Source organism: Tursiops truncatus, chromosome 15 (assembly GCF_011762595.2).
Source record: "Tursiops truncatus isolate mTurTru1 chromosome 15, mTurTru1.mat.Y, whole genome shotgun sequence".
Classification (NCBI taxonomy): domain Eukaryota; kingdom Metazoa; phylum Chordata; class Mammalia; order Artiodactyla; family Delphinidae; genus Tursiops; species Tursiops truncatus.
The window spans coordinates 20,627,142-20,771,320 of NC_047048.1; the positions used below are offsets into that span (position 1 = coordinate 20,627,142).

At 42.7% G+C, this 144,179-nt stretch overlaps 1 protein-coding gene, 1 non-coding gene and 1 pseudogene across 5 annotated transcripts; 1 reads left to right on the plus strand and 2 right to left on the minus strand.

Annotated features, from left to right (window-relative positions):
* The first annotated feature begins 13,160 nt into the window (after window positions 1-13,160).
* Window positions 13,161-88,973, plus strand: USP31 (ubiquitin specific peptidase 31). 4 transcript variants are annotated; one of them, XM_019921870.3, is made up of 16 exons: window positions 13,161-13,940; window positions 47,304-47,441; window positions 49,365-49,453; window positions 49,544-49,636; window positions 50,252-50,387; window positions 52,694-52,838; window positions 57,132-57,312; window positions 60,261-60,372; window positions 60,972-61,066; window positions 62,487-62,564; window positions 63,160-63,289; window positions 69,044-69,163; window positions 71,429-71,654; window positions 76,917-77,075; window positions 78,640-78,792; window positions 80,708-88,973. In XM_019921870.3, exons 1-16 carry the CDS (start codon window positions 13,320-13,322, stop codon window positions 82,267-82,269), a joined length of 4,038 nt encoding a protein of 1,345 aa, XP_019777429.1. In that variant the 5' UTR covers window positions 13,161-13,319; the 3' UTR covers window positions 82,270-88,973. The 4 variants fall into 4 exon arrangements, with proteins under 4 accessions (XP_019777429.1, XP_019777430.1, XP_073648314.1 ...); XM_019921872.3 differs by lacking the exon at window positions 13,161-13,940 and adding an exon at window positions 29,506-29,651; XM_019921871.3 differs by lacking the exon at window positions 78,640-78,792.
* On the minus strand, window positions 64,239-68,830 carry LOC117308121 (T-complex protein 1 subunit zeta-like; annotated as a pseudogene).
* On the minus strand, window positions 65,597-65,725 carry LOC117308367 (small nucleolar RNA SNORA22). The gene has a single exon (XR_004522350.1). It is a non-coding gene; the product is annotated as a small nucleolar RNA SNORA22 (small nucleolar RNA).
* Window positions 88,974-144,179: the final 55,206 nt, after the last annotated feature.

The following is a 144,179-nucleotide window of genomic DNA, read 5'->3' on the forward strand; positions in this document are numbered from 1 at the left end:
CATTTATATTCTTATTTTTAAAAAAATCATGTTATTGCTTTATAGATGCAATATCTTTTCTTATCTCTTTGAACATGTTAAGTACAATTTTTAAAACTTTCCTTTAGCTCTCTGCTTTGTCTCAATTTCCTCGAAAGGAAGGAAAATGTCTTACTTAATGTCTGATGATCCTGAGTTATTTATCTTTAACAGTGAGCATTAAAAAGCTGTGTATATGAGGTGTGACTTTTCTTTTTTTTTAATTGGGGTACAGTTGCTTTACAATGTTGTGTTAGTTTCTGCTGTACAGCGAAGTGAATCAGCTATATGTATACATATATCCCCTTGTTTTTGGATCTCCTTCCCATTTAGGTCACCACAGAGCACTAAGTAGAGTTCCCTGTGCTATACAGCAGGTTCTCATTAGTTAACAGTTTTGTACGTAGTATTGTATATATGTCAATCTCAATCTCCCAATTCATCCCCCCCACTTCCCCCCTTGGTGTCCATATGTTTGTTCTCTACACCTGTGTCTCTGTGTTTCTGCTTTGCAAATAGGTTCATCTGTACCATTTTTCTAGATTCCACATATATGCATTAATATACGATATTTGTTTTCCTCTTTCTGACTTACTTCACTAGGTGTGACTTTTCAACTCAGAGGGCCTCAATGTTCAGAAGGAATCCAGCCATTTGTGTCAGACTCCCAAATGTCACGGTGTGCAGACCTTTTTTTTTTTTTCTTGCGGTACGCGGGTCTCTCACTGTTGTGGCCGCTCCCGTTGCGGGGCACAGGCTCCGGATGCGCAGGCTCAGCGGCCATGGCTCACGGGCCCAGCCTCTCCGCGGCATGCGGGATCCTCCCGGACCGGGGCACGAACCTGCTTCTCCTGCATCGGCAGGAGGACTCCCAACCACTGCGCTACCAGGGAAGCCCTGTGCAGACCTTTTTCAGAGCCCCTTTTCTCTAGAAAAGAATGCCGATTTCCTGCTGATGGTCCTCTGTACCGGTTGGGACCAAATGGCAAAAGTGGGTTGGGTCGGGGATGGTTTCGCGATCTTTAGGTGCTAGTCTCTTACTTGGTTCCCTACTTTTCAGAATAGTTCCTCTTGCCTGTCCTTTACTAGGGCTTTAAATTTGGAAACTCTCCGAAGTTGGAAACTTTCTAGTTTAATGTCTTTGTCGAATATACTTCATGTTGGATGTTGGAGCTAGAAGCATCTTTGCCTTGGATGTGTGTGATAAGTGAGGGTACCTAAGCGTCTAAATATATAGACTTTCAACCAGGCTCCCTATTTTAAGACCCATGCTTTACCCCATCTTTTACTGCATCTGATGCTTCTAATTCCTGACTGTATTAGTTTGCTAGGGCTGGGATAAAAAACTACCTCAGATTGGAGGGCTTGAACAACACACTTTTATTTTCTCACATTTCTGGATGCTGGGAGTCTGAGATCAAGGTGTTGGCATTGTTGTTTTCTTCTGAGGCCTCTCTCCTTGGAAGATGGCTGTTTTCTCTCTGTGTCTTCACATGGTCTTCCCTTCGTGTGTGTCTCTGTACTAATCTCCTCTTCTTACAAGGATATCAGCTGTATTGGACTAGGGCCCACCCTAATGACCTCGTTTTAACTTAATTACCTTTTTTAAAGATCCTATCTCCAAATACAGTCACATTCTGAAGTACTGGGGTTAGGACTTCACCACAGGAATTTGAGGGGAGAGGCAGGATGCAACTCAACATAACACTGAGCTTTCAGAGATTCAACAACTTAGTTTGCTTGTTGTTTTCCTCCTCTCTGTGACTATTTGATATTCATATTTCTCAGTTCTGGTAATATCTTTACCTGATTTCCAGCTTTTGAAACAGTCTTGACATCTCTCTGTTGGATTACCTGTTATTAACTTGACAGCATTACCTCTCTTTTATAGTTCCCTCTGTGTCACAGGGAAGAAGCCTAGAAGTACATTTCCAAGAATCTCTTTCTTAGTGTTTGCTAATGAGAGGTACCCACAAAGAATTCAGAAGATAAAAGAGAAATTGTTATTCTCTGGTAGCTATTGTGGGCAGGTGGGTGAGCAGACAGTAAACTTGAAGTTCTCAGTATCTCCCAGTCAAGGACTATAAATCACTCCTTTTAATTCTACCGTTAGCTGGGAAGACCATAGGTTCTCCCAGAGCTACTGAGCAGGGCTGGGATTAGGGTGAGGTGAGCAAGGTAGGGTCGTGCAAATGCACGATCAGACTGTTTCCTGTTTAAAATTTTTAAATTAAATTTTTTTTAATTAAAAAATTCTGTTTTAAAATTCTGGCATTTTTTTCACCATAGATTTTTTTTGCATTGTTTGCTTTTAAAAAAATATTGTGTTAAAATATTCTTTATTTTGATAAGTGAGTTGTGATGGTTAATTTTAAGTGTCAACTTGACTGGGCTAAGAGATGCCCGGATAGCTGGTAAAACATGATTTCTAGGTGTGTCTGTGAGGGTGTTTCTGGAGGAGATTAGCATTTGAATGAGTAGACTGAGTACAGAAGATCCACCCTCACAAGTGCAGCTGGGCATCACCCACTCCACTGAAGACCTGAATAGAACAAAAAGGCGGAGGAAGGGTAAATTTGATTTTTTTTGCTTGAGTTGGGCCATTCATCTTCTCCTGCCCTTGGACATCATCACCCTGGTTCTTGGGCCTTCAGACTCAGACTGGGAGTTACACCATTGGCCCCATTCTCAGGTCTTCGGAGTCAGAATGAATTATACCACCAGCCTTCCTGGTTCTCTGGCTCACAGACAGCAGATTGCAGGACTTCTCAGCCTTTACAACCATGTGAGGCAAGTCCTATAATACATATATACACATCTACTCTGTTAGTTCTGTCTCTCTGGAGACCCCCTAGCACATGAGTGTTTTGGTGTCCTCTTAAAGTCTGTATCGAAGGTGACTGCCTCACTAGTCTCACCCTATACCTGGCCCTGCCCTTGGTAGGCACAGAGCTGCCAGGTTGCTCCGGAGATTCTCTCGCTTTGGTGCTGCGGGGTGAGACTGGTGACAGTGACCGGCCTGCCCTGCTTTCCCCAGCTTTACATTGGTGGGGTGAGCCCTACATTTCCCCTTCCTAATCAAAGCACACAGAGTGGCTTCTGTTTTGATAGAACTTTGATTTACACAATCTTTCATTGGCTGTATTCTCCTTTCTTAATCTCTCTTTTGTAGAGTTATATCTTTTTTATTCTTTTATTTTCTCTCTCTTTCTCGCTCTCTCTCTCTCACACACACACACACACACACACACACACACACACACACACATCTTACCTACTGGATCTGTTTCTCTGTAGAACCCTGACTAACACAAAGCGTTAGTGTTAGTGATATCACTTGATATCAACATGACTTATCTCTGAGTGACGTCAGCCTTCATCATCACTTGGTTTAGGGAGTGTCTGCTCCATCACAAATTTACTATTTCCCCCTTCCCACACTTTGTTCTTTGGGAGCAAGTCATGAAGTCTAGCCCACACTCAAGGGGTAAATGTATTTAAAAATAAAACCTCTTATCATTGCAGCAAGTAAGAATCAGTGTTGCTAAAATAGAGGGTGAATGTAAAAATGAATAGAGGAAAACAAAACAATATTATTAAAATCTATCTAGATACTTGTTCAGTTATCTAATCATAACAAATTACCCCACAACTTAATGGGTTAAAACTATACAACAATTTATTTTGCCTGTGAATCTGCAGTCTGGGCAGGGCTTGTCAGGGAGGGCTTGTCCTTGCTCCATGGACATCACTGGGGTGGATTGACTGAAGGCTGGGGGACCCTCTTCCAAGACTACTCACTTGCATGGCCGGCAAGTTGGTGCTGGTTGTCAACTGGAGCTCAGTCAGGGCCCAGGGCCCAGAGCTTCAGGCTTGATCCCTTTCCATGTGACCCTCTCATTGTGGCTTGGGCTTCCTCACAGCATGGTGGCTGGGTTCCCAGGGTGAACATTCTGAGAGAGAGACAAATGGAAGGTATATACCTTTTATGATATGGCCTCAGAGTCACACAGTTTCACTTTTGCTGAATTCTATTAGTCAAGGCAGTCCCAGAAGCTCACCAAGTTTCAAAAGGGAGGGGATGTAGCTTCTACTTTTGATGGGCTGGATGGGGAGTAGCAAGGTCCTCAAAGAGCATGTGGAATAAGAACTACAAGCTAGGCCATTACTCCTGCTGCTGAAGGCTCTGAACTTGTTTAAGAAAGGAGAGAAAGAAAGAGATTAGCAAGTGGTGGAGAGGTTTACAAAGCATCCTAGCACCACACTGAGACTCCTCCTTTCACGAGGAAATGAATGACAGGAACATACTTTGCTTATAATGTACGTATGAGTCTATATAGCGACACTGAACTTGCGCTTCCTTGACATGTGAAGCTTTTTCATGTCCTGTGTCATTACACATGTGATTTTCTCTTCTTAAATTTCCTTTACTCCTTTCTTTGCCTAGAAAACTTATTTTCTTTCTTCCAAACCCAGCTTCACCCTCTGAGGCAAGAACAACATCTTGTTTATTCTAGCCCTTATTTTACCCTTGCATTATAATTTCTCTGAGAGCCATTAGGCTTCCCAACTTCACTCACTACATTTTGAATTCTTAAAACATAGGAGCCACATGTTATTTGTAATTGTAAGTTTTTGGCCATTTTATCTCTGCCTATAACACCTCATCTCCATACTACATTTCCTATCCAGTCAACTCCTATTCATCCTTAAAAACCCAGATTGACTAACACTTTCTAAATGCAGTGTTCACTATCTCCTCCCCATTGAGGTATTAACTTCCTCTCTGTACTGTCACCAGATTTCATTTGTATTTCTATGGCAATGTCCAGGTGTTACAGTGTAATTCATTGGATGGTATGTCAGTCTTTGAGGGCAGGGACTAAGTTAAATCATCTTTGCTTTAGACCAATTCCCCAGAACCAGACCCCAAGATGAGAACTCATGTGTAAGTGGTTTTTAAGGAAGAGCTCTTACAAGAAACTCATAAGGGGTGTGGGGAGCAGATAATGGAAAAGGAAGCTGTCAAGAAAAGATGGAATGGAGCAGGGTCTTGGAAAGGGAACTTTCATCCGATCCTGCAGGGAGCTCTTGACTGTAAGTTATGTCTCAAAATTTGTGATGATGAAGGTGGAGAAACTGGCTTCCATACTCTTGCACGCAACCATCGTTGGCCAAGGGCCACCCCAGGAGACACAAGCCCCCAGCACTTCCACTCTCTGCGTGTGTAAATGAGGCCGTGCCAGTAGCCCAAAGACAGCTGTCAGAAGAGAGTCACAGGTGCAGCCATTCAAAGCAAAGCACACAGCTGGAGGGCTGGCACACAGAAAGGGTAAAGGATCCCATGCATCTAGGTGGGGCACCAACAGTGTCGGCCAAATCCTGGAGCCTAGTGAATGTCCTTACAAAGAAGGAAGGACTGGGGGAGAGGGGAGGCCGTTGCCATATCTTGCTGAAGATATCATATCTTCCTAATGATAAGAGAGTCACAATGGAAGAATATATTTAACTCACTTCAATGGTTCTGAGTCAAAAAAAGAAAATAGAATCTTAAGATAATCCTTGTAAGATTGTGCTGGCAAATTGGAAAACATGGGTGATTTTCTAGCAAAATAACATGACTGAAATTAATCAAGAGGAGAAAATTTAGACAGACCAATATTAAAAAACTTTTTATTGAAGTATATTTGATTTACTATGTTGTGTTAATTACCTCTGTACAGCAAAGTCATTCAGTCATATATATATATATATTCTTTTTTAAAATACTCTTTTCATTATGGTTTATCCAAGTATGTTGAATATAGTTCCCTGTGCTCTACAGTAGGACCTTGTTGTTTATCCATTCTGTATATAATAGCTTACATCTGCAAATCCCAACCTCCCACTCCATCCCTCCCCCAACCCCCTCCCCCTTGGCAACCACCTGTCTGTTCTCTATGTCCGTGATTCTGTTTCATAGGTAGGTTCATTTGCATCATATTTTAGATTCCACATGTAAGTGATATCATATGGTACTTGTCCTTCTCTTTCTGACTTACTTCACTTAGTATGATAATCTCTAGTTGTATCCACGTTGCTGCAAATGGCATTATTTTGTTCTTTTTAATGGCTGAATAGTACCCCACTATATATATGTACCACATTTTCTTTAACCATTCATCTAGACAGACCAATATTAATGGATGGAAATTACAAACTATTTCAAAGAACTCCCTGCCCTACCAGATCCAGACAGTAAATGGGAGAATTCTTACAACCTTTGAAAACACATTATTTAAATTGTTCCAGAGCCTGAGGAAAATAGGGACGCTTTTAAAAAGCATAATGTCCCTTATGTCTCCTGGGGTGGCCCTTGCTTTTAAAAATCTGGTAAAGCTGAAATCTGCTGAGGGTAGCGTGCACACACACACAGACTGCAAGCTGGCTTTCTTATAAAAATAGATTTAAAATTCTATGTGAAATGGTAGCAAGTAGATAAAGCAATACATTTAACGCTATCAACAAGACACGTCACATGAGCAGGTTGCAGTGGACATTTGTCATTTTTGGCTGCCCAGCTTTGAGTAGTCTTCCTTTTGGAGGGAATCTCAAGATGAATGGGAGGCAGCTCTTTCTCCCACTATGTGGTCCTCTCTCTTCCTAATTCCCAGCAGCTAGTAATCAGATCTAGGATTTAGCCCAACCAAATGGATGCTTTCACTTTGGGCTTAGAATTTTGAAGGTATGATAGCAAAAGTTCAAGGCAACCAGAAATTATTCAAGATTATTAACATCTGGTATAGCAGAACCAAGAGTCCAGCAGTATGGCTGCCACTGTTCAATGGCGGTGCCAGCTTTGGTGGCAGCAGTGTGTCTAGCTTCACCAGTGGTGCCAACGATGACATGTACGATGTTTAAGGCAGCATCTTCTGGTGCAGGGTCCTGACTATGTACTGTCTTCCTTGGTTTCCCAAGTCTGATTCTGAAGCTCTTCTGACAGTTCTGTGAGCTGTTTGATATCCATCCTTCCAATAAACTCCCTTTCTGTTTAAGTTAGCTGAAAGTAGTTTATATTGTTTGCTACCAAGAACTTGCGATGAGTATACAGGTCAAAGGATATAAAAGCATATGCTCATTTCTGTTGGTGCCCAGAGGCATCTGATAAGATTCAAGATCCATTTCTGATAATAACACTTTCTGAAGTAGAAATAAATGGATACTACTTTAATGCAATAAATAATATATATCTCAAACCAAAAGTAAGCAGCATGCTTAATGGTGAAGCATAATGTCAGGAACAGCGCAGGCTTTCCCACTCTCACTGCTATTACTTAACAGAGTTCTAGAAGGGCAATTAGACAAGAGAAAGGAAAAAATGAGGTACAAATATTTTAAAGGAAGAGGCCAGGTTACTATTTCATGCATTGATATTAATTCCTGAAAAACACAAGAGAATTAACTGAAAATTATGAGAAACAACTAAAGTACATCAAGGTGGTTGGTTACAAAAATAATTTTGTCCTAGAGATAAACAACAGAAAATATAACAGCACAAAAATATCCCATTCATAATAGCAAAAAACAGGAACAAACTTATTAATGTTACACAAACCGGTGGAAGGAAACTGTAGTACTCTGAGGGACGTGGAGAGCCGTTTTCTAATTTTTAAAATATATACTTTATTCTCAGGTAAGAAGATAAATATTATGATGATGTCAATTGTCCTTAAAGTAATCTATATAAATAATCCCCCCAATAATTAAATCCATCTGAGAGAATAAGTGAACAGCCAATAAAATACTAGGAGGCATTGCCTTACCAAACATTTCAATATATTCTATATATTATCATGGAATATAAAGACACATCAATGAGAAGAGAATTTTTAAAAACGCTAAATGTATGTGGAGTTTAATATGTGATAAAAAGTGGTATTTTGAAGCAGTGGAAAAAGGTTAGATTAGAAAAAAAAAGGTGCTGGGACAACTAGCTAGCCATGTGAGTGGGGAAAAAGGCAAGATCCTTACCTCATTTCCTTCACAAAAATAAATTCCAGGTGGAACCAACATTAACAGTAAGAAAAAGAAAAAAATACAAACCATAACAGCACTAAATGAAAAAACAGATGAGTATTCTTTTTTTTTTAATATATAAATTTATTTATTTGTTTTTTGGCTGAGTTGGGTCTTCGTTGCTGTGCGCGGGCTTTCTCTAGTTGCGGCGAGCGGGGGCTACTCTTCGTTGCGGTGCACAGGCTTCTCATTGCGGTGGCTTCTCTTGTTGCAGAGCACAGGCTCTAGGTGCGCAGGCTTCAGTAGTTGTGGCTCACAGGCTTAGTTGCTCCACGGTACGTGTGATCTTCCTGGACCAGGGCTCGAACCCGTGTCCCCTGAATTGGCAGGCAGATTCTTAACCACTGCACCACCAGGGAAGCCCAGATGAGTATTCTTATGATCTTGGAGTTCCTAAGCATGTTAAAAAAATAAATAAATAAAAAAAGAAAGAAATCTTTATAGAAAAAATTGATCAATCTGACTATATAAAATAATTTAAATTCTCTACTTGATATAAAAATACTGCAAATATGGTGAAAGGTAAATAACCAAATGAAATTGCATAGACCAAGGAATAACTCATATACAAAGTACTTTCACTGATCAATATTTATAAAAGAAACACACCAAAGAAAAAATAAGCAAATGATGTGTACAGGTAAATCACAGCAGCAAAAATACAAAGTGCTAACTAAAAGGCATTACTAGTCATTTTCTTGATTGCAAACAACGGAAACTGACACTGGTTAGTTTCAGCAATAAAGAAATGTATAGGAAGCCTATTAGGTTAGCTCGCAGAATAAACAGAGCTGGAGAAACAGGCTTGGACAGAAACACAGGTAGGCAGACACCAGTAAGAACTTGCCACTAGAGCAGCCAGCTGGACACTCACTGCCACCATCACTGGCACCGCCACCACTGGACCTTCTGCTGAGTATAGAGCCACTAGATTCACTAATTATCTCCAACTAAGCTTGTATCTATACACCCAGAGCCAAGGTCCAGGTGGGAGCATCTGACTGGTCTTTCTTAGGTGATCTTCCTGGGCTCTAGCTTCCAGGGGTGGGAAGGCAAATACTTTCTCCCCCTCCCCTGCTCCGTTTTCATAATAGAGTTTGAATTGCCCTGCCTAATTTTGTATCCTCTTCAAAAAGGAAGTCTGTTTAGATGTTGGATGGTAGAAGACCAGAACATGTTGTTCAACTTCACTCCTACAGATAAAAGTACATTAATACGCCATCTTTTTTTCATTGTATTTGCCAATGTGAAAAAGACTGAAAAACTCAGTACTGTCTAGGGTTTGGGTAATGTGCACACCCCATTCATCGTTGACAGGATAAAACCTTTCTGGAGGTGAGCTTGACACAACAGGTGTCAAAATATGAAATTTGCATACCCTTTGGCCCAAGGTGTCAGCTTAAGGAGATAGTTGCAGGGATGGACCAAATTTACATCACGACACTACTCACTGCACTGTTGTTTCTAATTTGCGTTTCCCTAGTTTGGGGGTAAGGGGTGGGTATAGAGAGCAGAAGATTTACTATAGAATGTTGTTTGGGGTGGGTCTTAAAGAAAGACCATCTGAGCGCTCCAACTAGGAATCCTTTTCCAAGCCTGTTCTGGTCAAGCTGGGAGAGGATGGCTTTGGAGCTCTTTGGGGACCAATAAGCCTGGAGTGGAATGGTAAAAGGGGCCCGATTTGGAAGAGGGTTCATATGTCTTATTAAGGATTTCAGATGTTGTTTATACTGCTGCCAAATAATCAATATGCTATACAATGGCTACCTTACTAATTATCCAGTAATGGGTAAGAGGAGCGTCTGTTGGGTTGAAGTCTATACCTTAGGGCAAGTGACAGATTGTAAGCTGACTTCCAATATGGTAAAATTAGTGTCATGACTGAGAGGTGCCAAGAGAGCCTGCAGAAGGGACACCTCCTGGAGCAGGTGACACTTAAGATAAGACTCTAAGGATGGGGAGTGCCCAGGGAAAGGTGTCTGGCCTAGAGAATATATCTTGAGCAAAGGCCCATGGGTCTGGATCAAATTGCCTGAGAGTGTGGGGGAAGAACAAGACATTCCATAATGCTGGACTAGAAGCAGTGATTGGAGGATACTCCCATGTGAGTAACATCAGAGGGAACCGTATTTTACTGGACTTTGGTGACCAAGGAAACCAGCCTCCAATTACTGCTGAACTATAGCAACTACATTTTGGATTTCAGCTACATGCTGGTGGGAAAAGGTGGGAGTGACAACCAGGTGGTATGGGCTAGGGGAGGGGGCAATGTTCAAAGGGGCGTGGTGAACCATAGCTTGCCCCTGCTGTGTGGTGGTGCTAAGGAGGTGCTAAGGTGCCCTAATTTCTTCAAAGCACATGATAGCCACGGGATGCTGAGTAGCTGGCTCGGACAAGCGAGGAAAATGGAAAGGAGGGCCCAGGCAATGTGGTCATATTTTGCCTAAGGCTCCAGTATAAAGACGAGAGCAGGGTGGTAAATTTCCACTGGTCTTTGACCACTCTCCGTTTTAAAATTTAAAAAAAAGAACTCTTGTTAATACCCACTGTCTTCCAGGCATGCATGTAAAGGAAGGAATGATGTTCTGGAAAGCAGCTGTCAGGACAGTCACGTGGACAAGGTGCATTGGTGGAGAAGGCCAAGGATTGTTTGCAGCAGCTAAAAGAAAACCCCATCTCAACCAATCCCAGATCTGTCCTGGGTTTGAATTCCCCAGTTCTAATTAAAGTGACTCAATGTCTCAGTTTGGGTTCCCCTTAGATCAGAGCCTGAGACAAAGACCTGGGTGCAGATAGTCTGTTTGGGAGGTGATCCTGGAAGCAGGACTGAGGGAGTAGGAAGACTGAGACAGGGAAGTAAAGAAATCTAGAAAAGGGAGCATTATTGAACTGGTTACTATGGAGGGCAACTGGGGCTCAATCTTGCTGGAGAATCTGTGAAGAACTCTGTTGGATGCACCCCACAGTTGTCCATCCAAAGGATAGGAGGCTGGGATGTTTTTCCACCTGCTGATACTTCCCACTGGTTGAAGGTTGCCCCTGCTTAGGGGAGGGGGCTTATTAATTCCACTCCACCTACTGAGTTCCCTGGCATTAGGGAGAGTCCTCAAGCAGAAAAGCAAAGAAACAGCAGGCTTTTGAAGTGGCGGGGGTGTGTGGGGGTGTGGTGGGTGGCTGCCACACAGCAATGGATTACACAGTTTATAGCTGAGGCTGAAATTGTAGATAGGCTCAGGGCATAAGACGTGAGGGATGAAAAGCTGTTGCTATGCTCAGTTTCCTTCTAAGACAGTTTATTCATTCAACCAAACATTTATTAGAGCCATGGTCAGTGCTGGGCATCTACGGTCAGCAAAAGAGACCTAATCTCTGCCTTAAGAGCTGACAGTCTTTTGAGGATTTTGAGCAAGTGTGACTGGTGCTATGGACATGAGTCCAAAATGGAGAAGTGCTAAAATAAATAAATAAATAAAGGCAGCATCGGGAAGCAAACCTTGGGGGCTAACTCCCAAGTCAGATTGAAATCTACAGAGAGACCACAGCCCCAAGACCCTTCCCATATACTAGAAACAAGCAAGCAAGAAAACAAACCAACTTTCAGCATAATGGCTGAATATTGTGATAAAATGTTGTCAAACTGTTAGAAATTTCACCAAAAGCTCTTCCTTTTCTTGTCCCTTCCTCCGCCACAATTTCATATTTGAAAAAATTTAAACACGTCTGCAAGGTGATTTGGGGACTAGTGCAAAGAATCCACTGGGTGTCAGCATAAGGGTCCTGCTTACTACGGGGTGGGAGGTCAGAGGCAAAAGCCATTTACTTTGAAATACGGTGTAAGGTGGGATTTATGTTTTGAAAAGAGGAAAGGCTCTCCTTTCCCTGATTTCTCCGTTCTGCAGTAACCAGGACTCAGGCGAAGGGTTAGCAAAGAGGAGAATCTACAGAGAGGAGGTCATAAACCAGTGGATTTGGCAGCACAAAGATGTACTTTTTTGCACTATTTTCTTCTTTTTTAATTGAACCAACATTTAAAAATAGGATTTCCACCTTCTCTTAAAGAATCAGATGATCTGAGCCCTCATTTCTGCATGGGAACAATTGGCTGGAGCTGAATGGCAGCCACCCCCTTTAGAAGGATGTTGATTTGCAATTTGCCAGAGTCCCTGCCATTCCTTATATTCTCCGCAACACTAAGTCACTTAAAGTAATAATAGTATGATTGAAACACCAGAATTCTTCATTCACTGATAGGACCACCTGATATTTGTGGGTCTGTGACCTTTTGTTTAGAAGGCAAGTCGAGGGGCTTTGAAACATACTAGGGTTTGAAATGGGTAAGAGTCTACCAATCTCAAAGGAATTGAATGGAAGATTGAAGGAGAGATTGCATGCTTAACGCAATGCTTGTAACGGCGGCTATTACCAGCATCCACTAACAAGAGAGCACACAGAAACCCTGTTAGTTTCACACTTCGTCTTACTCCCAGCGTCTAGGACCGTGCTTGGCACTAACAGTAACTGTTGAATGAATGATGGTAGAGCTCAGGGGGGGTCTGAAAAGGAAGGTATTCTGATAATATAGTTTCACCGCGACCCCAAAGTGCCGCCTGGAAGACAAGCCTGGCCGAAACGTGCCAGGCTCTGCGATGGCGTTCGAGTGGGCAAGCAGACCATCGGGGTCCCTCGGGAGCCTGGCGGGGCTGGCTTGCCCAGGATCGGTCAGGGCCATGTCCATCACCTCTTCCAGAGTATGGTAAGGGGGCGTCCTGATTCCTGCACTTTCCCAAGGCCTCCACCATCAGATAGGTCAAGACGGAGTCCTACGCCGGGGCATCCACTACCCAGCGCTAGCCCAGCGATACCCCGCGGCGCCTGGACCTTGACCACACTAGACATGGCCTCCCTCGGGCTTCACGGAGCAGTACCGCGCCCGGAGCCGCCAGTCATCGCGTCTGGCTGGGGAGGCAGCTCCGTTCCCGGAGTCAACATGGCGGCCGCGGCGGCTTCAGCGCGGGGCGGGGGAGCTGGGAGGCGGGTCACGTGAGCGGCCCAGCTGGGCGGATCTCGCGCGCTCCTGCCCGCCCCGCCGGCCGCGTCTCGCTTGCTAGCTCCGCGGCGCTCTGAGGTGTGCGGGGCATCGAGCCCCCCGTCCCGGTGAGGCGCGGCGCGGCGGGATGCGGCGGCGGCCGTGGCGGGGACGCGGGCCGGGCGGGCGGACGCGGTGATGAGCGTCAGCGGCCACCGCCATGTCCAAGGTAACGGCGCCCGGGCCCGGGCCGCCGGCGGCGGCAGCGGGCGGGAAGGAGAAGCGCTCCTTCAGCAAGCGGCTGTTCCGGAGCGGCCGCGCGGGCGGCGGCGGCGGCGCTGGGGGCCCCGGGCCGGCCGCGCCCTCCTCGCCCTCGTCGGCGCGCTCGGTGGGTAGCTTCATGAGCCGCGTCCTCAAGACGCTGTCCACGCTCTCGCACCTTAGCTCCGAGGGCGCCGCCCCGGACCGCGGCGGCCTCCGCAGCTGCTTCCCGCCCGGGCCCACGGCCGCGCCCACGCCGCCGCCGTGCCCGCCGCCGCCCGCCTCGCCCGCGCCGCCCGCCTGCGCCGCGGAGCCGGTGCCCGGGGTGGCGGGGCTCCGGAACCACGGCAACACGTGCTTCATGAACGCCACGCTTCAGTGCCTCAGCAACACCGAGCTCTTCGCCGAGTACCTGGCGCTCGGCCAGTACCGGGCGGGGCGGCCCGAGCCCTCGCCTGACCCCGAGCAGCCCGCGGGGCGCGGCGCGCAGGGCCAGGGTGAGGTCACCGAGCAGCTGGCGCACCTGGTGCGGGCCCTCTGGACCCTGGAGTACACCCCGCAGCACAGCCGCGACTTCAAGGTGAGCCCCTGGGGCACCCGCCTGCCCAGAGCTTCCTTCTCCGCTTCCGTCGCGGCCAGAGGACTGATGCTCTGGTTGCCTAAGGAAAGAGGAGCGGGCCTCGAGTCCGGGCAGATGGCGCTGATTGCGAGGAACAGTCATTCACTCATTCATGCATCGGGCATTTGTAAGGGCTTGCTACGTGGCGGGCCCTTTGATGGGCACAGGGGAGGGATGGGACAATGGGCAAGACCGTCTGCCATCCTGGAACTTACATTCTTGGGGGTGGGAGTGTTGAGCTTGGGTTCAAATCCTTGTTCTGCCACTTACTAGCGGTGTGACTAGCGGGCAGGTTACTCTACCTCTCTGTGCCACAATTTCCTCATCTGGTACCTACCTCATAGGTGGTTGTGAGCTGCTAACAAGTTGATATGTTGGGTTGAACCCTATGAAGTTACCCACTGTTGACCGTTCTGACTTACAGATTGGCATTTTTATGGCGTTCAACCTGGTATGTAAAATGCTTCCATTGTGTGCAGTGCTATGAGTATTTGCTGCCATTATTATTTTTAGTATTAAAAACTTTAACAAGTTAAAGAGGTGGTACCAGACAGTGGTTTGAAGGAAGTAAAACCTGGTGATGTGACTGTTGTGCTGGTAGGGTACGTTACGTGGGTTAGGGTGACTTCTCGGAGGAGGTGATGTTCTGAGACTTGAGTAACCGCAGGGAGGGCCAGCCTTGAGGAGCTCAGGGGAAAGCGGTTCCCAGGTGTAAGGCAAGTGTGGACACCTTGAGACGGGAAAGAGCCTGGTGTACTTGACCCGCAATGTAGCTCCGGGATGGGCAAACTCTTTCTGTAAAGGGCTGCATAGCAAATGTTTTAGGCTCTGCTGTTCAAGATGCAAACTCGAGGATATTAAGTAGATACGTATATAACAAGAAAAGACACATTTCTACACATTATTGCCTAAAATAAAAATGTTATAATAGGGGCTTCCCTGGTGGCGCAGTGGTTGAGAGTCCGCCTGCCGATGCAGGGGGCGCGGGTTCGTGCCCCGGTCCGGGAAGATCCCACATGCCGCGGAGCGGCTGGGCCTGTGAGCCATGGCCGCTGGGCCTGCGCGTCTGGAGCCTGTGCTCCGCAATGGGAAAGGCCACAGCAGTGAGAGGCCCGCGTACCGCAAAAAAAAAAAATGTTATAATAATTGAGTACAATATTTTGTAATACAGGTCTACTAATGAGAAGCATGGGACTCTTTTTTGGGAGAGTACAAAGTTTAACTTAATTGGAGTTCAAAATTAATGTTCCCTGTTGTCAAATTGATTACAAGCATTCATCTGTCCAAATCATTCGTAGCTCACAGGCCGTATAGAAACAGGCAGTGGGCTAGAGGTGGCCTTGGGTCCTTGTGAGTGCGTGAGAGCTGAGAGAGGAGTGTGAGTGGTGGGCTGGGGCCAGGTGGTGTAGGATCATAAATTTAGGCTGTAGTACTAAGGAAACGGGCTCTTACTCTAAGCAAAAGGGGAAGATGATTTGAGATTGTATAAGGGATACTTTTAGGTGGGAAATGGATATAAATAGAACTAAATAGAATGAAATCACACAATAAGAAAGTTAATTCCTTTTCTGTTCTCTTTCTCTCCTGATCATGCCCAAGAGAAAGTCTCAGCTTGGTGGTTAGCTTGTCTTTAACACCTCTTGCTCACTCCCCCACCTTTTTTTTTTTATTTGTTTATTTATTTTATTTATGTATTTTTTGGCTGTGTTGCGTTGCCCCTGCTGTGCGCGGGCTTTCTCTAGTTGCGGCGAGCGGGGGCTACTCTTTGTTGCAGTGCGCGGGCTTCCCATTGCAGTGGCTTCTCTTGTTGTGGAGCATGGGCTCTAGGCGCACAGGCTTCAGTAGTTGCGGCACGCAGGCTCAGTAGTTGTGGCTCGCGGGCTCTTGAGTGCAGGCTCCGTAGTTGTGGCGCACGGGCTTAGTTGCTCCATGGCATGTGGGAACCCGTGCCCCTTGCATTGGTGGGCAGATTCTTAACCACTGTGCCACCAGGGAAGCCCCCCCTTTTTTTTTTTTTTAAATAGAGAATAAGCTTCAAGTTTAGAGATCTGAATAGGTAACAGTAGCTAGAATTTAATAAGGTTATGTCTTCATTGGATTTGTCTTTACATTTGTCTTTTCTAAAATAAATTTATTTATTTATTTTTGGCTGCATTGGGTCTTCGTTGCTGTGTGCGGGCTTTCTCTAGTTGCAGCGAGCAGGGGCTACTCTTTGTTGCGGTGCGCGGGCTTCTCTTGTTGTGGAGCACAGGCTCTAGTTGCACAGGCTTCAGTAGTTGTGGCACGCAGGCTCAGTAGTTGTGGCTCACAGGTGCGGGCTCTAGAGCACAGGCTCAGTAGTTGTGGCTCATGGGCTTAATTGCTCCGCAGCATGTAGGATCTTCCCGGACCAGGGCTCGAACCCTTTGCATTGGTAGGTGGATTCTTAACCACTGCACCACCGGGGAAGCCCTGTCTTCTATTTATGGCAAATGGTACTGGCATTCCATTGGTGCTATGAAGTTTCTTTCTAAAATACACTTATTTAAGTATGAGTAAATGATTTGATTAAAATATAAATTGGTCAGCTATCTAAGGGAATCAGCTTGGTTGAGGACCTACTGTTTTGCTGAGGAACAACACTGCCAAGGTCCACTCCTCTCCTTTTAATACATTTTACTTACATGTTATTTATATTTATTTATGTTCTACCCTGTTTTTCTCAAAAAGAAAAAAATGGTTGTTGTTTGATCTTGGAAATTTGAATGGAAATACTTGACTGGGATAGGGACTGGAAAAAAAGAGATTCATGTCAGAGATCTCAAAATAAGAAAGTAGGAGGGAATGGCAGCCAGCCAGCTACTATCGGTCTTTTTCTTTTTGCCTATACGTGCCTGCAGGTAGCCACAGCAGTTGCAGACTTTTCAAGGTCACAGCCTAGTGTTTTAAGTTTGGTTTTCCATTCTTTTCCAAAATGTGAAAATCAATTTCTACAGCATTTTTGTATGTGGACATTTCCATTGCTTTTTAAGAGATTGTGTTTACTTTTTTATCAATTAAAAAGCTGTAACAGAATTGGGTCAATAATTCTAGAAAAGCATGCTTTGGCAAAGTTGAACAGGTTCTTAGAGGCCTTTTTTTCCCTGAATTTTATTTTATTTATTTTTTTATAGAGCAGGTTCTTATTAGTTATCCATTTGATACATATTAGTGTATATATGTCAATCCCAATCTCCCAATTCATCACACCACCACCCCTACCCTGAGGCCTTGTTTTTAAAAAATGTAATCTTCTGAACCATTAGTAGATTTCACTTTGCATTCATTCATTCACCTCCCTCTGTTGAAGGTTTATTCAGTCAGTTAGGAATGCGTTCAGCACCAGAAAGAAGCAGCCCTAATGATGGTGCCTTAAGCAATAAAGATGTTGAATTAGCTCACCTGTAAGAAGTCTGGAGGTAGGTGGTTCTAAGGTGGTGCAGTGGCTCTATGGGCCCAGCTAGGACCCAGACCATTTCTGTGTTTCCATTCTGTTGTCCTTAGCTATCAGTGGCCTTTTGTCCTTAATGTTTGTCACCTCAGGGTTTTCTACCCAGTCAAGCCAGGAAGTCATTAGGGAAATAAAAGTTCTTCCAGAAGCCCCCTCAACAGGCTTCTACTTACATCTCATTAACTATACTCATGTCGCTTGACCACCCTGGCTGCCGTGGAGGCAGGAAGGTGGTGTTTGGGTTTTCCTGCCTTAATAGAAGAGATGAGTAAAGAAGGGGATTGCCTTGTAGGCAGCCCACCAAGGTGCTTCGCCTACCATGTGCCAGGCACTCTCACGTGGGAAGACACCGCGCCTGCCTGTGAAGCACAAAGGAAGTTGAAGCACCGAGCAAGAGGATGCGGGCTCACCAGTCACCTCGCCCCCCTCACCTGCTGGTGATTTGATATTCGAGGCAGATACTCTTCTCTGCTCTTCTTGAGCTCACATTCAGCCTCAGAATCCTGTTGAATTCTGGGCTACAGACAGCCCCTACCAGTTGGCAGAGGAGATAAAACCAATTTGCCATGTTGAGATAATTTGCCTTGAGGTCTCAAAAAGCACTTAGTATGTCTTTGCATGTACTTTTATCGTCCTAAAACTTCTTCAAGTTCCTAACAATTTTGTTTGTAAGATTTTCAATTCGGATTCTAACCACATTGATTTCAGCTTTAGGAGCTTGCCAGGTAAACGGATTTTTGGTTTTGGATGAGCCAGATGGTTGTTATGGTTGGATTTTCGTTTTCCAGAATGAAAGACGTTGACTGGTCCAATCTTGATAAGCTTTAAGAAACTTCTCTAGCTGCCACTTGTATCTTTTTCTTTTTTTGTGCAGTCCTTTTTCTCCTGCTGATAGAGTAGCGGTTGTCAACCAGGGCACTTTTGCCTCCCCTACCCCCTCACTTCTGGGGACATTTGGTGATGTCTGGAGACACATACTTGGGTGTCACAACTGGGGTGGGGTGCTACTGGCAACTAGTGGGGAGACTCCAGGTTTGGGGCTAAGTGTCATACAACATGCAGGACAGTATCCCTCAGAAAGGATAATCCAGCCCCAAATGTCAGTAGTGCTGAGGTTAAGAAACTGTCGGAGGAATGTTTTGAACTTCCTTAGTGCAAGTTTTCCTTACTTTCCCAGCCTTTAATGGTTATCTTGTTGCTTTTTCTTCTCTGTGTTTGCTGCAGCACTAGAGTAAAGGTTGGACTTTACTGGCAGGATCCTTGGATCACTGTCTTAGTAAAACTATGACAGTAAGTAAATCATTTTGAAACCTGAATGCTCAGTATGCTGTTGTAAGAGGAAATAAGCCTATTGTCCTAACTTTAACAGGATGCTAGCTTGGGTGCTCCAGGTTCGTACAGATGCTTTCTGATTTCTAGTACTCAGTGCCCTTTTGCAGCAAGTGAAAGATGGAAGGTCATCTTTCAAGTAACAAAGATGGGTTTTATAGCAGCAGTTTTCAAACTGTGCTTCCAAAGAACAACTAGAACAGAGTGATCTACTGATAAAAGAAATGTGGGGACTCCTTTCAAATTTGCAGGAAAACAAAAAGTAATTGATGAATCAAATTTTCTCTCCCACATGTTTTTCCTTGAACTTTGGTGCCTGGTGGTGCTTATTTATTAGTGAGAGTTCTTGGGTTACAAAGGGAGTATATGTGTGTAAATGAGTAGTGGCAGACAAGCCAGCAACCAGGGGCTTCCGCTGGCTCAGTTTCACACCTTACTTTGTCATGGACTCATGCTGGGGAGCTCTGATTTTATGCTGCAGACCTATGATGAAAGTTTTCCTCGTTTGTATGAAGCTGTTTAGTATGTTGACATTTCACAATGGTTCCCAAGAAGTGATCTGATTTTAGGGTGTCCCTCAAATTAATTTGAAAAATAGGAAAAAAAAATGAAATAGTGTCGGTCACATTCAGATTTGTGATGGTATTAAATAGAAAGTATGTGTCCTCCTGGTCTGTTCTCTTGTCTGTCAAATGCTGTCAGTTCTGTTTCAGTGAAGTTCCACATCTTTGAAGAAGGGCGGTGAGAGAATCATCACATTTTAGACTTGGAAGGAGATGTGGGTGAAATGTGAGTGGTCCTCAGCCTTTCTGGATGCGGAAACTAAGGTTCACCTGCTGGCTAGAGGCTGAGGGAGCAGAACCAGAGTTCTGACCACCCCCCGCATGCCGATGCACGCACTGAGCCCTGGTTCTGAGGTCGTCTTATTAGCACAACCACTGAAGCGACAGGTCTCAACATAAAACATAAACAGGGAGGGTGGACGTGCTGAAACATGTAGCATTTTTTTCCTCTAAGTTTGCGGTGCTAAATCGTAGTGAAAATAAGGTCAGCTGCAGCTAGCTTTATATATGTGCTATTGCTCCTGAGACGTAGGCACTTTTGGAAGACTTCCTTAAAAAATTATCCTTTCAGACCATTTAAATGCATATATAAACACATCTTTTACATTGATGGGCTTATACTCTCCATAGAGTTCTGTAACTTGCTTTTTCCCTTATGCCCCTATACTGGACTTGAAAATATATCACGGGTAGCCATAGCTTTCATTGTTTTTTGTTAATACATCCAAGTCCACCTCATTCTTTTTAACAGTTGTATAGAAGCCCACTGATGGGTGTTTTGGTTGTATAAAATTTTTAACCATTGTAGCCAATCCTTCAACATATATTAAGTCTCCTTTTCTAAGGAGTGGGTCTTAGCTGTGGCGTTGCTGAGTCAGAGGGAACGTGCATTTACACTGTGGATGCACCTCACCAGACTGCCCAGCAAAAGCCTGAGTAGGACAAGACTCTGACCCATCCATGCTGCATGCTAGGGCCTCGCTGCTGACACGTGCTTCCTCTTTCAAGTGACTGCCCTATTCTTCAGTTTTCAAACTTATTTTCTTTCACGTAGGTCAGTTTTGTTCCTCTAGGTATGCCTATTCTCCACTCTTCTTAAACGTGTATGTCTCTCTTTCCAGACATGTCCACCTGATGTGTGCAGCTTCTTATCAGGTGGTAAAGGGGACTCATGAGAAGTGCAAGAAAAGCATTGAAGAGGACTAGTTGGGGAATAAAAATACACAGGACAATTATGGACTTTCATGTTTGCTGACTTAAACCACATTTACTGAGCAATTACTGTGTATAAAGGGACTAGTTTAGGGGAGAGGGTTGGGAATAGAGGATTAAGTATGACGATTATAGGACAAAGTTCTTGCCCTCAGAGAACTTACCAGTTTTATAGGGAAATTAAAAAAAAATTGTATTGACTGGGAAAGTTCAGTGGGAGTTCAGAGAAGGGTGAAATCATTGTGAGCTGAAGTGCAAGTAGAAGATTCATTCATTCATTGTTGGCAGTTAAGCTTCTACAAATTTATGAATTTATGGAGCTCGTAACTCTATGCCACGTGCTGTGCTAGTCCTTGGGTATATGGGGTAAACCAAAAGGTATGGTAATGTAAAAAAATGGTGCCAGGTCTCGTGATCCATTCCTTCTTGGAACTTTTATTGTTACAGGGGAGGCAGATGTTAAACACACACTGGTAAATGTGAAATTTAAAATTATTAGAGCTAAGAAGGAAAAGATAAGGTGTATGAGAGAGAATGATGGGTGTGGCCAGGCAGGAGTGATAAAATGTATTCAAAAGGCTCTGCAGGGGACAGGGCTGGGGGTCCATTTGAAAGTCTGACAGGCCTTTTTCATGGCTTAGAGAGCTAGGAGGGGTGTGGGGTAGATGAGGCTGGAAAAGGAGGTCAGGTAGGCAGAGGCGGGTCCTGTAGGACCCCCTTGTAGACCAAGATTAGGGGTTTAGATTTGGTTCTAAGAGCAGTGGGGAGCTGTTGCAGGTTTTAAGCAGAGTTCTGGCATGATTTCCTTGAAATGTGAAGTGATCATTCTGAGTCTGAATAGTGACTATAGACTGGAAGCAGGGAGGCCAGTTCGGAGGTTTTGCGAAGGTGGTGGATGGGATGGAGAAGCGGATAGATTTGATATGTATCTGGAGGTAGTCTCGACAGGACTTGCTGAAGGATTGATTCTGGGGAAGGCACTGAGGCAGAGGGGAGCAGCCAGAATAACGCCCTGGTGTTTGTTTTGAGCAAGAGAGTGATTACTGGTGCTGTGCACTTACTTGAGGAGCAGCAGTTCTGGGGGGGTCAGGAGTTCAGTTTTGGATGTATTAAATAGGACACTCATGAGATATCTGGTTGGCAGCTGGATAAGGAAGTCTGGAGTTCAGAAGATTGGGACTGACTAGAGATAAAGATATGGGACTCCTTGGTCTATAGGTGGTATTTAAAACTGTGACATATTGCTTGGAATGGGATTTGAAGATAAATAAGGCTTGGATAGTTAAGGGAAAGAGAGATGCCATTCCATATTGTTGGGGAAATATTCTGAGCAAAGGCACAGCCATGGCACATTGTCTAGGGTCAGGGAGGCCACTGGGCTGTCTGCTGTGTGCAATTGATTTGCAGAAGTTTTTTTCAGCCTTGGCACTGTTGACATACCTGGCATTATTGGCTAGATGAGTCTTTGCTGTGGGGGGCTGTCCTGGTGTATTAGGATATTGAGCAGTGTCCCTGTCCTCTACCCACTAGGTGCTGGTAGTACTCCCCTGCACCCACCCCAGTCATGATAATCAAAACTGTCTCCAGACATTGCCACATGTCCCCTGGCGAGCAAGATTGCCCCTGGTTGAGAACCAGTGATTTGGAGAGAAGGGCAAATAAATGTAGATGGCTGAGGAGATGAGAGGGGACAGATTATGGGTGCCCTTGAAAGTCTGTCACAACAATTTAGCCTTGAGGCTGCAATCAGTAGTGATTCAACTGAGGCTTTCTGAGCTGTGCAGACTGATTTGATGCAAAAAGATGTTTTAGAAAAATGGTTCTGATGGTGAGCAAAAACGAATCAGGTGGAGGAGAAAGTAAGTGCGTGGAAAGGGCAGTCACAGGTGTGACATGAGGAAAAGGAGGAGGAAAGGGTGAATCCAAGAGACATTTTGGAGGACATCGTGCCATCATTAAAGAGACTCCAAGAGATAGAGAGTAAAGGAAACACCGAGGTTTCAGACCTGGGTGATGGAGAAAATAAGGGGATATCTGACAGAGGTGGAACAGTCCAAAAAGGGCACTAAGGGCAGAGAAGATCATGAAGATAATTTGAACATGTGGAGTTGGGGGTCATAGGATATCTAAGGAGAGTCTTAATAGTTGGAAATATGGTGCAATTTAGAACTAGCTGTGTAGACTTGGATTCAGCTGCATAGAGGTGATAATTGAATCCAGGAGCATTGAGTGTGTAGTCAGAAGCCCAAGGCCAAGCCCTTGGGGGAAACTAAAAATAAGAGGATAGGAGGAGGGAGGGACTTCTTGGACTTGTTAAAGGGGCAGAGAGATAGGCGGAAAACCAGGAAAGCAGAGTCAGGAAACCTGGCTTATTTAGGTTGACTTCCTGCTCTTAGCCCTGAGTACAGTGTAGAGCTGCAGAAACGTCAGTTTATACCCAGTAAGAGGGGCTTCCCTGGTGGTGCAGTGGTTGAGAATCTGCCTGCCAATGCAGGGGACGCGGGTTCGAGCCCTGGTCTGGGAAGATCCCACATGCCGCGGAGCAACTAAGCCCGTGCGCCACAACTACTGAGCCCGCGCGTCTAGAGCCCGTGCTCCGCAACGAGAAGCCCGCACACCGCAACGAAGAGTAGCCCCTGCTTGCTGCAACTAAAGAATGCCCGCTCACAGCAACGAAGACCCTACGCAGCCAAAAATAAAATAAATAAATAGATAAATAAATTTTAAAAAATGCTATATACCCATTAAGAATCAAATTCAGGTTGATATATTGTAGTCATGATTCGTTAAGTCTACAGATTCATTGAGCACATTTTTGTGCTGGTCCTGTGTTGGGAGGCACTGAGCTGTGCCAGGATGACTGAGATGGTCCATGCCCTTAAGGAATGCAGGGTCTAGAAGGGAAGGCAGGGGTTAAGAAACAATTGCAGAAGGGTAGGATGAGTGCTGTGATAGAGGTATGTATAGAAGTGCTGTGTAGACCCCAGGGAGGGAAGGGAGGGTTGGGGGGGACTGGAGTCTGGAAGGATTTGGCCGGAATCCTCTAGGTGGATAAGGGGAGAGGTGGGAAAGGCCTTTCCAGGGCAGAAAACCCATCAAGTGCAAAGGCTTAGAACCTCAAACAACTTGGCTTATTCAGAAAATTTCAAGGTCTAGTGTGGTTGGAGCAGAAGGGCAGGGTGGTGGATGGGTTGGGGAGGAGGTCACTGAGTGATGCTTTGGGCGAGGTTAGATCTCTGGCTTTGTTCTTTGGGTGCCATGTCAGAGAATAGCATCTTGTGAGGGCAGCACCAAGGAATTTCAGACAGGCTTGTGGTATCATTGTCTTTTTCTTTTATTATTTTTCAAAGAATGATCACTCAGAGGCCAGGGACATTGAGGATGGGGAGGTGATGATGAGAGAGGGCAGGGGCAGAACTGGGGGGTTCAGGGAGAACAGAATATATCTTAGCCTCTTTGAGCCGGGTTACATTTGGGAAACTGAGGCAGCATAAAACTTTTCAGAGGTGCTGAATTCCACTTTAGGCATGTTGTATTTGAGGCCCATGGTAACTCATGGAGGAAAATATTCAGTAGTATAGGCTAGAGTTTCGGCTAGAGATTTTTATTTGTTATTAAACTCCCCTTCTGAGTTTTTAAAAATATCTTTCAAACCAGCAACATAAACTAGCACTAAATCTGTTATTTTGATTTGATCTAGTTAGGTTCTTTACACATTTGCAGGGGCAGAGCTTCAACTTGAACTCAGGGCAGTGTGATGATAACATTTATGCTCTCACTGTACTGAACACATTGCCTTGAAGTGCCATCAGTTTACATTTTTGTACTTGTCCACATACATACATATTTTACGTAGTTGCTATTATCCTGGCCAGGCCATTTTGTATTATAATTTTTTTTCATGCAACTTACAAAACATTTTTCCATGTTTCTAAATAGTACTCATAATACTGTTTAATGTTTACTGATACATATGGTATCATATTGCTAAGTGATAATTTAATCATCCAGTCCTCTTTTTTTTTTATTTATTTTTTTTACGGTACGCGGGCCTCTCACTGTTGTGGCCTCTCCCATTGCGGAGCACAGGCTCCAGACGCACAGGCTCAGCGGCCATGGCTCACGGGCCCAGCTGCTCCACGGCATGTGGGATCTTACCGGACCGGGGCACGAACCCGCGTCCGCTGCATCAGCAGGACGACTCTCAACCACTGCGCCACCAGGAAAGCCCTCCAGTCCTCTTTTATTGGGCAATTTCCCCCATACTCTTTTTTATTATAATGAACATGAATCATGTGTATAGCTTTTTGTTTTGTCATGTTATTTATTTAGGATAAGTTTCCAAACATGTTCTCAGAGCATCAGAAGCTTATGGACATCTTTTTGACTTCTTATTACAGAAAGTACAGCGCTGCTAGTTTGATCATAAGCTTCACCCAGCCCAGCGAATGGTGCATGTTGGATGCTCACAAACCATTTTTGGAATGAGTTGGATTTTATAATTTAAATTTGTTATTGTCAGTTTATATTCATTCTTTGCTCATTTGTCTATTGTCATTTTTTCCAATTTTTTGTTGTGGTAAAATACACGTAACATAAAATTTACCCTTTTAGTTGCTTTTAAGTACAGCTCAGTGGCATTAAGTACCTTCACTGTTGTGCAACCATCAACCACTGTCCATTTCCAGAACTTTTTCATCGTCCCAACCAGGAACTCTGTATGCATTAAGCAATCACTCCCGTCTAGTCCCTGGTAACCAGTGTTCTACTTTCTGTCTCTATGAATTTGCCTATTCTAGGTATCTCATATAAGTAGAATTACACAGTACAATACACAAAATCCTTTTGTGTCTGGTTTGTGTCATTTAGAATAATGTTTTCAATATTCATCTGTGTTGTAGTATGTTGCAGAATTTCATTTCTTTTGATGGCAGAATAATATTCCTTTATACGTATGTACTACATTTTGTTTATCCATTCATCTGTTGATGGACAACTGCATTGTTTCTGCTTTTTGGCTATTGTGAATAATGATACTATGAACATAGGCATTCAAGTATCTATGTGTGTCCCTGTTTTTAATTCTTTTGGGTCATGTAGTAATTCTGTGTTTAACTTTTTGAGAAACTGTCAAACTTTTCCACAGTGGCTGCACCATTGTACATTTCCACCAGCAATGCATGAGGGTTCCAGTTTCCCCACATCCTTGCCAGCACTTGTTATTTTCCATTTTTGTTTTCAAATAATAGCCATCCTAGCGTGTGTGGTTATTGTGGTTTTGATTTGCATTTCTCTAATGACTAATGATCATTAGTCATTAATGACTTAACTGATGTCTTGGACTGTCTTTTCAAGCAATAGGCTTATTGCCTGTTTGTATATCTTCTTTGGAGAAATGTCTATCCAAATACTTTCCTCATTTTTGAATTGGATTTTTTTGTTGTTGATGCTGAGTTGTAGGAGTTCTTTATATATTCTGGATATTAATCCTTTATCAGATATATGATTTAGCAAGTATTTTCTCTCATTCCGTGGGTGGTTGTTTCACTCTCCTGATAACTGTGATGAAGTCCAGTTTGTCTATTTTTCTTCTTCTGTTGTCTGTGCTTTTGGTATCATATCCAAGAAATCATTGCCAAATTTAATGTCATGAAGTTTTCCGTCTTTGTTTTTTACTAAAAATTTTATAGTTTTAGCTCTTATATATAGGTCTTTCATCCATTTTGAGTTAACTCTTGTATTGATGTATGGTGTAAGGTAAGGTTACAACTTCATTCTTTTGCATGTGGATATTTAGTTTTCTCAGCACTGTTGTTGAAAAGACTACTGTTCTTTCTTTGTTGAATGGTTTTGGTGCCCCTGTCAAAAATCAATTGACTGTATATGTGTGGGTTTATTTCTGGGCTCTTTATTCTATTCCATTGATCTATATGCCTGTCTTTGTTTCAGCACCACACTGTTTTGATTACTGTAGCTGTGTAGTAAGTTTTGAAATCAGAAGTTTGAGTCCTTCCAATTTGTTCTTCTTTTTCAAGATGGTTTTGTCTTTGGAGTTCCTGGAGATTCTATATGAATTTCAGAATAGGCTTTTCTTTCTGCAGAAAATGGGATTTTTATAGGGATTGCACTGAAATCTGTAGATTGTTTTGGGTAGAATTGTCATTGTAACAATATTGTCTTCCAATCCATGAACATGGAATGTCTTTTTTAATATTTATGTTGTCTTTAATTTCCTTCGCTTAAGTTTTGTAGTTTTCAATGTACAGGTTTTTCACCTCCTTTGTTAAATGATTATTCCTAAGTATTTTATTCTTTTTGATGTTATACATGGAACTGTTTTCTTAATTTCCTTTTTTGGATTGTTCATTGCTAGTGTATAGAAATGGAACTGGTTTTTGTGTGTTGATATTGTATCCTGCACTTGGCTGAATTCATCTGTTAGCTCTAACAGTTTTCTTTTGTGTGTGAGTCCTCAGAGTTTTCTACATATAAGATCATATTATCTGCAAACAGAGATAATTTTACATCTTCCTTTCCAGTTAGGATACTTTTTTTTTTTAGATAAAGCATAGTCGGTATACAATGTTGTGTTAGTTTCTGGTGTACAGCAAAGTGATTCAGTTATATATATTCATATATATATATTCTTTTCCATTATAGTTTATTAAAAGATATTGAATATAATTCTCTGTGCTATACAGAAGGACCTTGTTGTTTATTTATTTTATATATAGTAGTTTGTATTTGCTAATCCCAAACTCTTAATTTATTCTCCCACCCTTCCCCTTTCTCGCCTAGTTCTGGCTAGAAATTCCAATATTCTGTTGAATAGAAGTGGTGAAAATGGGCATCCTTGTCTTGTTTCTTCATCTTAGGGGAAAAGCTTTCAGTGTTTCACCATTGAGTATGATGTTAGCTGTGAGCTTTTCAGATATGGTCTTTATCATGTTGAGGAAGTTTTCTTCTTTTCCTAGTTTGTTGAGTGTCTTTATCATGAAAGAATGATGAATTTTGTCAAGTGCTTTTTCTGAATTAATTGAGATGATCGTGTGGTAGTTTTCTTTCATTCTATTAATGTGGCATATTACATTGATTGATTTTCATATGTTGAACCCCTTTTCATTCCAGAAATAAATCCTACTTGGTCATGGTGTCTCTTGGGATTTTTTTTTTTTTCTTGGGATTTTGAAGTTTCTTTTCTTTTTTAAAAAACTTTATAATAGCTCTTTATAGAGTGTAGATGTAAGGTAACACCTTCATTAAGCCTTGATACATTTGATATAGATACTTCTCTCAGACTCTTGCTCTTTTAGTTTTGTTAACTTTTATGTATTACAGAAGGTTTTAATGTTTTTGAACCTGTACCTTTGCCTTATTTTTTGTTATGTATAGCTGAAAAGTTAGGCTTTCATATAGGATAATTTTTCTCTTTTATTTTTTGTTAGTTTTTTCTTTTATGTTCTAAAATATTTCTCTTTCCAATAATTTGGAGTTTGGTTTAGTATAGTGCAACTGTAAAGTGGGGATTTATTTTAAGGTTTGAGATTTCCCATCTTGTATAGTACATTGAGTGGTTGAGAACCTGGACTGGGGAGCCAGACAGCCTGTGTTCCAATCCTAGCTGCAGCACTTATTAGCTATAGGTCCTTGGGCACTTAATTCTCTGGGCTTGGTTTCCTCATTTGTAAAATGGGGATAAGACTATATCTACCTCATTTGGTTGTTTTAAAAAGAAGAGAAAAACTTGGCTAAGGGACTGGCATACCGTCAGTGCTAAGTGAGTGTTAACTGGTATTGTTACCCAGCCTTGTTATCACACTGCTTATTTGTAAAAGTCTTCTCCATATTTAGAATTTTATGGTCTATTTCTGAATTGTGTGTTCTGTTTCATCAGTACTTTTATTGGTACCACATGGCATTGTTGTTGCCTGTTCTTTTCATGCTATTCTTTTTTCCCCCCACTGTGAAACATTTATTTTTCTTCTGCAATATTTTCTTCTGATTAAAACCAGTGCAGAAAAGTACTCAGTACCTTGGGTAAGAGATGAGCTATCTTGCTGTTCTTTTAAAGTTCTCCCGACAAATTTTAGAATCATTTTGTCAGGTTTCAAAAACCAATCCTGTGTGAATTTTAGTGTTAAATATCTACATTAGTTTGGGACAGATAACCATCTTTGCTGAATGTCTGCCTGTCACTGATAAAATTCATAACCTTAAACAAACCATAAACTAATAATAATGTTACAGTAAGAAAACCTGGTTGACTGATAAGTGAGGAAGAAATTGCAAGAGTTATTAAAAGAACTGCCTGTTCCCCCCAAAGATTACAGAATTGGATGGATTTATTCGTACATTTTTCCAAGGATCAGATAATCCCCATGTTGTATGACTGTCAAAAGTGTAGAAAAATTTCCTCTCCGAGGCAAAAGGATTCTGTTTCCTAAACCTGTTCATGTCTGTCTCCTCCATTCCACTGCGGGGCCCTCGAGGGCAGTGAGTCTGTCTTACTCAGCATTGTTTTGTTGGAGGTGCACAATGTATTGGTCCATCTGAACTGAAGATGCCACAAGCAAGGAAGGACAGCTTGCAGACCAGCCTCAGTTGTAAATGTAGATGTGCTGATGATGGGCCACTTCTCTTGTACACATGGGTCAGACCTCACTTGAGGACTGTGATCACGCTTAGGCTTTAAGCCTTGCAAGAGGAGGAGGGAAACTGGAGGTGGGTGGCATGCCTCAGTAACAGAATTTTTTGAGCATGTTGTCTGAAAATGGAATGAGATGCCTCACCTGAGTATTTTTATCATTGGACAAGTTGAAGCAGAGCCCTGGGTAGTATTGTAAAGGAGAGTTACACACCCCATAATAGATTGGACTGGATTCAGTTTATTTCTTTCCCTTTCCTTGTCTCCTGCTCCTTTCCTCTGACTTTTGAACATATAAAAAATGTACATTTGAAGCAGAGTTGACAGTGTTTGGCAGCTTTACGTGAAGGGTGGATAAGATGAGGAGGTGAAAATAACTTCGAGGTTTTGAAACAGGGTGTCTTGGGATGGTGTTCTTCACGCCTGGAAGCACAGAATGGAAAACGATTCTGGAGGTGAGTGGATAAGTTCAGTTTTAGAGAGCTCACATAGTATTTGAACATAAGAGCCCCAGGAAAACTTGTTTGTTGTTGTTATTATATTTGTTGAATGTCTCTCATATGTCAGGCAGGCACTGTGTAAAGTGAATCGTTTTAAGTTTTTGGTGAGCCATGTAGAAATGTGCCGATCTGGTCAAAATGTGGAAATCTCTCTTAAACTGATACAGATGTAGTAAAAAAGATGCTTGTGCTGAGTTACAGATGCTTATCCTGAGTGTTTTACATCTTAGGTGTTTTACATCTTCCTTTGTGTGGCTTGAAGTTTTTAGTTTGACTCTGCCACTTTTGTTTTGTTATTAGTGTGTGGTTTGGTGCATTTTTCCTGTCCCCATCTATACACTTGTCACAATGAGGGGCTGCTAAATAGGGCAGTGTTCTCTGTTTGTGTAGTTCCCCACAGCTGTTTCCTATAGTGAAGACTCAGGAAAACAATGACCTCATGGTTTCCACAAAAAAAGCCTTTTATATATAGTCATGGAAAAGAAATCATTGAAAACTGAGTAATTTAAAATTCTGTCCTCTGCAGCTTTTTCCTTCAAAAATATTCTTGTTTGCTCTGTTAATTGGCTGTTCCTCAAATGACCTTTTATGTTTAACAAACAACATTTTTGCAGTGGAGCACATCGGGATATCTTGTCTTTCATTTGATTGTGATCTTTCTCTATTTAGAAATCATTGTTTTCTGCCACGGACTGTGGCAGTTCCTAGAGGAATTGGCCAGTCACCCAACATCTGTTGCTTCTTCCCTCCAGTTGTTGAGCTTGGGTGGTAGCAAACAGTGTGTCCACAAACAAACTGTTCACGCATTAGAAGATTGCATAGGACTGGTCAGGAAATGCCTTTGTTGCTTCTGTCAGGAACCTTTGTAAGCTCATCACCAGCTTAGTAAATTCTTTTTCTTTTTTTTTTTTTTTTTAAATTCCTTGACTTTAACTCTTGGTCTTCTCATCTTTAAGAGCAAGGCAGAGCTGTCTGATTCTCAGGAGATTTAAGAAATAATAATAATCATAATGAAAATACCATTTATTTGTGTGGAGCCAGATTATTGATTGATTGATTGATTGCGGTACGCGGGCCTCTCACTATTGTGGCCTCTCTTGTTGCGGAGCACAGGCCCAGCGGCCATGGCTCACGGGCCCAGCCGCTCCGCGGCATGTGGGATCCTCCCGGACTGGGGCCACTGTGCTACCAGGGAAGCCCCATTTATTTATTTTTAACCTTCTTTTTAAAAAATTTATTTGGCTGCTTCGGGTCTTAGTTGTGACATGTGGGATCTTTCGTTGTGGTGAGCGGTATTCTCTCTAGTTGTGGCATGCAGGCTCTAGAGTGTGCAGGCTTAGTTGCCCTGTGGCATGTGGGATCTTAGTTCCCTGACCAGGCACTGAGCCTGTGTCCCCTGCATTGAAAGGTGGATTCTTAACCATTGGACCACCAGGGAAGTCCCTGGAGCCGGATCATTTACACTGTACATTCATATACAACTTTTTCATTTAATCTTCCCAACAGCCCGTGAAAGGAGCATTGCTATTCCATTTAAACGATTAGGATATAGGGCTTCAGTGCTAGTACTTGATAAGTAGCAGAGCCAGAACTCCAACCTTGCATGGTTTTTATGAGGTTAAAGGAGAAGATATAATTAAGGGTTTAGTACAGAAACTTGTACATGGTAAGTATTCCAGAAATGGAAGGTGGTGATGAGGAAGGTGCTCATTCCAAGTCTGTGGCCGCCTGAGTACCCTTCCCCATTTCTCAACTCTGTCCTATTGGCAGTTTTTCTTGCTGCCAGAGTAGTCTTACAGCTTATCTGTAACTACATTATTTCTCTTCTCAAAAATTGCCTTTACTTTTTCTTTTATATACAAAATGTGGTATAAATTTCTTAGCTTGGCATTTAAACTTTTCCGGAAAAATAAAATAAAAAAGGCATGCATAAAACCAGCCCCATTAAAAATAATGGTTAGATTCAATAGACACACAATTACTGTTAATTTGCTGTAAATGTTACTGATGCTTACTCTGATTTCTGTACTTACCTCATCATGGACTGGTTAAAAAAGTTCACAGACAGGCACCTGCCTGTGGATCATACTTTGAAGAGCACTGCTATGCAGCTTCCCATGGTCTGATTTTGTCTGTTTATTCCCATAGTTTCAATGAAAATGTTTTTCTGTCTTTGCTTTTCTTGTAAAATGGTAGTTAGACCTAGAGGCTTAATGAGATTCAGGTTTGAGGGTTTTTTTAAGCCCTCTTCTTCTTTTTTTTTTTTGGTAAAACTAGTTTGTGGGAGGTATTATAAACTTCCATCAGGAAGCCTATCTTGTCTGGTCGTGTCTCTTGCAGTGTTAGTAGTCATCAATGGTTAGTCCTTGATCCATTAGTTCAATAAGGGTTGAAAAATGGTGATGTTTTACTTTTAACATTCCTTTTCACTTATTAGCTGGAGAACTTCTATAGAGACTCTCGCCCTTGTCGGTTGTTTGGTTATCCCAAAGTAAATTTGGAGAAGAAAGGCAAAATAAATACGTGGTGTTTTTTTCCCTTTATTTTCTGGATTTCAAAATAATTACTTGATTTCCAAATGTAGTTAGTGAGTTTTTTTTGTTGTAACTGTATGAATTAATGGATTTAAATGCATATTTGATGTGTTTCAGTCAATTACAGTTATTAACCTTATTATGCCCAACTTGTCCCTTTTTTGGCCATTGGGACAAGTTGGCTACCAAGTCCTTTTGACACAATACTGCTAGTAGTCTGTGATGTCAAACCAAAATGCAGGAAGTTAAGATTTTCAAGGCTCATCTTATATGTTTCCTGCTCCAGATCTGGAATCAGTCATTTCTTCAAGGAGCCCTAGTCCCTTTTGGTGGCAGATGGTACTAAGACACCACAGTCTGGGCATTAGGGGTGTACTTGGTTTCTCTGTGTCTAAGTAGGCAGAGCTAGGAAATGTGTGATTTGTTTTAAAGGTGTAATAAATCAAGAATTCATATTGATAGTTCCATTCAGGATTTCAGGGTTTTTATTTAACCTCATTGATCTTACATCTGTTTTTCCTTTCTTCCATGCTGAAAATCCTGTTCTTAACACTAGTGTAAATTCTCATTTACATTATCTCACAGTGCATTCATAAGTCTCAGAATAATCCAATACTACCACCAACAGGATGAGTATTTGAAAAAGGTTTAAGATTTATTTATTCATTTATTTATTTTTCTCCATAGGATATGTCCTACTAGGACTGTATAGTCATATTATATGTTTTAAAGTCACTTGGAATAGTTCTCAGTGTGGCTTTGTCACCAATGTGGTATACAGTTAAATTGATTTGTTTCTTTTTGCTTTTGGTTTTGAAGAGTCGTTTTTTAAAATGTAGCTTTGTTGCATAATTATGTAAAAAATAAAATTCATTTGCCTGAAGTCAAATCTACAAAACAAGATCTGTTCAAAGAAGTCTAGTTTCTGACTCTGATTCCTATATGCTATTCCCTTTCTCGTTAAATTTTATGATTTATTCTTTCATTGTTTTAATATAAGCAAATACATGTATTCATAATCTTCCTCTTATTCAGATAAATAGTAGCACACCATCCGTACATGATTTTCTTCGTCTTGCTTTTTTCCTATAGATAATATGTGAGTGCTTACCATATGCCCTGCACAGGGGATTATTTTATGTATTCCTTATAACATTGTAAGGTAGATATACATATTATTATTTCTGTTTTACAGATGAAGAAACAGAGGCATTTCTACAGACCTTTAATTCTCTGATTCCCGTTATTCCCCATAGTATCTGGTCCTGTCCTTTGTGTGCTTGTTCATGAGTGAATGAATGAGCAGGACCTCACTTTTGTAACTGCTTTACTTTGAGCAACGATGGGAGCAGAGAAAGGCTGTTTTTAAACTGTAGGAAAGGAGATTCAACCTTTTCTTTGAGGTCCATAGCTCTCTATAGCTGGAGAAGAACGCATAGTAGAAAGAACCTTTTTCCTGACCAGGGGTGGTCCCAGCAATTACAAAGATACATTAACTTGGAACATTCTTTAATGTTACCCTAAAATAAGAGTCCCTTTTTGACAGTGCAGTGACAGCTTGGTAAATCTCCCTCATTTTAGAGTCTTTATTCCACTGAAGTTATGATAAAGTAGGATAGCTAAAGAAAAGACAAACTCCTTTAAAAGCAGTAGCTCATGGGAAATAGCTACTAGTTAATGATTTCAGGATTTTAATAGTGACAGGAAGGAAGGAGGGTAGCCTCATTTCCCTGCAGGCAGGAGAGAAAGAGGAGCACTGGCAGCTTTTTATCTTATATCCAGCAGGAGGAAGGGTTAGCTAGGTTGGAGGCCTGTTGGTCGTTACCCTCTGAGGCTCTGTTGTGACATCAGGCAGCTGGTTAGGCTGTAGTAACTGCCCCACCCACTTCCTGGTGATACCCAATTCTCTCTCAGACTTCAGGTTGTCAGCATCAGAGGATAGTGCTGGGAGGAGGATGGGGCAGCCAGGGTGCAGGTCTGCTCCTTTCCTTTTGAAAATCTGTGAACCTATGAATTTTGAATTTAGTTAGAATCCTGGTATGGCTGAGATCTTGGGGTGGTCACTGAGCCTCAGTTTCCTTATTTTCCTTTTCATTGCCCTGTGGTAATGTCAGCCTCACAGACTGTGGTGTTGAGTAACCACTGGTTCCTTTACACCTGAGTGGTGGAAACACTTTAGCAGGAAAAACCCACCAACCCAGCCTGTGAAAGTAAGCCTAGAACATAGGAAAGGGACCCTGGTAGGAAGAAGATGTGGAGGATCCTACACCACAGCTAAGTGCTGAAGAGAGAGAAATGTGTTCCACCCCAGATTTTCTCTGGGTATGGCCTTGTGACTGTAATTGTTTGGAGCTCACCTTTCATGCATGTGTGCTGACCTCTTGAGTTGTAGACTGTTTTTGAAAGGGTGGTATTTAAATCTCCAGTGTAACAGTGCTAGAGGACTCACTGAGGCGTCTGTCCCCCAGGAGGGTATCCCTCACTATGATATATTCTGTGCCATTTTGTTGTCATTGTATGATCTTTCTTTTTTTTGTTAATATTTATTTGTTTATTTATGGCTGCTTTTGGAAGCCCCTGTATGATCTTTCTTGAGTAACACAGTAATAACCCATTCATCTGACTTTTCGAGGGAGTAAGTCTTTCATATAAGTTATTTCCTAGATAATTATTTATTTAAATATCAAGTCTTTAAAGGTTAACTTTTTTTTTTGATAGATGGCTTGATATAGCATATCTTACACACTCGCTTTCTCAGGGAGGGAATCCCGGGCATACTTTACGCTCTGGTGATTTAGAGCCTTTATCATGAGCACGGTCTATTGCACTCTTCTTCTGTACTGTGGAGGTTTCTTTGGGGCTAGTGGGACCATGTAGGACTTAATGAAGGGTCCTGGCTTGCTGTATTGTTTGAATTCTTATTTCTACTTTTTGTAATACTCCTTCTTGCTCCCTACAATCGTCCCTCAAGGTCCTTCCTTCGTTTTCTCTTGCTTCATCCTGTTTTACTTTATCCTGGGAGCCTGTACCTCCTACCTCCTCATTCCTGCATTTTGCAGTTTCTAATCTGCTTCCAGTTAAATAACCAGATAAATAGAATTGGCTCAAATAAGACTAAATATGCTGAGTTAGGGCCTGAGAGTCTGGCTAAATTAAGAAACTTTAGGGTTTTCCTTTTTGAGGTCAGTTTTTAAGAGCTTCAAAATAAAGTATGGCCTACATACAGAAAAATGCATAACATCATTAGTGTACAGCTCAATGAATACTAAATCCTAATGTGATATTGTATCACCCAGATCAAGAAATGGGTCGTCATTAGCACTTCAGAAGCTTCCTCTTTTGCCCCCTCCCAAACCCTACCCTCTCCCTTCTACCCGAAGGTAACCACTTGCCTGGCTTCTAACACCACTGATTCGTTTTGCTTGGTTTTGAGTTTTATTATGAATGAAGTAGAAGTATATGTTCTTTTTAAAGAGAGCTTTATTGGGATACAATTTACATACCATATACTTCACACATTAAAAGTGTGTAATTCAGTGGTTTTTAGTATATTCACAGAGTGGTGCCTCCATCATCACAATTTTAGACATTTTTATTATCCCCAGAGAAGCCCCATATCCATTAGCAGTCATTGTTCATTGCCCCCAACCTCCCAGTGCCAGATGTCCATTAATTTACTTCCTGTTTCTGTAGATTTTCCTATTCTGAACATTTCATATAAATGGAATCATACAACACATGGCCTTTTGCATTTGGCTTCTTTCACTTAGCATGATGTTTTTCAAGGCTCATCATGTCATACCATGTATCATTCCCCTTTATGGCTGAAAAATATTCCATTATATGAATATACCATATTTTGTTTATCCATTCATTTGTTGATTGACATTTGGATTGTCTCTGCTTTTTGGCTGTTATGAGTAATGCTGCTGTAAACATTCATCTACAAATTTTTGTGTGGAAATATGTTTTTATTTCTCTTGGGTGTATACCTAGGAGTAAAATTGCAGGGTCATATGGTGACTCCATGTTTAACTTTTTGAGCAACTGTCCAACAGTTTTCCACAGCGGCTGCACCGTTTTCCTTTTCCACCAGCTGTGTGTTAGGGTTCCAGTTTCTCTCCATCCTTGTCAGCAGTTGTTATTGTCTGTCTTCTGTTATAGCCATCTTAGTGGGTGTGGAGTGGTATCTCATTGTGGTTTTTATTTGCAGTAAGGAATCTTTTGTGTCTGGTTTCTTTTGTCAAAATTCATTATGAGTAACATCTATTTGGATAAGAGTAATATGTAAAATATTGTAGAAAACTTGGAAAATATGTAAAAGTTGAATGAGGAAAATTGAAAATGTATTTTTTCCTTTTTGTGTATGCTTTAACATAATTGGGATCAAACTGTGTATACAGTTTTGCATTATGTGATTGTCTTTTCATATTGTATTAGTCATTTTTTTCACAAAAACTCTTTAGATCACTGTATGAAGGTACTGTAAACCTTTTTTTGGGTGGTTTCTGGTTGCAGTGAACATATTTTTTACATAAATCTTTCATTTTGACTATATCTTTTGGATATTTAGAAGTGAAATTCCTTGGTCATTGTTTATCTATGGTGAAGGGTCTTAAATCATATTGTTAGTTTATTTTACAGAAGGGTTGTGCCATTAGCAGTGTAAGAACGTCTGTCATACCCCACTGTTGCAAAAAAGAAACCCTTAAGTTGATAAATGGAAAAGAGCATTTTATTGTTTTATTTGCATTTTTTTGTTGATAGTGAGGTAGGACAGCTTCATCTGTTCTTTAAAGTGGGAGGATATCTATATGAGAGTAACATTTCGATAATTTAGGGAATTACTCTGTTTTGATTTCACAGATTTCTCTTGTTTGCTCTCTGTGTTTTCACACATACCCTTCCAGTTAGCTTTCACATTCTACAGGCAGATGAACAAGACCTGTACCAACTAACATTGGCTGAGATTGGGGCAGTCAGACCAGGTCTAGACTGGGACGGTTCTAAGTTGCACTTTGCTAGGAAAAGCCTGGAGCCAGGATAAGCTGGAGGCTTGCACCTGTGCTAGTTGTCTGCTACCTGATTCTTTTTTTTTCAATTAAAAAAAAATTGATGTTTTTGGGCTGCATTGGGTCTTTGTTGCTGGGCACGGGCTTTCTCTAGTTGCGATGAATGGGGGCTACTCTCTTCGTTGTGGTGTGCAGGCTTCTCATAGTGGTGACTTCTCTTGTGGAGCTCAGGCTCTAGGCACCCAGGCTTCAGTAGTTGTGGCACGCGGGCTCAGTAGTTGTGGCTTGCAGGCTCTAGAGTGCAGGCTCAGTAGTTGTGGCGCATGGGCTTAGTTGCTCTGTGGCATGTGGGGTTTTCTTAGGCCAGGGCTCAAACCCATGTCCGCTGTGTTGATAGGCGGATTCCTAACCACTGTGCCACCGGGGAAGTCCCTGCTACCTGATTCTTGTGGTGAGGGTTGAAAGAACTGGTGGAGGCCAGGCCTGATTTGGAGACTACACCTGTGTGCAGTTTACTAGTCCGCCTGGCTTAACTATCAGACATGCACAGTGCTGGGTATGGAGAAGAGTGAGGCCCATGAGCAGGCCCATGACTTGAATGCTTCTTTAGCCAGTTAAAATTTATTTGGAGTGCTCTGGGTTTATGGCAGTATGAATGCATAATTTATAGAGAAACTTACTGTATCTCTATCTGCTTATGAATAACATCTCTTGATTACTACTAATTGATGCTTTAGTTATCAAAATACAATAACAGAATGTTGATTCAAAGCAAGATTATTTCCAGAATACTTTGAATCCCTTTATAAAATTGTCTATTTGGTCAAATACATTTTAGATCTGTTTATCATCAAATTCCAATATATTCAAAATCAAGAGGATGTATACTTTGCCAGTGAACGTAAACACACTGATTATGGAAGAGGTAAATGCACGTTTGGCCTTGGAGTAGTTCAAGGCTTCATGCCTACCCCACTCCTTGTCTTTCCCACCCTCTTTCACCTCCGATGACGTGTAGGTCCCTTTCCTTCCACCCCAGAGAGGAATGACACTCAGCCAGGAACATCATTGGCCCCTGTGCTGGTGAGCAGAGCCATGTGCTGAGTTCATAAGCCAAGCCCACGTTCCCCCTCCTCTTCCCTCCACTTGATCAAGAAGCTGATGCTGCTCTTCTTTTTTTCTCTTACTAGGGTTAAGCTTTCACCTCCCACCCGGCAAGCCAGGGAGGCCTTTTAAAAAGGCCCCTAATGGGTGGCTATAGGCATAAATTGTTTTCTTTCTCCTTCCCTAATTTTTCTTTGATGCTGGCTGCTTTTTCCCCCGGTTGGTAAGATCCAAAGATTGATTTGGGCTTTGGGTTTAGGATTAATATAGGCAGAAGACTTTGATTTAAGGCTCCCTAGGTCTGTCTAGCAGAGAAAAAAATTCTTAGCATAGTGCATCCTGACTCTCAGGGATTTGGGGCCAAAACTTCAGCTAGAAATAAGGTCTGTTTTTGTTTGTTTGTTTTCGTCAGCCCTGTTTTCTTTGCATAGGATTTGGGTTCCTTGGTCAGAAATACTAGGGTATGCTATCATAAGATCACCCTTACGTACCACTTGGTTATCATTATCAACAAATTCATTTTAGAAAACGTGGAAAATACTGAAATGTGTAAAGAAGAGAAAGAAAACTCACCCAAAATATGCTACTTTAAGATAACGACTGTTAATGTTTTGGTGTATATTTACAAGGATAGAAAACAAAAAGGTCTTTTAAAATGTTTTTTAAAAGTTTGAAATCAAGTTTATACGTAGTTTTGTTATCTTCTTTCCACTTAATTTTATTATGTATTTATTTCTTTGAATTTTCTAAAACTCTCAAACATTTGTAATGTTCCATGGTACGAATATATAATAATTTCTTAGATATTTAGATGGCTTTTCCAGTTTTTCTGTTTCGAGTTTTAACCGCTGAAGATTATTACACTTCCTGTATGATGACCTTTTAGTCACATCAGGGCTGGGTGTTTGCTTTTTTGATTGTGTTGGTAGTTAGCCAAAATTCCCCATTTTTTTAAAAAAAAAAAGCTTTTAAAAAGCATTATTTTACTATAGTTGGGAAGAATCTTAGATTGTGTAGGAAAATGTCAAGGAGACTAAAAAGAAGACACTCTCGAGTTACTTGCTTGTATACATAAACACATTTTGGTGACCCAAGCTGACTTTGGAGTTGGCTAGGCTTGGCCTGTTAGAGTGCTCTGGGAGGGACGGACGGCATCAGAATCATCTCCACCAGCAGAACAGCTTGACCATTATAAGGTGAACACTCCCCTTTACATTTGTTGATGAGAGACAGATGCAGCTCTCCGAGGGATGGTGGTCGACTCTCTCTGGTTTCCTTTCTCTAGCATCCTGGGACACTCAGGCAGGTTATAGTTCTTCACATGCTGCACCTTGATTTTCTGACATAGTCCGAATTCCTCCTTATTTCTCGAATAATAACATTTCAATTAGATAAACTGCATTTTTCTTTCTGGGCCATGTTTCAGTCATAGGAAAAAATGCAAATTATAACAAAACTGATTAACAAGGATTTATTTAAAAGCAAATAACCTCCCAGAAGCCTCAGGCTTGGTGCAGCTGTAGTTCAGTCTCCAACACATGTTTTGTGTCTGCATTGAGAATGGCGTTCAGAATGAAGAACCTCAAGCCCAACAGGATCCTGAGTTCTCGAAGGGAAAAAATCATTTATTGGACGAAATGATTATGGGAAAAAATATTTTAAGGCCGTTTTAATCAGATGAGGTTGAAGACTAGAGGTAACTATAGACAAGTTACTTCACTTTACTGAGCCCAAGGTTTTTTATCTGTAAATAGTGATGTTAATACTTAACAGCCTAGGGAATTTCTGGGGATTCATTTTATAGGAAATAACACCTATAAACAATTAGTATAAAGCCTGATACGTTACAGGCACTCAAATATTAACTTATTGTTATTCTTTGTGTCAAGTATTTTATTCACTAGGCTTGGGGGAAATAATATTGAATAAGACATTCCTGATCACTGTCTAGTGGTGGAGACATGTAAGATTATATATTCTGGTGATTTGAATAAAATGTAATAACTGATATAATACAGTTATGACAAAAGAGCCTCCCATAAGTTTTAATGCTTTTGGAACTGAAACTTCAGAGTTTTTCCAGTGTAGCATGCTCTTTCTCAGTCGCAGCTTCACATTAGAAATAGAATTGTGAAAAAAGAAAATCACGTTTGACAAAAAACTAGTGATGATCAGGTCCCACCATAGACCTAATTAAATCAGCATCTCTGGGCTGCTGCCGTGCATGGTTTTTATTAAAAAAAAAAAAAATTTCCCCAGGTGGTTCTAATGTGCAGCCAAGGGTCAAGAGCCAATGCTTTAGATACTTTCTTCTCTTTTTCTCTGGTGTTTTCCAGGATTATACTACACCATAGGGTAATTCCTTGCTTTTTACTTGACTTTTGAAACTTACATAACGGCAGGTGTTTAGAGTTTAAAATGCTTTTATGATCTCATTAAAGCCTCACAATGATAAATTTAGAAAAGTATTATCATCCCCATTTTGCAGAAAAGATAGCCGAAGCTCAGAAAAACTACACCTTAAGTAAAGAGTAGACTTAAACCAAGGTATTCAGAATCCAGTCTTTCTGTTTCTGTTGCATTTCTAGCAGAAACTTCCAACCACTGTTTAAATACTTAAAGGTCTTCTCTTGCTGCTGTGTTTTCTGCTGATACAGCTTTATGATCTGTTGAGAAATCTTTACTCATTGCTCATCTGGCTGAACCACTTGTATATTTCTTTTTATATTTCTTCCTTTTATTCTGGCGCTAATGCTCTTGACCATACTTCCACCCTCAGCTATAATTTCTTGAAATGCAGTAGCCATTTTTCAATCCTTTTTTTTTTTTTTTTTACAGTTTTTTCTTTTATAAAAGAATATACCCTTTCCTATATTTTATTTCAGCGGTGAGTCCCTGCCACCAAGTCTTTGTGGTATATATAAGTTTGTTTAATACTGAAAACTAATCTTATAACTGCAAATATCCGTTGTTGTCCAAATCTGTTTTAGTTCCTGAGTTTGGATCTTGAGAACTTGGATATAAGGGACACCTGTACTTGAGGTAACCTCTGTTCAGTTCTCTGTCTGGAAGGATCAAGGAGCTCTGTATCAGAATAACTCACTTTTCCCTGTGGCCAGACATGAACACATGAACAGGTTGTGTGTGGTGTTCTCTACTATTCTTCCCGAGTTGTCTTTCCATCCTGGAAGGAAACTCCTTTCCCATTTCTTCCTTCCTCTTCTGTCTTTCTCCTCTCCCACCAGGGTCCCAGCTCCATCTTGCTGAGGAAGGAGGCGGGGGCAGTGCATTTGGGAGATGGGAGTGGAGGGCATTCCAGGCGTAGGGAAAGTGTGTGAAAGTCTGGAGGCCTTACGGTCTCTTTCAAGGGCCCATAGTTGCTACGGTTGGCTAGTACTGAGGGCCTCTCTGCCTCATATGTACTATTATGTGAAGAGACCTCCCCACCAGAGGTGACAATAAAAGGAGGAAAGGCTGAATGAAGGTCACAGAGAGCCCTGTTGAGTGTGGCTGTGTTCTGTACCCTGGCGTGGAATTCTGTTGTATGGACACTTTATCACTGCTTTTTATGGGTCATATCTGGTTTTACAGTGTTCATCCATTTGTACCAATTTCATCCACGAGGTTTTTAGTTAATTATTCTTCATCAGCTTAGGTGTCCAGAAAGTCAAATACAAGAGATGAAGCTTTTCTCAAGACAAGTGCTTATCATTCTGTTCTTTCCAGCACAGTCCAAAAACCAAGTTTCACTTTTAGATACCATCTATGAACCCAACTGGTTTTTTTTTTTTTTTTTACACTTCATCTTTCTCTTAAGATGTAAATATATTGTCCTCCCAAGTTCTTCTGTTCTTTCCCAGAATCACTGAAAATAAATTCTACGTTCCTTCTGGCATAGAATCAAGGAAAGTGAGTGATGATTTGGTTTGATGAGTTTTGGCAAGCAACCTTTTCCCCAAAAGATGAAGCCAACTCCTGATCAGTCATGTCAGACCGGTACTGCCATGTCCATTCCCCATGGGAGGCAATCACCAATAGCCATTAATTTGTCATCTTCTTGGAGTCAGGTAAATGATGTCTTGAACCAATTACTGTCTTTTTGCTGGAGCCCAGGATTCTGCTGCTTCTGTACTAGGGCTCTGTGGGAAGAAAGAACCTCATGTCTAGTTTTATAGCTCCAGTTGGATAGACTTCATTCTTTTCCTTTTCTGGACCATGCTTCCAACTCATTTTTTTTCCCCTTTAAGGGAAAAAAAAAGTTCTCTGTAGTTCTAGTCCTTAAGGTTTTATTTGAAGGGTAAGAAGAAATTTTATGAGGCTTGAAGGCCCTACAAATGTGTTTGACTTTTACTTTATAGTAACTAGATGTTAGGGATCATCCTGAATGGAAAATTAGAATGATGGTTACATTTATTTGTAATAGGATGTAAAGGATTTAAAGCAACAGATTCAGTTTAATGTTTTTACAAACCAGAATCATACCCAAATTCTATAAAATAGACACAGATGTGTAAGGTTAATTTTAAGAAAGTTCTTCTCTATTTTTCATAGAAGTGTCAAATTTAATTTTAAATGGTTTCTGAGATTATAGCAATGCTTATATTTACAGATGACATATTCTAGTGATAATCAACTTTTTAAAAAACTGCAAAAATACGGAAGTATTAATTTTAGGACATCAAATAAACCAAGATTTATTAGGAAGAAAAAATCATAAAAGACAAGCCAAAGCAGTGTCAGATATGGCCCAAAAGAAAAACCAAGTCACTTGCTGGGACTCTAGGGGCAGAGCTTGGATGAAGATATGGGATGCCAGGGTCTCTGTGGTGGTCCAGCTCAACTGCTTCATTGTATGACCAGGAATCAGGTTTGGTGAGTTACCTAAGATAACCATCCGTGTGTGGCAGAGCCATGCTTGAGCCCAGGTTTCTTTTTTTTTTTTTTTTTTGCGGTACGCGGGCCTCTCACTGTTGTGGCCTCTCCCATTGTGGAGCACAGGCTCCGGACGCGCAGGCCCAGCGGCCATGGTTCACGGGCCCAGCCGCTCAGCGGCATGTGGGATCTTCCCGGACCGGGGCACGAACCTGCGTCCCCTGCATCGGCAGGCAGACTCCCAACCACTGCGCCACCAGGGAAGACCGAGCCCAGGTTTTTTGACTCCTACTATGTTTCTTCCTTCTGTAGCACACGCTAAAGGATGGTTACGAGGTTATTCTGTGTTATGGTTTCTCTGGGGAAGAAGTAAAATAAATAGTCCCTTGGGTCTCTGAAGTGGGAAGAAGTCACCGTTGTGAAGGGAAAAAGGAGCCTTTGTGTTGTGTATGTTCAGTGAGGTTTCCTTTAAAATTTCATTTAGTTGGAGATATAGTGATTTAGGGCGGGGTTGATCCAGAGCACTTTTGGCCGTAGTTACAGAGGGTTGTAGAAGTCCTGTTGCTTGTTTAGTCGTGCCCAACAAAAATCTTGTTGAGCAGCTTCAGCACAGCACCTTTTACAGAGTGATTGGAGGATAAATGCTGGATGAGTTGACGTGATAGTGGCAGGAAGCATGAATCAGATTTAATGCAATCCTGATAAAGAACTGAATGTTGTCTCCACTCTGGTGGCCACCGTGCATAAAATATCTGCTTTGACACAGAAAGAAGCATTTGATTTCAGCTAATTTGTTTCTTAGGATACATATACTGAGAACTACCTCTCCCTCCCCGTTGGGAGTAAATAAGGGAGAGGGTCCTGAACAGAAGCTTGTTATGCTTCTGGCATTTTGTGTGCCCCAACTATATGCCATGAGATTTGTCTTTACCCTTGCCGAACCTAAAACTTCCTCTTGGCAATTGGCCTCTGCTTCCTCCACAAAACAAACAAAGCTTCCCTGCCTTCGTGTCTATAACGTCTCTGAATCCATAACTATCCTTACCTCCTTCTCTTCTCTTACCTCCTGTTTAAGATAGTTCCTCTACCTCTTTTCTGAATCCTTCCTTCTCCCCTTACTGAAGAATCCTGTTTCTTCAAGTATCTCCTTTCTGTTAGCTTCTTCCCTCAGCACTAAGTCCCTCTGTCTGTAGGTGCCCCTTCCAGAGAGTTACGGCATCTTTCTTCCTGCCTTTTATAACCAAGCTTCTTGTATGTGAAGAGTGGTCTTCTTGTAACCATTCAGTGTCAGTACCTTTTCTTCTCCTTTAGCCTCTCTGATCAGTGTCACTGAAATTGCACAGGCAGTCAATCTCTTAATTTGCAGTTCCAAAGGACCCGTCTCTGTGCTTGTCTTACTTGACTTTTCTGTGGTGGTTTACGTCGTTTCCATCTCCTTGGAGGTTTCTTCTCTGTCAGCTTGTGTGATGCCGCTCTCTTCTGGCTGCCACCTCTTATATTCTTCTTGGGCTTCTTTTCTGTGACTTGTCCCTTCTATAAGATTCTGCCCCAGCTGCCTCCTTTTCTCATTAAATGTTCCCTATTTCCTCTATGCTCATATGATAGGTGTATGTGCTCTGATTTAACTTTCCAGCTCAGATCTCTTTCCTGAGCACCAGACCTAACCTCACTTGAGATCCTGTAGGTACCTCAAACTCAACATGTTCAAAGCTCTGCAGTCCCCAGTCTCTTCCTCAGTTCCCGATTTCGTTATGCACCGAAGTCTGAAACTAAAAACCTTGGTGTCATCCCCAATTTCTTCTTTATATCACTCAATATAGTGTCACCAGTCATCTCTTTCTCTTCCATCCTGAATCAGCCACAGGTTTACCTGCTAGTGCTGCTGCTGTTTTTTTTTACTGATTCATTTTTCTTTGCTAGGAGGTCTCTGTCTTCTGTAGCTCACTTTCTTTTGCTCTTCATACCAGTGGCTTTAGTTTTGGTTCTCCTAAATAAGAACATAATCATGGCCGCAAGCCAAACCTTTTCAAGATGGAGTAAGATGTCAAGTATATAAAATGCTACAGGGAGAATGAAAAAGGTGAAGACTGAGAAAGAAGAAATTAGATTTGGTGATGTGGGTGGCGTCTGACCTCTGGGGTAAGTTTTGTAGTGTAGTGAAGACTTTTCCCCACACTCACTCCGCCTTTTGTGTACCTGTTTCTGAGGTGGCACCCAAGTGGTATCCTTCAAGTCACTTGAAATCTTTCTGTTACCAGGGTCCTTTCTCTCCCTTGTTCACTTCGTTCAGTTAGTGAGTTTTGCCAGTGACACTGTATATTCTCATTTGCATTGCTTTGATTTTTTCCTCCTTAACTTCGAATTTTGTAGATCATCTTTTTGTTATTCACATCTAATTGATCATCATGTTGTGATGGTTCTTCTTCATAATTAAAAATGTATCCCTTCTTTTCATCTCTGTTATCATTAATTGGAAAATACAATGGACAGTTATTAGTTCTTTGGCTTACTTTGTCATTCTTCAACTTTTAATACAATTGATCACTCTCGCCTTCGTAGCTCTCTTCTCTTGACTCTTGGGACTCCATTCTCTTGATTTTCTTGCCACATCTTTGATGGCCTTTTCTTAGTCTTCTTTTAGGGCCCCCTAAATATAGAAGTCCTCTGGATTCTGTCCTCTGGCTTGATCTCTCATGATCTTGTCTGGGCAGTCTTAGCCATACTCGTGATTTCAAGTGCCACCCATCTGTTGACCCCCAAACCTTTGTCCTGAGCGCAGACTCTTCTGCTGAGTGCCAGATCTGTTTTTTTTTTTTAGTTGTTTGCCAGGTACTTCCATTTGGAGGTTCCACAGAACTTCAGAGATAGTGGATTCTAATGGGAACTCATCATCCTCTTTTCCAGACTTCTTCCTTTTTTATTTCGTCTTGATGAAGGGAACCACCAGTGGCCCATCATCCAGATGAGACACCTGAATGACATTAATGCCTCCATCCTCACTTTCCACATTCATTAGGTCACAAATCCTATTGATTCTACTGCCCCAATTTTGAAATCTCTCTCACATTTGCCCTCACGGACTTAGTTTAGACCCTTATTGTTTCTTGCCTGATGGTTTCATTTGTCTCCTAACTGCTCTCTCTTTGTGCAGTTGTCTCCCCTCCTTTCTCCCTACTTCCAAATCCAATATTCATAGCTAAAATTTGAGTGCTTGTTATGTATCATTTACATGTGAAATGTTTTATATGCATTCTCACTTGACCGTCACACTAAACCATTATTATCCTTTTTACTTTGGAGCAGAGTAGGCCAGGCCTCACAAATAGTGGTAGGACAGAGAGATTTGAATTCAGGCTATATGCTCCAGAGCCCATAATCTTAATTTTAATTAACCAGTTCACCTACAGCCATTCATGGCCACCCCTCTTTGCATACTCTAGTTTGGAAGCAAGTCACTGTCACAGTCTATATTCAAGGTTGTGGGGCGGGGTTGGGGGGTTAAGATCCAACTCGTGGAGGGGGGATTATTGACATAAATTATTCAGAATTCTTCTTTAAGGAAGATTTATCTTTTCCCACTTATTTATTCACTCAGTCGTTTACCTTACGTAGACTTGGTTATTTTATACTTTGGTTTATAATCGAATACTGTGATACTTATTTAACCAATTCTCATTTTTTTTCTTTTACTTTTTAAAAAATTGAGGTATAATTGACATATAACATTAGTTTCAGGTTAACAACATAATGATTTGATATTTATAACAATTCTCATTTTTAAGATGTTCAAGTTATTACCAGTTTTTTGCTATTAGTGAATGAATATCTTAGAAGTCTTGGCATGCTGTGTTGATGGTTTCCTTTACATATATTCCTAAAAGTAGGATTGTTGGGTAGGTGCATTTAAAAGTTTTTGGTACATGGGTGAGGTTTTTACATTGCGCATCTTTTTTCATATTTGCTGTCTTTCCAGGAAGTACTCTCTAACACCCTTGAGATCTTGCGTTCCTCTTTGGGATTATGAATAGTTTATGTTTAAAGCCAGGAACTCACAACTCTTCATGCTGATTTATTTACCTGTGTAGAGTATTGTGTCAAAGAATGCACTGCAATATCGGGGGAATTCCCAGCATGATGCCCAGGAGTTTCTGCTGTGGCTTTTGGACCGAGTTCATGAAGACCTCAATCATGCTGTGAAGCAGAGCGGCCAGCCTCCTCTGAAGGTAAGGGCGCGCCCTCAGGGCAGTCAGGGAGCAGAGAGTGGCTGCAGCACAGGCCACCGGTGAACCGGTGAACCTAGTGAGGAGTGAGTATAGATTCTTCTTCCAAACCTCCTCTGAGGAGTTGTTGCAGTTTGCAGTTAGTTAATATAGTAAAATTGACTAAGCTCTGGGTGAGTATAAAATTCATGGATACTTAGGGACTATTTCCCCTGTTTACCACTGTGCTGGCAGTGTCAGATAGGAGCTGACACTCTCATGAGAGGGGACACATTTGCATGTATGACTACCTTTAGACTGACATTAAGGGATTCCATCTCGCTAAACTGTTTTTAAAGCAGAAATTTGCTTTCTATTCCAATGAGACATAGTCTGTAGATCATTGGAATGTGAATACACAATCAAAAAGGAAATGTATTGATGTCTCTGCTGTTAGGATTCGATTTGAGTGTAGGAACTGAACCCTTAGAATATACTTACTGAGAAACAGTGATTCATTCTCAATTTTTATTTATGTAATCTTAGTATGATGGGTAAAATGATTTATATAATGCAAATAAAGTGTTCTCTCACAGCTTTAAAAATTTTTGATAATTCTTTTCTGTACCTCAAATTTTATTTTATTTTATTTATTTATTTTTATATCTTTATTGGAGTATAATTGCTTTACAATGTTGTGTTAGTTTCTGCTGTACAACAAAGTGAATCAGCCATACGTATACATATATCCCCATATCCCCTCCCTCTTGAGCCTCCCTCCCACCCTCCCCATCCCACCTCTCTAGGTCATCACAAAGCACTGAGCTGATCTCCCTGTGCTATGCGGCAGCTTCCCACTAGCTATCTATTTTACATTTGGTAGTGTATATATGTCAGTGCTACTCTCTCACTTCGTCCCAGCTTCCCCTTCCCCCCACCCCCGTTCCTCAAATCCGTTCTCTATGTCTGCATCTTTATTCCTGCCCTGCCACTAGGTTCATCAGTACCACTTTTTTAGATTCCATATATATTTGTTAGCATACGGTAGTTGTTTTTCTCTTTCTGACTTACTTCACTCTGTATGACAGACTCTAGGTCCATCCATCTCTTTACAAATAACTCAATTTTGTTCCTTTTTATGGCTGAGTAATATTCCATTGTGTATATGTGCCACATCTTCTGTATCCATTCATCTGTCGATGGACATTTAGGTTGCTTCCATGTCCTGGCGATTGTAAATAGTGCTGCAGTGAACATTGTATATACCTCAAGTTTTAAATTTCTAGTTTTGGTAAGTTGTTGAAGTATTCTGATTCAGGGTCCTTTGTGCCTGAACATTCTGTACTCTCATATGACTATATGCTTGCGGCTGACTTTCCCACCAGGTTGAGACATACTCAAGGTCAGGCACTGTGTCTTATTATCTTTGTATCTTAATGCCCTTTGCATTGCTCTCTGCACGTGGTAGCTGATGCTCAGTAACTGTAAGGGGGAGGGACATGAAAAGGTTAAGTAAAATGTGAAGTAGAATGATTAGGCCCAGATAAGCAGCAGAGGTAATACGTGCCAGACAAAACATTCTCTTTAGGCAGGGCAGGACTGGGCACTTCTGAGTAGTTGGGATTACTTCCTGGAAGAGGTTGGAGGGGGCCCTTTGAGAGTTGGAGGGGGATTGGAGCGCTCTGGGGAAGGACTGCCCGACTGCCTGGATGGGGTGGAGAGACAGATAAGCACTGTGTCTGGGAGAGCCTGTGAGGCGATGAGTCCATGTGACCCACACCCCGGCATCTGTGTTCTGGTCCCTTTAGCAGATGTCTTTCCCTGAAACATCTGGATCTGATGCAGATCTTGTAAAGGAGGTCAAGGACATCTGTGACATTTTTAGGCTCATCTTTAATCAAGAGCTGGCACTTTTAGTCTGTGAAATTGTACTTTATTTTTTTTTAGCCACCATCAGAGACTGATATGATGCCCGAGGGACCATCTTTTCCTGTCTGTAGCACTTTCGTACAAGAACTTTTTCAAGCCCAGTACAGGTACGAGCAAATTAAAATTTCCCTTATGTTGTGTGCTTATGTAGTTCTAGGTGATCTTAATGTGAGTGTCTTACATTTTTATTTTTGCAGATCTTCTTTGACATGTCCTCATTGCCAGAAGCAGAGCAACACTTTTGATCCTTTCCTCTGCATTTCTTTGCCAATTCCACTACCCCACACAAGGTAAGAACAGAGTTAATAAAATTAAGACTATATTCCTATATGTTCCTTTTCCTCTGTAGGCTCCTGTTGGGGCTCCTTACATATTTAAACAAGTAATAGGCTTAGTGATAAATTGAATACAGGCATTGTTAAGGCCTTATAGAAATTTATAAATGTCTGTCTGAGTTTGCAGGGTGAGCAGGTGCATGGGGCAAGCAAGTCTTTTTGGTTGGTCTGGTTGTAGTCTGCTCCGCCTATAGGTCATCCACCTATAGTATTGGGGCCGGAGAAGGTTGCTGAATGCCTTCTAGAGCGTCTAGAGACCTTACGTTCCACTTTTAATTAGCTGCTTTATTTGAACTGTTCCTTGAAATTTCTAGGAGTTACGCTGTTATAAAGAAAATACAAAGCACAGAACCAAGTATTGATATGCTGTATTTTTGTTGTGCTGCCTTTATTATTATGCTGTATTGCCTTTTCCAAAGAGTTCTTGATTGTTGTTTGATAGTTCTACTTAGGTCCAATTAAAGGTGTGGGTTAGCTTTAGTTTTGTTTATTCCAGGTCAGGGTTGTCCTGCTTCTATATTTTAGTTGAAGTAAGTGACTAATAAGAATATCTGACTTTGATCTGTACAGGCCTCTGTATGTCACTGTAGTGTATCAAGGGAAATGTTCTCACTGCATGCGGATTGGTGTGGCCGTGCCTCTGTCTGGGACTGTCGCCAGACTTCGGGAAGCAGTGTCTATGGAAACAAAGATCCCCACTGATCAGGTAATAAGCTTGCTAAGACCGATTACACACGGGCCACAAAAGTGTTGCTTTCTTTTCTTCTGGAATTTTGTAACAGTTCTCAGCCAAACATGGTTGGAGAGAAATTTAAAACCAGTTGTTTCTAGTGTTGAGGGAAAAATGAAAAATTAGGATCCAAAGGGGAAAAATATACACAAAAACTTCTCATGCTTCATTTAATTGTATATATATATTTAAAAGGAAAAGCTATGACTTTACACCAAGACCTTCTTTCAGCTTTGTTTATAAAGTATAATTAGTTAACACCTCTTAAATCATTCTGTGGGTGCTCATGTGGGCAATAGGAAGAGCATCCTGTGGTATTTGAAGGTCAGAGAGGCTTAGAAAACTCAACCAGTGGCTCTTGAAAATCCCTTCCCATTATGGTGATGAGAATGGGCCTGTTTCTAGTACAGTACATATAGGTGCTCAGTTTGGTTTATTTTCTGATTAAAGCTAGGCTAGAGTCTCTTACCTTGCTTAGAGAAGAGAAAGGAAAGTTGTATCTCCTCCCTTTCTTTTTTGGGTAAATTTTTGATAAGTAGTTATATTGACCGAAAATAATTTTGGCCTGTTTGTGACTTGACATACTTTTGCATACTCTTTTTACTCAATTCACTGTTGGGGTTTTATTTGGAAAAAAATTCCCTATTTAAAATTTACCAAGGAAAGATGATCCAGTGGCTGAATAGGTTTCCCTAGATAACTTCTGGAAGCTGCTGTGTAATCCTGTGACTAATAAAGGTGTTTTGTACTTTGGCCTCCTGTGACCTCATTTGAGAAGTTACCACAGTAAAACAAAAACAACCAGCAGTGTTGCCCTGATATAGCAAATATCTCATATTTTCATAGGCCAAGTACTGGCAGATTGATAAAATGTTCACATTTTTCCTTACTTTGAGGTGCTCATTGATTTATTTACTTATTTATTTATTTTAAATTCAAGGTGAGGGAAAAGACAGAAAGAGGGAGGCTTAGGTGTGTGTCCGAGGCAGATCTGTCTGTATCTTTAAATCTTCCAGTGCTGTCTGGCTCTTTTTGCATTGTTTAAATGAGTGATGTAATTACAAGTTTGTTTTTGACCTCAGCTTGCTGGAGAAAGTGAATTATACTTGCATGTTCACCTTCAGGAAAACAATACGGTCATTAAAATCATTAGAAGAAAAAAGGGCCAGAAATATTTCTCTTGGACTGTTTGTGGAATATGCCACCAAGCTCCTCTCACCTCATCAACTCATAGTATGTGTGTGATAGTAGAGGGGACCTTAGGGGTCCAGTCCAACCCCCTCATTTGAAGGAGGCCCAGAGAAACCATGTGACTTGTTCAAGATCACAGGGCTGGTTGGCGGTGGCAGGCCAGAATTGGAACTTCTTCGAGCTCAGTCCAGTGCTCTTTCACTAGAGGGTGCTGCTGAGCACGTAATGAGGTCTCTAAATGTCTCCATTGTCTTTTTCCCCATCTTTTGTTTTTCTTTCATTACAAAATACTCAACCATTTCAGAAACTCAACTTAGAAGTGAAAGTATCTTGTACTAAGTATCTTAAGAACTAAGGGTTACTAACTTTAATACTGTGTTGTATATTCATTCATATTTTTCCTGTGCATGTACTATATTAATATTTTATGAAAATGGAACCGTGTAGTCACATTTTTCTTTCCCTACTTTTAATATTTACTTAGGAGATCTTTCCACGTTAGTGCGAATATATGCAGCTCATTCTTTGGAAGCGCTTTATAATTCCAGTAGAACTATAGTATAGTTAACTAGTTCCTTTTGTTGGACGTTTGAGTTGATTTCATTTTTTTTCCAACACAAATGTCCATGATTATTTGACATTTTTTAATCTGAAAAGAAGAAAATTTAATGGTAGGAGAAAGTCTCGGAGTCAGATGTGGACTCTATCCTCGCTACGAGGCTGAGTAGTTGTATAACCTTAGGCAAGTCACTCCGTCTCTCTTTAGTTTCTTCCCCCTGTGAAAGAAGGGCCTTAGACTTTGTATCTGCTGAGTCTCTTCACCAAAACTTAGAGGAAACTCTGGATTTAGTGCCACAGCACTCTGAAATCAGAGTATTATTATACAATCATACAGTTGTTATACAATCATAGAAGATATTGTGCTTCCTAGACTCTCTTATTAAAGGCAAATCACATCGGCTTGATGAGGTGTTTCCAAGCCCTCAGATCACTGCAGTCCTGCTGGTCTGGAGACGTTCACAGCTGGATTGGGAGATCAATTCATATTGACTTTCCAGTTATCCAACTATTTACATTTTTCCCATTTTTAGATTGTGTTAACAGAAATGTACTATGATGGGTTCCATCGTTCCTTTTGTGACACAGACGACCTGGAAACAGTCCATGAAAGCGACTGCATTTTTGCCTTTGAGACTCCAGAAATATTTAGGCCTGAAGGAATTCTCAGTCAAAGAGGTAAATGAGTATCTGTTTCCATAATACCACCTGGGTTTGCAGGTCTAACAAATGTCTACCCTCTTAGATTATATGATGGTATAATTTTTTTAAGTTGTGGTAAAATACACATAACACATCTTTTTATGATGGTATAAATTTTAGGTAACATATTTCCCTGGCAGAAGGCAGTTCTTGGGAAAAACTTTGTTCCTGGCCTTAGTGTTCTTCAAGATCCTAGGGCTTCTATTCTGTTTGCTGCACTCCAGTGGTTGTCAGAACATCAGTGTCTCCTGGGAACTGATTAGAAATGCAAATTCTTAGGTGCCACTCGAGACCTGCTGAACAGAAACGCTGGGGGCAGAGCCCAGCAATCTGTTTTTAACAGGTGATTCTGATGCATGTGAAAGTTTGAGAACCGCTGCTCTACCCAGTCTTGCCAGTATTTTCTACTGGTGATTTTTAGAGCTAAACTCTCCACTAGCCCCCACTTTTCTTCTGGTTCCACTCCCTGACTTCCAGCTGTCCACTGGAAACTCTATTTATAGTCCTGCAGGTATCTTACACTGAGCGTTTCTTTCTTAGCTCCTCTTGCGTTTCTTCTGTGAAATGCGGCATCACCATCCTTCTCTTCACCCAAGCTGGACCCAAACACTTCTCCCTCAGATTTTGACTTAAATTCACAACTGAAGTTTTCCTCTGCATTCTACTGCGACTGACACAGTGCAGACCAGTCTCAACTGGGCTTTTCTAGTAACTTCTTTATCCCTGGGCTTTCTCCCGTTCAGTTATTTCTTCACAGCACCACCAGACTTATTCTGACGTACGGTTCTGACCACGTTACGTGCTTATTGATTTACCAGTGCTTCCCTTTTGTCTGCGATTAAATCTGAATACCTGGGAAGAATGCATGGCCCCTCATGATTTGGTCCTTGCCTTTTTTTCAGCCTCTACTATATTCCATTTTCTTCCCCATGTACCCTATCCAAGTTACTCTTTATTTCTGGAACATGCCACATGCTTTTATACTTTCCCTACTGTTCGCTTTGCTAAAAATTCATTTCTCCAGCTCCTGTCTCATTAGCTCCTACTTTGTCTCCCCTAAGGACACCTCCCAATCTCCCCATCCCACCCAGTCCTAAGCAGTTGTTATTCTACTTTCTGTCTCTATAGATTTCGCTAGTCTAGACTTCGATATGAATGGAATCGTATAATAAGTGGCCTTTTGTGACTTGTTTCTTTGACTTAGCATAGTGTTTCAAGGTTCATCCACATCGTAGCATGTATCAGTCCTTCATTCCTTTTTATGGCTGAGTATTATTCCATTATATGTATATACCACATTTTGTTTATCCATTCATCTGTTGATGGACATTTGAGTTGTTTCTACCTTTTGGCTATTATGAAATACTGCTGCTATGACCATTCATGTACAAGTATTTGTTTGAATACCTATTTTCAGTTCCTTTGTAGGTATGTACCTAGGAGTGGAAGTGCTGGGTCATATGGTAATTCTATGTTTAACTTTCTGAGGAGTTGCCAGACTGTTTTCCATAGCAACTGCATCATTTTTCATTCCCCCAACAATATATGAGGGTTATAATTTCTCCACATTCTTGCCAATGTTTGTTATTTTCTGTCTTTTTGATTATAGCCATCCTAGTGGGTGCAAAGTGGTATGTCATTGTGATTTTTATTTGCATTTTCCTAATGACAGATCATGTTGATCATCTTTTCATGTGGTTTTTGGCCATTTGTGTATCTCCTTTAGAGAAATGTCTATTCAAGTCCTTTACCTACTTCAAAATTGTGTTGCTTGTCTTTTCGTTTTTGAGTTGTAAGAGTTCTTTATATCTGCTGGATACTAGACCTGTATCAGATATATGACTTGCAAATATTTTCTCTCATTCTGTGGGCTGTCTTTTTACTTCCTTGGTAGTGTTTTTTGATGCACAGAAGTTCTTAATTTTATGAAGTCATATCCAAGAATCCACCACCAAATCCAAGGCCATGAGGTTTACCTGTGTTTTCTTCTAAGAGTTTTATAGTTTTAGCTCTTACATTTGGGTCTTTGATTCATTTTGAGTTAATCTTTGTGTGTGGTGTGAAGTAGGAGTTCAACTCCATTCTTTGCATGTGCATATTCAGTAGTCCCAGCACCATTGTTGAAGAGATTATTCTTTCCTCATTGAATGGCCTTGGTACCCCTGTTGAAAGTTCTTATTTTAGTTCCTCTTTTCCTTCACCTCTACTTCTAGAGGTCTCTGGTGCCTCTAGTCTCTGAACCTTTGGTAATTCTGTATTTTGGGTTGGTCGGCTTTCTGCACTGCCAGCTTAGGATTCAGTTTTCTCTGGTCTACTCATATTTACATTATTATTTTTTTGAGTCTTATTTCAGTTGTCATTCTTTGACTTGGGAGCTTTTTTGTTTATTTTCTAGTTGTTGTGTTTTCAGGCATGTGCTTTTGTTTGTTTAAATTGTTTTCTAATTTTAGTTGCATTATAGTAAAAAATAACCAGTCATCACCTTGTCCAGAAAACCTTTCCTCACTTCCCCCACCCCAGACTGGCTGACTGACTTCTGCTCTCCTGTGTTCCAGTGTAGCTTCTGCTCGTCTCTGACACTGGCACGTTGTATGGAAATGCTCTGTTCTCTATCCTTCCTACCAAACTGTGAAATTCTCTGCAGTTGGGACTACACTTTGCTTTATCTTTCTGCACCTAGCAGTTTAGTGTACTTCGTAATACACAGCGAGAGCCCAGTTAACGTTTGTTTAACTGAAAATTTCCCCCAGTCCCCCTTCATACCCCAATTGCTTACGGTTAACACTAAGTTTCTATTTATAAATGAATTTGGTGAGGTCCAAGGTTATATAGTCTAGCCAGAGAGCACCTTTGTTGGAAGAATATACCACTAGTGAATATGCATAAGCCTCTGTTCTTCACAAAGGCCTCATCGATATTTTGTTGGTGCGTATGAGGCTACTGTCTTCCCCAGTTCACCGGCGAGGGAGCTGAGACTTAGAGAGGTTAGGTCACGGGCCCAGGTCACACGGTGGGTAGTGACGGGCCTGGACTATGAATGCGGAGCTTGACTTCTGAGCAGTTGAGTGGTATCCTCTCATCTCATTGGGAATCCTGATCACTTTTAGCAGAACTGGTCTTCCCAGCCTTACTTCTGCCAAGAACCTGGGAAATGAGCCTGTTAATTGTCTCAGATTCAGACTTCTATTTATTTTTCTCATACCAAAGTTTAAGGTGGTTGTGAAGTGAAATCTGCTGCTCTTTCGTGATTTCTCTATGGTATTTAAGCTTAAAAAGTTTTCTTCCCTCTAATAGCTTGGTGAAGATTCAGTTCTTCCTTATTTCTAGTTTCTGTGTTCTCGTTTCTAAACTCTAATTAATCTGGAATTTATTTGAGTATTAACTCTGTATGTTAATAGGTTCAGCAAATCTCCTGTTGCTGGATATTTAGGTTATTGCTGGAGTTTTGCTGTGGATACTTTTGTGTAAACCACCTTTTATTTTATTCCCCTTTTGGTGATATTGTTATTATTTCTTTGGTGTGGTAGTGGTGGAGGGCTTCTTCTGTTCTCCAGTTTGGGGTATCATTTCCTTAGGCTATACTTCCGAAGGATTAAAGAAATGATCAATTATTTAGTCAAGCATTTATTGAGTTCCTACTAAGTGCAGGACCTTGTGCTAGGTGCTGCATTGCTAAGTACCTCTGATTGACAGATAGCTCTGCTTTGGGGCATGTCTGAAGACCTGGTTTTTAGCAACCAGCACTGTGCCTGTCAAACATATATTTTTGTTCACTTTATTGTAGGTCAATCCAGGCTAGTTGATTGTATTAAAGTTCCGTAATGGCTGTGAGTTTCTTATAAGTCTGGGTCTAAAGTGGGGAAAAGAAGCTGCTATTGGAATATTGAAGATCATTCTACATGTACTAGTCTTTATTTTTTATTAAAATCTTTTTATTTGGTTGCTGCTTGTATGGTCTCACTTTAAGTTTGTCTTGGTGGGTCATCTCTGCAAACTTGCCATTCTAAAACTAATATTCATTGAAGTGAAGAGTTTTAATTTTCAGTTTTTAAGGTAGTAGGTAGGTAAGGCGAGTTTAAATGAAATAATGGATGCAAAAAATTTTCTTATGACTAGATGAGTAATCTCAAAGTAGGTCATTTGTTCCTTTTTTCAATTGCAGCTTAAATAACATAATGACAACTTCTTAATTTCCCTAATGGGTAAATTTTTTGTAATGAAAGAATAAAAAATTTTGAAGAGATAAAGTAAGTTTTCATTTTGTTTTAGGAATCCACTTAAACAACAACCTAAACCACTTGAAATTTGGCTTGGATCATTATAGACTGTCTTCTTCTACACAAGCAGCAGCAAAGCAGGGGAGAGCGGACTTAACCCCCACGACAGCAGGAAGCGACAAGATTGTTCTGTTAGTGTGTAACCGAGCCTGCACTGGGCAGCAAGGGAAAAGGTGAAGACCAACTTATTTTCCAATAAATATTGAGACTTTAAAAGTCTAATATTTTCAAATGTTTTAAAAAGTAGGGATAAAAAAAATCCTTACTTTTAGTAGTTAATTGTTGATTCTGATATTTAGAAAGAGCATGTGTGTAAATTGACCTGCTTTGAGGGGTTGGGAGGGGGAGAAGATAAAATTAGGATGATAAGATCTGCGTTAGAATGGCTCCCAAGGTCATGTAGTTTTTAAAGGCACATTTCTCTTGTATATTTTCAGCTCAAGATCCTCCTGGGTATCTAGACCTATAGACCTATATCCAGCTACTTTCTTTACAGCATTTTTTCTTCTATTAATTCTTAACAAATCTACTTGGATGGCACGTGCACCTCAGTCTTGTGTTCCAAACTGAACTCATTGTGTTTCCCTATAAACCTGACCCTCCAGTATTTCCTGGCTTGGCAAATGGCACCAGTATTCATTCAGCTGCATGTAGTCAGACATTTGGGAGTTAGAAATCTCTCTCAAATCTGTTTCCTTCTGTAAGAATTTATGGGAGTTACTTTTCTTTTTTTTTTTCCTAAACATCTTTATTGGAGTATACTTGCTTTACAATGTTATGTTAGTTTCTGTATGGGAGTTACTTTTAAAGTAACTTTATCACAATAGTAATGTAACTTGAGTAATAACAAGATATGGATGTGTCTCAGGGAGGAAGGATACTGTGTTTCTAATATTTGTCAGAGTAGCATTTATATTAACTTTTTAAAATGTTGCTTTGAAATAAGTTTCGTATTTAAGAATGGTAAATAATGTAGAAGCAAAATGTGTTGATTTGTATGTTTGTGATGTTCATTAGCAGCTACTTTAGTGTTTGTACAGTGTGTTGGCCACTATTCTGAACACTAGGGATACAGCAGGATCTGTGTGTTCTCATGGAGCTTGCATCCTAGTTAGGACAGAGCCACTAAAGACAAGATGTTAAAACATGCGGGTGTGATAGAACGTGCTGGTGGGGTCTCTAGCAAAACTGTATTAGAGAGGGAGGCGAGGGGGGCCTCCCTGAGGACGCAGCAGCTGGGCTGAGCCGAGTGGGAAGGTGCGAACTGTGTGAGCCTCTTGGGAAGGGATCCCGTGAAGAGGGGACATCGAGTACAAAGATGCTGAGATTATGGCTGAGTAATATTCTATTGTGTATATGTACCACATCTTTATCCAGTCCTCTGCTGATGGACGTTTAGGGTGCTTCCACGTCTTGATTCCTGTAAATAGTGCTGCTGTGAACATTGGGGTGCAGGTATCTTTTCGGATTACGGTTTTCTCTGGATATTACCGGGGGAAAGGGGGCAAGGGATAAATTGGGAGATTGGGATTGACATATACATACTACTATATATAAAATAGATAACTAATGAGGACCTACTTGTATAGCACAGGGAATTCTACTCAGTACTCTGTAATCCCCTATGTGGGAAAAGAATCTAAAAAAGAGTGGATATATGTATATGTAGAACTGATTCACTTTGCTGTACACCTGAAACTAACACAACATTGTAAATCAACTATACTCCAATGAAAATTAAAAAGAAAAAAAGTTGCTGAGGTTAGAAGGAGCTTGACATGTTTAAGGGACAGAAGAAAAGGCAGCTCATCGTATTTATATAAAATAAAGAAATTATGAAATCCCTTTCATGATGCTAGTCTCTTAAAAGTGAGGGCATCGTCGTGTGAAAAATATGGCCTACTGATTTACACATCGTGCTTGTAACTTATTTCGCATCACAGTTGTCTTTAGGAAGGTAGGCTCACTCTTGAGTACTACTGTGAGTAAACTGGTACTTGTTAGGAGCGGGTTTCTTGGTGACCTTAGCACCCCCGCTTTGGCCTGAGTCAGGGTTTATCTGTTTGTTTATTCACTTGTTCATTCATTCATTCAGCATCTACTGTTGTCTAGGTATGGCTGTTTGGGCTAGGAAGATAAGTCGGTCACAGTTCCTGCTGTCAGGTAACACAGTCTGTTGGTGGAGGCAGCAGAATAAGCAGGCAGTATTTGTAGTGCAGCCGAGCTCAGGGAACAGATCAACAGGGTGCCAGTGGCTCCTTCTGCGGACGAGTAGGAAATAGCTTAAACGAAGAGTGAGAAGGGTAGTCCAGACTGAGGGAATTGGCTGTACGTTGGCGGTGTGAGTCGGACGCATTCAGAGCACAGCATGCAGGTCTGAATGGCTGGGGCTTGGGTGAGAGTTAAGGCTAGGCCAGTGCTCCTCCACGTTGGCTGCATATTAGAATCACCTGGGGAGCTCCTCAAACAGCCTTAGTGCTCCAGCCACAGACCAGAGGGATTGCAGCAGAATCTCGGGGGAATCATTGTGTTTTAAAGTTCCCTCGCTGATTTCAGCCTGCAGCCACTGCTGAGAACCATGGCTCTGCCTCTGATTCTCTAACACCTGTGAGCTCAGCACTGGATAGGAAACCTGGCAGGGGCCATGTGACTTCTGCCCTAGGCTAGGAGCTGACTTCTAGTGTCACTTACTTGCCAGTGCCTTCCTTGTTGTCAGACCACCCGGATGTGGCTGCCTGCCTGCTAGACCTTCCAGCCCTGTCTTTTCCTCTGGCACCTAACCCCTTCTATGTTTGACCCATGCTGCTTGCTAGACCCGTGTCCACTCCCACCTGCTTTCCTCCCCATCTCCACTAATCCTGTCATCTTATTACCTGGCACCATGCTCTATTAGAAGCCATTTTGGTGTATGAGTTGTTAAATTTCATTTAGAAATCTCAGTTTCCCTTCTGACTGTTTCATCCACTTATGAGAGTATTAAATTTCCTGTTTGTTTTATTTTGAGAACTGTCCTAAAACTAATTGTATTGTGATTCCATTTAAAAAGGTCATGAATAAGGAGTTACAGTATTAAAGGAATTGTCATACTTTTTAAGGTGATTATAATATTTATGTGTGCTAGATTTGGACTACCTTTTGTGCTGCACTTAGAGAAGACAATAGCATGGGACCTTCTGCAGAGGGAAATCTTGGAGAAGATGAAGTATTTCTTGAGGCCCACAGTTGGCATTCAGGTGTGTAAGCCTTTTGGTACTCCAGCATAGCATGTGTGTACCCAGTGAAGAAAGTCATTACAGTGAGATTGGAAGTTCAGACCTTTGCCCTTAGGGAAGACCAGACACTGAGCTGGAATGCTGGGGAGCCCTGGAGAAAAGCTGCGTAGTAAAATCTGCTGTGTTCAGGTTTTCCAGAATGAGGACTGCCCCTCATTTTATGAAGGGAGCTGACCACTGCACGGTTTTCCATGCACTGCCGGGTGTTCCTTTATAATGTTTGTCTAATAATTTTAGCACACGATCGGCTTGGAGAGATTTTGTAGACTATATATTTTCAAAATTATGATTTCTTTGTTAAGGTATCCGTGGAAGACTTATATTAATGTTCAGCTAAAGTAACATATTACATGTCTTGCGTAACATATTTGATATGTTAATGCATTTGGGGTAATCATACTTAAAGTGTATTAGAGTGGCTCAACAGCCTCACAGAATGTTGTAGAGAAGCATTTCGCAAAACAGTTTGCTCTCGCTCTAATCTGTTTTGGAAATGCCCCGGTGAACCACATGCCCTCGAAGAGAAACTCAGCCTGATTTACCTTTGCCATTTGTTGCAGGTGTGTCCATTCAGTTTGCGAGTGGTCAGTGTCGTGGGAATAACATACTTGCTGCCCCAGGAGGAGCAGCCCCTGTGCCACCCAACAGTAGAAAGGTAAAAAAAAAAAATCACCTTCTAGACTTTCATATATGTTTGTGTGTAATTTCTAGTGATGTCTGATGTAATTTCCACATAAGTGTGGTGGGTCCTCCAGGCTCACTTAGAAAGTAAACACTTATTTTAATTTGGTTCATATTTGAGTAGGATATGTTTTATGATCTCTTTTGGAATCGGGAAAGCCTAGAGTACTGATGTTAGGAAAGTAAATTGATTGGTCTCAGGACCGCAGATGAATTGCACTTTCATATTCACCAAGATAAAAGTTTTCCAAAGTAGGATTCTAATCATAACACTTTCCTCCTTGAAATCCTTAAATGGTAACCCGTGGCCTCAAAGATAAAGCCCAGTTTCCACAGTATGTGAAGTTCTCCACAGTTTGAACCCTGACTACCTCCCTTCTGTCAGGCCTCTTTCTTCTCCCCACTATATTAAACATTCAGCAGCATCAAAGTACTGAGGGTTGCTTGAACGCACAGTGTGGTTTTATGTGTGCCTTTGCACGTGTAGTTTCCTCTGTTGATAATTCATTCCTTCTGAGCCTCTCTTCACACTGTCCCTCCTCTCCCCCTTAGAATTATCTTCTCCCTCTGCTATGTCTGTGCTTCTACATACTTCTGTTATTAATAAAGTAATAGAGATATGTGTATATAGACACACGATACATATGTGGATACATATAAATATAAAAACACATTATTGTTTTTATTATAATGACTTTTTCAACAAATATCGTAGTGCCCTGCATTTCAGGATTCCAAAAAAGTATACGACATGGTTCTGTTTGAAAGCAACTCACTGTTTGGTTTTAGAGATTAGAGTTAATAGATTAGATAATGATCCAAAACATTGCAAAACTTAAAAACTATTTGATGGGTAATACTGACTGTTAATGCTGAGTATCTCAGGAGATGGCCAAGGAGCCAAGGAGCTCAGGGGAAATAAGTGAGGGGAAACTTGAGGGGTGCCTTGTAGGAAGGCACAGTTTACATTGGTGTGGGCATGGTCCAGGGACCAAGCGTGGCCTATGGGGGCAGGTGGAGAGATGCAGGAGCAGAGTTTGTTCCCAGAGAGACTATCGTCCCGTCCAGTCTCTATTGATTTGGTGAGATATTGGACAAAAATTGGAAAGATCATAACATCTTAAGAGTTATTGTGGATGACCTTATAGTGTGGTACTAAATTTATTCCAATATCTTTATTTCCATATTGAATATTTTAATTTAAGGATTTTTCAGTCCAGTTGTAATCAAGTTATTAAATAAGAGTTTATAATGGTCAGAAACCTTTTCTGATGGGGAACGATGATGAAGATTTTCAGCAATCACACTATGATTTCAGATTTCAGATAGGATGTATATTTAATTAAAATCATTTATTTAGAAAGTAATATGTGACTTCCTTCCCCATCCTATAGGGCACTAAAATCTTGTGGACCAGGTGGCACTGCTCATGTGAAATTAGTGGTAGAATGGGACAAGGAGACAAAAGATTTGTAAGTATTTTTTTTTACTTAGTGTTTGTAGAGTCATTGTCTTAATTATCACTATAATAGCATACCTTTGATCTTTCAAATTAGCTGAAACACAAACCTCTGTTTTCTTTAGCTAAGTATCCAAGTGTGTTGCTGATCCTTTATTTAAGTAATTTATTATTTCTCTCCTACACATTCTGTCATCTGGATCCCAAAACCTTAGAACATTTGTTTGCTGCTAATGAGACAGAAGCTATATATTCATTAACTACTGTGTAGGTCAAATTACTTCTTTTATTACAGACCCATTAACTCTAGCAAGTTATGCCAAATGCATGCCCTTTGATACAGAGGACAAGGATATATGATGAATCAGTACAGTTTGTGCCCAATCCCAGAAAAAACAATTCCAAGTTATTTCTTGAAAATAACGTTATAGATAGAGAACGTCTCACGACATTTTGGAACATAGAAAAGTTGGATTGCCACTTTTACTTTCTTACATATTGACCTTTTTGGTTATGAATTTACAGCCACGTTGTGAAGCTGTTAATTGTATTTTGTATCAGTTTTCCAAGACATTCTCTAATACATGCTTTTTCTCCCCTGACTGCAGCTTGTTTGTAAATACCGAAGATGAGTATATCCCTGATGCAGAAAGTGTCCGGCTGCAAAGGGAGCGTCACCATCAGCCTCAAACTTGCACTTTATCCCAGTGTTTCCAACTCTACACCAAAGAGGAGCGGGTAAGGGCTGGGCAGCATTTGTTGGGTGGTGAGGGTAGTAGGGAGGGCCCAGGGCAAGATGACAGTGGGGAAACAAATTATGCACCAGAAAACTCCCCAAGGATTTTTGCATTTACATAGATTTTGCACATGTGATGTGCATCTTAGTGTTATTCCTCTTAGGATTTTAACAAAAAGTAGTTTAAATTTCTGGAAAACCTTGATTAAATGAAATGCTCTAGATGTGAACCTTTGTATAGTTCCTTTTTTTTTTTCTTTTTACTTTTTAATGGTTAATGATAAAGTTATATTTTTGTTTCAATTTAGAGATTTTAAATTATTTTCCTTAGTAACTAGATCAGTGGTTCTCAACTTTTTGGAACTAAGAACATAGGTGCCATTTTAATTAAAATTAATTAAAATTAAAAATTCAGTTCCTTAGTTGCATTAGCCACATTTCAAGGGCTCAGGAGACACATGTGGCTAGTGACTCGTATTGGACAGTGTAGATATAGACATAAAGTTCTCTTGGACAATGCTTTAGACTACTTAGCATAGTGTTTGCAGATCGTAGGTACTCAGTAAATATTTGAATGAATGGATGGACAAATAGTGGATAGGACCCTTGCCTATGTGTTTTTTTTTTTTTTCAACAGGAATATTTAATAACAAGGTAGATAACATGTTTATCTAACATATATTTTTATATAACTGAAGCTAAAGCAAAACATCCTGTTATTGGATAAATATGGCCTGCTGTACGTGTGTACACTGCAGTGCAATTAAAAAAATACTGTAAATATAATTTCAGAACTTCAGAATTTGAATAGGTGCCAGTATTCTGTCCTTTTTTCATATGGGAAAAGAAAATGCCTTTGAAAATCATTTGAAGCTTGGAGCAAAATTCTATAGCTGTATTCTTAATATCACTCTGGAGAGCCTTCATGATTCAGGTGATACAAGGGAAGCTTCAGTTCAGCCTTTCTTTCGGAGAAGACATTCCAGCTTTCATGATCTCATCAACCAGGAGAATATTGGTGGCAGTTACAGTGCAGGAGTGAAGAAGCTGTTTCTTTACATAGTAGTGTTCCCATATGCCTCCCATTGGCTTACCTGGGTTCAGGTCCGCACCCACAAGCTGACCTGAATGTTCTGCTTGGACTCAAACTAGTGTTTCCTGAAGGTCCAAACCAGAGTTCTGAGCAAGAGCCTTGTGAATAATGAGCACTGCATTAGCAAGTACTTGAACTCCCAAGTTGGGCCCTGCCCTTTACACTGACTGGGCTTTTATTTAATCAGGGCTTCTTCCATTGCCACTTGCACTGCACCAGTACCTGGAATGACACAGCCATCATCAATAACATTTTTAACAGCTGTCAAGCCACCTTTGATTGCATCTTTGATTTGCATGAGTGTGTACTTATTTGGTCCTTTGATCAGTAATGTGATGGACGTTACGTTTCTCAATTAAATCAAACTTCTCTTCTCCCAGTGTGTAGTCATAGACAAGTCCTGCATTTCCCAAACAATCAGGGTTTAGGTCATCAATAGAATTTAGAGCTACCCCACCACGAGCAAGCGTCAGCCTTTCCACATTTCTCTTAGGTCCTTCTTTTGCAAGAGCATCTAAGGCAAAGGGGTCAATTCCCTTTTGATTAATAACAACAAATCCTTTATCTGAATCACCACCACACTTCCTTTCAAAGTTCTATTATTTTTTTAACTCCATCTTGAGCGAATTTTCTTTCAGTCTTCACTAATTTCTCTCTTCTGCACGCTTATTAAAAAAAAGCCAGAATTCACTTGTTTTTTCATATTCTAATGGCACATTTCATATGAAGATGTATGCATCTTCTACTTTTTTTTCATATCAGGATGCCATGTCCCATGATCCAAAACAAGACCTCTGATTAAGCTTGTATAGGTTTCAGATTTATGTTTCATCCCTGTGATCTCAACCATGAAGGGGTCACTACGTTCATCTTGTTTTTTAATGGCCAAAATGGAGTCCACTACAGCGTTTGTTAAAACGTCAGCAAGTTTAGCATGAATTTTAGTATGTAGAGATGTTCTGGCCACGTCTGTAAGTGTTTTTTCACTATTCATCTCTTTGCATATTTTGACTAGTTGCCAAAACTGAAGTGCCTTTTTCTTTGCAGCTTCAAATCCTTCTGTTATTATTTTGAGATGAAGATCCTATAACAAACACATGGTTACAAAACCACCACTAATACTAGAGATCTTCAGTTAGATGCAACTATAGTTCGTGATAAAGCAGATTTATGGAAGGATGTTCTGGATCATTCATACCCTTTAATACAACTAATATGATGTGCTGACTTTCTGAATACTTTACAAAGGATAAATAAGCTTTCAGTGTAGAGAAAAAGAACAGACATTGCTCTAGCACAGAGCTGAAACCAAGGAACTAAGGCACTCTTGGTGTTCACTGTGCAACAGGCCTTTGTGGTTTTTAAACCTCTCCAGGTTCAGGCGCCTTGAGAAACCTTGACGAGAGCTCTTGGAGTTCATCTGATTTTGAGTTGATGTTTAGGATCATAATTCTGGCTACTGATTCTTACTGCTCACTCTTGCATATAGGGAATCATGCAATTTCAGGGTCAGAGGGGGCTTTAAATTTCTTTTTTCTAATGGTTGAGTTCTGCCTAATTTCAAATAGGTGATTATCCAGCCACTGTTTTTCAGAGACACCATTTTCTCTTAGGGTATCTCTGATGGTGACTGACGTTAACCTGAAATATGTCCCTGGTTGCTACAGCCAGCAGGTGAACTCTCAGGTCGTCAAGAACAGAGGACAGGTCTTCATTTTCTTCTACTTGTTTGTCCTTCAAATATTTGAAAATAGTTTTCATCTTCTAAGTCTTTTCTCCCCCAAGCAGTTAACAGCTAATTCCTTTAATAGTTTTTCATTAGACGTATTTTTCCAATCTTGGGCTTATATAAATAATTGGCTTTGAAACTGGTTGATCACATGCTGTATGTAGCACCTTATCCTATTTAGCTTTTTTTTTTCTTAAATTGATTTGGGAGATGTCTGAGAATGTCACAAAGCTTAAAGGTGAGCAGATCTACTAGATGATAACATTGATCAGAACATCTGATCAGATCAGAACATCTCGCTGATCTTTCAAGCTAGCCAGATACATTTTAATAGGGCTTTGTTCATTCAATCCATGTCTGTTGAGTACACACTATGTGCCAGGTACTGTGCTAGGAACTGGGAATATAGCAGGGACCAAGACAGAGGAAGGTTGAGAAAAGAAATGAGGCCACTGTGGCTGGGGCACAGCAGGTGAGAGAATCCATCCTGGTCGTAAAATAACCCCAGCATGTCTAGCAGTGTCCGGCCCATGGAAGGCATTCAGCAAATCTATGCCACAGTGAACGAATGAGTGAGTATTCCTTGGGGAGCTCAGTCACTGGGTCCAAAAATAACAGTCCAGATATGGAAGAGGAGGAGGTCAGACTTAGCAGTGGGCTGTGTGACGATAACTTTGGGGTCACGTTGTCTTCAAGCTCAATATGATCAGCAGTGTCATGTGGGTGTCAGCCGCTGTTGGCTACCTAAGGATGCTTTAGAAACAGTGTCCAGAACTCAGATGGTGATAGCACTGCTCTTCTCATTACCTTAAATGTTCACTGTTAAGAGACTGACATCCCGGGGCACAAGCAGAGAGTGTGGATAGGGGATGGCGCGGCTGAGTGTATCTTGACGAAGGAGACCTTAAGTGAGGATCTGATAGTTATTTTCACATACTTCGAGGGCCATCCTGTGGATAAGGGGTTGGACTTAATTGTATCTAAAAAGCAGAATTAGAGATTGGAAATTACAGGGAGAGTGATTTTGTCTTAATAAGAGGAAGAACTTTGTAACAGACTGCCTGAAAGTGGAACAGCTGCCTCTGGGGCTAGTCGTCTTCCTTGCTGGGCAGTTAGCGAGGCTGGCCACGCTCCAAGGGTGCTCTGCAGGCCTAGCAGCTCTTTGTGGCAGTTTACAACGAGATAAGTACAGAAGTCGAGCAGTGTTGTAGAAACTGTCAAAGCTGCCAGACATTGTCTTGACATTCTTACTGTATCTTATCAAAGAGTATCTGTTTATGATGTATTGGAAATTAAAAAACAAATAAACAACAACCTGTTCCTTTACCACGAGCACTGGGCTGATGGCCACATCTGTAGACAGCGTGTTAGCACAGATGTGGACATGCCAGATGACAGTTAGGTTCCTCCCGCCTAACTTTCTTTCTTTTTTTTTTTTTAACATCTTTATTGGAGTATAATTGCTTTACAATGGTGTGTTAGTTTCTGCTGTATAACAAAGTGAATCAGCTATGCATATACATATATCCCCATATCTCTTCCCTCTTGCGTCTCCCTCCCCACCTCTCTAGGTGGTCACAAAGCACTGAGCTGATCTCCCTGTGCTGTGCCTGCCTAACTTTCTGATTCACTGCTATCCACCCAGACTTCTGTCTCCCCCCATCTTTCCTACACACATGACAGGATCTCCCTCTCAGGAAAAATAACTCCCTCACTTCTGCTTCCCTTTCAAACTACTGTGCTGGTCTTTCTCTTCTTTTCTGTGTAACTTTACCATTTAGTGATTTCAGGTCTTTCCCTTTCCTCCCTTCCAAACTCTTGTCATCTGTCTGACTTGCGTTTCTGACATTGCTCTCCGAAGTTCTCGGGGCCCATAGTTTGCTCAGTTCAGTGGCCTCTGCTCAGTCTGCATTTGACCTCTCCGTGGGCTATGGTACTGATAACCACCCTGTTCTTGCCACTCTCTTTTCTTGGTGTGCATAAAAGGAATGCTTCTGATTTGCCTATTTTTCTGACTGTGCAGCCTCAGGTTCTGGTGGTTTCTCGACCTTTGTGTTTCCCTTAAAAATCGGCCTTCTGCAAGATTCTGTCCTTGGCTTCTTTCTCTTCCATCTGAGTGGGCATTGCCATCTGTTTCCGTGGCTTCCCTTACCTCATTGTGTTGATGGTCCCAGATCTGACGCATCTTCTGAAATCCAGAGGAGATTTTAAAAATCTCTCTTACCAGACCTGCTCTGTTAGTACCTTTGTGCTGTCATCCTGAAACCCTTGCCTGCAGAGGTGACGTACGTGGATTCGAGGGCTCAGAGGGATGTTGAGGAAGATCTTGTTGGTAGCAGGATGGGGAGGGTTGTTCGGAGCAGTTTGATGCTTGGGGGAGAGAGGACAATTAAGAGACTTGAGGAAGTCCAGGTAAGAGCGAGTGAGGACTTTGAATTACGGTGGATGGAGAGGAGGAGATGGGTGTGAGGAATGGCAGAGAGTGTTACCTCGGATGGACGTGGAGCAGAGGAAGAGGGAAGGGTTTGAGGCTTTGGGTTAACCCCCCGTGTTCTGCTCTTGACGGGTGGTTGTGGTATTTGCTGGGGTAGGACATACAGGAGGAGGAGAAAAGGGAGCTATATTGATGTAAAGGCAACGAGTTGAGCTTGGGAGTGTGCTGAGCATGAGGTGCTTCTGTGGCATCTAACATCTCTGTGCAGTATTTACCTGGTTGGTCATTCCTTTTGGAGAGGTAGTCTGTTCAGCAAATGTTCGGGTGCCAGCTCTAGCCAGGCGCCACTCTTAATTGTGTTTTTCTGTCGGCTCCCATCGGACATGGTTTGGGGAGATCCAGCGCCGTGCCGCGCCCTGGCCGGGAAGTGTCTGGCCGTCTCCTGTAGCAAAGTCTTGCCTGAAGCGGCTCTTAACAGAAGTCGTGCTCCTTGTTTTCAGCTTGCCCCAGATGACGCCTGGCGTTGCCCGCACTGTAAGCAGCTGCAGCAGGGGAGCATTACCTTAAGCCTCTGGACTCTGCCTGATGTGCTCATTATACATCTAAAGAGATTTCGACAGGTAAGGAAACCCTCTGTCACAGGGAAAAAAGCTGCGACCAAGTTTCTTACGCCCCTTACTGGTGGGCTGTTGGGCGGGGAGCTCTTTGGTGTCCCTGTTTGATCCTGTGATCCTGTGTTGTCGCAGACACACATCTGCCCCTGCGTTTGGGGCCATGTGTTTTGCTCTTTCCCAGAGCAGTTTGCGCGTCCTGTGGCCCTTTAAATCCTCACCATTGTAGTTCATACTGCAGGTATTTTACTCTGTTCCTGAGGATTTGCTTCAGATTTGTAAATGTTGTGCTCAAGTAAGTGCACTTTGGGATTAAAAAAAAAAAGCTGAGCGCCTTTCTTGGGGGTGGGTAGAATTCTATTTCTGCCTAAAGTAATAACGGGTGTTGTCCTGCTTCCAAGGAGCAGTTGTACAGTTGTGGAGATGAGTCATAAATATATACAAAGAAAATCTGCTTTGAGTTGTGTTGCTTTGTGAGTCAGTTTCCCCACAGAGGCTCTCTATTCCTAAGGTTAGAGTTGTCCTGGGCAGCCCCCTTGTAAGGGAGGTAAATGAGAGGTAAACGCTGGAGGAGTCTGAGCCTGGCGTAAGAAAGTTTGCATCTGAAAGATTAGGAGGAGGCCTGTACGGGGTGAGCTGGGAGCGGGGCTGCACATGTGTAGTGGCTGAGGGAGCAGCGGGTGCAGAGCGTGTGCAGGAGGCTGAAAGCTGAGGCCAGTGTGGCTGCAGCTCCGGGGGTCGGGGGGAGAAAGGCGTACGTTGAGGTAGAAGAGCAGGCAGGGGCTGGTCGTCCAAGCAGTCCTTGTAGGCAGAGTGGGATTCTGAAGCAGGGAAGCAACATGACCGAATTTGTGCTTGGAGGAGACCATTCAGCCTGCTGTGTGGAGAATTAGAGGCTACAAGGATGAAGACAGGGAGACCTGAAGGAGGCCTTTGCAGTCTCCACGGGGGCGGGGGCCGGCCGATGGCTCGCAGTGGAGTTGCGGCAGTGGAGGTGGAGAGACCTGGAGAGACTTGAGAGATGTCTAGGGCTGGCTGATGAAGTGACTGTGTCGGGGGCGTGCACATGGTCCCCAGGGTGGCCTTTCACACACAGGTTTGGGGTCCAGCTCCTGTAGTAGTGAGGAGTGGGCACTTGCCCTGAGTGTCCCAGCCGTACGCTTCCATTGGGATCTTTCAGGGGGACAGCCAGTTGAGGGTTTGAACCCAGCTTCTCTGTCTCTTTCCATACACACAGACTGGCTTCCTTTGCTTTGTTTCTTTTGAAGACATATCATCACCCTTCCAGCGCCCCAACTCAAAACTGCAGTGTCATCTTTGACTCTTCTTTCCCTGTCACCTAGGCAGTCACCTCTTCGGCCTGGTTGTGCCTCTCCACTGCCTCCTGTACGTGTCCCCTTCTCCCCATTCTTGCTGTCATCCTGCCAGTTCCAACTTCTGATACTTCCGAGCTGGTTGCAGTTGCAGTGTCTTTTCATTGGTTTCGTAACCTACACTGCTCTTCCATTTCTACCATGTTTTGGGCACTACTTAATGACAGCTCTGATGGCATCACCTCCTCCCTCAAAGCCTCAGCGCTTCTCCCTTGACTGCAGGACAAGGTCCAGGTTCTTTAGCCTGACCTTCCTGACCATGCAAGACCCATCCTACCTTTCTCTTAGGAACATTTTTCTTCCCTTAGTAGGTCCATAGTTCCTTGGGATGGGAATTACCTGTGCCCGATTAATTTTTTAAAGCTCCCATAGACACAGGAAACATTCGGTAAATATCTACTCAACTGATGGTTGGATTTCCCAGTGGGCTTAATGGGAAATACAGATTGCCCAAGATTGTCAACTAAATGACTATATTAAGTTAAGTCACTGTTAACTGTTAATTTGTCGGAGGAGTTGGGAAGGAAAGAGTCCCTGTTCTGTGAATGGCTGTTCTGTGCCAGCACTGTGCTTTCCCTTCACATATGTTGTTATTCCATTACTTTTCATGCCTCTTTCGTGACAGAGGTTTCAGGATGAACCCTTTATCAGGTAAGGCAATGAAGGCTCATTAACCCTTATATGTAGATCATCGCTGGTTCCATTTTTGGTGATATTAAAACCTGTTCCTCCAGTTAGATAAAACTGTTAATCTGTTTCCCTGTGTTGTATGTGTCTTTGGAAACATCAGATAGGTAACTCAACCCTACTTCAGTTGATAGGGTCTGCCTTTCACGCTAAACTGATCTACCATCTGCTTGCACGAAAATACCATCAGAACTTGTTTTTCTTCTTGCCACAGGAAGGAGACAAGCGTATGAAACTTCAGAACATGGTGAAGTTCCCTCTGACTGGCCTGGACATGACACCTCACGTGGTTAAGAGAAGCCAGAGCAGCTGGAGTTTGCCATCCCATTGGTCTCCATGGAGACGGCCCTACGGACTCGGGCGGGACCCTGAGGACTACATCTATGACCTGTATGCTGTGTGCAATCATCACGGCACCATGCAAGGGGGGCACTACACAGGTCTGCAGCGCGAGAGGCCGGGCGCCTGTGCTGACGATTCCTCCCGACATGTTTTGCTTGTGACAGGGTTGCTTTGCTTCAGAACCTCGCTTTCTCTTCCAGCAGGCAGTGTGCCAACCGTGAGGGCAGTTTTCATCCTTTGGTTCTCTGCCCTGAGTTAGATCGTCTGGTCGGGCTCTGACCCAAGCAGGGAATGGTGTGTGCAGATGGGTGACATCGTCTGGCTCACCCTGGACTTGCTTTCTTGACCTCACCTGCATGCCCCGTTTAAGGTTTTGCTCTGCTTCCTTGAGGACCTAACATCTCTTTTATTTGGAGTGGTTGTGAACCACTTTTATAGTGTCTTTCGAGTGACTTGGAAGGGGTTTTCTTTTTGCTGTATGGTTAAATTTACTTTTTCATTTGTCAAAGCAATAGTGCTCATCATATGAAATTTAGAGACTAGAGAGAGACAGACGGAACAGTGCTATCAACCCACGAGATTATCACTCAGAAATAACCCATGAGATTAGTGCTCAAAAAATGGTAACATTTTTAGAAACTGTGGTAAAATATACACAACAAAATTTACCGTTTTAACCATTTTTAAGCATACGGTTCAGTGTCATTAAGTACGTTCGTATCTTTGTGCAACCATCACCACTGTCCATCTCCAGAGTTTCTTTCATCTTCCCAAATTGAAACTCTGCATCCATTAAACAGTAACTTCCTGTTTACTCCTCGCCCATCCCCTGGCAGCCACCATTCTTTCTATGAATCTGACTGCTCTAGGTACCACATGTAAGTGGAATCATACAGTATTTGTCCTTTTGTGTCTGGCTTATTTCATTTAGCATAATGCAGTCAAGATGCACCCACTTTGCATCGTCTGTCAGAATTTCCTCTTTTTAAGGCTGATAATATCCCATTGGATGTAGGTGACATTTTGATATGTGGTGTTTCCTTCCAGTGTTTTTCTGTACGTTCTGGCCATTATTTTATACTGTTGTGATTGGCCATTTTTTTAAATGTCCAATGCTCTGTTCAGGTGAACCTTTATGGAACACCTCCTCTACGTCCTGCTTGCACTGGGCTGTGTCACATCAGAGACACACTGGAAATGAAAAGATCTCGACCTCTGTCTTCCAAGAGTGTAATCAAGTGGTTGAGGCGGTGTAGGTACACTTAAAATGAAGGAGCAGGATGTGTATTAGGTTCTGTGGTTGAAGTGTGAACAGAGCAGGGGCTGGAGGAGAGAGTGGTCAGAGCGGCCTCCTCCTGGAGGGTCAGGAGAAGCTATTGGGATTAGTAACCTGCTGCCTACACGTGAGGCCCTTATGGGCTAATGGGGCAGACGCTTAATTTTTTTTTAATAAATTTATTTGTTTGTTTTTATTTTTATTTTATTTTTGGCTGCATTGGGTCTTCGTTGCTGCACGGGCTTTCTCTAGTTGTGGCGAGCAGGGGCTACTCTTTGTTGCAGTGCACGAGCTTCTCATTGCAGTGGCTTGTCTTGTTGCGGAGCATGGGCTCTAGGCGCGCGGGCTTCAGTAGTGTGGCATGTGGGCTCAGTAGTTGTGGCTCATGGGCTCTAGCGCGCAGGCTCAGTAGTTGTGGCAAACAGGCTTAGCTGCTCCGCGGCATGTGGGATCTTCCCGGACCAGGGCTTGAACCTGTATCCCCTGCATTGGCAGGCGGATTCTTAACCACTGTGCCACCAGGGAAGTCCCAACAGACGCTTAATTTTTGTAAATATTATTTTTAATGACCAAAGAATATTCAGTTGATGGAACTCTAATGTGATATAACCGTTCCCCATTGTTGAACACATATATTGTTTCCGGTTTTTAACTTTGAAGATAACTGATGGACATATTTGTGTGTAGTCACCTTTTCTGTACTTTAATTCTGTATTTCCTTGAGAGTGAGTCTCAGAAATGGAATTATTGGGTTAAGGGCTTTCATGCATGCTGGGGAGGCAGGTAGATTTGGGGGCTTCTTGCTTGGACATCTGTATGTCGGGGGACTTGATGTGAGGGTCCTCCTACTGTATAGGTGGCCAGGACTCAGATTTCTGCATCCTTCTCACTCAGCCTATTTGGCATGAACACTTCTCTGGGACTTTTTGTTTCTGCAGTTCAGTGGTTTCTGCAGCAAGACCCCAGGGTGCTAGTGATTCATAAAGGTAGGGGGAGGTAGAGGAGGGTAGGCTGTGCCAGTTGGTGTTTCAGTCTCTGGGAGACTGTTCCCCGGCAGTTAACCCTGAGACCCCTGCAACATGGTGAAGGAGCCTCTCGGGCCCCAGACCCCCTCCTTGGCCCAGCACAGTTACTCTCTCAACCTGCTCTTCCTCGGGAGACAGGGGACGTGGAGTGTGACTGGACACAACAATCTTTTGTTCTCGAAACCTGTTTAGTTCTAGTTCTTTCAGTACGCTGCCGGCCGCAGTCACTTGTGAGAGGAATCATCCCGACCTGGAGCGTATCTCGTAGTGGAGCCGTTTGGATGGCCTCTACTTGCCCTCGGAAGTACTTGAAGGAGAAAAAGGGGACAGAGGATCTATTGAAAAGTCCGTAGAAGACAAAGTTAATATTAATTAAATGCTTAAGTATGTTTTACCTCGTGTTTTGGTTTAAGCCAAATTTTAATACTGTATTTTGTGTCTTACATATGTTATATTTATATTTTGGGGGGCCACTTGTATGATAAGTGTTGTGTGTCTAGTTGGATTTTTGCTTTTGTGGCATTCCCGGTCATATCTGCATTCTTCCATACTGAGTCACAGAGTTATATACTCAGGGACTCTGAGAATTGAAAGGGACTTAGAGGGAATTTAATTTCACTAATGAGCTGGTGAAGTAGTGCCTTTGCCAGCGTCACTGGTTGGTGTTCATGTAGCTTCAGCTTTGGTAGAGAATCTCCTGTGTGTAACAGTGTTTCTCAGGAAAATACGGGTGAGCACGTTGTGTGGTTTCTAGCAAGAAATTGTTGAGGAAAATCGGACAGTGCCAGATTTTCACCTGTCATGTTGCTCTTTGTATAGCATAGACTCTGGAAAGTGCCCGGAAACCCATAACTGCCTTGGAGGCAGTACAAATTAGGGAGAGGAGTATGGGTTAGAAGCTAGACACGTGTTCCTAGCTCTGTGACCTTAGGTGGGTAACCTTATTCAAACCTGGCGACCATGTGAGGGAGGCAGAAGTGCTCGTGCCTGCCTCCTGGGGCCTGTTACCGACGAGGGGCTCGTGGTAAGCATCCCTTTCCCGTGCTTAGGCCATACGGCTGCTTTTCTGATGAGAACATTTTAAGTACCTCAGCATTGTTGAGTTAAAGATATCTTGTTTTTAAGCTTTCATTTGGAGTGTTTATTTTAATGTGTTCTTTTATTTTGCACTGGTTCTAACTATAATTACATGGTACATGTATGGCTGACTTGTGTAAGGAGTCTAGAACAGTGCTTCTCAAACCATCTGTGATGAGGAACCTTTAAAAAAATTTCTTAAACCTTTTTTTAAAATGTCCAATTCTTCATGAACCAGTACTTTTGCAAAAACACAATAAAAGTATCATACAGTATCAGATTGCTATGAATGTTTTTAAATGCTTACCTCGTTGTGGTGCTTATCTCATGGACTGGCACCGGTCTGTGAGCCACAATTTGAGTAGCACTGGTCTAGGAAATACTTCAGAAAATAGCGCTGGGAAGAAAAGCACATAGAATTATTTTATAAATACGTCATTGACCCATTCATGAGTCCCTGTGCTGCCTTAGTTTCCACACCGTGACGGAGGACAGACCATCCTGAGGAGAAACGGACTGAAGCTGGTACAGGCTGCTCCGTCACCTCCTCTCGGGCGCGTTCCCCCTTACAGACCTCCCACTCCCGCTCCCGAATAGCAGCCCCTCACCGGCTGGGTCGTTCATCCAGCAAGCCTGATGACACCACTGACCAAGCAGTAGCTTTTTACCAGCTGCATTTGCTGCTTGTGTCTCCCTTTCTCTGCCGTCTGGTTCCAGTGAGTCCACAGCTGCAGACGACTTTCCTCCCTACAGTCAAAGGTTCTTCTTCTGCTCTTCTTTTTCGGGAAAAAGAAGAGCAGAAGTATAGCCCTTCCTCTTCCGGGTCCCTTTCGTCTCCTCGGAGTCCGTACTTAGCAAAGTGGTTGTGGCCTGTCGAGGGAGTCACTCCTGGTGCCACTCGGGGCCTTATGTGTCCTGCCCCTGGGGCCCTACTGAGCCTGTTCCAGCGTTCAGCTAAATATTCCAGCACTCGTTTATTTTCACCCCAATAAATGGGTCTTTTTAGAAAGAATTGTAAGAGTGTACGTTTCTGGATCAAGCTTATCACACTCCTTGATGATTCACAGGATGGCGTGTCTCCATGAACGCTAAGCTGTGTCCTCGCTGGTACTTGAGTGCTCTTTATTTTTATCTCAGCTTAGAGTTTGGACTGGAGGGAAGGCCGCATGCATTCATGAGCTCCAGTGTTCTCAGTTTGCCAGGGGCCTTCCAGCAGGCATCATTTGTGCTACCTCTGAGGGAGGCAGGGTGGGATAAGGCTTTAAGCTTAGGGACTAGATAATCCTGTAATGAGCTGGCCCCTGCCCTTCACCAGCTGCATGACCTTGGGCAAGCTGGTTCATCTTTTCGAGCCTCTGTAAAATGGCAATGATAATAGAACAAATTTCATAGGATCAAATGAGATGCACATAATAAGTGCTAAACAAATGTTAGCTACTGCTCTCATTAATATCATCATTTCTAGTTCTGTTGTTTTCTGACTTTAAGAAACACTAAACTGTTACAACATGCTTGAAACAGGGTTTCTGCATACTGGTACAGTAACATTGTTGCTGGGTAATTCTGTATTGTGGGGACTGTCCCGCGCATGGTGGGACGTGTAGTGGCGCCCCTGGTCTCTACCCACTAGATTGCACTAGCATCCTACCCTCCCCACGCCCCCACCCCCAGTTGTGACAGTCAAAAATGTGTCCCCTGGGGCAAAATCATCTCTGGTTGAAATCCACTGGTTTAAAGAAGTATATTGTGTTTTCTAAAATTAAATAGAATTTCATCCCTTTGGAATAGTTTGGAATTTCTTGAAACATTTTGCCTGAGTGTGATTTAGAATTTGGATTTCTTACCTCTTTCTGTATTACTATCTGCAGCCTTAAAAAGTTCTTGAATTAATTATATGAGCCAAAGGCATGGTGTCTGTGGGTCAAGTGGAGTGGCCGTTGCGGCTGCCCTGGTGCTGATCGCTGGTGGGCTCTTTTTGGCAGCATACTGCAAGAACTCCGTGGACGGCCTCTGGTACTGCTTCGACGACAGTGACGTGCAGCAGCTGTCGGAAGACGAGGTCTGCACGCAGACGGCGTACATCCTCTTCTACCAGAGGCGGACAGCTATACCGTCATGGTCGGCCAACAGCTCGGTGGCAGGTAAGGCCACTCTACTCTTTGGGTGGTTTGTTTTGAGAGCAGAAAATTGTAGTTGATGGTCCAGAGAACTTCTCCAGGAGGTCTCATGATGCTGTTGGTTGGATCAGATTAATTCTCAGGTTTGCATTTAATCTGGAAACCAGAATGGTTGCAGTTAAAGGAAATGGGGGTGGAATGTGCCAGCAGCTGTGAACCAGGAGTTCCCGTGGAGGTGGAGTGGAGCCTGGCTCAAAGCACGCTCGTGGTGTTTACTTACGGAGTAAATAAACGAGTGAGGGAGCTAAGAAGCAGCGCAGCACACTGCTCTCAGAGTCGAGGGACTGGAAATAGAACTAAGACTTGGCTTTGCCACATTTTGGTCGGGTTATCTTCGAGCATGTCCCACCCAAGCCACATATGTGTCATCTGTAATATGGGTGTACTGATCCTACCTGCCTCATGGGGTCGTTGTGAGGCAAATGTGCATTAAATCCTTTTGTAAAGGGTAAAGCACCATTAGAAATCGTTCTTTTTTCCACTAAGGTTGGCCTATTCTGTTAGGGAAGGCTATAAAAATATTAGATGGCTTGGATTTAGTTTGACGGGATCTAGCCTGTTGTGCTTATTAGTAAATGCAGGAACCAGTACCCACGCGTGACGTCGGTGCAGCCACACACAATCCGAACAGGGGGGCGAATGCTTCCTAATGCAGAGTTGGAGTTTAGAGAATAGGACAGAGGATTGGGACATGGCAGTGTGTGATCCGTTATTAATCCCTGCTCCCCTTGAAGCGTGCGAGGGCTAAGTTGGAAGCTGCTAAAAGGAAGCATCGCTGAAGCAGAGTGAGCCCTGCTGGAGTCAAACCCCACCCAGTACAGCCGTCTGTCCGTAGCTGCTCTTAGTTCCCAGAAAATGGGAACTCCAGGGCTCTAGTGCCGCCCCTCAGTGCTTTCCAGAGTCTGAGATAGTCTCAGAAATGACACCCTCTTGAGATCTACTCTAGAAAGTCATGTGTCTTCATGTTCTCCATTTCAAGAGCAGTTTCTGTTGCTCCAGTATATATTTAAGGGCCTCCCTGGAACAGACAGGACACAATGGCACGTGGCCTTGTATGTGCATGCGTGTGTGTGTTTATATATTAATATTGTGAAAATGATTTAAAAATTCCACCACACAGGCCTAGAAGATAACAGTACACTGCTGCTTGCTTTTTTTCCCTCTGTGTCAGAAGTATTCCTGCAAGTGCTTAGAACAGTGCCTGGGGTGTAGTGCTTAATAAATGTTTGTAGAATAGATGAGTATATGCACGATTGTATCTGTTCCATTCTGTTGCCAGCACTAAGACTCGGACTTTGCGTTCCGAAGTAGCCATCCCTGTACTTGGATTTTATTACTGCAAACGTGTGTGAGCGTCTGTCCTTTTCATCCCAACAGGCGACGTTCGAGCGGGCACAGCGTGGGCCTGGGAGTTAGTGCTGACCTGGCGGTGAGGTCCCCCGCCGCCCGGGCAGCAGCCCTTGGTGAGGGCGTGTGTGGCACAGGCAGGATTCTGGCCTGACCTCGGCCCCCACTTCCTTTCCTGCAGGCTCCACAAGTTCCTCCTTGTGTGAACACTGGGTGAGCCGTCTCCCGGGGAGCAAGCAGGCCAGCGTGACCTCTGCAGCTTCCTCCAGACGCACCTCCCTAGCCTCGCTGTCTGAGTCTGTGGAGATGACTGGGGAAAGGAGTGAAGATGATGGTGGGTCTGGGTTTCGGTGACAGATTTCCAAAATGGCAACTCACGGACACAGCACGGGCTCCCTCATGTCGAGGAGCATTTTATATAACAGGGTCATTTGCTCTTCCTCTGTGACCTAGCACTTCTTCCTTCCACTCCGTTGTTTTCCACTTTGAAGGTCTCATGTGGAGGCTGGGGCTTTAACTCTGTACAGTAATGTCTGTTTTTTTTCAAAGCGCTGTTTGCAATCTTCAGAGCAGCTGTGAGGGGACTCAGCGCGGTTGTGGTTTGCCGAGGGCTGCCTGGTGTGCGGGGCCTGGCGTGGAGGCTCCTGACTCGCTCGGCTTCTCGCCTTCCCACCACGCTGTCCCCCCTGGAGGGTCTGTGGTGTGCCCCGTGGGTGCAGAGCACCTAGAACAAAAGCTGTTGCCTTTGCATCAAGGTAGTTTTTAGGAATTTTGAAGATAGTCACAGTATAAAAGCTTTGAAAATCTGATAAAAATTGAGCTCCAGTGTTCTGCCTTCAGCTGCCGCTTGAGTAGTGGCGGAACAGCCCTCGGTTCTCACAGGGACCCCAGGTGGTGTGGGGAGGGTCGGGCAGCCGGAGCCCTGAGAGCTGGGAGGAGCAGGGGAGAGTGAGCTCAGCTTCTATAACGAGGACAGTGACTCATCCCCCAGCAAGCCTCATTCTGTGGTCAGCAGTTCCATCATGTCCAGTAGCCACTCCTAGTGGCGCTCAGGAGGCTGGAAGAGGCAGGCCAGACGAGAGCTCTGTCGCAGCTCCAGCTCTACCCCTGCTTCTGGCTGTTGCTTCTTTTTTTGTAGAAAAAGAGTCTTGGACTGTAACTGTGAAGCTCCTGTCTGTAGTTCCTGACATTTTATGAAAAACTGACCAGTGAACCTTGGCTTGTTAATTATTTAGAGGTTATTTTCAACACAGCCTTTAAACCTAGAATTCACTGTTGTTTTAACAGTAAGCCTAGATATGGTTTGGCTCCGGTCTGTTTTTAAACGGTGTAGTTGGCGAAATCGATATCAGCACCATCATCGTGCAGTGGTGCTGGGTGGTGCCCACAGAACAGGGCCTATCAATTAGGATCTCATCCAGACAGAGTTTTATTAATACCACAGCTACAGCATCAAGTGTATGGAGAATTTAATTTAGAATATTTTCTGTGGAAGTTTTAAGTCACTTAAAATAGGAATATAGTGTTCTAATTATGAATGTTTTCCTTGGAGGCTTTCCACTGATTGCTTTCATAGTCAACGATTACAGGCCCGCCTACCTGTGGCATTGAGTTGGGGGGAAGGGGTTGCGGTTCTGGTGTTAGCCCTGTCTCTGTTTGTGTGATCTTGGGCAAGGACTGCACTGCTGTGGGCCCCAGTGTTCTTAATAGGATGAAGAAGCTGTAAATGAAGTAGCTCACATTTATTGAGCAGCTGTGCAGTGCGAGGTGCCTTGCTGGGCACAGGACTTTTAAGATTTTATTTAATTCTCATAGTAGCTCTGTGAGTTACAACAAGGGTCAGCAGACTATAGCCCACAGGCCAAATATGGCCCCTGCCTTTATTTGTGTAAAGAAAAAAAAAAAAGTTTTATTGGAACACAGCCACGCCCATTTGTTTGTGTTGCCTGCGGCTGCTTTCGCACTAGGGTGGCAGAGTTGAGCAGCTGGCCCACAAAGCCTAAAATATTTACTGTCTGGGCCTTTAGAGGAAAAGTCTGCTGACCCCTGATGTCGAGCAAGAAGGTGGTTTGCTGATCCCCAAGTTAGAATGCCCATATTTCAAGGTAAAGGAACTGGGCTCAGAAGAGTTAAAATCACATGACTGCTCCTTGACCCCAGACCCCTTGATTTCCTACCGTCTTAGATGGAGGTCCTAGTAAGGACATTTGGTAGGTTTAGCTTAACGACACTCTCTTTGCTGCATTCAGGAGGTTTCTCAACTCGACCGTTCGTGAGAAGCGTCCAGCGCCAGAGCTTGTCATCCAGATCTTCTGTCACCAGCCCCTTGGCCGTCAATGAAAATTGCATCAGACCTTCCTGGTCCCTGTCTGCTAAGCTGCAGATGCGTTCCAGTTCCCCTTCCCGCTTCTCAGGGGACTCTCCGATTCACACCTCCGCCTCTACCTTGGAGAAGATCGGGGAAGCAGTGGACGACAAGGTTTCCATCTCTTGCTTTGGTAGCTTGAGGAACCTGTCCAGCAGTTACCAGGACTCAAGCGATAGTCACAGTCGACGGGAGCACAAGGCTGTGGGTCGGGCCCCTCTGGCTGTCATGGAAGGTGTGTTCAAAGACGAGTCAGACACCCGCAAGTTGAACTCCAGTGTTGTAGACACACAGAGCAAAAGCTCAGTACAAGGGGATCCATTGCCCCCCATATCGGGTCCATTTGATAACAATAACCAGATTGCTTATGTGGATCAGAGCGATTCTGTAGACAGCTCTCCAGTCAAAGAGGTGAAACCTCCAAGCCAGCTGGACTCCCTCGCAAAGAAATCGGAGAGCACAGCCAGCGGGTCCCCCGGCTCCAGAGGCGCTCCTGAGCCAGACAGAAGCTTGCGGAAGGGGAGAGCGGTCTTGGCCAGCCAGGAATCATCTCTTTCCAGTACATCCCCTTCTTCTCCTGTTCCTGTAAAAGTTTCTGTAAAGCCCTCCCGCTCCCGAAGCAAAGCCGATTCTTCTTCCAGGGCCAGTGGACGGCATTCCTCCCCTGCCCGCCAAAAGGAGTCCTCCCCCAAGTCCCAGGACTCCGTGTCATCTCCTTTGCTCCAGAAGCAGAAGTCAGCTTCTTCCCTCACTGACAGTGCTTCCTCCTCATCCGCCAAAAAAGCCTCAGGCCCTGCCCCGAGGGGCCCCTTCCCTCCTGGGAAGAGCAGGACTTCAGACAGGAGCTCAAGCAGAGAGGGCTCCAGACAGAGCCTGGTTTCCGACAGAGCCAGCGTCACCTCCAGCCCCAAACCCAGTTCGCCTCGCGTGAGCCAGGCCAGAGCCGGGGACGGCAGGGGGGACGGAAAGCACGTCCGCAGCTCCTCCATGGCCAGCCTGCGCTCCCCCAGCATGAACATGAAGGCCGGTCTGAAGAGGGACAGCAAGTCGGAGGACAAGGGGCTGTCCTTCTTCAAGTCAGCCTTGAGACAGAAGGAAACCCGGCGGTCGACGGATCTTGGCAAGACAACCTTGTTGTCCAAGAAGGTGGGCGGGAGCTCAGTCAAGTCCGTCTCTAAGAGTGCAGTGGATGACAAGGCAGAGAAAGGCTCCCAGGCGCTAGGCTCCCAGCAGCCAAATGTGAATGCAGTTGGAAAAGAGCAGCTTGCCTCCAAGGACCCTGCTTCTGCTAAACATTCCCTGCTGTCCGCTCGCAAATCCAAGTCTTCCCAGCTAGATTCTGGAGTGCCCTCGTCTCCTGGTTGCAGGCAGTCTGCTGAGAAATCCTCAAAAAAGTTACCTTCTAGCATGCAAACCAATGCACGGCCTTCTCAAAAACCTCAGTGATATTTCTGCAATCCAAGTGTTTTATCTGTAAAGATGTTAATTTATTTAGAACCCCTTCCCTCCCACCAAAGCCCTCTATGCTTTTGTTTTGTATTTTTTTGGTCACGTGCCTGACGTACGTGTGTGTGTGTGTGTGTGTGTGTGTGTGTGTGTGTGTGTGTGTGTGTAGAATTCAATTGCAAATTGTTAAAAGCATCGCCTTATTCTGCCATTGAACCAAATAACAGCCATAGGCAAAGCATTGATACCCAGTTAACTGGAATAATTGCAGACCATACCCTGGACGGTCCCTTTAGCAACTGTACATATTTCTTTCTAGAGAACTCTAATGACTTTCGTTGGACACTAGGGAATTGAAACCTGTGACCCAGTTAAGCTGTCGTTAGCGTGCTCTGTAGAAGGATGAATTATTTGACTTGGGTTTCATCTGAGCGAAATTTGTCCTCACCGCGTGCGGATTGTCGTGTGGCACCGGAAGCTCTAAAAACTGTGACACTAACAGTGAAACAAACCGAGGGAAGACTGTCGCTTTCTGCACTTTGGCCCCATCTACCAGTCTTTGTAAAGGGCAATATTTTAACACTAATGTTTCTCAGGTATATACTCAGCTAGTCTAGGATGGGTGCGCACATCAGTGAAAGGATCGAAGAAGAAGGTGGCCTGTGGGTGGCTGTCATTTCTCCTACTGCCACAGATAGAAGTTTTTAGAGGTAGAAATGAAGTCCTTCACCACCTTCATATCTGCAAAGATGTCTGTACCATAAGCTGTCTTGACCCTTGGGGTATGTCCTAAGAGGTGGCAAACTGGATAGCTGGAAAGCCAGTCGCTAGTAGTTAAATTCTTTTTTTTCCTTGTCAATTTGCGAGCTAAGGTCATTGGGATTTTGAAGTGTAGTAGAGCAGTTAATACCTTTGAAAGAATCCTGGAGAAAAAAAATGGATTCTAAACTGGATGCATAAATCTGCCATTTTCCTTCTCTGGTGTTGCTTTTTTCCACGTTAGAAGTTGAAAGCTCCACGCTGCACCATGTGTGCATGCCTTTGTTTCCTCATCTTGTAATTTGGAGAGGAAAGAAGTTGCCTAATGCCAGCAGTTAGTGATGGTATGTTAGAACGATGTGTGACAAAGTGTTATATGCACACTTCTGGTCCTGCCTGTCAGTCTTAGTTGTGACTGTTTTTCAGGAACTCATTTATTTCTTCTTTGTGCTGAAGATTTAATCTCTTACCCAGAAACTCACAAGCAGGATGGAGCATGTTCCATCTGGCATTGTCAGTGCAAGTTGCATTTCTTGTTTAGCAAAAAAAGGGAACCTCACAGATATCCAAAGATAAGCAAAATTATATATATATATATATATATATATATATATATATAAAATTTCAGGCTTTTAGGAGGTATTCTGGAATTTTGTGCTTTTTTTTTTCTTTTTCACTTTTTTTAAATGTCAAGAGAGTCATAGTTCCAATTCTCTTTGAATAGCATTTGTCACTTTGCCATGACATATAGCATGCTAAGTTTATATGCTTTTACATATTAACTTTTTTTTAAGTCATGGACTCTTCAGGTTCTTCCTGAACTCTGTGCACAGATCCATTTATAATCTCCCTTTTCAGTATTGCTCTGTGTGAAGTGACTATAACACATATTACATACATAGCTATGAATTCTGCACTGCCCTGTCTTTTTCTTTCTTTCTTTTCTATGAATACCTCTTGGGAAATGTTTCCAGTAAGTTACTTAACTTTATTTTGCTGCTAATTTGAGCATTAGCAGGTAACTTGCAGGTCTGGAGGCCATTTATGTTGAGGGTCGCTGGAATTTTAGACCCTTGCAGTGTTTTAAGACCTACACGTTCAGCCTTGTGAGAGTTACACTAGTGCTCCATGAAATTCACTTACTGTGAGCCTGTCGCCCATTGCACTCGATCCTGACTCACCACTTTGCTTGGTGTCGTCGTTTCACCGTACAGACGTCTGGTTTCCCAAAGCAGCCTTACTCTCCCCTGCTGGGCTGTGACTGCCTTCGATCTTGTTGTTGCGTCCAACGGCACATTGACAGCCTGATCCATGTATAGCCACTTCGAGTTTTCCTGTATCACTTTTATTTCCTAAAAAGATGCACCAAATGTGGGGTTGTCAATATCCGGAATTGAGTGTTTGTCTGACTCTCTCATCTTTCTTTAATAGGTAAATCTCGTTTGAAATCTCCTATCTGAAGCTCTGAAACAGTCTTAGAATCATAGTTTGACTACACAGAGTGTTTTAATAACACTTTTTTGGGGGCTGTAAACAGTTAAGCATTAATTAGAATCTAGTTTAATTTTCACAGTGGTAAGTATTTTTACTCTTTGAGTCCTCCAGGAATGGATTTTCTGTTATGTCTAGTGTCTTTAAGAGAAAAAACACAACAACTCTACGAACTCCATTAAATTTCCATGGGATCTAGAAATAAATTTTCCGTATCTATAAACTTATGTCTATGGAGTTTAGTTCTTGTTTCAGATTTAAATGGGAAAAAAATCAGGAAATATTATGGCACTGTTTAGGCATCTTTAGGCTATTATATTTCTGTGCTTGGTAAACAATGAAAACTTCATTCTTAATTATTAGGTTGCAACCTTTAAGCCACAGAAAAGGATATTTTGCCCCAAAGTTTGGAGGTGCTCTTTGTGGTGTGAAGTATCCTATGGGAAAATTATGACTTGGTTCAGTTCAGTTCTTTGGTAGAGTTAGTGACTTGGTGTTTTGTTTTTTCTTTTCCCAGTGATGTTTGGTACAATGAGCTTGTATGTGTTTTGGGGTTAAAAATCACCTGCTGAGGATGGTAGACCTGGGTTCCTGGTTGACAACCAGGTGGGCCTGATTAGTCATTTCCTGGTAGGCACAAAATAATCACTAACAGTAGCGTTGCATCTGTAATGTTTGTTTGCTTTTAAAAAACTTTATTCTTGATTTCTTTTCCCATAAACATCGAGTGCACTGAGTCTGTATCATTCCGTAGGACAGCCCTACACCTTGCCTTTGTAATCCCTTATATAATGTGGAAACACAAAGAAACTGTTAAGCTCATATCATCTCAAGACCGTCTCCCACCTTTTTCGTGTTTTCTTATCCTAAAAGCAGCCTAACTGAAAGTAAGTACTGCTCCTCTGGACCAATAGAGATGTGGGAGTATTTGTGACATGCTAAAATATTGTTAACGTCTGTGAGGCTGCTCTGACCTCTTCTGTAATCATTCTTTCGTCATTCATTCATTCATTTATTCATTCTGCAAACATTCGTTGAGGGCCTGCTTTGCTTGTAAAGGCAAGCTGAGAGCTTCGAGAGTTTGCTGTAGCTGAGGAGCCCTGGGAGCACAGCTGATGAACCAGGGGATGCCAGTGATGTCCTAGATGGAGCGACAGTCCTCCCGACAGAAAGATCCAGTGGATCCTGGTGGTCAGCTGAGCCTGTGGGCCTCGAGAGCAAGTCTGTTCTGTTCTGGAAACCAAAAGTGGCCTTCTTCATCTTTGGAGACATTTTATTGTCACGTCCTCTTTTTCAGACTGTGCTGTCTCTACTACTTAGGGATGTGGAAACCCATGACAGAGTCAGTTTTCATTAGAATTCGGTCGTCCGCATTTGTATGAGCTGGATGTGGGGATTTTGGAGGGTGGGTGGGGAGAGAAATTGTCATCCCTCTAAAGTACCTGTCATGAAAAAACAGGAGCAGAACGTGAAGGAAACAGGTGGCAGCCTTTAGGAAAAAAGGAACAGAGAAGAGCTGTGAACAAAGCTCATTTTTTTCAAATAAACATGCTTTAAAAAGTAGATTGACATCCGACGTTAAATTTCATTCTGACAAATTACCGAACAGCTGAAGATACTGTTTCCTGTGTAGGTTATAATAATTATTGGATGCAAAGATAATTAGTGTTTCCGGGTTGGATTTTTGAGATAGTATGCAAACCATAAGCACAGTTTCAATAAAACGTGTTCTGTGAGGTGTGTTGAACTTCGTATTATTTGGAATTGAGAAGAGCAAAACTTGCTGACAAACCAGTGCCTATATCATAAACGTAAACATAAACACAGAAAATAGCTGTTACTGTACAGGCTGTCTGTCTGCAATTTCACAAAGGGTATGTTGTTGCTAAACCTGACTACATATTTTGGGGGGGAATCCCGTGCTTTTATTTAAATGAACACTCAGTCTCATACTGCCTTTTGATCAACTCCCAAAGTGTTTTTTGCAGCTGCATTTTAAGCATGACCAATCATTTTTCCCCCAAATAATGAAAATAATTTTGCATGGCCTCCATCTAACCCAGAAAGCATGCTCTTACTGCCTATGCAAGCAACTAATAAAAAAATACAGACTATTTAACACTCAACATAAGTTTAAAAAAAAAAAACCCCACACAACACAATTCTTAGATTATGGAGCTCTATTTTTGAATTTGTAATTTTTAAAATGTGGCTTAATCAGTATCAAAGAACATGAATGTGATATCTTGCTTTGCACGTGTTTCTCTTTGCCGGTTTTTCTTTTTTTTTTTTTTTTGATCATTGGCAAAATTGTATGTAAAATAAGTATTGTGCAAGCAGGAGTGGAAATGGGTATGTTGAACACTCATTGGTTTATATACCGTATTTAGCCTGAAGACTTTCCTGAAGTATTTTGTTCTAAAAATAACCTGCCATTTTCTATAGATCTTAATTTTTTATATCTTCTAGGGTTCCATTGTGGTCACAAGGGAAGAATGTGGCTTCTAAAACTGCTAACAATTTTAAAACACTTTTGTAGAGACTTGAGCTGTTCTGGAAAGCTTTGGAGCTTCCCAGCTGCTGGTCACAGTGAGACTAAGCTGTGGAGTTTACAGTAGCATTGACAGTGGGGTAGGTTCTAGAGCCATCTCACATTCGTCTAAGACCCGTGTTTCCCAATCTGGGGGAGAAGGGAGATCCGTAGCAGACTGGGGAGGCTTTTTCAAATCTCCCACGCGTGCTCTCCCCAGGATTCTGTCAAGCCTCTTCGGAATGACTCGTCTGAGATTCTGATAGCCAGTGTTCGCTAGACTCTTCTAGGGAACTTTTAAAAATGCCTGGGTCCCACTCCCAAGCTTTTGATATACTTAGTGTAGGGGCAGGTCCCAGGAGTTACCATATTTATATTGAAAGCTCCGAGATATTTCTAATTTGCAGTCAGAATTGAGAACCACTGTGATACACCCTTCCTTTGCTGAGAACTATGGCGAGAATCACTGCCGTATGAAGTACTCAGGAGTGACTCAGACTTCTCTGTTGCTTTGGAGAGAAAAGAAAAAAAAAGAGATTGAGAGCTACTGATCAACCTCCTGTGTGAAATCAGGGGGGCCTTTCTGATGTGAGGAGCTTGGAGCTTTGTGTGTGCCTCAGCACTGGCCGTCTGGTGGGAACCGGTGGTCCTTAGTTTGCTGAAGCAGGCAGAGTGCCCCATGGGTTTGCCTCCTTCCCAGAGCCCTTCCCCCGGATGCCACAGCAGGGCCAGACCCTTGGGGGAGCAGGGCGGTCACTCTGAGTTAGAAAATGCTGAAGTAAAGCCTTCAATGGCTTTGAAAAACCTGCCCCTGATTTTGATAGACCGATTGTCACCTTGTAGTAATTATAGTAGCAAACCCTAGGCTGCTGCCCAATTTCCTATTTAGCTCACTCTCTACTATCCAGAATGTAGTTTCAGGAATTTTTTTTTTTTTTAGTTTAAAAATGAATGTGAAGCATTTTATTTGGGGTCTTTTTTCAGGTAACCCTCGGTATTTTTTCATGTAATTAAAAAAATCAAATAATATTCATCCAAAAATTTGGCAGTACATGTTACCTGTGGAGGCAAATGAAATTTAATTTTAATCTGTGGTGAGCTGAATGCACTACAACATCTTCAAAATAAGCTGCTGTGCTTCTCAGGTGGTTCCTTCCTGTTGAGCATGTTGCTGCCTACAAAAAAAAGAATTTACCTGGTGTTTTCAACATTTCAAGGAATAATATATAAATAAAAATCTAGTTGGAAATGCTCCTTTAGAAGGGCCGCCTGGAGCAGTGATACCTGTTGTAATGGTGAAAACGCAATATGAAATTTCCTAGGTGCTATTCTAAACGGTGAGGTGTTATTATACCAAATGGGGAAGGCAGTGTTTCTGAAGCTGAAGTTCTCTTTGTAGGCCTTTTAAATATGCATTTATGTTCCCTATAGTTTTGCTCACCAACTGTGCCTCTCACCACTGGTTAAAATTGAATTCAAGCCCCATTACAAAAATAGTTTCTTGATTGAACTCTTAAGTTTTTACACTGGAATTTCTATAGTTGTCTTAAAAGCTGCATGTCATATCACTGTATACAAAATGCTTTGGTGGTGTTCATGCACCATTCATAGTGATTTGTGTATAATTTTCTTTAGTTGTACAGTAATATGGAAGGCAAGATGTCTTTCCTTGAGGCTGGAAACGAAGTGTATCATACATTTTAAATTATTTTAGAACAAGTGCATGGATGTGTCACTGACTTCTGTTATTTATTTGTATGTTTTATTATTCAAAGTGTATGCACTTTTAAGAAGCAGAATTTATATTTTTATGTTTAAAACGTTTTATTTCTGGAACAGCAGTTGATTATATAGTATACAGTTGGAATTAAGAGAAAAGTGGAAAATGTAACAAAATATAATAAATTTATTACATGATGCCCTCTTCAAGCCATATTCCTCTTTCTCCCCCTTGCCAACCTCTGTATTTTTGGTGTTGATTAACCTTGGAAATTAAGCAGATACTTGTACTACACTGATGAATACAAAATGCTTTAAAATTGTAGTGTTAAGTGAAAACAAGTTACAGAAGGATACATACAGATACTCTGTAAGTAAAATTTTAAAGCAAAAAATCACATCCGTGCTTATTTAATTTTCACAACCAAGGATTAATATAGCCATTTTCTCCAAGATGCAATTTGTCCTGGGCCATGGAACTGGACAAGAACTCACATTCTAACTCAATTCCAATGGGCTTTGTATTATTCCCCTCTTCTACCAAACTTTTATGATGGGAGGAAATAGTATAAAAGGAACCGTTCTTTTCTGGGCCCTCTGTTGCCCCTGATATCTTCGTTTTCAACCATCCTGTTCTGATAAAAATTTCCAGGTGGCAAAAATTTACCACCTTTCAGGACAGGAATCCCTATTGAGGGTGTCACATCACTTATGACCACTTGGGGGCACTAGAGATCACCATTATCAAAGGTATTTTAGAAGAAGTCCAGCCTCCGAGTTCTTAGCCTCTGTGGAAGTGCTTATTAAATACGAGTTGAGGAGCCTTAAAAGTGAGCATGGGTTTCAGTTTTGATAAGTACCACCAGCCATCATTTTTCCTAAAAATTGAATACAGATCACAGGACAGATCTTATTTTCCTACAGCACAGTGTTACGGTTTAGGGTTGGGGCAGGGAGGCTGTTCTGAACCAAGGATGAGTGTGAACCATATGCATAAAACCCGAGGTACAGCACTATATACCTCTCTAGTTTTAAGTAGTAAAACTGTGCTTCATATTGTGTTCAAGAAGGTAACTGTGTAGTACGCTGATCATTCGAGAGGCGTCATTTATGTCTGAAAGTGTTCACGTGCCGTAAAATACATAGATTCAATCTTTAGGCAGGTATTGAAGGATCACTCTGTCTCCTTAGAGTTTGGAAGATTATTTTCAAATACTTGAACAAGCAGTATCTCCCTGCACACGTTTCCCTCTGTCGGTCTTCCTGGAAGAAGCAAAGGCCTGAAAAAGCCCCTTGCCCTGGGTCCTGCGAGTCATTCCAGGCCACTGTCACTCCACAGGGTGTGACTTGAAGCCTGTTGCCGCCCCTTTGCCCTCCAACCCCCAGGATCCTCTCTGTCTTTCCCGGGATCCTCTCTGTCTTTCCCAGGATCCTCTTTGTCTTTCCCAGGTGGCTCCTGGATTCTCCCAGGTGGATGTTGCGGTGTTTCATTTTGTGGCTCTGTCCTGTGTCTCAGGCGTCTCCACAGGGGTCATCCGGTAGAGGTCCCCTCTCTCTTCCTCTTGTAGAACCCTCTGGAATTCAGTCTTGACTTGGCCTGGCCTTAGCCATGTTTCTCACCCCCTGCCAACATTTGCCACACGGAGGACCAGGGCTCTCCTCTCCCAGAGGGATAGGTTTTTGCATGATGCCGCGTAACCCATCAGCCTTGCACCCTGTTTCTCAGAGCGTGCAGGGGTGTGACATTAATTTGATTTGCTGTTTGGATTTATAACAACTCAGTTTTTCTTCAAGAAAGTGGGAAGACAATGTGAGCGAAACCAGTGTTAGAATCGGGCCTCCCTGACGCTGGCAGGCTCCCCTTCTGTACCTTTCCTTTGTTTAGGAAGATTTCATGGAGGCCCACAGTGTACAGATCCTGTCCCCAAGACATAGGGACGCAGCGTCAGATTCCTTCGGAGAGCGGGGAAGGGAAGGCGCAGGGTGGAGAATGGCGCGGTGTGGCCCAAGGATGGTCAGCGCCGGCCTCAGGGTTCCAAATCCATAGAAGGTTGTGTTGGGGAAGGTGCCCCTTTAACTGTCTTATTCAGAATTAAAGTCCAAGTTTCTTCGTTTAGCAGTGCCTCCTGTCTGGAGATAGGACCATGCTCCGCAGGGCTCGCTGTCTAGTCAGGGGTCAGGTTGGTTGGTAGATAATGAGGATTTCAGTGTGTGCTGCCCATGCCTTTCACTCACTGCTCCTCCCTCGAGGCATCTCCCACCCCACCGGCAGCCACTTCCAGCTGTTCTACTCAGAAACCTTGTCTCTGAGATGCCCCATGGCTCATTCCCTTCTCTCTCCTGTACCTTTGCTCGGATGTCAGCGTCTCAGGCCTCCCCTGGCCACCTTTTAAAAAAACACTGCAGCCAGCTTCACATTCTCTCCCTCCTCCCTACTTCATTTTCTTCATATCACTTAGTACCAACAGCCACAGCATCTATACAATATATATGCACTGTATACCACACACCTATGGTGTATATGCTCACAGGAGGGCAGGGCTGTCTGTTCAGCGTGCTGCTCTCTTCCCACCACCTAGGAGAGTGCCAGGCCCACGGTAGTTACTAAGTAAATGTTTACTAACTGGATTAATGGATTTGCTTGGGTAATCCACTTAACCTTTCTGCCTTCCTATCTAGAAGATAAAGAATGATGGTACTTGCATCTTGGAGTTGTGAGGGTTAAATGGGAATGATTCCTGTAAAGCATTCAGCACAGTGTGTGGCACAGAGAAAGGGCTTAGGGGATGGGGGGGGGGCTGACCCTGACCTTCCTGGGAGCTCTACAGAGGAGGGGGCATTGGAGCATGACTCATACATTCCAGGCTGGGGAAACTGCTTGTACTTTCTGGAAACCTCAGGAGTCCAATCTTCCTGGAACGTAGGGCAGGAAGGCAGGACTTGGTGGATGAAGGGAGAGGGAGGTTGGCAGAGGCTTCATCTGGAAGGACCTTTTTTGACCATACACATTTGTCCTGAGGTAAATGAGAATCCAGGAAGAGATTTTAATTTGGGAGAGAGATGAGATCCAGCTTGTGACGTAGCATGGTCACCATGGCAACGATGTGGCACCAGTGAGCCCTGTTAGGAACTTGTTGCAGGAATCTGGGTAGAGCCCGGTGGAAGGGCTGACCTAAAGCAGTGTTAGGTGGACAGAGGCCCTGAGGGCAGGCTGCTAGGTTCGAATCCTGGTACCATGACTTCCTAGCCGGGCAACCTTGGACAGGTTACTTAACTCCCCTGTGCCTCAAATTCTTCACCTGTTCCGTGTGTCTAATGGTATCTATATGATCGTTGGGAGGCTTAATTGGGGTGCTTGGTTTATTTACATTTTATATAATCACTAATGTATTTAGTTTCATCTATAATACTATCTCACTGTTTCTTTAATATTTATCCCACCTGTTTTATATTTCCTTTTCTCTTCTTTCTTTTAGATCAGTCGTTTTTTTAAATTCCAGTTTTTCACCTCTGTCTGTTATTCATTCTTTTCCTCCTCTTTCAGTGGTTATCCTTGTGGTCTCAACATGCATTCTTGATTTATAGGAGTCTAAGAAAAACTAGTAATTTTTACCCCTTCAGAGTCTTAGAACACTTTAATTCCATTTTACCCTTTCTGCCATTTGCCGTTTGTTGTGTATTCGAATTCTATGTGTATTTAACACACATATACAGTCAGCCCTCCCTATCTGCAGGTTCCATATCCCAGTTGGTTGAATCCACGTATGCAGAATCCGTGGATATGGAGGCCAGCTGTACTACGCCATCCTTGGACTCGAGCATCCTTGGATTTGGGTCTTCACGGGGTGTGGGAGGTCCTGGAACCAGTCTCCCATGATACTGAGGGATGACTGTATATATAACTCATGTAACTAACATTATTATTATTAATGTTAGATGTCATAACTAAATTATTATTATTAATGTTAGAAGTCAATATTCATATGGAGTTTTTTACTTTTTTACAAGATATTTACTTTCCATTGCTCTGCATTCCTTCCTGCATTTCAGTATTTCTTCTGTGATCATTTTCCTTCTTCCTGAAGAATTCCCTTTAGTGTTTCTTTTTCAAGCCCGTGCTAATGATGCATTCTCTTAGTTTTTAGGTGATTGGAAATGTCTTTATTTTGCCTTTGAAGGGTATTTTCACTGGGAATAGAATTCTAGGTTGCAAGTTATTTTCTTTCATTTTCATTCCATGGTCTTTTGCTTTTTATTATTTCTGTTGATAAGTCAGTTCCTTTGAAGGTGTTTTATTTTTTCTAAATGCTTTGAAGATGCCTCTCTTTGTTTTTCATCAGTTTCATTATGATGGGCCTAGTGTGGGGTTATTGTTTTGTTTGTTTCTATCCTGCACTTCATGAATCAGTCTTGGCAAAGTTTTCAGCCATTAACTCTTTAAATATTGCTTCTGATCCATTTTTCCATCCCCTTCTAGGGCTCAGTAAGTAGCATCACCATCCACTCTAGTCGCTCAGTCCAGAAGCCAGGGATCCATCCTTGACGCTGCTTTGCCTCTCAGCCCCCATCCTTACATCTAATCCATTTGCAAGCCCTGTCCAAGCCTACTTCCCCAATTATGTCCTGCCCACTTTTCTTTCTTTCCACTGATGACACCTGAGTCAAGTCCAAGGCTCTGTAGTATCTTGACTGGGCTTCTGCATCAGCCTCTTAAATAAATCTGCCCACTTCTCCAACCCCATCTTATGTCGCTCTCCTTCACTGCAGGCACAGAAGCCTCCTGAGTGTCTTGACCACAGGGCCTTGCGCTTGCTGTTTCCTCTGCCCGGAATGCTCTTCCCCTGCATGTTCATGTGGCAAGTCCTTTCTCATCTCAAATGGAACCCCAGGACGTCCTCTCTGGACCCCCGTATCCAGAGTCGTTGCCCAGCTCTGCAGTCACTTTTTGTTGTTGTTGTTTATTGGAGTATACATCTTTATTGGAGTATAATTGCTTTACCATGTTGTGTTAGTTTCTGCTGTATAACAAAGTGAATCAGCTATATGTATACATATATCCCCATATCCCCTCCCTCTTGCGTCTCCCTCCCACCCTCCCTATCCCACCCCTCTAGGTGGTCACAAAGCACTGAGCTGATCTCCCTGTGCCATGCGGCTGCTTCCCACTAGCTATCTATTTTACATTTGGTAGTGTATCTATGTCCATGCCACTCTCTCACTTTGTCCTGGCTTACCCTTCCCCCTCCCCGTGTCCTCAGGTCCATTCTCTACATCTGCATCTTTTTTTTTTCAAAGATTTTTTTTTTTTTTTTGGCTGTGTTGGGTCCTCGTTGCTGTGGGCGGGCTTTCTCCAGTTGCAGTGATTGGGGGCTACTCCTTATTGCGGTGCGTGGGCTTCTCATTGCAGTGGCCTCCCCCGTTGCAGAGCACGGGCTCTAGGCACGCGGGCTTCAGTAGTTGTGGCACGCAGGCTTCAGTAGTTGTGGCTCGCGGGCTGTAGAGCACAGGCCCAGTAGTTGTGGTACATGGGCTTAGTTGCTCTGCAACATGTGGGATCTTCCTAGACCCGGGCTCGAACCCGTGTCCCCTGCACTGGCAGGCGGACTCTTAAACCACTGCACCACCAGGGAAGCCCTCTACGTCTGCATCTTTATTCCTGTCCTGCCCCTAGGTTCTTCAGAACCATTTTTTTTTTTTTTTAGATTCCATATATATGTGTTAACACACGGTATTTGTTTTTCTCTTTCTGACTTACTTCACTCTGTATGACAGTCTTTAGGTCCATCCACCTCACTACAAATAACTCAATTTCATTTCTTTTTATGGCTGAGTAATATTCCATTGTATATATGTGCCACGTCTTCTTTATCTGTTCATCTGTTGATGGACACTTAGGTTGCTTCTCTGTCCTGGCTATTGTAAATAGAGCTCTGCAGTCATTATTTATTTCATTTCCCTATTGTATTTTCATAACACTCCTCAGTCTCTGAAATTCTTTTCTTTTAAAAATTTTTATTGGAGTATAGTTGACTTACAATGTTGTGTTAGTTTCAGGTGTACAGCAAAGTGATTCAGTTATACATGTACATATATCCACTCTTTTTTAGATTCTTTTCCCATATAGGCCATTACAGAGTGTTGAGTGGAATTCCCTGTGCTATATAGTAGGTCCTTATTAGTTATCTATTTTATATATAGTAGTGTGTATGTGTCAATCCCCATCTCCCAATTTATCCCTCCCCCTCCTTACCCCCTAAAAAGAATGAAATAATGTCACTTGCAGCAATCAGGGATGCACCTAGATATTGTCATACTGAGTGAAGTAAGTCAGAGAAAGATAAATATCATAGGATATTGCTTATATGTGGAATCTAAAAAATAGTACAAATGAACTTATTCACAAAACAGAAATAGTCACAGATATATAAAACAAACCTATGAAACTCTATTTATTCACTAGCACTAGTTTATCATGAGTCTGCCCCATCAAAACATAGTTACCATGAGATCAGAGTCTTTGTCTGTCTTTGCTCTGTTACTTAAGTCATTTTGGGTGTTCTCAGCTCTAAGGAACAAAATGTCCAAAGTAGGCTCCACTATTTCAGTGTTATACATATGTATACTGAGGTGCAGAGAGAGAAAATAACTTACCTAAAAATCACACCAGTCATTAGTGGTACATCTTGGATATGAACCTAGGCCTGCTACTTCAAAACCTGTGTTTTTTTACATTATTACTCCAATACCCTACACTATATTAAATAAGGGAATTTAATAATTAACATATTCAACTGCATTTAGTAATGCAGTTACTAGAAGGGGAATCCTTCTACACTGTATAAAGTCCTGTTTTGTGTGTAATCTCTGAGTAATTTTTTACTACAGCAAATTCAGGAATTAAGGAAATTGCTACTTTTTGGAAACAGAATTTAGGAGAGTGTCCTTGGCTTAATTTTTTGAAACTTAAAAAAAATAATTTTATACTTATAGAAAAGTTGCAAAACTAGTTCAGAGGATTACCATGTACTCTGCTCAGCTGCCCCTAATGTCAGCATACTGCAGGACCATAATACTGATTAAAACTCAACATTGGTATAATACTATAAACTACAGAGTTTATCTGGATTTTACCAGTTTGTGCACTAATGTCTTTTTTTCTGTTCCAGAAACCAACCCCAGATCCCACGTTACATTTAAGTGACATGTCTCCTTAGGTCCTCCAAATTGACAGCCCCTCCCTCTTTTATGAACTTGACAGTGTTGAAGAGTATGAACCAGTTATTATGTAGAATGTGTCTCAGTTTGGATTTAGTTCATGCTTTGTCATGGTTAGATTGAGGTTTTGCATTTTTCGGCAAGAATATCCCAAAAGCAGTGCATCAGAGGGAGAATGTGACATTGATAGGTCTTATTACTGGTGATGTTAAAACCTTGGCCATTTGGTTAAGGTGGTGTCTTCTGGGTTTCTCCACTGTAAAGTTACTATTTTTCCCTATGAACTTAATAAATGTCTTGGGGAGGTAATGTTAGATCATGCAAATATTGTCTCTCCTCCTTTGGCCTACTAATTTTAGCATCCAGTAGTGGATCTGGCCTGCAACAATTTTTTTTATTACTGGGGTATTCTAGTGGTGAAAGAAAGACATCTTAAAAACCTCACGTAACAGGAAGTCCGGGAACAGGGCAGGTGCAGGGTTTTCAGTGCCTCAACAGAGTCATCCAGGACCAAGGCTCTTCCCTCTGCCGTTCTCAGCAGGTTAGCCTGTGTCCTCGGATTTGGCCTTCAGTGACGACATCCAGTTGAAAAAGACAGGGCCTTTCTCTGCCCAGGTGGGGAATGTTTCTCAGATCGACGCCCTGCTCTCTGAAAACCTCCCCTCAGATCCCATCGACCAGGATCTTGGTTACCTGCCTGTGACCAAGTTGCAAGGAAAGCAAAGGAAGTGAGTAACTGGCATTTCCAGCCAGTGTTGGGGGTTGGAAGGATGGGCTCTGGCGGAGAAGAAACTTGTGGGGGATGAGTACTGGGGAGCTAACCCCATGTCTGCCGCATTGCATCATCCCCAGCTCCCAAGGCAGCGCCCTACACCTGCAGGTGCTCAGTTAATCTCTGTGGAGCCAATGAATTCTTTGTCTCTTGCCTGGAGACATAATCTGCCATGATTACCTGGAAGCATTAGAGCTCTGGACCGTGGCCTCAGATAGAGAGAGTGACATGGGGAGCAGATCAGGGGAAAGGTGGGGTCAGCGTGGCAAGGATGGCGAAATGGCAAGGGGGCCCCCTGTGGGAGTCCCCACTCACGACACCTTAGCTTCTTCATGCTTTGGTCTCCAGCAGGGTGATGCTCCTCCGGCCCCGCAGTTCCCTCTACCAAAGCCTAGGGAGAACCTACAGAGGCGTTTGTGCAGGAAGGCAGAGAAATCTGTCTGCCAAACCCAACGGCCTCTACTAAGAAGGTTCTCCAAAGGAAGAAGGGAGCCAGAGGGTGGTCCCTGCTCTGTACACAAAGGAGTCTGGCTCTGGGGGCCTCGGACACAGCCTGGTAGCTTGTTTGGTAAATAGTGACATTGTTATAAATATTTAATAAGTCAAGGGACTGCAGCACGTGAAAAATTGATGAGATCCCTTTGTGGGAATGCAGGCTTTTTCTCCACGTCTGCTCTGCGGGAGACAGTTAGAGGCTGACGTCTGTTCGTGCTGACACCTGTATTTGTGGTGGGGCTGATGAATGGCCGGAGAAATATTCTCCATGTTTAGGAAGCATCAATCCATCAAGCTGGAGTTTAGGCTGAGGGAAGAATTCACAGCCATCAATATTCTCTTGTTTATTAAGCAGCGCGGGTTTTGTGAGACAGTGAGCCTGTGTCAGTCCTGGGAGCAGCGCCTCCAGAAAGGGCACAGTGGCTCCTTGATGAATGACTTTAATAAGAAGCAGCTTAGAAGTACCTTCAAGTAAGAAACTAATAACAATAATTAGATGTTCCTTAATCATTTATTTATTTTATAGTTTATGCCCTGCTTGCTTCTGGAAAAAGAATGGAAGTGGCTTGCAATTAAAACATATCTACCCAGGATGGTTCAAATGAAGATAAACATGAGATCAGAAATCGCACTGAGGGAGTGAATTTTTCTTAATCAACTTTCCTGCTACCCACTGAGAATATTGTATTCCCTCTCCTCGCCAGTCACCTTTGGTTCCTCGGCGCCACGGGATGTGGCAGATGTAAAGCGGCGGCTGCAGGTGTCGCAGGACAGGTGGATGAGGCGGGAGCAGGATGTGTGACCTGTGGTCTCAGCATCTGAGCCCTGGGCTTCCAGCCACATTTGGATTTTGTATGTCGTCGCTCCAAACAAATCTGTGTGTCTGCGGCAGGGTGGCATGAAAAATTAATGCCCCTGTGTCAGAGCTTGTCAGAGTGACAGTGCAGAAAGGGAATAACAGGGGCGACACGCGTGGTGCTTTCTACTGAACAACCACTCTTGTGTTCCCTGACTGCCGTCTCCCAAGCCTGCGTGTCTGGACTCATGGGGCTTCAGCAGCCAGACCCTCCCTTCAGGCTGAGGGCAGAGAGCCTGCCTCTGTGCAGTAGCTCAGGCCGTGTGTCTGGAGTGTGCTGACCCTCCTCCCCACCCCAGTGGGAGCAGCAGAAGGGGCTGTGGTCAGAGCTGGGTGACGAGTTGACCAGTCTTGGTTGTACCATCCTGGGCTTAGAGAACGAGAAGGCAGCCCCCCCAGAGGGTCGTCAGAGAGCAGGCTGGGACAGAGACGCTCCAGAGATGCTCTAGTGTGGGAGAAACTGGGGAACAGGCGGGCGAGGGGGCAAGGAGAGGAAGAGGGGAAGACTTAAGGTTCTGCTGCTGCAGAACCTCCACAAGCGGTGGAGTGGAAGTTTCCCCGCACATTTAAATACTCCGCAAAGGTTTGTTCACTCTGAATCTCAAGTTGGCTTCTTTCTGACCTGTGGTCACAGGGGTGGGAGTAGCCACCTCCTTCCTGCAGCAGGGTTGGTCTAATGTAGCAGTTTAATATCATGGATTCTGGAGCCAGACCACCTGCGTTCACATATCAGCTTTTGACTTCCTAACTTTCTGGCCTTAGGCAAATTGTTTAACATTTTTATGCCTCAATGTCACATATGTAAAGTACTTAGAAAAATGTCTGGTGCTTGGTGTTAATTAGGTTAAAGATCCAGTTTCGCTGATCTTCATCCAGGGGGGTGGATGAGGAAAGGCCCTAGAGCTCAGTGACCTAGGCTTAGGCCATGTTGAAAGGTCGCGTGGCTGGAGCTTTGGGGAGGGAGTTAGGAGCTTGTTGACCTGCTGAATGGCCGTGGGAAAATATACATCCTCTTCTGTCTGCCTGAGCCACTGAAAAAAAAAAATCCCCCTTGCCTCCCTTATCCCCCTAGGATGAACCTAAATGTGATGTTAGGTTTATAAGATGAATTACCCTCATGCAAGCCAGGGCTGAGCAAGGCACTCTCTTTTTTTGGTAGTGGGGAGGGTATACCATAATTTTAATTTTTTTTAAACATCTCTATTGGAGTATAATTGCTTTACAATGTTGTGTTAGTTTCTACTCTATAACAAAATGAATCAGCTATATGTATACATATATCCCCATATCCCCTCCCTCTTGTGTCTCCCTCCCACCCTCCCTATCCCACCCCTCTAGGTGGTCACAAAGCACTCAGCTGATCTCCCTGTGCTATGCGGCTGCTTCCCACTAGCTATTTTACATTTGGTAGTGTATATATGTCCATGCCACTCTCTCACTTTGTCCCAGCTTACCCTTCCCCCTCCCCGTGCCCTCAAGTCCATTCTCTATGTCTGCATCTTTATTCCTGTCCTGCCCCTAGGTTCATCAGAACCTTGAAAAAAAATTTCTTTTTTTAGATTCCATATATATGTGTTAGCATATGGTATTTGTTTTTCTCTTTCAGACTTACTTCACTCTCTATGACAGACTCTAGGTCCATCCACCTCACTACAAATAACTCAATTTCATTTCTTTTTATGGCTGAGTAATATTCCATTGTATATATGAAGCCTCTCTCTTCTTAAGAAATAAAAAGGAAGAAAGCTTTCCTGCTCTTTGTGGAAATTTAGGATTATTCCTAAATGTTAAGGCAGTGGATCTCTTCCCTCATTGCACATAAGAATCCCCCAGGGAGTTTTAAAATTTGTCTGAAGTCTAGAACCCTCACCTAAGATTCTGATCTGATGGGTCTAAGGTGAAGCCTGGATGACAGGGTATTTTTGTGGTTCCCAGATGCAGTAAATCCCTTGTTAACCAGGGGAGGACATGATGAAGGAGTCTGGAGCATCTGCAGGAGTGATGATGACAGATCGGGAAGCTGCGTGCACCTCGGGTATAAAGGCTACGACATGATTTTGCGTGGGACACAGATGATAAATATGGCAAAAATTGTGAAGTTGGCCCTAAAATGACTAGCGTTCAGAAATACTCTGGGGTAGATCATTCGCTATGGTTTGGGGCTGGGGAGGCCATCCGGTTTCCTGCTCTGGCCCATGAACTTCTGTTGACACTTAAGCAAGTGCTAAGAGGCATTGAGAAGTGAATTTATTTCTCTGCGTTGATGGTCTTGTTCTCTGCAGTAGACACTGATAACTGTCCTGCATTATCGCGTCTTCTCTATGCTGCCAGAGGCTGCATTTCCCAGCCTCCTAAGGGTAGGTATGGCCATGTGACTAACTTCTGGCTGGGAGAGTGTAAGAGGAAGTGGTATGTACAATGTCCAGATCACATCTTTTAAAAGGAAGCAGGTTTCCCTCCACTTCCTGTCTTTCCCCCTTCTTTCTGGCCGAAAATGGTAACACCTGGAGCAGAAATGGAAGCCACGTGTCAGGAGGGCAGTGCAATCCAGCAGCTCTGGACTATTGTGTGAGAGAAAATAAAAGCCTATTATTTTATTTAAGGTTTTGCATTGTTAGGTCTCTGTTTCAACAGCATAGCCTGTACCCTAACTAATATATGCTTCCTTTGGCACTAACTTTGGCACACTCAGAATTCTAGGATGAGGGGAATAACTATATAAATGCATAAATAAAATAAGGGAAGAAGGATTTTCACAGCCTGAAGATGGTCATATGCCATAAACAGAGGGGTATGTTTATCTCAACTTTCTGCAAATGAGGTCAATTAGATAAACAGACATTCTAATGTAGAATTTCCTTCTCCTTTGGTCTCACAATTCATCAACGTGAGGAATTATTAATGAAGCTCCCTCAGCTACTGACATTGAACTATCTTCACCTCATTTCCGAGAAAACTCTCTAAACACATGAAGAAATTCATCAGAGTGAGTCTCTGAGGACTCAAAACAAGTGACGTGTTGCGAAGCCATATTACTGCAGTGAGACTTGGGAGGATATGGCAATGATACAAGTAAAAGCAGGATACTATGAAAAGGTATTAGAGAAGCAAAAGGAATTTTTGGAGCTACAAAGCATGATTGAAAAAAATGGAATAGCACAATCAAATAAATTAATTAAAAGGCTTTATTAAGAAACTCCTCTAGAACTTGGTTAAAAAAGACAAAGAAACAAAAATCCTGAACGACAAAATACAATGTCAAACTAGATCAAATGATTCGATATTTATGTAAAAGAAATTCCAGAAATACAAAGTGAAGTAGATGGAAGAGAAGAAATAATTGAAGAAAAGAAGAAAATTTACTTGACCTGAATATTTAAATCTTCATGTCAAAAGGGTTTCCTGATTTATCCTCAGGATTAACTGGAAAAAAGAGCCTGCACATGGATATATTCTGTGGATTTTTATAAATTCTAGGTATAAAAAAATATTAAGGTCAGTTAGGTAGGTTAAAATGTGATGATTAAAAAGGACAGGAGGGCTTCCCTGGTGGCACAGTGGTTAAGAATCCACCTGCCAGTGCAGGGGACACGGGATAGAGCCCTGGTCTGGGAGGATCCCACATGCCACAGAACAACTAAGCCCATGGGCCACAACTGCTGAAGCCTGCACTCTAGAGCCCATGCTCCACAACAAAGAGAAGCCACTGCAGTGAGGGGCCCGCACGCCACAGAGAGGAGTGGCCTCTGCTCACTGCAACTAAAAAAGAAAGCCCGCACACAGCAATGAGGACCTAACACAGCCCAAAATACAATAAATTTTAAAAAAGCACAGGAAAAAAAAAAGATGCATCAGATTGTTCCCCTGCAACAGTGAGTATTAGAAGGCAATGGCAAAATTTACAGAGTTCTGAGAAAAAGTGATTGTGACCCCATAATTCTATACCTTTTCAAACTATTGTTTTTGCATAAGAATAAAAGACAAATATTTTTAGGTGTTCAAAAACTCAAAAGATACCATCCACATATAGCCGTAAGAAATTTACTGGAAGCAGCTCTCCAGCAAAATGGAAAAATTCAAAACAAGGAACTGAACAAAAGGAAGACTTGGTATTCAAAAAACAGTGGTTCCAACTATATACATAATAACATTAAATGTGAATGAATTAAACAATCTAATCAAAAGGCAAAGATTGTCAGACTGGATTTAAAAACAAGATCTAACTATTTGCTATTTACAGAAGATACCCTTTAGACTCAAAGATAGAAGTAGTTTGGAAGTAAAAAGATGTAAAAGAAATAGCATGCAACTAACAACCATAAGAAAGCTGAATGGTTATACTAATAACAGACAAAATAGACTTTCAAACAAAAAACAGATAATGTTAAAAGGATTGATACATCAAGAAGATATGACAGGGGGCTTCCCTGGTGGCGCAGTGGTTGAGAGTCCGCCTGCCAATGCAGGGGACACGGGTTCGTGCCCCGGTCCGGGAAGATCCCACATGCCGCGGAGCGGCTGGGCCCGTGAGCCATAGCTGCTGAGCCTGCGCGTCTGGAGCCTGTGCTCCGCAACGGGAGAGGCCAGAACAGTGAGAGGTCCGCGTACCGCAAAAAAAAAAAAAAAAAAGATATGACAATTATATATATTCACCTAACAATAGTGCCCCCAAATACATAAAAGAGAAATGGATAAAATTGAGGGAAAAATAGATAATTCAACAGTAATAGTTGGAGACTTTAATAGCCCATTTTCAATGATGGATAGTAGAACTAAGCAGAAGATCAACAAGGAGACTTCAACACTATAAATGAATTAGACTTAACAAACACCTATAGAACACTCTACCCAGCACCAGCAGAATACTCATTCTTCTCAAGTTCACACATGGGACATTCTCCAAGATAGGTCTTATGATATGCCACAGAACAAGCCACAATAAGTTTAATAGTATTGAAATCATACAAAGAATGTTCTCTGACTACAATGGAGTAAAAACAACAAAGAAATTTGGAGAATTCACAAATCTGTGGAAATTAAACAACACACTCCTAAACAGCCAATGGGTAAAAGAAAAAATCACAGGGAGTTAGAAAATACTTTGAAATGAATTAAAAGGGAGATACAACATACCAAAACTTATGGGAAGCAGCTAAAACAGTGAAAAATATATAGCTGTAAACACATACATTAAAAAAAAAAAAGAGAGAGAAATATTCCAAATCAGTAACATGCCCTTGCACGCTAAGAAATGGGAAAAAGATGTAACTTCCCTGGCGGTCCTGTGGTTAAGGCTTCGCCCTTCCAATGGAGGGGGCGTGAGTTTGATCCCTGGTCAGGGAGCTAAAATTCCACATGCTGCGCAGCCAAAAAACAACAGCAACAGAAAACGAAATGGGAAAAAGAACAAACTAAACCCAAAGCAAGCAGAAGGAAACAATAAAGTTTAGAGTAGAAATTAATAAAATAGAGCATAGAAAAATAGGGAAAAATCAACAGAACAAAAAGTTGGTGCTTTGAATAGGTCAATAAAATTGGCAAATCTTTAGTTAAGAAAAGATCAAGAAAAAAGGAGACTCACATTACTAAAATCAAGAATGAAAAAGAGGACATTTGTGATTTATAATAAGAAATATGTATTTGGTCATCATCAGGTTCCTGGCACAGAGTTCCTACAACCTTTGGAATTTCCTAAGTGATAACAGTGATAAAGATGAAAGCAATGTCTTTTCTTAGTCCTAACACTCCCCTTTCAATCACACCTGAGTTTATGTTGATGAGGTGACTTTGGGAAAACTCTTAAGGGTTGGGGGAGGGGGGAATTTGTTGCCAGGGGAAGCAACCAACTGATTAGAGGGTTGAAACTTTCAGTCCCACCCCCAACTTCCAGGGAGGAGGGGGGACAGGCTGGAGGTTGAGTTAATCACCAATGGCCAATGATTTAATCAATCATGCCTGCATAAAAATCCTTAAAGTACAGAGTTTGGAGAGCTTTCCAGTTGGTGAACACAGAGGTTCTGGGAGGTTGGCTTGCTTGGAGAGGACATGGTAGCTCCTTGCCCATTCCCACATAGCTTGCCCTATGCATCTCTTCCATATGGCTGTCCTGAGTTGTATCCTTTAATAATAAACTGGTAATTTAGTAAATAAACTGTTTCCTGAGTTCTGTGAGCCATTCTAGCAAATTATCAGACCAGAAGAGGAGGTCATGGGAACCTATGACTTATAGCCAGTCAGCAGAAGCACAAGTAACAACCTGGACTTGCAGTTGGTGCCTGAAGTGGGGGTGTGTGTACAATCTTGTTGGACTGAGTTCTTTGCCTGTGGGGTCTGTGCTAACCCCAGTAGACAGTGTCAGAGCTATTGAACTGTGGGGCATCTAGTTGGTGTCTGCAGAAATTTGGGGAATTGGTTGGTGTGGAGAAAACCCTCTCACATTTGGGTGTCAGCCATGAAATACTGAGAATAGTAGTAGAGATCTGAGAGAGAAGCAGTTTTTTTTTTTCTCCTTACAACATAACTATTGACCTTACAGAAATAAAAAGGATTATAAGAGAATACTATGAACACTGTAGCCAACAAATTAGATGACTTAGACAAAATGGACAAATTCTTAGGAAGATGTAAACTACCAAAACGGACTCAGGAAGTACTAGAACATCTGAATAGACTTTTAACAAGTAAAGAGATTGAGTTAGTAAAACGAAACAAAATTACCCACCAAGAAAAGCCTAGGCCCAGAAATTTTCATTGGTGAATTCTACCAAATAGTTAAAGAAGAATTGATACTAAACTATTCCAAAAAACTGAAGAAAAGGGAACACTTTTCAACTCATTCTATGAGACTAGTATTACCCTGATACCCAAACAAGATAAGGACTTCACAAGAAAAGGAAAGGACAGACCAATATCTCATGAATATGAATGCAAAAATCCTCAACAAAAACTAGGCCAAGTCTAGCAATATATAAAAAGGATTACACACAATGACCAAATGGGACTTATCCCAGCAATGCAAGGTTGGTTTAACATCCCAAAGTCAATTAATTTAATACGCAATATGAATAGAATAAAGGACAAAAGCCACATGATCATCCCAATAGCTGAAGAAAGGAATTTGACACTATTCAACACCCTTTCATTATAAAAACATACTCAACAACCTAGGAATGGAAGCAAACTTCCTCAACCTGATAAAGAGCATCTGTGGAAAACCCACAGCTAACATACTTCGTGGTAAAAGACTGAGTATTTCTCCCTAAGATCAGGAACAAGAAGGATGTCTGTTCTCATCACTCCTATTCAACACCATACTGGAGGTTCTAGTCAGGGCAATTAGGCTAGAAAATGCAATAAAGGCATCCAGATTGGAAAGGAAGAACTCAGATTATCTCTATTTGCAGATGACACGGTCTTGTATGTAGAAAATTCTAAAGGAATCCACTAAAAAACAATTAGAACTAATAAGTTGAGTAAGTGTGCAGGATGCGAGATCAATCCACAGAAATTAATTCTTGTTCTATACACTAGTAATGAGCAATCTGGAAGTGAAATTAAGAAAACAATTGCATTTACAATAGCATCAAAAGATAAAATACTCAGGAATAAACTTAACAAAGGAGATGCAAGGCTTGTACACTAAAACTACAAAACATTATTGAAAGAAATTAAAGAAGATTTAAATAAACAGAAAGACATCCCATATTCATGGATTGGAAGACAATGTTGTCAAGATGGCAATGCTTCCCAAATTGACCTACAGATTCAATGAAATCCCTATCAAAACCACAGCTGGCTTTGTTGAAGAAATTGACAAGCTGATGCTAAAATTCATATGGAAATTTAAGGGACCCGGAATAGCCAAAAATAAATCTTGAAAAAGAAAAAGTTGGAAGATTCTTACTTCCTGATTTCAAAACTTACTATTAGAAAGATGTAGTAGTCAAGAGAGTGTGGTACTGCAATAAGGATAGACATATAGGTCAACAGAATAGGATTGAAAATCCAGAAATAGACCCTCATATTTACAGTCAATTGATTTTTAACAAGTGTGTCAGGATAACCCAATGAGAGAAAGAATAGTCTTCTCAACAAATAGTGATGGGACAGCTGGATATTACATGAAAAAAAATGAAGTTGAACTTATATCTCACACCATATATAAAAATTTATTCAAAATGGATCAAAGACTAAAATTAAATGATAAAACTATTAAATTCTTGAAGAAAATGTTGATGTAAATCTTTGCTTGACACCAAAAGCACAAACAGAAGAGAAAAAAATAGATAATTGGCATCACCAGAATTAAGAACTTTTGTGCTTTGAAGGACACTATCAAAAAATGAAAAGACAGCCTATAGAATGGGAGATAATTTTTGCAAATCATATTTCTGATAAGAAATTTGTACTAATATATATAAAGAACTCTTAAAACTCAACAATACAAAGACAACCCAATTTAATAGTGGGCAGATAATTAATTAGTTAATTGTTTTATTTATTTATTTATTGACCACACAACGTGGCATGCGGGATCTTAGTTCCCCGACCAGGGATCGAACCCATGCTCCCTGAATTGGAAGCACGGAGTCTTAACTACTGGACCACCAGGGAAGTCCTGGGCAAAGAATTTAAATAGTTCCCCAAAGAAGATACACATGTGACCAATAAATATATGAAAAGAAGTCAATATCATTAGCTGCCAAAGAAATGCAAATCAAGCCCTCAATAAGATTTTACTTTATACTCCCTACAAGGGCTAAAATAAAAAAGACAGGTAATAACAGGGTTGGAGAGAATGTGGAGAAATTGGAACCCTCATACACTGTTGGTAGGAATGCAAAACAGTGCAGCCACTTTGGGGAACAGCTTGGAAGTTTCTCAGAAAGTTAAACATTGAATGAACGTACAACTCGGCAATTCCACTCCCAGGTATACATCCAGCATAATCCAAAACAGGTCTTCAAACAAAAACTTGTATAGGAATATTCATCGCAACATTATTCATAATAGCAAAAAAAAAGGAAACAATTCAAATGTCCATCTACCAATGAATGAATAAAAACATGGTTTATTCATACAATGAAATAAGATTCAGGATACATGCTACAATATGAATGAACTGTGAAAACATGGTAAGTGGAAGAAGCTAGTCATAAAAGACCACATAATGTATCATTCCATTTATATGAAATGTCCAGAACAATCAAATCCATAGAGACAGAAAATAGATTAGTAATTGCCTAGGGCTGGGGGTGAGAGTGGAGTGAAGGAGGGGTGAGAGGAGTGGGGCATGTTGGAGTGAAATAGGGAGCACTTCCAATGGGTACAGTGTTTCTTGTTAGGGTGCTGAAAATATTCTAAAATAGACTGTGGTGATGGTTGCCAATTCTGTGAACATACTATTGACAAAATCTATTGAATTGTACACTTTAAATAGGTGAATTATATGATATGTAAATTATATCTCAATAAAGCTGTTATTGCAAATAAGAACAGTGAAATCTGGGACTTCCCTGGTGGCACAGTGGTTGAGAATCTGCCTGCCAATGTATGGGAAACAGGTTCGATCCCTGGTTTGGGAAGATCCCACATGACGTGGAGCAACTAAGCCTGTGTGCCACAACTATTGAGCCTGCAAGCCACAACTACTGAGACCACATGCCACAACTACTGAAGCCCGGGTGCCTAGAGCCTGTGCTCCACAACAAGAGAAGCCACCGCAATGAGAAACCCACGCACTGCAACGAAGAGTAGCCCCCGCTTGCTGCAACTAGAGAAAGCCTGTGCACAGCAACGAAGACCCAACACAGCCAAAAATAAATAAATAAATAATAAAATAAAAATAAAAAAAGAACAGTGAAAGCTGAAGTTGTGTAAGTCATTGTTAGTATGGTTGTTAAGCCTATTATAAATGCTTGAAAAATGTTTTATTGTGAAAAAATAGTTTCTTTGTACAACAGCCATCAACGTTTTGCAAATCTTATTTCACGGCTTTTTGGTTTTTTTTTTTTGGTTCTCCTTTTTTTTTTCATACATCTTTATTGGAGTATAATTACTTTACACTGTTGTGTTAGTTTCTGCTGTTCAACAAAATGAATCAGCTATATGCATACATATATCCCCATATCCCCTCCCTCTTGAGCCTCCCTTCCACCCTCCCTATCCCACGCCTCTAGGTGGTCACAAAGCACCAAGCTGATCTCCCTGTGCCATACAGCAGCTTCCTGCTAACTATTTTACATTTGGTAGTGTATACATGTCAGTGCTACTCTCTTACTATATCCCAGCCTCCCCTTCATCCCCTGTGTCCTCAAGTCCGTTCTCAACGTCTGCATCTTTATTCCTACCCTACCACTAGGTTCATCAGTACCATTTTTCTAGATTCCATATATATGCATTAGCATACGGTATTTGTTTTTCTCTTTCTGACTTACTTCACTCTATATGACAGACTCTAAGTCCATCCTCCTCACTACAAATAACTCAATTTCATTCCTTTTTATGGCTGAGTATTATTCCATTGTATATATGTGCCACATTTTCTTTATCCATTCATCTGTCAATGGACATTTAGGTTGTTTCTATGTCCTGACTATTGTAAATAGTGCTGCAACAAACATTGTGGTACATGTATCTTTTCGAATTATGGTTTTCTCAGAGTATATGCCCAGTAGTGGGATTGCTGGGTCGTATGGTAGTTCTATTTTTAGTTTTTTAAGGAACCTCCATACTGTTCTCCACAGTAGCTGTATCAATTTACATTCCCACCAACAGTGCAGGAGGCTTCCCTTTTCTCCACACCTTCTCCAGCATTTATTGTTTTTAGATTTTTTGATGATGGCCATTCTGACTGGTGTGAGGTGATACCTCATTGTGGTTTTGATTTGCATTTCTTTAATGATTAATGACGTTGAGCATCTTTTCATGTGCCTCTTGGCCATCTGTATGTCTTCTTTGGAGAAATGTCTGTTTCGGTCTTCCACCCATTTTTGTATTGGGTTGTTTGTGTTTTTGAGATTGAGCTGCATGAGCTGCTTGTATATTTTGGAGATTAATCCTTTGTCAGTTGCTTTGTTTGCAAATATTTTCTCCCATTCTGAGGGTTGTCTTTTCGTCTTGTTTATGGTTTCCTTTGCTGTGCAAAAGCTTTTAAGTTTCATTAGGTCCCATTTGTTTATTTTTTATTTTATTTCCATTACTCTAGGAGGTGGGTCAAAAAGGATCTTGCTGTGATTTATGTCATAGACTGTTCTGCCTCTGTTTTCCTCTAAGAGTTTTATAGTGTCTGGCCTTACATTTAGGTCTTTAATCCATTTTGAGTTTATTGTTGTGTATGGTGTTAGGGAGTGTTCTAATTTCATTCTTTTACAAGTAGCTGTCCAGTTTTCCCAGCACCACTTATTGAAGAGGCTGTCTTTTCTCCATTGTATATCCTTGCCTCCTTTGTCAAAGATAAGGTGACCATATGCGCATGGGTTTATTTCTGGGCTTTCTATCCTGTTGCATTAATCTATATTTCTGTTTTTGTGTCAGTACCATATGGCCTTGATTACTGTAGCTTTGTAATATAGTCCACAGTCAGGGAGCCTGGTTCCCCCAACTCCATTTTTCTTCCTCAAGATTGCTTTGGCTATTCGGGGTCTTTTGTGTTTCCATACAAATTATAAAATGTTTTTGTTCTAATTCTGTGAAGAACGCCATTGGTAATTTGATAGGGATTGCATTGAATCTGTAGATTGCTTTGGGTAGTATAGTCATTTTCACAATGTTGATTCTTCCAATCCAAGAACATGATATATCTCTGATTTGTTTATGTCATCTTTGATTTCCTTCATCAGTGTCTTATAGTTTTCTGCATACAGGTCTTTGGCCTCCTTAGGTAGGTTTATTCCTAGGTATTTTATTCTTTTTGTTGCAATGGTAAATGGGAGTGTTTCCTTAATTTCTCATTCTGATTTTTCATTGTTAGTATATGGGAATGCAAGAGATATCTGTGCATTAATTTTGTATCCTGCTACTTTACCAAATTCATTGATTAGTTCTAGTAGTTTTCTGGTGGCATCTTTAGGATTCTCTATGTATAGCATCATGTCATTTGCAAACAGCAACAGTTTTACTTCTTCTTTTTCAATTTGCATTCCTTTTATTTCTTTTTCTTCTCTGATTGCCATGGCTAAAACTTCCAAAACTATGTTGAATAATAGTGGTGAGAGTGGGCAACCTTGTCTTGTTCCTGATCTTAGAGGAAATGCTTTCAGTTTTTCACCATTGAAAATGATGTTGGCTGTGGGTTTGTCATATATGGCCTTTATTATGTTGAGGTAGTTTCCCTCTATGCCCACTTTCTGAAGAGTTTTTATCATAAATGGGTGTTGAATTTTGTCAAAAGCTTTTTCTGCATCTATTGAGATGATCATATGGTTTTTGTTCTTCAATTTGTTAATATGGTGTAGCACATTGATTGATTTGTGTATATTGAAGAATCCTTGCATTCCTGGGATAAATCCCACTTGATCATGGTGTATGATCCTTTTAATGTGCTGTTGGATTCTGTTTGCTAGTATTTTGTTGAGGATTTTTGCATCTATGTTCATTAGTGTTATTGGCCTATAATTTTCTTTCTTTGTGACATCTTTATCTGGTTTTGGTATCAGGGTGATGGTGGCCTCATAGAATGAGTTTGGGAGTGTTCCTCCCTCTGCTGTATTTTGAAAGAGTTTGAGAAGGATAGGTGTTAGCTCTTCTCTAAATGTTTGGTAGAATTTACCTGGGAAGCCAACTGGCCTTGGGCTTTTGTTTGTTGGAAGATTTTTTTTTTTAACATCTTTATTGGAGTATAATTGTTTTACAATGGTGTGTTGGTTTCTGCTTTATAACAAAGTGAATCAGCTATACCTATACACATATCCCCATATCTCCTCCCTCTTGCATCTCCCTCCCACCCTCCCTTTCCCACGCCTGCTGGAAGATTTTTAACCACAGTTTCAGTTCTTGTGATTTGTCTGTTCATATTTTCTATTTCTTCCTGGTTCAGTCTTGGAAGGTTGTACTTTTCTAAGAATTTGTCCCGTTCTTCCAGGTTGTCCATTTTGTTGGCATATAGTTGTTTGTAGTAGTCTCTCGTGACCCTTTGTATTTCTGCAGTGTCAGTTGTTACTTCTCCTTTTTTGTTTCTAGTTCTGTTGATTTGAGTCTTCTCCCTTTTCTTCCTGATGAGTCTGGCTAACGGCTTATCAATTTTATTTATCTTCTTGAAGAACCAGATTTTAGTTTTATTGATCTTCGTTATTGTTTCCTTCATTTCTTTTTCATTTATTTCTGATCTGATCTTTATGATTTATTTCCTGCTGGTAACTTTGCAGATTTTGTTCTTCTTTCTCTAATTGCTTTAGGTGTAAGGTTAGGTTGTTTATTTGAGATGTTTCTTGTTTCTTGAGGTAGGATTGTATTGCTATAAACTTCGCTCTTAGAACTGTTTTTACTGCATCCCATAGGTTTTGGGTGGTTGTGTTTTCATTGTCATTTGTTTCTAGGTATTTTTTGATTTCCTCTTTGATTTCTTCAGTGATCTCTTGGTTATTTAGTAGTGTGTTTGTATTTTTTTCAGTTTTTTTTCCTGTAATTGATATCTAGTCTCATAGTGTTATGGTTGGAAAAGATTCTTGATATGATTTCAGCTTTCTTAAATTTACCTAGGCTTAATCTGTGACCCAAGATGTGATCTATCATGGAGAATATTCCCTGTGCACTTGAGAAGAAAGTGTATTCTGCTGTTTTTGGATGGAATATCTTATAAATATCAATTAAGTCCATCAGGTCTAATATGTCATTTAAAACTTGTGTTTCTTATTTATTTTCTGTTTGGATTATCTGTCCATCGGTGAAAGTGGGGTGTTAAAGTCCCCTACTATTATTGTGTTACTGTCAATTTCCTCTTTTATTACTGTTAGCATTTGCCTTATGTATTGTTGTGCTCCTCTGTTGGGTGCATAAATATTTACAATTGTTATACCTTCTAGGATTGATCCTTTGATCATTATGTAGTGTCCTTCCTTGTCTCTTGTAATAGTCTTTATTTTAAAGTCTATTTTGTCTGATATCAGTATTGCTACTTCAGCTTTCTTTTGATTTATTTATTTATTTATTTATGGCTGTATTGGGTCTTCGTTGCTGCTCGCGGGCTTTCTCTAGTTGTGATGAGTGGGGGCTACTCTTCATTGCGGTGCGTGGGCTTCTCATTGTGGTGGCTTCTCTTGTTGTGGAGCACCAGCTCTAGGCACGCAGGCTTCAGTTGTGGCGCGCAGGCTGAGTAGTTGTGGCTTTCAGGCTCTAGAGTGCAGGCTCAGTGGTTGTGGCACATGGGCTTAGTTGCTCTGCTGCATGTGGGATCTTCCCGGACCAGGGATCGAACCCATGTCTCCTGAATTGGCAGGCAGATTCTTAACCACTGCACCACCATGGAAATCCCTTTTTTGCATTTAGAAAGTGTATTTAGCATTGTTTTCAGATGTCTACAGATGAATTGGAAAAACTCATCACTCTTGTGTCTTTTGCCCTTAACTTTCATTCTACTACCACTACCACACTTGCAACACTTCTCACACAGAAGCTTCTGTCCCTGTGGAGTTGGGGTGCATCACACTCCTAGTACGTGGATGTGTTCACCAACCTGGATGTTCTCCAAACCCTATACTATTAGATTTTTTTAATGGAGGCTTTCTCATGTAGGCATGATCAATTATTAATTTCATTTTCAGCCCCTCTCCCCTCTGGAGAATGGGGGGTGGGGTGGGGCTGAAAATTCCAAGCTTCTAATTATGTCTTGGTCTTTCTAGTGACCAGCCTCCATCCATGAGTCCACCAAGAGTCCCCTCATTAGAACAAAAGACACTGCTATCATCTAGGAAATTCCAAGGGATTTAGGAGCTCTGTGTCAGGAGCTGTGGTCAAATACCAAATATTAGAACAAAAGATGCTCCTAGTGCTCTTATCACTTAGAAAATTACAGGGGTTTTAGGAGCTCTGTGCAGGAACCAGGGGTCAGAGACAAATATATATATATCTCTATTATCTTACAACAGAATACTTCCAAAGGATTATCATTCATTTAAGATGGAAATTGTCTATCTTGTTTATATGCTGAATTCTTTCAGATGCAGGTAACAAGAAACGCAACCACAGTGGCTTGTACAAACATGAGTCTATTTTTTTCTTCATATGAGAAATCTGAAGGTAGGCTGCTGCTGCTGGTATTGGTTCAGATGTTCAACAATGTCAAGGCAAACATTTCTGGGATTCTCTTGGCCTTTCTCACATTAGCAGTCAAGACAGAGAGAAGGAGGAAGAAGACAGGGCAGCACCAATACCAGAAAAGCAAAATATTTTCCAGGAACCTCACCAACTTCCATTTATATCTGGGTCACATGGTCACCTCTGGCTGGAGAGTGGATGAGGAAAGGAGGTAGGGTACCAACTAAAAATTACCTGTCAGGATCTCAGTGTCTATAACAATCTTTGGTGTATAGTAGGAGGTATGCCCATAGTCCTTTATAAGTATCTGTTGAATGCATATGGTAAAATGTTTATTCACGAACACTCAGTGCTCCTCCCTTTAGAGGATAAGACATCCACGCTCTGTTGAACTCAGGAATCTGAATTTTCTTTGGCCAATGAAATGGGCACAGAAGTGGCTTCAAGAGCCAGGCTCTTTTCTCTGTCTCTGTGATCATGGAAGCATGTGTCCAAACGGAGCTTGGGTCCCTGAGTGACTGTGATGAGAACTCTGAGCTTACCCATCTTATTTAAACCACTGATATTTCTCGGGAGTTGTTTGTTACTGCAGCTTAACCTAATTTATCCTGGCTGACGTGATGTATGTATCAAGTAAGAAATCCACAACAAATCTCCAAATTAAAATTTTGCAAACTATATTTCCTGGTCACATGAATAGCAAGAGTATGCCTAGATTAAGATAAATGATAGCCATTTGGAAATTAAGCAAAATAAAAAATAGCTTTTCTGTCAAAGTGGAAATCAATACTGAAAAGACAGACTATTTAGACATTTAAGATGATGAGACCACTGTATAAAAGTACATATGTGAATATGACAAAAGTTATTCTTAGTAAAATCCATAATCTAAACCTGTTATTACTAAAATAAATATGCTTGAGTGTTGAAAAATTGAGAATAATTGGATTAAGAATTCAAAATAAGAAGCTGGAAAATAAATAGCAAAATAGAGGAAGAAATTAATAAAGATAAGAGCCTACATTAATCACAAAGCAAAAAGTCAGGGAATTGATTAATCAAATCAACAACCAGAATTTTGAAAAGATAAATCAAATAGACAAGTCTGTGGGAAGTTTGACTCCCCTCAAAGCAGGTGAAAACATGATAGATACTCAATGTGAGGTACGAGAAAAAGACAGTATAAATTGGTACAACATTTCTGGTGAGAGGTTTGACACAACTGTCAAAATGTAAAATGTTCATACCTTGAACATTTGATGAATAAATAAATGTTAGATTGAACTGAATGAGCTTCTCAAATGTGAAGTCTCATGAAAAAATACTCTTTTGTAAGAAGTTTGTGACCCTGGGCCTGGTGAATAGGGGATAAAGTGGAATGCCCTGTACATCAGCCTTTGGAGAAGGATGTGTCTCGATCATTTTGGTCCTGGAGATAGGCCACCTGGAGAAGGACCCTATGATCCTCTGACTCCTGTACAAAGGGAATGGTCCTGGCTATATCGCCTCCCTTCCCTCTTCCCCTTTCAGAAAATTTTCCTAGATTCTCCTGGTGCTCTAACAGACAAAATCATTCCCCAGGCTCCCAGAGCACCCACAAACTCTGTGGGTATTCACAGCAATGCCTTACATATTCTCTGAGCTCTCCTCACCTCTGATGCCTCCAGGGAAGCTCGTTGAGTCAACTTGTCCCTTCTCATGCTATGAACCAGGGCCCTTTTTGAACTCAGGTTCAAGCTCCCTCCTCTTTCACCATTTTACCTCAGGATTAAATAAACACTTATGGCTGGAATGTTAAGGCTCATTCTGAGCTCTGGACCTCGCTCTGTAGATGCTCACTGGATGATGCCCTTAGCATCTCCATCTCCCATGGGAAGATTTCTTTAATGCCCAGCATCCTACGATGCAAAGTGCAAATGTATCCAGGCTCCTGGCCTAGAGTAGACTCTGGCCATTGGAATTCGTGGCCAGAGACAAGTGACAGACTATTCATCCATTTATATATGTTTACATTTATTCATTTACTCCATTCACTCAAAAAATATTTGCACACCTACTTAGTGCTGGGCATTTTTCTAGTCACTGGGGATTCAGCAATGAAACCAACAGAGAAAAATCCTTGTCCTCCTGGAGCTAACATTCTAGTAGGGCAGATAAACTATAAACAAAATAAATAGGTGAACTAAAAAGGTATGTCAGAAAAAAAAAAAAAGGTATGTCAGTAGTAAAATCTATGGAGAAAAATAAAACCAAGATGGAGGATAGGGAGTATGTGGTAGTTGGAATTTTAAAGGGGATGGTTAGAGCCCCGCCCCTCCAGCCCCCGGCCCAAATGAGAGGTGACATTTGGATGAAGACATGAAGGAGTGAGGGAGTGAGCATGCAGCTTTCTGGGAGAGACATATTCCAGGAAGAGGGAATGGCAAGTGAAAAGCCCTAAGGAGGAAGCACGTGAAGAGCATTCAAGGAGATAGCAAGGAGGTCAGGGGGGCTGGAGCTGAATGAGCAAAGGGGAGAGAATTAGGAGAGAAGGTCAACAGGAACAGCAGGTTGGAGGCCATTGTCAGAACCTGGGCTTTCTTCTGCGTGAGCTGGGATCCTTTGGAGGGTCCTGAGGTGGGGAGGGGGCCATGGAAGGCCTCCAGGTGCTGTGGTGGGAACAGACGGTAGCGAGGCTGAGATAAATGTAGGAGGACAGTTAAGGGGCTTCTACAATAATCTGGGTGAGAGGTGAAGGTGGCTTGGACCTGGATGATGGCATGGAGGTGATGAGACGTGGCTGGATTTTGGTGACCCTAAAGGTAGTGCTGCTGAGAAGGGGGTTTTAGAGAAAGAAAGGTAACAGCAATGGCTCCATCACCAGATTTTAATGCCAAGAACCCGTATCTTCTACAGGAAACGCTACAAGGAACACGTGAGTTCTTATAACTCATCTTTTAACCACCCTGGTCATTTCTGAGGACCAGCATGAGATCATCTCCAAAAGCTATTCCTGAGAACTCTGCAATTCTCCCTCCAGAGGGCTCTGCTTCCCATTGTTGGACGAAAACTGAATAGGATGAGAGCACGGAGTGAGCCTGGGCTCATCTGAATTCTGCCTCGGTCCCCGTGTTCTATTCATTGACAGGAAAAAAAATCACTGTGTAAGCTGCTCAATGAAAAACAATATTTAATTAGGGCTGAGAGAGTTAGACAAGCAAACAATTAAATGTTCTATTACGATCAGTCTTGAGCCATTTAAGCTTCAGTTCAATAAGAAATCATTATAAAGGTCTAATAGAAATGAAAATATAAATAGCGTAGTTTTGTGTTTCATTTCAGCTGTTTCCTCAGGCTGGTGGATCTAAAAGTCTGTTTGACCATGGCGGATGAAGGCTGTCAGCCACAAAGGGATTCAGCACAGACAGGAAGGATGTGGAAGGTGGGCATGTCCACCAGCTGGCTGGGTGGGGGCAGGAGCCTTTCAGCTAAGCTGGTTTGGACCTGAGCGACAGGGGCTTTTTCATCTTATTTTTAATGTCTGAGAAGCAACATGAGAATTCTGTCTGGGAGGGAGGAGAGACAGCTTAAAAATAAACTCCTGGATGTCTTGTGAGAAGCTGGGTCATAGAATAAATACGTCTAATAAAATCCCCCTGGTTACCCAGCTTTGAGGATTTGGAAATAACTTCAGAGTGTTTCATGAAGGAATTTCTTCACAGCAACTGGAAAAACGCCTGCAAAGGGCACCACCATCACCACGGAGGGCTTTGAGATAAAGATACCATCCATTGCTGAGATTTGAGTCTCTGCAGCCAGGACTCCTGCCCAGGCTTCTGGGGATGTAGAGGTGCAAGCCCAGGTCACCTCTTCCTTGTATCCTTTCAACATCTCCCTCCTTCTCTCTAGGAGTTCCAGTCTTCTTTCTGGAATACCCAGTGTGTCATGAGGATACGATCTGGAGGTAGTCCTAGTACAAGTTAGGTCTTTGGGGTTGCAAGTGACAGAAAATCCCACTCAAATTGGTTTAAGCAAAATGCAGAACCTGTTGGCTTATGTAACTGAGAACTCCAAGGCTGGATCTACTAGCTTCAGGCATGGCTAAATCCAGGTGCTAAAATGACACCCATAGGAATCCGTCCCCCTCACCCTTGACTCTGCCCCCCTAAGGTGTTGGCATCACTCTCAGACAAGCTCTCCCTGAGTGGTGGCAGGATGACTCCCGGAAGTGCCAGGGTTATGCATCAGCCTTTCAGCAATGGTAATAGAGAAACCGCTTCTCCTAAGCTCTAGTCAAAGACCAGCTTGGCCTATGTGCCCATCCCTAATCCGGTTACAGTGCCCAGAGGAGTGGAACATTCGGATTGGCCAGGTTAAGGTCACATGTTCATCCTTGGATTCAGAGGTGAGATTAGCCTCTACAGAAAGCACATGATTATGAGTGGGAGAGGGGTGGTTTCCCCCAGGAAAATCAGAGTACAGTTCCCCAAAGTGGTGGAGGTTTGCTGGGTAACAATAACAGATTACCCCGCATCCTCGCCTCCTGATTTTCATAGTCATGGTTCAAAGCTTGTAGGTCCCTTTAAGGCCAGACACACACTGGGCGTGGCAGGATGGCTTTGTAACTTTGTCAGGAAGGTAGTGGCCAGTAGGAGAAGCCAGTCTGAACATGGTGAGATGACACAGATCCTACCCTTGACCTTCCAATATCTTTCAGGCTCTGAACTCTGGACTTGTAGTTCCTTATCTACTTTAGGGTCTTGTTGAGACGAGTTGTGAGTCAGGGAGAACCACACATAAAATGAGGCACAGAGGGGGTGTCTCAGGCTCATGGGAAGAGACCATAAGTTTTCATTGCATTAGTCTTTGGTTGCCCTCAGAACTCTAATATCTAGAGCAGAGTTTGGCAAAGATTTTTCTGGACCAGATATGAAATATTTTAGGCTTTGTAGGTCTCTGTTGCAACTGCTCAACCTGGCCGTTGCCACGCAAAAGCAGCCACAGACAACAAGTAAACAAACAAGTGTGGCTGTGTGCCAGTGGAACTTTATTTACAAAACGGGCCACAGGCCAGGATGGGGCTCCGGGCCACAATTTGCTGACTTCTGATCTAGAGCATGGCTGTAGGCTGGGCTCCTCAAGACGCTGCAGTGGACTTAGAAGCAAAACCTTTTGTCAGGAGTAACGTGTATAAAGAAAATGGGAGAAGGCAGGATGGGCCAGAGGAGCCGGGAGACTACCCTGCAGACATTTAAAGGTCTCTGCCAGCCCAGGGCGTGCTCTGGGGCACAGGTTGCCCATTAGAGGGGCCCTGAATTGAACAGAAATGGCCAGGCCATGGTACCACTGCCTTACTCAGTCACTGGCCAGGGGCCAGCCCAAGAGGAACGTGACCTGAGGCCCCTGAAGGAGCCGCCTGATGGAGGCTGTCAGTCAGTCACACTCCTGGCCGCCGGGCAGCGTGCATCTCTTGAAGGGGGACTTGAGTGGCTCATCTCTGGATCTTCCGCAAGACCCAAGATCAAGCAGTAACACGGGGATGGCCCGGGAGGAAGACTGGCTTGCATTGGAGGAAGACTTTGGCCTGCCTCTGGAATGGGCCAAAAGTTTTAGATTTGGGACAAAACCCTTTCTGCAAAGTGTGCTTTCGCCTGGAGCATACCTTCTCTTGAGAGCCTGTGGTGGCGTCCAGCAGCTGAATGAGAAGTCAGAGGCCCCGGGTCCTGGCCGAACTCATCGTGGCCATCACATGCGAGGTGACCGAACTGATTTTGTTCCGCTTTAATTATTTTTAATTTAATTTTAGTATTATTTGGCTGCGTCGGGTCTTAGTTGCAGCATGTGGGTCTTTCGTTGTGGCGCGTGGGCTTCTTTAGTTGTGGTGCACAGGCTCCAGAGCGCGGGGGCTCTCTAGTTGCTTTGCGCAGGCTTTTCTCTAGTGGTAGCTTGCGGGCTCCAGAGCGTGCGAGCTCAGTAGTTGCAGCGCGTGGGCTCCAGAGTGTATGGGCTTAGTTACCCCTGCGACATGTGGGAATCTTAGTTCCCCGACTAGGGATCGAACCCGCATCCCCTGAGTTGGAAGGTGTATTCTTTTTTTTTTTTTTTTTTTTTTTGTGGTATGCGGGCCTCTCACTGTTGTGGCCTCTCCCGTTGCGGAGCACAGGCTCCGGACGCGCAGCCTCAGCGGCCATGGCTCACGGGCCCAGCTGCTCCACGGCATGTGGGATCTTCCTGGACTGGGTCACAAACCTGTGTCCCCTGCATCGGCAGGCGGACTCTCAACCACTGCGCGACCAGGGAAGCCCTGGAAGGCGTATTCTTAACCACTGCGCCACCAGGGAAGTCCTTGTTCAGCTTTATTTTTAATTGGCAAACTTTTGAGTATAATTTGGCTTCCCATGCAGCCTTCTCTATAGCAAAGAAGGCACAGGGCACTAGGCTTGAGTGAACGATTGTATCTCTCATTGTAAGTGAATACTTCGGAATTATAGCTCATGTTCCAGCCTCAGTTTCAGGTGAGTCAACCTCAGAGAAAGGGGTTCACTGTCAGAGTCTGGATTCAGCCTAAGAAACTGAGAACTGGACTGTGAACCTTTGAAATGCACCAAAGCCAGTGCCTCCCCGTAAGGCTTTTTGGAACTCAGGAAGGCTGCCCTCCCGAGACACTCCCCTGCCTCGTCCAGCTCTTCTTTGGATTGTCTACATGGCAAATATTTGAGAAGGTCGCTTGGGTGGATGACAACCACCAAACTTGCAAGATGTGGAAGGACTCATCATTCACAAATGTCTGTAATACCACGCGGGTGACACGGGAGGCTGACAACCGCAAGATTTCAAACCCCCCTGCAGTGAGTCTGAAGGCTCCCAGCCAGAGACTACATTTCCCCGACTCCCTACGTGGAGCCCCTGGTTGACAGGGTCCTTATCCCCTTCGGGAGGGCAGAGCTGTGCTTGCAGCCCTATGACCTGAGCTAGGGACCGCACAAGGCCACAGCGGGGTGGCACCTTCCTGCGGAGTGGAGCGATACCACTAGAGCTGCAGAATCCCGTCATCTTGTTAGGCGTGGGTAGCGGGCCACGGGTACGTGTGAGGCTCTGGGGTGGGTGGGGCATGAATATTGGGGTGGGGGGATCTATGTGTGGAGTCACTGTCTCTGGGTGGTCTCCGGGCGAGTGGTGTTGCAGGCTGAGGGAGAGGGGTTTTGCATCTGATGGCGTCAGAGGGAGCGCAGGTGCCGTGTCTACGCGGATGTGACGGATGCGGAGCCTGTGCCTCGAACGGAGGGTGTGAGACGTGTGTGTCGCATCCGAATGAATGTGCTTGATTTTTATTATCACACAGCTCTTTTATCAACGTATAATTTCAGTTTAGTTGATAGCGGCGCTCCCTCCTCCAGGATAATTCATTCGGGTTTATCACTGAAAGCAGAACTAAGGCCCGTCCATCCTGGTTTCTCACAGTGTTGCAGGCTCGTCTCCTGTCCTGGTTGGCCTGTCCATTTAGCTGGTTAGCTAGCTGGTTGAGCAGTCACACTTTGGACCACCTCTGTGGGTCTCCTCTCTTTTCTGAGCCACATTTTTGGCTTGTTCGGTGGAGTCATCAAACCCCCGTTTTCTCTGCAGCTCATTGCTGCAGAATTCTTTGTTTTATTTAAATGAGTTTAAATCACTCAGAATATATTAGATTACCCTCTAGCTTGGGCTGGAGCTTTGTAGGGATGGAAGTAAACTGAACACTCAGCAGTCATCTTTTCTTCTTCTCTTAATGGAACAGGGGCTGGCTGCCGGGAAGATTGGTATTCTGCCCAAAGACATCCCCCCGCATCCAGAGCTGGGTTCCTGTTGGGTCGGTAAATACATGAGGCCAGGCTGGGATAAAGGTGTGTCAGGGTTTAGAGCCGGAATCTCGCTGAACAAAGCCCCATTTGAGGCCCTACTTAATTTACGATGGCCAGTCCCTCCTTAATTTGCAGCCATCTGCCTACATAGCAGTTCACAGAGACCTCATGCCAGTGTTTAGGCAGCGTCCTCTTTTGCAAATGATTTATGATTCATAATGAGCAAAAGACTGCTCCTCAGATGACCTGTCAGGGTTAGCCTGACCCAGCACTGGGGTCCATAGGAGAGGAAACTGTTCTCCATGTTCTGGGTGGGAGAAATGGAGAGACACGAAGAGCAGGGGTGCTGCAGACCAGGGCTGCTGCCAGCCTATAGAGTGCCTTTGTGTGCAATTGCAAAATATGTCTCCTCTGGGTAGACACAGCCCCATGGCCACACAGTTAGAAGGGGAGGGCTCCTTCTAGGAAGAAACGTGACTTTCTCCAGGCACACTTAGCTCTGTGCCAGGGAGTGTGTAGTAGTGAGGAGAGTGTGGACTGTATTTCAGTCCTAGACCTGAAGCAGATGCCACTCCTTCTCTTGTGGCAACTGGGCCAGGCTCCCCCAGTGCTGATTCTTCCCACCTTGAGAGAAAGAATAATCTACCCTCTTTGCCTTTTCTTCCTCATGTCCTCTTCATGTCTTAACCATTCTGCTGTGATGTAGGTATTCTGCGTTCCATTTTAGAGATGAGAAAACTGAGGATCAGAGCAGTTTTCCAAGGCTGTGTAGCTTGTAAGTGATTGGACTTGGCTGATGAGAACTCAAATCTGTCTGACACCCATGGTCTTTCAACTACATTTCCTTATAAAGTCATTGGATGGATTCGAATTTTCTGTGATCAGGACACATTCATCCTTCGGTATCCACGGGAGATTTGTTCCAGGGGCCCCCACGGATAACAAAATCTGCAGAGACTCAAGTCCCTTATATAAAACGGTATAGTGCAATGAAGACAATAGGCCTTTCAAACCCCAAAACAACTGCGATCGAAATTCTAGGGTGGGACTGTCCTGCGGTGTCGGGTCTCTCCCTCCTCAACCCTGTGATGATGACTTTAGTCTAACTCTAGGTACCAGCTCTTTGTCAGGCTCTGTGATACACACTGGGCTTAAGAAGTAAATGAGCAAAAGGGGTCTCCTTTCTAGTTGGGTGAGATTGACAAGTCCTGTCACCCAGCACACCAATGTCTATTTCTGTTTCTCCACGAGAGGTGCCTGGGGTGAAGGAGGAGCCCTAGACTGGGGATCAGGGGTCTGGGAGCCTCCCCTAAGGCTGGCTGCTGATTTGCTGTGCGATGCCCTGAGCAAATCACCCAACTAGGTGACCAACTCACTCCGGTTTGCTTGGGACTTTCCCAGTTTTAGCACTAAGGGTCCTGTATCCCAGGAACCCCCCATTCTCACCCCTGCAAACCGTTGCACAGTTGGTCACCCTACACTCAGCCCTAAAACTTCCCTCTGGCTCCTTCATGGACTGTAAAGCACTTTGCAGAAAAGAGGGGGCCAGCATTTTTTTTTCTTTCTTTCTTTTTTTTAATTATATAAGTCATGCATGTTGATTGCTGAAAATAGAGATAACCAAAAAAGAACTATGCTAAAATGGCATATCTATCAGTGTTTGAGTGTGTGTACATCCTTTGTCCTAGTAAATCCATTTTAAGAATGTGCCCTACAGAAATACTTGCCTGGGTCCATGAAGATGTATATGAGAGAATGTCCGATAGAGAATTTTTGTTGTTGTAAGAAAAAGTTGGAATTAATCCAGGAGTTCACCAACTGGGGTGAACAGTGGAACAATTGCCCATCATGGAATTTGAGGCATCTTCTTCTCGTAACTCCTGTAGACAAGGGTTCTCAAACGTCAGTGTGCGTCAGAATCCTCTGGAGGGCTTGCTCAAGCAGATTGCTGGACCACATTCCCAGAGTTTTTGTTTTTGTGGTCTGGGGTGGAGCCGCAGAATTTGCATTTCATATAAGCTCCCAGGTGATGTTTGCAGGTCCCAAAGTGTGGTCACACATTGAGAACCACGGATACGGAGAGAAATGAGAAAACCTTCTTCAAGTATGACCTAAACCAGATCTGGGAGCAGCACAGTCAAAGACAGAGAGGCAGGGGTCCAGGAGAGGATTGAGGGATCCCCTCTGATTTCCCTTCTGTTGGCCTGGAGCCCTCACCCGATCCCTCAGAGCATGGGTCAGGTAAATCGTGGCTGGTTCCTTGGCAAACATGAACGCCAGGGGTTCCTGCAGAGTGGGTCTTAGCTGTGGGCAGAGGGAGGGAGAAGCTTGTGGGTTGGCCTCACCAGCAAAGGTACAGGGCTGAGGGCTTCCCTGGTGGTGCTGTGGTTGACAGTCCGCCTGCCGATGCGGGGGATACGGGTTTGTGCCCTGGTGTGGGAGGATCCCACATGCCGTGGAGCGGCTGGGCCCGTGAGCCATGGCCACTGAGGCTGTGCATCCGGAGCCTGGGCTCCACAACGGGAAAAGCCACAACAGTGGGAGGCACGTGTACCGCAAAAAAAAAAAAAAGGGCTGAAAGGAGGAGTGAGGGTCAGCTGGGTGACTCCTGCCAGCTGTGTTTGTTGGTGTCTCTGCTCCTCCCTGGGAACGTGGCATTCTGGTTTCAAGGACAACATCAGATGCTTGGGGAATAGAAGGGCAGGTGTTTTCAGGAACCAAACCTTGCAAATGAATTAACAGGTGTTGATTGCTGCCACGCAGAGGTGTGTTATGTGTGGATATCGTTTTCTACCTTCTCCCTTCAGTCTCAGGCTAACACCATGACCTCATCCTCCTCAGCTAGAGCTGCTATTAAACTCTCCCCACGTACATACTGTGACTTAATTTGGGACTTTCCCCTAAGTACACAATTTTGCTCTGTCTTCTTCATCCAAGGCAATGGTTTGTGGCCTGATGAGGAATATGAGAAAGGAGTGGGGAAAAAAACGCTTCTTGCCTACCACTTGGAAACGCCCCGCAATTCCCATCACCACCACATTTGCTAGAATTTTTCTCCGTGTCCTGGGAAAGGTCAATGGAGGGATGGAAAAAGACAATAGATCACTGCTACTGCATTGCCCCTCATCCACCAATCTGGACTTGGCTCCATTTCTGGTCTCTGTTTCCCTGGTGGGTGCTCTATCTTTTGTTTTCAACAGGCTGACCTAGCTCCTTGAAAACGAATACCTTCTCCACATATCCTATGCATCACTTCGTAAGGGCATTCCGGCGCCCACTAGCTCTTCATGGTCTTATTCTTGAACCACTTTGATCCATGCATTGCTCCTTGCTTTATTGTGGACTTGACTCTTCCGGCTATTGAATTTGCTAGGCATTCTCCCATTTGTCTCTCTTCCTCATCCTTCAGATTCATATGAATTTGGCTCTTCTCAAAAAATTCTTAGTTCTCCACCCGAGCTACACTGTCCCGGGTTATCATGGGTAGTTCCCATTCCTAGTCCTCCCTAGTAACCTTTGTCTCACCCTTCCCTTACCAGCAACCCACGCCTGCAGACAGAGCAGCCCCCAAAGAAAAGACTGGGAATTCCTGCTGGAGGAATCCCTGACCTGAACCGGAGAAGAGAAATACGAACTTGGAAGCAAATGTTCCCCACTCATGACAACCAAAGCCACAAGACTTCAGCCTAACACCGAGGCAGCTGTACAGCTCACAGCAAGTCTTCGAACCCTGAGCCAAAGTGCCAGCCAGTGAACGAACTCCGTGAGAATCTAGCAAGCAGCACCTCCGCTGTCCAGGGTGCTGAACCCCTCCCACCATTTGCCTCTGGGACAGGAACAGGTTCAAGAAGCCCACGTGAAGGAAATGAAAACTGCCCTGAAACCTAGGTCCCCATCAGGAAGGCGAATACCACTAAATTAAGATCTAGTTAAACTGTTGTTGTCTGAGGTCATCTGGTTTGGCTTCAGGTCCACCGATCAAGGAGAAAGGAAATAACGTTGAACACCTGGACAGGCAATGTGCTTGACACTTTGGGTACATTATTTATCTTAATATTTAAAATAACCAGCAGGGGTAGGCACTGTTATCTTCATTTTACTGATGAGGAAGTAGGGGCACTCATGCTTTGGCTAAGCTCCTACAGCTATTAAGTGGTGGAGCCAGGCCCCAACCACAGAGGTGCTTATTCCCAAAGCTGGAACTGATGACATTAGACCCACACACCTCTAAGGCTTGGGCTGATGGCCCTTTGTGAGGCAGCTGCTGACATTTGGGCAGGTCACCAGATTTTTTTCTCCCTGGGACATTTAAAATTTTAAGTCTTTGAGACCCTGAAACCATTTCGAAACCCGTCATTGCCCTCAAAAAATACACACTACACCCACACAAATGAAAATGCTTCATTTCCTTTCTCATTTATGGGAAAACGATGTGAATATAAGCAAGACATTCAAATTAAAATGGACCATTTTATTTTAATTGACCTTTGATTCCCAGCTCACTGCCTCCCCAACGTCCCCATCCTGGCCCCTTCCATCCCTTGCTGTGCTCTGTGATTCATCAGGGCCTGAGGCTCAGCAGCTGTAATTGGTTTGTAACTTCCTGGAATGTCAAAGCCAAGATGGAAATTTTGCGTATCGCTCCACCAATTCCATCCTGGCTTTAATAATAAGTTGGCAGAGGGAAAGGCAGATTTACAGCAGAAGAGAAATGTAATCAAATTTGGAGGTGCAATGCAATAAGTACAAATGCTAGTTTTCATTTGGAAGCTTCTTAGATAAATGTGATCTCACCCAGCTCCCCAGCCAAATCTGTTGTTTCTTCAGGAGCAGTGGAATAATAATCCTCAGAGAGAGAGTTTGTATCCAGTATTCCCCCACCACAGCCCCAGCAGAGTGACCGTGGTAGACTGGAAAGCAATGAAGGGAGAGGCATGAAGAGTCAGTTAAGGAGACAAGGCTTATAGGGGCCTCTGATAAACTGAATACTTGAGGGAAAAGCAGAGTTAAGTACTTGTTAGGCAGTGTAGTAAGTGCCTTACATGTCTTATCTGAGTTTCACAGCAACGCTGTAAGGTAAGTAACGTTATTCTTCCCATTTTATAGAGCAATAAAGTAAGACTTAGGGAGAGGATTCTCAGCTACAGTAAAGTAAGGTTCTGTCTGACTCTGCAGCTTGTACTATTAACCCCTCTCTTACAGGAAAGTAACAGCTGACATTTCTTGAATATTTACATGCCAATCACTCTTCAGGTGCTTCATGAGAACTTCACAGCATCTCTGTGTGGTAAGTGCTATTGTCATTATTATCTTCATTTACCAAGTGAGAAAACTTTCTGAAGATTGATCCTGTAAAAGTCAGTGAGGGTCATGTGAAAACACGTTCACATCATTAGCTGTTAGTGAAATGTAAATTAACACCACAACAAGATACCACTATGTATCTATCAGGATGGTTAAATTTTTTTTCTTTTTAAATAGCGATAACACCAAAGGCTGGTGAGAATGTAGAGGACCTGGATCACTCATTCATTGCTGGTGGGGATGTAAAATGATACAGTCTCTCTCGAAAAAGAATACGGCACTTTCTTATGACATGAAACATGTGCTTAGCATACAATCCAGCAATTGCACTCGGGCATTTGTCCCAGAGAAATGAAGACTTAACATTCACACACAAGCCTGTACATGAATGTTCATAGCAGCTTTATTCATAATAACCAATAATTGGAAGTAATCCAAATGTCCTTCAATGGGTGACTGGTTAAACAAACTGTGGAACACCCATACTATGAATTACTGGTCAGTAATAAAAAGGAACAAGCTATTGATACATGTAACAACTTGGATGGATCTCAAGGGAATTAGGCTGAGTGGGAAAAAAAGCCAGTCCCCACAGTTTACAAACTGTAAAATTCCATTTAAATAACATTTTTGAAAGGACAAAATTATAGAAATGGAGACTCCAGGTTGCCATGGATTAGAGAATAGGGGAGGGAGGCCGGTGGCTCTGGCTATGAAAGAACAGCACAAGAAATTCTTGCGGTAATGGATCTTGACTGTGGTGGTGGTCGCACAGATCTACACACATGATAAACTTGCTTAGAGCTAAACACACACACGACTGCATGTAAAATGAGTGAAATCTAAATTAGGTTGGTGGATTGTATCAGTGTCAGTTTCCTGGCTTTGATATTATATTCTACTTATGCAAGATGTTACCACTGGGGAAAAACTGGGGAAAAAGATCTATGATCTTTTTCTTTTTTTTCAAACATCTTTATTAGAGTATAATTGCTTTATGATAGTGTGTCAGTTTCTGCTTTATAACAAAGTGAATCAGTTATACATATACATATGTCCCCATATCTCTTCCCTCTTACATCTCCCTCCCTCCCACCCTTCCTACCCCACCCCTCTAGGTGATCACAAAGGACCGAGCTGATCTCCCTGTGCTATGCGGCTGCTTCCCACTAGTGATCTATTTTACGTTTGGTAGTGTTATATGTCCATGCCACTCTCTCACTTCGTCCCAGCTTACCCTTCCCGCTCCCCGTATCCTCAAGTCCATTCTCTAGTAGGTCTGTCTCTTTATTCCTGTCTTGCCCCTAGGTTCTTCTGACTATTTTCTTTTTTTTGATTCCATATATATGTGTTAACATATGGTAGTTGTTTTTCTCTTTCTGACTTACTTCACTCTGCATGACAGTCTCTAGGTCCATACACCTCACTACAAATAACTCTGTTTCGTTCCTTGTTATGGCTGAGTAATATTCCATTGTATATATGTGCCACATCTTCTTTATCCATTCATCTGTTGATGGACACTTAGGTTGCTTCCATGTCCTGGCTATTGTAAATAGAGCTGCAATGAACATTTTGGTACATGACTCTTTTTGAATTATGGTTTTCTCAGGGTATATGCCCAGTAGTGGGATTGCTAGGTCATATGGTAGTTCTAAATTTAGTTTTTTAAGGAACCTCCATACTGTTCTCCATAGTGGCTGTATCAATTTACATTCCCACCAACAGTGCAAGAGGGTCCCCTGTTCTCCACACCCTCTCCAGCATTTATTGTTTGTAGATTTTTTGATGATGGCCATTCTGACCGGTGTGAGATGATATCTCATTGTAGTTTTGATTTGCATTTCTCTAATGATTAATGATGTTGAGCATTCTTTCATGTGTTTGTTGGCAATCTGTATATCTTCTTTGGAGAAATGTCTATTTAGGTCTTCTGCCCGTTTTTGGATTGGGTTGTTTGTTTTTTGTTACTGAGTTGCATGAGCTGCTTGTATGTTTTGGAGATTAATCCTCTGTCAGTTGCTTCATTTGCAAATATTTTCTCCCATTCTGAGGGTTGTCTTTTCGTCTTGTTTATGGTTTCCTTTGCTGTGCAAAAGCTTTTAAGTTTCATTAGGTGCCATTTGTTTATTTTTGTTTTTATTTCCATTTCTCTAGGAGGTGGGTCAAAAAGGATCTTGCTGTGATTTATGTCATAGAGTGTTCTGCCTATGTTTTCCTCTAACAGTTTTATGGTGTCTGGCCTTACATTTAGGTCTTTAATCCATTTTGAGTTTATTTTTGTGTATGGTGTTAGGGAGTGTTCTAATTTCATTCTTTTACATGTAGCTGTCCAGTTTTCCCAACACCACTTATTGGAGAGGCTGTCTTTTCTCCACTGTATATTCTTGCCTCCTTTATCAAAGATAAGGTGACCATATATGCGTGGGTTTATCTCTGGGCTTTCTATCCTGTTCCAGTGATCTATATTTCTGTTTTTGTGCCAGTACCATACTGTCTTGATTACTGTAGCTCTGTAGTATAGTCCGAAGTCAGGGAGCCTGATTCCTCCAGCTCTGTTTTTCTTTCTCAATATTGTTTTTGCTATTCGGGGTCTTTTGTGTTTCCATACAAATTGTGAAATTTTTTGTTCTAGTTCTGTGAAAAATGCCAGTGGTAGTTTGATAGGGATTTCATTGAATCTGTAGATTGCTTTGGGTAGTAGAGTCATTTCCACAATGTTGATTCTTCCAATCCAAGAACATGGTATATCTCTCCATCTGTTTGTATCATCTTTAATTTCTTTCATCAGTGTCTTATAGTTTTCTGCATACAGGTCTTTTGTCTCCTTAGGTAGGTTTATTCCTAGATATTTTATTCTTTTTGTTGCAATGGTAAATGGGAGTGTTTTCTTAATTTCACTTTCAGATTTTTCATCATTAGTGTATAGGAATGCAAGAGATTTCTGTGCATTACTTTTGTATCCTGATACTTTACCAAATTCATTGATTAGTTCTAGTAGTTTTCTGGTAGCATCTTTAGGATTCTCTATGTATAGTATCATGTCATCTGCAAACAGTGACAGCTTTACTTCTTCTTTTCCTATTTGGATTCCTTTTATTTCTTTTTCTTCTCTGATGGTGGTGGTTAAAACTTCCAAAACTATGTTGAATAATAGTGGTGAGAATGGGCAACCTTGTCTTGTTCCTGATCTTAGTGGAAATGGTTTCAGTTTTTCACCATTGAGGACGATGTTGGCTGTGGGTTTGTCATATATGGCATTTATTATGTTGACAAAAGTTCCCTCTATGGGTTTCTATCGTAAATTAGTGTTGAATTTTGTCGAAAGCTTTCTCTGCATCTCTTGAGATGATCATATGGTTTTTCTCCTTCAATTTGTTAATATGTTATATCACATTGATTGATTTGTGTATATTGAAGAATCCTTGCATTCCTGGGATAAACCCCACTTGATCATAATGTATGATCCTTTCAATGTGCTGTTGGATTCTGTTTACTAGTATTTTGTTGAGGATTTTTGCATCTATGTTCATCGGTGATATTGGCCTATAGTTTTCTTTCTTTGTGACCTCTTTGTCTGGTTTTGGTATCAGGGTGATGGTGGCCTCATAGAATGAGTTTGGGACTGTTCCTCCCTCTGCTATATTTTGGAAGAGTTTGAGAAGGATAGGTGTTAGCTCTTCTCTAAATGTCTGATAGAATTTGCCTGTGAAGCCATCTGGTCCTGGGCTTTTGTTTGTTGTAAGATTTTTAATCACAGTCTCAATTTCAGTGCTTGTGATTGGTCTGTTCGTATTTTCTATATCTTCCTGGTTCAGTCTTGGAAGGTTGTGCAGTTCTAAGAATTTGTCTATTTCTTCCAGGTTGTCCATTTTATTGGCATAGAGTTGCTTGTAGTAGTCTCTCATGATCCTTTGTATTTCTGCAGTGTCAGTTGTTACTTCTTCTTTTTCATTTCAATTCTATTGATTTGAGTCTTCTCCCTTTTTTTCTTGATAAATCTGGCTAATGGTTTATCAATTTTGTTTGTCTTCTCAAAGAACCAGCTTTTAGTTTTATTGATCTTTGCTATTATTTCCTTCATTTCTTTTTCATTTATTTCTGATCTGATCTTTATGATATCTTTCCTTCTGCTAATTTTGGTTTTTTTTTTGTTCTCCTTTCTCTAATTTCTTTAGGTGTAAGGTTAGGTTGTTTATTTGAGATGTTTCTTGTGTCTGAAGGTAGGCATGTATAGCTATAAACTTCCCTCTTAGAACTGCTTTTACTGCATCCCATAGGTTTTGTGTTGTTGTGTTTTCATTGTCATTTGTTTCTAGGTATTTTTTGATTTCCTCTGATTTCTTCAGTGATCTCTTGGTTATTAAGTAGTGTGTTGTTTAGCCTCCATGTGTTTGTATTTCTTACAGATTTTTTACTGTAATTGATAACTAGTTTCATAGCATTGTGGTCGGAAAAGATACTTGATACGATTTCAGTTTTCTTAAATTTACCAAGGCTTGATTTGTGACCCAAGATATGATCTATCCTGGAGAATGTTCCATGAGCACTTGAGAAGAATGTGTATTCTGTTGTTTTTGGATGGAATGTCCTATAAATATCAATTAAGTCCATCTTGTTTAATGTATCATTTAAACCTTGTGTTTCCTTATTTATTTTCATTTTGGATGATCTGTCCATTGGTGAAAGTGGGGTGTTAAAATCCCCCACTATGATTGTGTTATTGTCGATTTCCCCTTTTATGGCTGTTAGTATTTGCCTTATGTATTGAGGTGCTCCTATGTTGAGTGCATAAATATTTACAATTGTTATATCTTCTTCTTGGATTGATCCCTTAATCATTATGTAGTGTCCTTGTCTCTTGTAATAGTCTTTGTTTTAAAATCTATTTTTTCTGATATGAGAATTGCTACTCCAGCTTTCTTTTGATTTCCATTTGCATGGAATCTCTTTTTCCATCCCCTCACTTTCAGTCTGTATGTGTCTCTAGGTCTGAAGTGGGTCTCTTGTAGACAGCATATATACAAGTCTTGTTTTTGTATCCATTCAGCCAGTCTATATCTTTTGTTTGGAGCATTTAATCCATTTACATTTAAGGTAATTATTGATATGTATGTTCCTATTACCATTTTCTTAATTGTTTTGGGTTTATTCTTGTAGGCCTTTTCCTTCTCTTGTGTTTCCTGCCTAGAGAAGTTCCTTTACCATTTGTTGTAAAGCTGGTTTGGTGGTGCTGAATTCTCTTAACTTTTGCTTGTCTGTGAAGCTTTTAATTTCTCTTTCAAATCTGAATGAGATCCTTGCTGGGTAGAGTAATCTTGCTTGTAGGTTTTTCTCTTTCATCACTTTAAATATGTCCTGCTACTCCCTTCTGGCTTGCAGAGTTTCTGTTGAAAGATCAGCTGTTAACCTTATGGGGATTCCCTTATGTGTCACTTGTTGTTTTTCCCTTGCTGCTTTTAATATTTTTTCTTTGTATTTAATTCTTGATAGTTTGATTATTATGTGTCTTGGCGTGTTTCTCCTTGGATTTATCCTGTATCGGACTCTCTGTGCTTCCTGGACTTGATTAACTATTTCCTTTCCCATATTAGGGAAGTTTTCAACTACAGTCTCTTCAAATATTTTCTCAGTCCCTTTCTTTTTCTCTTCTTCTTCTGGGACCCCTATAATTCGAATGTTGGTGCATTTAATGTTGTCCCCGAGGTCTCTGAGACTGTCCTCTATTCTTTTCATTCTTTTTTCTTTATTCTACTCTGCAGTAGTTATTTCCACTATTTTGTCTTCCAGGTCACTTACCCGTTCTTCTGCCTCAGTTATTCTGCTATTGTTCCCTTCTAGAGAATTTTTAATTTCATTTTTTGTGTTGTTCATCACTGTCTGTTTGCTCTTTAGTTCTTATAGGTCCTTGTTAAACGTTTCTTGTATTTTCTCCATTCTGTTTCCAAGATTTTGGATCATCTTTACTATCATTATTCTGAATTCTTTTTCAGGTAGACTGCCTATTTCCTCTTCATTTGTTAGGTCTGGTGGGTTTTTGCCTTGCTCCTTCATCTACTGTATGTTTCTCTGTCTTCTCATTTTGCTTAACTTTCTGTGTTTTGGGTCTCTTTTTCACATGCTGTATCTTCGTAGTTCCTGTTGTTTTTGGTGTCTGTCCCCAGTGGCTAAGGTTGGTTCAGTGGGTTGTGTAGGCTTCCTGGTGGAGGGGACTAGTGCCTGTGTTCTGGTGGATGAGGCTGGATCTTGTCTTTCTGTTGGGCAGGTCCACGTCTGGTGGTGTGTTTTGGGGCGTCTGTGACTTTATTATGATTTTAGGCAGCCTCTGTGCTAATGGGTTGTGTTGTGTTCTCGTCTTGCTAGTTGTTTGGCATAGGTTGTCCAGCAGTATAGCTTGCTGGTCGTTGAGTGGAGCTGGGTCTTGGCGTTGAGATGGAGATCTCTGGGGGATTTTTGCCATTTGCTATTACGCGGAGCTGGGAGGCCTCTTGTGGACCAGTGTCCTGAACTCGGCTCTCCCACCTCAGAGGCACAGCCCTGATGCCTGGCTGGTGCACCAAGAGCCTGTCATCCACACGGCTCGGAATAAAAGGGAGAAAAGAAAGAAAGAAAGAAGAAGATTAAATAAAATAAAGTTATTAAAATAAAAAAATAATTATTAAGAAAAATAAATTTTTTAAGTAATAAAAAAACAAAACAACAACAACAAAAACCGGACAGGCAGAACCCTAGGACAAATGATAAAAACAAAGCTATACAGACAAAATCACACATGGAAACATACACATACACAGTCACAAAAAGAGGAAAAGGGGAAAAATATATATATATATCTTTGCTCCCAAAGTTCACCTCCTCGATTTGGGATGATTCGTTGTCTCTTCAGGTCTTCCACAGATGCAGGTACATCAAGTTGATTGTGGAGATAAAATCCGCGGCTCCTGAGGGTGCATGGAGAGACTTCCCTTTCTCTTCTTTGTTCGAACAGCTCCTGGGGTTCAGCTTTGGATTTGGCCCCACCTCTGCATGTAGGTTTCCTGAGGATGTCTGTTCCCTGCCCCGACAGGACGGGGTTAAAGGAGCCGCTGATTCGGGGGCTCTGGCTCACTCAGGCCGAGGGGAGGGAGGGGCACGGAGGGCGGGGCGGGCCTCCGGCGGCAGAGGCCGGCGTGACGTTGCGCCAGTCTGAGGCGCCGCGCATCCTCCAGGGGCAGTTGTCCCTGGATCACGGGACCCTGGCAGTGGACCCTGGCACAGGCTCCCCGGAAGTGGGGTGTGGAGCGTGACCTGTGCTCGCACACAGGCTTCCTGGTGTCGGCAGCAGCAACCTTAGCGTCTCCCGCCCGTCTCTGGGATCCGCGCTTTTAGCTGCGGCTCGCGCCTGTCTCTGGAGCTCCTTTAAGCAGCGCTCTTAATCCCCTCTCCTCGCGCACCAGGAAACAAAGAGGGAAGCAAAAGTCTCTTGCCTCTTCGGCAGCTCCAGACTTTTCCCCGGACTCCCTCCCGGGTAGCCGTGGCGCATTAGCCCCTTCAGGCTGTGTTCATGCCGCCAGTCCTCTCCCTGCGCTTCGACCGAAGCCCGAGCCTCAGCTCCCAGCCCCGCCCGCCCCGGCGGGTGAGCAGACAAGCCTCTCGGACTGGTGAGTGCCGGTCGGCCCTGATCCTCTGTGCGGGAATCTCTCCGCTTTGCCCTCCGCACCCCTGTTGCTGTGCTCTCCGCGGCGCCGAAGCTCCCCGCTCCGCCACCCGCAGTCTCCGCCCGCAAAGGGGCTTCCTAGTGTGTGGAAACTTTTCCTCCTTCACGGCTTCCTCCCACTGGTGCAGGTCCGTCCCTATTCTTTTGTCTCTGTTTATTCTTTTTTCTTTTGCCCTACCCAGGTATGTGGGGAGTTCCTTGTCTTTTGGGAGGTCTGAGGTCTCTGCCAGCGTTCAGTAGGTGTTCTGTAGGAGTTGTTCCACACGTAGGTGTATTTCTGATGCATTTGTGGGGAGGAAGGTGATCTCTGCGTCTTACTCTTCCGCCATCTTGAAGCTCTTCTCTATGATCTTTTTCTATTTTGTCTTAAAACTGCACGTAAATCTACAATTTCTTAAAATAAAAAGTTTTTTTTTTTTTTGATGTCAGTGAGAGAAATGGATGGAGAGAGGACAGAGGGAAGAAACAAAGGCACTTGTCTAAATCCACACATTGGGCGATCAAACTACTTGTGCTCATCAGAGCCTTGGGCTCATATCCTCTGCTCTGTGCCACCTCCCCATCTGATAAAAGACTGTTATGTCCTCTACTTCTGGGACCTTCCCCTTCCTCTCTCCATCTAAGCCTAGCGATGTGATCAATCAAGGGGTCTTGAACCCTCAGTAGCAAGGCCCAGGCTTTTACCCACATTCCAGGTTGGGCACGTGAGTTCTGTGTCCATCACTCCCACAGCAGAGAGGAGGGGTGCAGGAGGGCTCTTTGACTCTGCAGCTTATTCTAAGCCATGTTGGGTTAGAGGGATCAACATGGACACTGAGAAGGAGAGACTCTTTGGTTCTAAAAGGACCATTGAAACAGAAATTTCTGAGTGCCATTTTCCTACCATGTAGAACTAGTATACCTAAAAATAAAGTAAGATCAGAGGTGAGGAACAGAGGAAGGGAGGAAAAAGCTGATGATAAAAATTGAGCATCTGTGTCTATATATCTATATGAATATTTATATGTATAAATACCTTTATATTTATATGTATATCTATATCATCTATGTTTATATGTATATCTATATCTATGTCATCTCCCTGTATTCATATCTGAAGCATTCAATCTCATGGACTTCTTTGGGATGTGAAGCAATATGTTTACTTTTTGGGTGCTTAAGTTATGTTTGAGTATCATTTCTATTCTTTGCAACCAAAGAGTCCCAGCATATAACCTCCCACCTGCTATATGCCTCCTAGCACTTCGCCCACCAGCCCAAGCCCTACTCAACCTCGGAACACATTAGTAAACTCACAACCCCGTATGTGCCGAGAGCTGGCCAGCTCCCAGATATTTGAAGATTCTAATCTGAGCTTCCCTCTGCAGGGTGTGCTGAGCCCTGTCTGAGGAGGGGGAGGAGGGAGGCTGTGTCCCGAGATGGGATCAGTGCCTCTGAGGTGAGGCGTAGCAAGCTCTAATCTACAACGGGTTTTCCTTGGAGGCTATGCCTTTAGAGTCTGTTTCCCGCTTCATCTTGTCGGCTCATCTGCAAAATGACTTACAGTGGGACTCTGGGAATGCAGATTCTCACCAAGGCTCTGACACTAGCTGGGGACATGGGGCGCCACCGCCAGTTTCAAGGGAGATGAGAATAGCTGCCCTCATTGCCTGGGATTTGTCCCCACCAATGAAGGCTAATTTTGGAAGCCTGGAGGCCTCTGTTGCTAGTTACTAGACCAGAACCATGGGTGAAATCATAGCATAAAGGTCGTGGCACCTCACTGAGGTCGTCGAAGAATGTTTGAGGTCATAGCCAGGTTCTGGGAGCTTGGTCTACAGGTTGAGGGAGAGGGAAGCACACGTCTTGGTGAGCTTTGAAGTGGGTGAGTGTCAGGAAGTTCAAGCATTTAGGGGGATCCATTCTTGCACGTGCATCATGGCCTCTCTACCCTTCCCTCTTGTTGGTCTTACCAAGGAAGGCAGCCTTGAGGCCCCCCTCCCCACACCATCCCTGATGCCCTGTCAGATAACAGCTATGCTGGGGCACCCCGTGTTGGTCAGGAGGCAGGTCCCATCTCATGTTACCCCACTTCACCAATTCTTCCTTCCTCCCTCCATTCTGCCTCACACTACCCCTCCCTCCTCTCTCCCCCATTTACCACACTCCGTCCCACTTCATCCACACTCCTCCTCTGCTTCCTGCCTGCTCCACTCATTTCTCTTCCATTTATGCCATATTTCCTGTTTCATTCCAGCCACACCCTCCCCTTCGCTGCATTCTACTTACCTGCATTTCATCCCATTCAATGTTGAATCTAGAATCCAGCCTACTCAGCAATGCCTGGGTCAAATCCCAGGCAACAAAGGCAGCTGTTCTCCTCTCCTTTTGGCAGATGAGGAAACTCAGAGAGTTGCATGCAACTCCCTCCAAAACATGGCACGAGAGAATGACCTAAGAAGAGTGATTCCAGAATCTCAAATGAAGAGAACAGCTGTTACTCCGGCTGGCACTGTTCTAAGAACTTTAATTCTCTTAAACAGCTTAATGAGGTAGATACAAGCATTATCTCCATTTTCAGATGAGTAAACTGAGGCACGCAATGCTAATTAACTCCCAAGGGCAAACAGCCACTGAGTGGAACAGCCAGAACTTGACCCTGGTGCCCATGCTTTCATCCACACTCAGTAGCAGTGGTGGATGTTTATATGAGAAGGTAGCCAAGGGCTGTTTTGATTTCCTACCTTGACTAGATATTTGTGATGTTTAAACATTTTCAGGTATCTAGTTACTTCCTCCAAGCTTATCTCCAAGGGGATGATTTTGCCTAGGAAAAAGGCCGTAGGAAACACCTTCTCCCAGGGCAATAATAAACAGTCTTTCCCAAAGTTTAGTCTCTCCCATGCAGCATTAGAAGTAGCCAAGTTGTGTAACCAGGCAGGATGCAAGGTCGGGGATGGAATGCTGTCAGGAGACAAGGGAGAAATTCACTTGCTGCTCTGTCTTGGGCAGATCCCCATCTTCTCTTCCTGAACTCTTCATCACTTTAGGATTTTTTAATGCCTACTTGGGATATTTGGAGGATATGCGCTTTTTACTAACCAGTGTAGTGCTTGAGTCCCCCTCCTTTGACCCCACGTCCCGATGGACACCGACATTAAATCCATCCTTCACGGCAGTGACACCAGTGTTTCTCACAGCAAAGTCTGTGGCCAGCCTCCACCCAGACCCACTGGGTCCAGAAATCTGCATTTTACTAAACCGTACCCAAGCTAGGTAAAACTTACTCAAAGGAAAGATTGAGATTGAACTGAGAAAGGCTCTAAATTTTAGAGGAAAGTTAAAAGAATACGCAGGCAATGGGAGTCGCGTTTTTCACTAGGGGGCTCTGTTTGATAGATAAGTTTTGTCAGGATGGAGAGCTGCAATGTTTAAGGCTGGATCTGAAGACTTTAAGCATTGAAATGATCTCATTCCCCAGATCACCACTGTTACTTCAAAATAAAAATAATACTGAAGCATAAAACACAAAGTGTACGTGTTGAAATAGCTTCCTCTTAGATGTGCTAATTGGCAAATGTTGAATAAGTTTATTGCAATGCAAACTGTCTTATTTTGGGGCTGCCCCTGCTTAGTTGGTGTCCTACAGATGATGCTTCTTCTGCCTCAAGTCATCTGGCTCTGGTAACATTCATTCGTTTGTTCTTTCACTCATTCATGCAACAAATATTTATTGAGCTTGGCACAGCAATTAACCAAAAAGCAAGGATCTTTGCTTCCACAGAGCTTGCATTCTAGTGCTGGGGAGACAGGCGAGAAACAAAGTCAATATGTAAAATCTATGGCATGTTAAGAGTTATAAGTCCTCCGGAGAAAAATAAGATGGAGAAAGGGGAGAAAAGTTCTGGAGCTTGGGGGAGGGGTTATCAGGGAAGTCTTCTCCCAAAGTGAGGTTTAAAGAAAGTCCTAAAAGAGGTGAGGGAGCCACGTGGTCCCACAGGAGGAGGGTGCAGGCAGAGAGGACAGAGCTTTGCCTAATCCTGTAGCAGCCAAGACACAGACCCCTGACTCCGCACAAAAAGACCTAAACAGTCCCCAATTACGAGGGAAGCCAAGCTGGGCAGTCGCTCCCATCTCATTACAGCAGCAAAGCTTGACCTCACTGCCCGGTGGCCTTAGCGGCTGTCACCCAAACCCTGCCCATAGGTACCACCTTCTCCCTGTGGGTTCGGGTCAGATCTGTTCAGTGAAGACCAATTAAGCACCGACTCTGTGCCCAGACCTGTGCCAGGACCCGTCAGAGCCTGGCCTGCAAACCACACAGAAAAGTAGAATCCAAGTGTGAGGGTCAGAGAAGAGGTGTGGAGTCAGCCTGAGGGCAGCAGTTGTTTGGTTTGCTCTCATCCCACCCCCGTCATTCCTGCTCCCCAGACACGCTGCTGCTCTCAGATTTGTTCTTCGTGTCAGGGCTTTTGCTGTTTCTTTCCCTTGGATTCTCTCTCCCCAGACTTCCCCAGGGGTCAGTTCTCACTGTTCCGGCTTCAGCCAAGTGTCACCTCCCCAGGAGCGTCTCCGAGATGGCCCTGACGTCTGTGTCGCTGTTACTATGTGCCTCGTCCTTTTTTCCCTTCCTATCATTGTCCCCACCACCAACTGAGATGACTGGTGTCGCGGTCCCCTCTCCCCTACCCTCCCCGCGGGAGCGGGGACCCAGTTTCTCCCATTTGCCCCCTCCATCCCCAGGGCCTCAAAAATAGGAGGTGCTCAATAAATGTCAGCCAACAAAGTTATTTACTGAGCAAGGGACCATCAATGCTTTACCTGAATAACCCATGCCGTCTGTCCAGCTCTCCTCCTGCCTGCACCCCCCTGCCTGCTCCTGAGGCCCCTGAAGTACATTCTCGGATACTCTCGCTGACCATGGAGAACTGTTGTTAGCCATCCTACAAAAAGGAGGGCAAGGTGATGATTAAGAATACGGATTGGACATCAGATGGGTTTGCTTTGGCCTCTGACTCCGCCACTTTCAGACTGTGTGCCCTGGGCAAGTTCATTAACATCTCTGAACCTCAGTTTCCCCACCTGAGCAGAGCTGCTTTCAGTAAACAGTAGTCTTTGTTATTCTACCCAAATAACAATGGTTACTAACTCCTCTGTCCAGAGGGGAGGTTTGTACCACTTTCTTCCTGAGATGAGCGCCCTGGCCCAGGCTGGAGCCCCCGGGGACTCCTGCAGAGAGACCAACAAAAAGGGAAAGTCCAAAGGCAGTGACTGTGCCGCTGGGGAGCAAGAGTTAATGATCCGGGGACGCTTAATGAGCTTCCTCCTCTGCTCTCTCCCATTGCAGGTGGCGTGGCAGCCTTCCAGGACCAGAGGCTGCTCCCTGCACCTGCCCCTCCACATCCAATTTGTTTGCAGTGTCCTGAAAAGCTAACCAAGCTGAAATCGCTGATACCAAGGCTCTAAAAGTCCTGCACCAGTATTTAGTGTTCTCCAAGGCCCCAACCTTGTCCCTGCCTCCTAATCCTTTCCATCTGTTGGGAGCCGTTGAGGGATTCAGTGATGATAACTGCCGAGATGATCTCTTCTGCTTGGGGCTGGGAGCACAGCTGTCCTGGAGGCTTGCTTCCTGTGAATTCCTGCAGTGTCCCTTCTCATGCCTGAGCACTCTTCCTGGGGGCTTCCTGAGGAAGCCCCATGCATTAGCGTCGCAATTATATTAGGATATAATAAAGCTGCTGGTGATTATACTGGAGAGGTGGCAGGCCATAGTGGCGTAGAGCATAGACTGGGAATCAGGTTGCCTGGATTGAGTCCTGGCTCCATTTAATAACTGTGTGATCTTGGCCCCAAATAATGTTATCTTATCTATTACATACAGCCTGCCTCATGGGAGCCAGGCATTGTTCATAAACCCCCAATATAATAATAATAACAATACCTAATATTTGTTGAGAGCCAGGAATGCTTTGATGAGTCCACTTAATCTCAGAAGACAGTCATGTTAATGGACAACTTTCACGGTGGTCAGGGCTGGGCCTCAGCCAGGACTGGACCCAGAAGCCTAGGTTCCTGAGTTATTAATCGCATGGGTGGCTTGCCTGAGGGCAAGGAAGCTGTGATGAGGACCTTTTAAGGGTTCATTTCTAGGCTCAGAGTAGACGGGATGGCATGTCCCCAGCCCAGGTCAGCCTACACCGTATCTCATGGCTCTTGTCAGCTATCGTGAGATTTGTCTTTCTCCATCTGGCTTACTTCACTCAGTATGATCGTCTCCAGTTCCATCCATGTTGCTGCAAATGGCCTTATTTTGTTCTTTTTTATGGCTGAGTAGTATTCAATTGTATATATGTACCACATCTTCTTTATCCATTCACTTGCTGATGGGCATTTAGGTTCCTTGCATGTCTTGGCTATTGTGAATACTGCTGCAGTGAACATTGGGGTGCATCTTTTCACGGTATTGGTTTTCTATTGCCGTGTAACTGATCACCGCAAACCTGGTGGCTTAAAACGGTATCTGCTTATTATCTCACAGCTCTGTGGATCAGGGGTCAAGGAGAGTTTAGCTGGATTCTCTGTTTCAGTTCTCCCAAGGCTGAAATCAAGGTGTTGGCTGGGCTAGGCTCTCATCTGGAGGCCCTGGGGAAGAAACTTCTTCCAGAGTCATTCAGAGTGTTGGCAGAATTCTGTTCCTGTGGTTGTAGGACTGAGGTCCCAGTTTTCTTGCTGGCTGTTGGCCACTCTCTAGTCCTTAATGTGGTCCCCTTTATATACAAAACCAGCAATAGCACATTGAACCTTTTTCATCCTTAGAACCTCTCTGACTTATTCTGCTGTCAGCTTGAGAAAAGTCTCAGCTTTTAAAACTCACGTGATTTTATATATATATATATATATATATATATATATATATATATATATATAAAATTTACTTATTTATTTTTGGCTGTGTTGGGTCTTTGTTAAGGTGCGCAGGCTTCTCATTGCGGTGGCTTCTTTTGTTGCGGAGTACAGGCTCTAGGCACGCGGGCTTCAGTAGTTGTGGCTCACAGGCTTAGTTGCTCCACGGCATGTGGGATCTTCCTGGACTGAGGCTCGAACCCATGTCCCCTGCATTGGCAGGCGTATTCGTAACCACTGCGCCACCAGGGAAGCCCAAAGCTCACATGATTATATTAAGCTCACTGGATGATCTCCCTTTTGATGAACTCGAAGGCAACAAATTAGTAACTTTAATTACATCTGCAAAATGCCTTTTGCCACGTAAGGTAATGTGATCACAGGCATGTTTTTACATCATATTCACAGTCCTGGGGATTCGAGCAGGAAATCGTGGTGTCGTCTTAGAATTCTGCCGACCTCATCTACACTGCCTTGAATTTTAGAATGTTCAAACTTCACCTTTCCTTGGGGCACAGGAAAGGTGATCGCTTCATGCTGGATTTGGGGGAGACCCTCACTAGGGCAAAGCGTCCAAGGATGCTTGAAGGGAGTGGGATTAAGAGTCAGAAGGATGATTAATCTTGGATAAGGCCAGACATTTTATTTGCTTATCCAGCCATGTTTATTGAGGATCTCTAGGTGCCCAGGATCTAGCAGTCTGCAGAATAGACACAGTCCATGCCCTCATGGAGCTGATGGTCTGGTGGGTGATGAGGTTCCCCAAAGAGAAGTATGGGGTTCAGTGGGGGGAGGGAAACGAAGGCTAGCCTGTCATCTGAGGGCAAAGAGGGCAGGGGTTCAGGTAAATTTTTACAGCTTATGTGAGGAATGGGAAGGACACCATCTCCTAGGTGAGGTAGAGCTCAAACAATTATAGGCTGATCTAAAGAGCACTGGGTCCTCTAAGGATCCTGAGCTCCCCTCATGCCCCAGGGATCACCAGGAAACTCTGTCTCAGCCTATTAGCTTAGCCTGGCAGTCACTAACTTGAATATAGAAATGCCTACAAGGGCAGGAACTTGACATAAATAAATGGCGCATCTGAGTGTGAACAAAAGAATAGGGCAAGTGTGATGGCAAATGGTGACTGGCCTGTGGCTTTGGTGTCAGGAGGGTAACAGGGAGTGCTGGGGTCCGCGCACACTGGAGCATGGACACCTGTCTACAGGGGTTGCCAGTACCTACTGCAGCTGATTGTACCATCGGGAAGAAATCATCAGGTCTTCTGATTTTTGACAAAATTCAGATGATTTTGTGGAAAATCCCCGATTTTAAAAATTTAAGTAATTGTTTTAAATGTAAGGATCTTCAGAGAGGTGACATACGTGCAGGTGTCTGTGACACAGGGCCAGCCTGCAGACATCTATTTGTGAACTTCAGTAGAGCTGCCCGCACTGAGTTGTGTTTGGGTGTTGCATCATCAGCTTTTTTTTTTTTTTAATATTTATTTATTTATTTTGGTTGCACCAAGTCTTTGTTACGGCACGTGGGATCTTCGTTGCGGCACACGGACCTCTTAGCTGCGGCATTCCGTCTTCTCAGTTGCGGCATGCGTGCAGGATCTAGTTCTCCGACCAGGGATTGAACCTGGGCCCCCTGCATTGGGAGTGTAGAGTCTCACCCACTGGACCACCAGAGAAGTTCCCCCCATCATCAGCTTTAACTGAGAAGTGCAGGTGGCCTCTGTATCCCAGGGTTCCCAGCCCGAAGTTATGCATCACAAATGCCTTTGCACACTTTCAATGGAGGAAACCTTGTGTCTCCTTGAGATTTCTATTTCTCCCCTTCCATTGTGACCATGGGAACAATCGCATTGCCTTCTCTGCCATGCATGTTAGAAGCTCACAGTTCAATTCAAGTGTTTGCTCCTCTGGTATCCAGTGTCTACCTTTTCCTCCTCATGATCTCATCAACTGAGGCAGCTGTCCAAGCTTCTGTTCCGTTTCCTAGTACGTACTATCTGACCCTGGGCTGGGAAGCTAACTATTTTATTTACCTTAGTGTCTACAGTGTCTAATACATGGGGGGCACTCAATAAATACTTGAGTGTTGGGCCAATGATCAGTTGCCCATTATTTTTGGTTGATAAAAGAAATAGACGTGTGAAAAGAACACTTTTGTAGACACTATTGTTGAAAACTCAACCCTTAAGGTCCCTTAATGAATTAGAGTGACCAACAGTCCTCACGTGCCCAAGAATGAAGGGGTTCTTGAGATGCAGGACTTTCGGTTTTAAAACCGAGATGAAAGAGTTTCCCAAGACACAAAACTTTCAGTGCTAATACTGGGAAAGTCCTGGGAAAACTCAGTTGGTCACCCTCCCTTAAATAAAAACTCAAAGGAAAACAAGATTCTCTTGAAGCTCAAAAAATGGAAAAAGACCATTTCTCCTGCTAAACAGGGATGATTCCTTTTATCTGCTGATGGGAGGTTTGAAAATCTCATGTCCCCTCTTTACCTTGACCTCTAAGAAACTCCAAGGTAAATTCTCTGGATCATGTCAGCAGCATCTGTCAGTCTATGTTGTCTGAGATAATTGTTTCATTGACTCTGCCTTGTTTTTCTTAAATCTTTTTTCTCTTTAAAAGTGGTGACATGGTGTAAATTGCACCCAGAATTACATTAAATAATTTATGCCAAGCAAACATGAGGGAAAGCCTATGTCTTTTGCCTTTTTCCTTCTCTTCAATTGGCTGTTACTTCATTCTATGTGTGTATTACTTCAGGGGTTGGCAAACTATGGCCTGTGGGCCAAATCTGGGAGCACTGCCTCTTTTTGTAAATAAATTTTTACTGGAATAACAGTCATACTTATGAACTTATGTATTGTCCATGGCCGTTTTCATGTTACAAGGGCAGAGTTGAGTAGTTGCAACGGACACAGTGTGGCCCACAAAACCTAAGATATTTGCTCTCTCTAGTCTGTCAACCCCCGCATTATGTCACAAACCACAAATCCTTTTGAAAGGATTTATATAGAATTTCAAATTTTACGTATATATTACCCTTTCTGTTCCCAAATGTAGTTTCAAAATTTATACATGTATATATATTCTGTTTACAAAAGTAGTACCTGCTAA

Excerpts from the sequence above, each read along its gene's own strand:
- USP31 (XM_019921870.3), top strand. The coding sequence starts at position 13,320 with ATGTCCAAGGTAACGGCGCCCGGGCCCGGGCCGCCGGCGGCGGCAGCG. Across the intron at positions 13,941-47,303 it reads AGCACAGCCGCGACTTCAAG|AGTATTGTGTCAAAGAATGC; the intron begins GTGAGCCCCTGG and ends TTACCTGTGTAG. Across the intron at positions 49,454-49,543 it reads CTTTTTCAAGCCCAGTACAG|ATCTTCTTTGACATGTCCTC; the intron begins GTACGAGCAAAT and ends TTATTTTTGCAG.